The sequence below is a fragment of the Helicoverpa zea genome, chromosome 10 (genome assembly GCF_022581195.2).
Source record: "Helicoverpa zea isolate HzStark_Cry1AcR chromosome 10, ilHelZeax1.1, whole genome shotgun sequence".
NCBI classification, from domain to species: Eukaryota; Metazoa; Arthropoda; class Insecta; order Lepidoptera; family Noctuidae; genus Helicoverpa; species Helicoverpa zea.
Window position 1 is genome coordinate 6,121,387 of NC_061461.1, and position 144,179 is coordinate 6,265,565.

The window sequence follows — 144,179 nt, forward strand, 5'->3', positions numbered from 1 at the left end:
AAACCTTACTACAAATACTAAGAACTCAGTTTTCGACGTGTTAAGAATCTGTTCTCCTCTCCGAGCCGGTCTATGTGAACGGACCCTAATGTGTAGTTTCTTTTTACTCTTTTTCTACATGATGCCTAGATGGTGCTGATCTTGGTGCGTTACTGCAAGGAACAAGCGGCATAGGTATCTTATCAACGTCAAATAATTGTCTGCATCAGGACCGCTGTCACAACTCACCGATCCTCTCGGAATACATATAGAGAATTGCTACCATTAGTTGCTACCAATTGCTACCCTCGTGGTTTTGAAGATATTAAGCATCCAAAGGTGACAGCCATTCTGATATCAGAATGGCTGTCACTTTTCCCAGTAAACGGCGCAAAAGTATTGAGTTTTTTTTTTCACCTAGAGTTGCTACCTAATTGCTACCCTCCAGAATTACATTTCGGACCAAATCGTTTTCGTGAATAAAAATATATATAAAAAAATGAGTTTTGCGCCTTGCAAAAATAAATTGGCAAGTTGACAGTTCCATACAAACAGTACTTTTGAGTTAGGCGCTATCTATAGTCCACCTGTCATATTAACTTATGTATGCCAACTTGCTAATTTATTTTTGCAAAGCGCAAAAACTATTTTTTTTAATATCTTTTTACCCACGGAATCGATGTGGTCTAAAATTTAATTCTGGAGGGCAGCAAAAAGGTAGCAACTCTGGGTGAAAAACAACTCAATACTTTTGCGCCGTTTCTTCACACTGGAAAAAGTGACAGCCATCCTGATATTAGAATGGCTGTCACCTTTGGATGCTGAATATCTTCAAAACCACGAGGGTAGCAATTGGTAGCAACTAATGGTAGCTGGTAGCAATTAAGTAGCAACTCTCGATATGTATTTCGAGAGGATCGGTGAGTTGTGACAGCGGTCCTAACGGAGACAAATAAGTTTTAGGTCGTATAACGAAAAGTAGGTACTTGTCATCAACAATTTAACAAAATAGAAAAAAGAGAATAAAAACTGAATAACAGGAAAAAAGAAGTCAGTCAGATCATTATACGAATATCCCAAAAGATTTCGAAATCCATTTGTCCATGTGTCACATGCGTGAATAAACATGTATTTTCTTTCTTTCTATTTGTCTAGAAATCTGACTCTTGAACCAAGCTACTTTTAAACTTTTAAAGCACTCGGTGCAATATTTTTTTTTTAACCTTACCAAGTCTTACCAACAAAAAAAAATATTTTTATTTGTTACAACACTGCCGGCCCGGCTTTGTCTGTCCATTTCCATCCATCGTTCATTTTCATTCATGATTCATTCATTGTTCATGCCATTGGAACCGTGATTTCTATCGCTTTTTTCCAGATCACGAGGAAATCAAGATAATTTGTTTGAGTTGAAAGTGCTTCAATTTCCAAGAAAAAATGGCTTTACACGTACCGAAAGCGCCGGGTGTACCCCAAATGTTAAAGGAAGGAGCACGGGTAAGTCTCAACACATAACCAAAAATCATAGCGCCCACTCCGGACAACTCATGTTTTAAAATTATCTGATATTTTCTTAAATATAGACTATTAGTTCCCAATTTCATGAAAAACTTAATGCGTATCGTGAAAAATAAGCTTTGATATAATAAAAAATGGAGATTTGTCACATAATTATCTTTATAGCAGTGATCTTAAAAAAAAGGTTTTACTTTTCGAACTTGGATGTTATCTACTAAAGGCAAACCTAGAATTATAAATGTGCTACTAATGAACACCCTAGTCCCAAAGAAAGTATTCACTATTCTCTCCAAAGATTTTTGTACTTATAAGATTACTATTGTTTTGTTCCTAGATGTTCTCTGGTCTAGAGGAAGCAGTTTACCGTAACATTAACGCATGTAAACAATTTGCCCAAAGTGTGCGTTCAGCATATGGACCCAATGGAATGAACAAAATGATTATCAACCACATTGATAAACAGTTTGTTACGAGTGATGCTGGTACCATTATCAGAGAGCTTGATGTTGAACATCCTGCTGCTAAATTGATGGTACTGGCCAGTCAGATGCAAGATTCTGAAGTGGGAGATGGCACCAACTTCGTGATTGTCTTCTCTGGTGCTTTATTGGAAGCAGCTGAGGAATTACTGCGCCTGGGTGTAACACCCACTGAAATTGCCGATGGCTATGAGAAAGCCCTAGAGAAATGTTTAGAAATCCTGCCAGGACTAGTTTGTGAAGAAATTAAAGATTGCAAAAATGTTCAAGCTGTTGTGAAGGGAATAACTCCCTCAATTATGTCTAAGCAGTATGGATATGAAGATTTTATTGCTGAACTGGTGGCCAAGGCTTGTGTTGCTATTCTTCCTGAAAAAACCACATTCAATGTTGATAATGTGAGAATATGCAAGGTATGCCTCAAAACTACAGTATTTATTTTTATATTTAAATTCAAAGAAAGAATGTATTTCAATTTATAATAAAACAATCTTAATTCTCATTTTAGATCCTAGGATCAGGTCTTCTACAGTCTGAAGTTCTCTCTGGAATGGTGTTCAAGCGAGAGGTTGAAGGAGATGTTCCTTCTGCAACAAAAGCTAAAGTTGCTGTGTACTCATGCCCGGTGGATATCACTCAGACTGAAACAAAAGGAACCGTTTTGATCAAATCAGCTGATGAACTTCTTAACTTCAGTAGGGGAGAAGAGTCTCAACTGGAGAAACAAATTAAAGAGATTGCAGATTCTGGAGTCAAAGTAGTAGTTGCTGGTGCTAAGTTTGGTGACATGGCTTTGCATTTCTTGAACAAGTATGGCATAATGGCCGTTCGTCTCAACTCTAAATTCGACATCCGACGCCTTGCCAGGACTGTAAATGCTACTGTAAGTAAATGATCTTTAAAATATATCATGATTCAATGTGGCTTTCAATTAAATACAATAAACTAAAAAAACTATATTTTTAGGTGCTGCCAAGACTTACAACACCGACTGCTGAAGAGCTTGGATACTGTGACTCCGTTGGTGTGGAGGAGCTGGGAGACACACGTGTTGTTTGCTTCCGCATGGACAGCACTGAGTCACGCATCTCCACAGTTGTCATCCGAGGCTCTACAGACAATTACATGGATGACATTGAAAGAGCCATTGATGATGGTGTGAATACCTTCAAGGGAATTGCCAGGGATGGAAAGTAAGTATTAATTACTTAGAAGGAAAGCAAGAAAGCTTTCTAATTAAAGTGTAGGAGGAAAACTTAAATATCAATTGTTTCAGATTTTTGCCTGGTGCTGGTGCAACAGAAATTGAATTGGCTCAGCAACTCCTTCAGTATGCAGACACACTGCCAGGCTTAGAACAATATGCTGTAAGGAAGTTTGCCGTTGCTTTGGAAAGCATCCCACGTGCCTTAGCTGACAATTCTGGTGCCAATGCCACAGAAGTTGTCAACAACATTTACAAAGCTCACAAGGTAAATAAAACCTTTTTTTTAATGATTCGGTTAATATTAAGGCTCCTTAAAATTTTTCAGTTGCCAGTACATATACCCAAAATCATCAGATACCTAATCAACTTTGTCTTTTTCTCAGGAGGGCAACAAAAATGCAGGTTACGACATTGAATCCGAAAACAATGGTGTATGTGACGCTAAAGAGAAAAACATATTGGATTTATATGTCTTAAAGTACTGGGGCCTCAAATACGCCGTTGGCGCAGCTGCAACAATTCTCAAGGTGGACCAAATTATTATGGCAAAGAGAGCAGGCGGGCCCAAACCTAAAGCACCGGCGGGAAGTGATGACGAATCTTAAAATTACATTTACTATTAAAGTCGCAAAGTATTTTAGTTAAGTTTTTAAAATAACATAATGTCACCTTGCATTTAATTTGAAATATAATATAATTTGCTTTGTATAACCTACAAAAAAGGCAACAATTCGGTTCTATTGCATATTTATTTGTTTGTTATCAAGTTTTGTTCGCAAAACTCTGTGTAGTAATTAAATTTTTTAAAAACCACATTGTGTAGTAAAGAAATAAATAAGATTGCCTTTACGACAGTAAAATTGCTACAAAATGTTATCTATCTTTTATCCACTCTAATGTCCGGGCCGCGCGACCGTTTCTCTCTCTAACGTCCAGCCGCGCGCGGCACCCGAACCACGCGCGACTCGCAACTTCGTCGTAACAAAAAACCTATACAGCTACTGAACCGTAATGGCTAAAATAAAGAAAAAAATACGAAAAAAATGGTTAAAGAATACAGATCAAAGGTAATGATATTTTAAAATCGTTAGTTATAATCTTTGATACTAAAATCCGGGTTAAACATGATTTTAAGGAGAAAAAAACACATTTATTTCTACCATTTTAAAATATAAGGGACAACTGTTGCATATTTTATCAATAAAATATTTTCAAAACAAACTAGGCTTATTACCCTTTCTTCTGATGTATATTTGATTATATTCGGTTAACTCTAAGTATTTTAATTAAATCGAAACAAAACACTACTCTTCGTAATTTTACCGCGATGTCTCCCGCGCTCGAGAAGGCTATTACGAAATTTTCAATGAATTTAGTATATTTCTGTTTGAAAAATGTATTATTTTGCTTATTACGATATTAAATATAATATTTTAATGCAAAATTTGTAAAATATGTATAAACAAAACTAAGATTGGCCTATGACCTTGACCGGACTTTTTTCGAAACAACAATCGTTTGAAGTTAAAATTAGACTAGATTTATCAGCTAAAACTGTGATATTTAAACATCATCGTAAAGCCCAAATCTTCTAGTTTATTTTGATGTATAACACTTGTAAAATAAATAAAACAAAACGACATAATAGTTGACACTTATAAAAACACTTAACGAAACGAACGTCAAACGCGTCAACTGAACTTAATTTTTTTTTTTTTGTCAAAAGCTTGTTACACTACCATCTCTTATTTTTTCGTCGAACTATTTTATCAGCTATATAGAAAATCTGTCAAAACTCAACAAATAATACCGTATTTTAAAATAGATGGAGTTAAACACAACTCATCGCTTTGGATACTATAGTATCCATGGGCGTATGACGCTACTTTTTTCTTGGATACTGTACTATCCACGGACGTTAGAGTGGTTATCACAAATAAATAATTACAGAATAAAAAAATTAACACAGTTCGTAGTTTAACTACACTCTTCCACATTCAAGTCTCATTGACCACTGGGTTTGTATTTGTCTCTCTATGGCACAGTTTCTCTGAAACGGATAAACCATTTGAATGAAGTTTTTTTTTTTATAAAACCCACCCAGAAAAGTTTGTTTTTCCTTTTTTTGCTTCCGTTTTCACAGTATGTCTGAAATATACCTACTCTGGCTAGCAGTCTTGCCGGACACGCCAATTTCGCGAGTAGGTTTAAATTAAACCAACAGTTACATTCGCAAATCACTTCTTAATGTTATGAGGTAGATTACAATAAAGGTAAACTGTAACTATATTAAGAGAGTAATTTTTATCAGTTCTGTGGTCCCCAAACTAGGCTGTGCCTGTATCTTGGGGACCTTGGTAGTGTGGAGGCTGTTTTATATTTCGCACTACAACAAGAAGGCAGATTAGAAGCCGAAGGCTGCTACACCGCCCATTGACAGCCTTAGAATAGTAAATTTTACAGAAATGAATAAAAACCATTTGAGAGAAATCGGTGAAAAGCTTGGAGATTATTTTTTAGGTTCTTTATATAAGATTCGTGTTTATTTACATAAGGAAATAAAATCATATTTAAAATTTCGATATCCAAGTACTAAATGCTATCAGAAAATATTTTTTAATTCAATTAATTATTTATTAGTTGTTTTTGCAAAGGAAGGAAGGAGGTCGCACTCCTAAAAACCTTCAACAAAACAAATGTCAAGTAGAAAATTACGGTTGTCAATTGTCATTTCTGACCGACTGAAATGTCAGATCAATTATTATAATATTGTACGGTTCTCTTGATATTGCTTTGCTTTTTTCTGCTCTTAAATATTGACAGGAAAAGTATTATATTAATACTCATCACGTATTAAGTTCATTATAAATAATATTCCAAAATGTCTTCGTACAAGGTAAGTGTTTTAAATTGGCAGGTAATTCGTCAATTTCATCTTCGTAAACAAACCAGTTAAGAATTTGTAACAAACATAATTAAGAATTTGTAATATTTTGTTATTAACCACACAAAATATTACAGTTTCGTCACTGTTAAATGCTTACTTCAATCAATTTTATTTTTACAGCCCATCGATTCCAAAAGAGAAGAATTTAGGCGATATCTTGAGCGTGCTGGTGTCATGGATGCCTTAACGAAGGTTCTTGTTAGCTTATACGAAGAACCTGATAAGCCGGAAGATGCTTTAGAGTATGTTCGAAAACATTTGGGAACTGATGGTGGCGACGATGAACTTGAGGCCGCGAGAGCGCGCATAGCCGAGCTGGAAGCTGAGAATGCTCTGCTCAGGGGAGAGGCGGCCCCAACGGAAGGATAAAATTTTGCTCATAATTATTATTATTATTGATTGATTACCTTCATACATAATGACATGTTCAATTTAAAGATCTCTATGAAAATGATCTCAGATTAAAATATTCTTGTTAATTCTAGAGAAATATAACTTAGTGTTATGATTACTGTGAGAGTATTATTTTTGTTATAAGTATATCTAATTTGGCAGTGCGAGGAGCACTATTAAATTTTGTGTTCTAATTGTAACTGATGTTTTATTTACTCAAAAAGACAACCCAAACAGGCATGATGCCTAACTAGGATATACTGTCTTACTTGAATTGTCCTTACTTTATTCCAGACAGTCTAGGATTGATTTTTTTTTGGTATTACCCTGCTCAGTAGGTAAACAAACACCTATCGATTTAACACCCAAATTATAATGACCGCTCTTATACTTACAGTCATGAATGGTATAGACAAATAATGTGTCCCTCACTAGTCTATATTAATTGGTAACCCATAATGAAACCGCTACTCGTACTTGCTGACATTGAAGATCAAACTAGATCCTAGATAAGTAATAAAAAGTATACTAAGTTGCATTTATACAGGTGCATAATACTTCTTCTAGATGCAAGAGAAATGGCAGAAGAGCTAAATCATTTTTGATAATAGAGTGACCAATATAAACCTTTCATAATATAGGTGCTACAGCTGTAGTTCCCTGAAGAAGAGTGTGACAAGATTGAAATGAAACAAACTAGTCTAATGAGTAACTGATTTAAATATTAATTGCTTTACTAAGATTTACAGTTCAATTGTTATTTCATTATTTAAACAGCAGTGCTGATGATTTCAGTGTATTTCTTCACTTTGCTGGCAACACTCATATCCACATACTTGTCGCCAATGGAAACAACCATACCACCCATTATAGACGGATCAACCTTGGCTGTGAGCTGGAGAGTTTCATTTGCCTTCAGGAATTTCTGAAATATTACAATAAAAATTATTAGAGCTGGTATGTAATAGTAATTTCCTTTCAGTATCAGAATTTTATGACTGTGTATTAACTTTCTAATATGAGTTGTAATACCAATGGGTACACTGTTCAAGTAGGTCCTGACTTTATTTAAATTAAAACTAAAGAAACAAGTTGTAATGGGATAAATAAGAAATGTGAAACTAAAAATGGGATCTTGCAGAGTAGTGTTTATCAATCTACCTGAGGGAAACTTATATGTAAGGAGAAACTGATTAGTGAAAAATTTACTCTTTAGTTTATAAAGAAAAATATGCTTATTTTTTGTGAAATCAACTATTTGTCATTGTTGTATAATACCTTGAGAGCAGCTTCCAAATTCTGTCTCTGGGCCTGGTCCAGGGGCTTGGCAGTAACCACCTCACAAGTCACCTCTCCACGGTGGGCGGCCATCATGATCTTGAAGGCATTGATAACAGACTCCAATTTGTCTAAGCGACCATTCTCAGCCAATAAGCCCAACAAGTTGCTTGTAGTAGGAGACAGTTTAGCCTGAAAATTTTATAAAATTTATTTAATTCAGTGCACATCAGTGGCATCTACACCAGTTACATACTTTATAACTTATCAACTACATCAACTAATAACAATACCTACAGATTAACTATCCCACATAATGTTAGAATACTTTATTCAAAATAATAATAATTACTTTACTAGTATACTAATAATAAATGATTGAGTGTAACATACACATTTTGTTAATATTATTTTACAACCTTCATCGTATAGACCATTCCTCATGTAAACTGACTCTGAATCAAGTGGTCAATTACCATCTGCTGAACAATACAACTGTGTGAAACATGCTTATGTTATTTATTATTTCAAGTAACTATCAAATAGACCTACACAAGTATCAGGAATTCTTCTTCTTTAAAAATGTATAGTCCAGGTCCAGGTTATCCCATCTGGGCCTCTTCTTTCTGGGCCTTTAGCCATTTGCCTCAACTTGCATCATGACAACGCTGCCCCTGAGACGACCCACTGACCCAAAATGCACTCATTTACAAGCTCTACACAGTGCTGCCACTTTTTTTAGGTTGATGTAAGTCATATGTTATGAATGGGTTAGTAGAAAATCAATAGCAATGATTTTGAAAGTATTAATAATTTAGACTTACTTGAGTAGCCACATGCTTTAGAGCTTCGGATTTCAAAGACCTCTTGAGAATAGGATTAACAATGAACTCTTTCAGCTTAGCATCGGTCTTTATGGACTGTTGGAACTGAGTAAGCTCCTTTTCCACTGCATCCAAACTCTTAGCTTTGGTTGCCGCAGAATATAATGCTGACGCATATCTGCCTTCCAAACCAAAAACTTGTACTGGTGGTTTAACAAGCTGGCCGGCTGCTGCCGATGTGCTCAAGGATCGAACCTACAAAATATTACGTAATTAACATCGTCAACATCACGTACCTGAAATAAATATTCTTAAACATAAATAATCACCAGCATGTTTCCTTTAATGACAGACATAGCGACACAAAGATGTGACTATTTTATATAAATTTTCTAGCCGTGAAGGACAGGCACCAGGCAGCAAGTTTCGATGATGGATTCGATCGATTCGATCCCCTCGTCCTTCTGGGTGACTTGACATTGACACATTTGACACTGTATTTTTTTAATTTGTCTATAAGGCAGGCTAAGTTCTTTTGACCATACCGCCTAGTCAGTATTGTATAATCTATTTGCCTAGTCTTTCGTAGCGTTTATTACACACTGGATCAAAATAATTGGTTGATCGATTCCAAAATTAAACCCGCAGCCTTATAAAAGTCAATGTTTTGTTCGTTCCTATTCCTATCTCAAATTATATAATAATATATATATAAATATATATATATATAATATATATATATATATATTGTGGAATCTGAGGGAGTACAACTCTCAGATTCCATAAACCTGAGATCACTCTCCGCAAACGATACATATAAATACTTGGGTATGGCGGAGGGGTTAGGCATCAATGTGGCTGTCATGAAACAGTCATTACGGGAGCGTTTCTTTGGCCGCCTGAATAAGGTCCTAAAAAGTTCCTTATCAGGCGGCAACAAGGTTCGCGCCTATAATGGTTGGGTCATGCCAGTCCTGATGTACTCCTTCGGCATACTCAAATGGACTCAAACTGAATTGGATGCCTTGGATAGGAGAGTCCGCACACTGCTGACCGCAGAACGAATGCATCACCCACGATCGTCGGTGATGAGACTGTACATCCCACGGAAATGTGGAGGCCGAGGCTTTTTAAATGCAAAGACGCTCCACAACCGTGAGGTGTGCAGTCTCAGAGAATATCTTCTCAAAAGCGACGTGGGTATGCATCGTGATATGGTAGCAGTGGACAAAGGACTCACCCCGCTATCGTTGGCAAATGAGAACTGGCGCAGACCTGTGGTACTAACTACCCATGATCGCAAGGAGGTATGGCAGAGCAAACAGCTACACGGACGCTTCTTCGGGGCTCTTCATGGCCCCGATGTAGACTTCAATGCGTCCGTATCTTGGCTACGCTTCGGTGACTTGTTTGGAGAAACCGAAGGGTTTGTATGTGCAATTATGGACGAAGTTATCCTTACGAATAACTACCGGAGATATATCGTGAAAGACGGGACGGTTGACATATGTCGGGCATGTCACCATCCGGGTGAGTCTATCAGACATATTATATCTGGTTGTTCTCGTTTGGCTAATGGTGAATATTTGCACAGACATAACCAAGTGGCCAAGATTATCCACCAGCAGCTTGCTCTGCAATACAACCTTGTAGACCTTGAGGTACCGTACTACAAGTATGCGCCCGACCCAGTTCTCGAAAAGGACCATATCACGTTGTACTGGGATCGATCTATCATCACTGACAGGACTATTGTAGCCAATAAGCCTGATATTGTGGTGATAGATCGATCAGCGCGCCGCGCGATGATAGTCGATGTCGCCGTTCCGCATGACGAGAACCTTGTGAAAGCTGAGAAAGAGAAACAAATAAAGTATCTCGACTTAGCGCACGAGGTTGTCGCCATGTGGAGTGTCGACACGGCTGTTGTTGTGCCGATTGTCGTTACGGCCAATGGTTTAATAGCCAAGAGCCTCGACGAACACCTCAGGAGGCTCTCGTTGGGCGGCTGGATCAAGGGACTGATTCAGAAGGCAGTACTCCTTGATACGGCACGTATTGTGAGGAGGTTTCTGTCTCTGGGACCCTAACCACCGGTACCTTGGACCCTGTGCCCGATATCGGTGGCAACCTATTTTTTATATTTTTAAATGTTTTTTATTTTTATATTTAATATTTAAAAATGTAAATTATATGCTGGAAAATAAATAAATACCAATATAAAATATATATAATATTATAATAATATTATATAATAATATATAATATTATATATAATAATTATATAATATTTATTATAATAATTGAGTTGAATGAGTGAGTGAAAAATGTCAGAATGAATGATGTTATGTTGGCCTTCCCTTCATGTTTGGTTGGTGTGTTTGGTACCTATTCATGCATGTGTGTCATGTCATTCTTGTTTGATATGTGCTAAAAATTCTAAATCAAAGTATTTTTTGAAATAAAAAACAGTAACAGCTAGTCAGTTAAGCATCTAATTATACGAAATCGTCGTATCATTTCAAGCAACCTTGAAGCTCATTCATATAATTTCGAGTTGAGTTTATCAGAAGTAATTAGGTAAATATGTCGCGCCAAGTAGACATTAATATTGATAAATTACTTGATGGTCTTGGTCTGGACGGAGAAGATAACGAAATTTGTGATTTTACTATTGCTGACCAAAATAGTGTCGCCGAATCTCAGGGCATTACACCTACCACTCCATCCGATTTCAAACCGGTACTGGGCAGCAACGTCACTTACGTCGTCGCTTGTGTGATTATAAATGAATCTAATGAAGTTTTAATGATGCAAGAGGCGAAAGAGAGTTGTGCTGGCAAATGGTACTTACCAGCAGGACGCATGGAAAAGGGCGAGAGCATCGTGCAGGCTGCTACCAGAGAGGTTCTCGAGGAGACAGGACTTCTTTGTAATCCCACAACTCTTTTAGTAGTTGAAACTGCTGGCGGAATGTGGTACAGATTTGTTTTAACTGGTGAAGTTATAGGTGGTGAATTAAAAACACCTGCCAGAGCTGACAAAGAATCATTGCAAGCCAAGTGGATCTCCAATGTTCAAGAAATTTCATTGAGATCAAATGATATTTTGCATCTAATTGAAAAAACGCAATCATATAAACACAGGAAACCTGATAGTCCATGGCACAGAGATATTTTACCAGCACCCATACCTCATATCAAGGATTTGTTAAGATTGATTGTAGTTATAAAGAAGAGGAGTACAAACAAATTGCATGTATTATTGAGTGAGAAAACTGCAATTCATTTCCCTACATGCGAGATAAATCCTGGGAAAAGCATTCATTCAACATTGAGAAGGTTTATGGTAGAAATGTTTGGTGCTGATGTAGGCCAACACAGACCTCTGGGTCTTTTGAACATTGAACATGGCCCACCAGCTGATGGCTGCTGTCTGACTTTACTTGTAGCCTTTAGACCACCCCTGGAAGAGGTCCCCCTTATTGGGAAGTGTGTTTGGCAAGAAGTTTCACGTGAAGATGAAAAAAGGTTGCTTACAAACATAACTGCAAAAGATTCTTTGATTGAATTACATGTTGTACGTTAGTCTTTGAACTAGCCTTGTTATGATGCTTGCAGATAGATTACCTTCTTTAGCTTTAACTGCTAATGCATTTCTATAAAAACTGGTAATTTAAAAGTAAAAAAATTACCCTCAAAGTGAAGATTGTTTTAAGCAATAGAAAATTGAATGATTATGAAAATATAAATGAAATTATTACTTTCTATCTGTAAGCTATAGCTAAGAAAATTAATCATGACATCTACTTTAATGTACTATTTGTTGAATACTCATTATTGAACCAGTTGATAGAAGATTATCCGTCCATAGGGCTTAAATACATAATCTACTATATAAAAATAAGTCCGGTTTTCCTCCCTGACGCTATAACTCCAGAACGCACGAACCGATTTCCACGGTTTTGCATTCGTTGGAAAGGTCTCGGGCTCCGTGAGGTTTATAGCAAAGAAAATTCAGGAAAAACAAAAAAAAATATCACCAAACAATATGTTACATAAAACGAAGCCATCTGGTGGCGGAACGGAGTTCGCCGGGTTTGTTATTTGCCATTATTGAACCAGTTGATAGAAGATTATCCGTCCATAGGGCTTAAATACATAATATTACTTATACTTAAGTAAATTGTAGGTTGCTAGATCTGGTATCAGTTAGATTTGTAAGTTCCCCATGAACTTCATATTCGAAGAAAACATTTTAATGTAACTTTTGTTATAGATCTGTTATTGTAATATTTCAAATAGACTAGTATATTATAATTATCTCACTCATGTTTGAAAAGTTTCGAAAGTCCCTTAGGGATTAAAGTAAAAGAATAACTTGAAATCACAAATCAATGAAGTCATGGGAAGTTATGCATAAGTTGTATTATTTTGTAATTGTTGTGTATTGTACTACTCAGTATTTTTCTGTAATTATCTAACAGTGGTGACATTCCATGGTTTAATTAACATAGTATTATTATCACATGTATATGAAAGTTATTAACTTTTTGTAAAGTACCTGCAATTGGGTAAAAGATCTGTTTGGAGAATTCATTGGAAAAACATATAATAAACTTAACTTTGATGGAATGAAAGTCTCAATTTTGTAAAAGAGAATAAACAACCCAAAAGATTATCTATTAGAATTAACAGGCTGAACTAAAAGTATTATTAAAAATGTACAGGAAATAGTTTTAATTTTAATTAGAAACAATTTATAATTATGATCAGATTAAAAATAATGTTCTATTCCATTTTCACAATAGGAATATAGGAATATTAAAAGCATCAACTGAAGTGCTGTATCATACCAAACTGTAAATATTGTAAATTCTGTTTTATAAAAAAATAAAATGAAATCCTTCTGTAACATGTTGACCAAATAGAAGTTGTACCCAACATAATTGTAACAAAGGTGTTAAATAAATATTTAGAGGGCTTTAATTTAACTTATAACTACTTTATGTAGCCATTAATATATTTTTTGTACTCCTTTTTATTACATGTTATTATACTTTGTTATTTTAATAATCTTGCTTCTTTTGTTTATTACTAAAATTATAATAAATTTTTATTACATAAAACTGCTTATTACTTAATATAAAGGTATCAATCAATAAAACATTTAGTGTATTTGATGATTTATTAAAGCGATACAAAAAAAACATTGCATTGACTAGAAAAATCGAATAATGTAACCTAATTATATTTAATAAGTCTAAAATCTGGAAATGCATTAAATAACATAGTAATTAGGTATGCAAATACTAGGTACAGTTTAAATCTGCCAATTTAGCTTGCATGCACCCGCCGTCATAAATAAAACCTAGCACAAATTAACTATACTAATGGCTGGTTTTTGAGTACTTTGTCCACAGTTTATCTATTATTTTAAGGAACAATGAATAAACCACGGATAAAAGTACTAAAAGACGGCCACAGGAGAAGTAAACACTTCTTAGTACAAAATTCATTCTACATATTTATTATATAGCCATCAGCATTTTGTTTGAACAAAGTTCACTAACATTTTGTCTATTTACATATACATATGTGAAAACTACTTAACTGCGCCTCATTTGTTTGATAAGATATATGGTGACAATAACCTGCTTAAAAGTTTTCATTTCAATTGCGATTATAGGTATATGTTATTCTAAAGTAATCCTAATTTCCAGTAATACTTGAGATGTACCAATCAATTGTACGGTTATCGTTTATTTACATGGTGAAAATCCCTCAATGGTAATAGTCCGAACCATTCTATGATCATTGTTTATTCCGAACTTTTAACACCACACTTGGTCTTAGGATTTGCCTCAAAGACGTGCTAAATGTTGATGAACAAAACCAATATTTACCAATAGTCACAGATTACTCAGATATAGGGCTGCCATCCGTCCGGGTTTCCCCGGATTTGTCCTCGTTTTGAGGCCGTCCGGGGACCGTCCGGGCGGGGTTTCAAGAAGTGTCCGGGGAAAACCCGGACACTTGTCATGTAAGGAAGCACCTCATTGAATTTAAGTATATGATAATAGTAAATGGATTACAAATGAAGTATTATTTTGTTAAAAAAAATCGTACTCGTTCGGGGAAAAAATGCGATTTACGCCAAATGTCCGGGTTTTTTAAATGTTTGTCCGGGTTTGGCGAAATTAGAGATGGCAGCCCTACTCAGATAGTATGCACAATTCTAGCCTGATAAAACATTTTCCTTCGTATGTAAGATTAACTCCGTTATCAATTATGCGGGCTACAGCAACACATACAAAGATGAATTAGCAAGTTAACACGATCTATAGGTCCGTGTATTTCTTACAATCCAGCTGGACTAGAATCCTGGTCATTTAAATATACTGACAGGCTTGTATAATTTTATTCACAATACGCACAAAACTAACTTCTAATTGTGCGCTTTTTCTAAGACGCATGGAACAACTAAATGATGGTCTCTAGCATAAAGCTTAAAAAGGACCATGAGTCAAATTGGGGTCATTGTCCAACAGAGTTATAGCATATGCCGTTGTGAAGGTTTTTGTTTGTACTAAAATTGTTACTTTGGGCACTACCTTCAATTCCATGGCAAAAAAAGATATGCACCTAAATTGTTCATTATATTAATAATAATGTCGGGACACCTTTTCACACTTTTAAACGAAATGGGTCGAGATGCCATCGCTCAGTATTACTGCTCGTGTCTAACAGGTAGACGCTCAGTAGGAAGTTGTGCTCATATCATTTCAATAATATGGTGTCTAGGGTTAGGCAGGCACTCACAATTTAATCCACCGGCAGGATATTTAGACGACATTATTATTGACTAGCTTCTGCCCGCGACTTCGTACGCGGATAAAGTCCCTTATGCCAGCGACTACGGGGTGAGCAAAATCAAAGATCTGAACCGTCTGATATTGTATTTTAAGGGCCCGTTGACTTGAAAACAACGGAATACGCATAGCCATTAGAAACGTTCCGTATATTTAATTTTTGTACTTCAACGGCAAAAGCACAGCAGACTAAACAAAACGCTGAGAACTGAACCGCAAAAGACGTGACCATAGGGATAAAAGTAGTGATTCTAATTAGTCCGCATTTAAGTTGTGTGTGGCAAAAATATTACACGTATTAATACGTTAAAAAAAACATTAAATGTTACTGAGATGACAAAGTCGTGATGACTTAGTGGAAGTCGTGGTGGTTTAGTGGGTAGAGAACCAATCTCTCAAGTATGAGCATATGTCTTTGATTCCTGGTCTGGCAAGTACCTGCCAATGCAACTTTTCTAAGTTCGTATGTACTTTCTACGTATATTTTGGATACCAATGATCGTTATTTGGAGGGGATGTTAAACTGTAGGTTCCGGCTGTCATTGAACATTCTTGGCAGTCGTTATGGGTAGTCAGATGCCAGTAAGTCTGACCAGTTTTACCAAGGGGTATTGGGTTGAGCGGGTAACTGGGTTGTGGAGCTCAGATATGCAGTTGATCCTTGTAAAACACTGGTACTCAGTTACATCGTGACTGGAAGTCGACTCTAACATAATTGGGACAAAGGCTCTTGAGATAATAACGACAATAATAATGAGATATAAGCACCGCAGGACATCTGAGGCTGATGACGGGGAGTAGCGACCCCGGTGGGCTATATATACTGAGTTCTCCAGGGTATACTGTCCCCCATCTCCGGCCGGTCGGAGTGAACCATGACGGGGGTAGGTCTCACGCCTCTGGTTTGGCTTGGCCGTCCAGAGTGGAGTCGCTAGAGCAGGGTTAGTAGCCCTGCTCGGAGGATAGGTGCCTCGTGGTAAGTGACCCACAGGGAGCGCGTAATCTGCGTTTAAAATCCGCCGAGGTATCCTCACCATTATTTTAGGATTATGTAAAAGACGGACTAATTACTTTTTTTGATTCAACATACTACCTATTTCATAACATTCATTTCTATACATTTCAAGTGTAGTATTGCTCTTGAAGTTCCACATCAGGTGTTCCAGATCTTCGATGTATATACGTCAATAGAGAGTGCTTATCAGGTTGAACCACTTTTGCTAAAACGTCATATCTTTATATGCTATAGTCTAGCTGGGCTCCTGGCGTTCCGCATCAGGTGTTCTACATCTTCAATTTTTATAAGTCAACAGAGAGTGCTTATCAGATTGAACAACTTTTGCTAAAACGTCACACCTCTATATGCTATAGTCTAGCTGGGCCCCTGGAGTTCCACATCAGGTGTTTTAGATCTTCAATTTGTATAAGTCAATAGAAAGTGCTTATTAAATTGAACAACTTTTGCTAAAACGTCATACCTGTATATGGTACAGAGAAGCTGGGCTCTTGGGATTCCACATCAGGTGTTCCAGATCTTAAAATTTATTATAGCTGAAAATGCTCATCATATGAAACAATTTTTGCCATGGCACCATATTTGTATCTCTTATAGTTTTGTTGGTCTGTTGGTGTTCTGCATCAGGTCTTCAAGTTTCGAAGATAAATTATAGCCTATATGTTGACCAGGCTTAATACTGATACAACAAAGAAAAAATCATTGAAATCCGTCCAGTAGTTCCGAAGATTAGCGTGTACAAACAAACAGACATACAGACATACAGACAAACAGACAGAATTTTTTTTTTGGATTTGTGCTCCATTACTGTTTCTAAACCCCACCCAATTACTATTTTTTTAATATATTCAATGTACAGACACAGTTTTTTTACAGATTTATTATATGTATAGATGTATAGATATTGACTGAAATGTTAACAAAAATAATTTTAACTGTTAGCAGCTGTTTTATTTTTTATGTATACATTAAACCTGGAATTAAAACTAGTTAAAGGTGTTCAATAACAAAACCTACACTGCCATAACAGCACTACTTTTTGCAGAATATTAGTTTATTTATGGTCGGAGAAAAATATTTATAGCAAAATAACCCCATGGATTCTTCGCAAAAATGAGTTTAAATCTTTATATTTAGTGCTTTACAAGTATATTCAAAGTGGTCTCATCTCTGTTGGTGGGTGAGCCCAGGCTTCATACATTTTTGCCCATGGTCCTTTGAGATAGAACTGCCTTTCAGAAAAACTACTTATTTCAAGGCGCAGGTTTAGTTTCTTAATAATGTGTCAGTAATTTGGTTTTGCATTGGTATGTTTCAAATCCAAACTAATTCATATTTAGAACTGGGCTTTAATAAACAAAAATATTGAAAAGAGTTCTAATATTTGAAGGTAAAGTTCATTTAATCCTATTCTTTCGATAACAGCCGAATTATAAAACTTATCGGCTAAAGTCGACAAGAACGACGCGTTAGCCACGAATAACGGCAAGGGACGTCAACAAATTAAACCATTTTTTTACATTATAGGTAGGTACCTACATCAGAAACAGAAATGTAAACTTCTAGGATTAAACAAAATTAATTATGCCATGGATATCGAGATCCTAAAGAAAGTCTAAATTTGTTTTTCTAGGCCTACAATAGGTAGTGGCATTTACGCCTGGCTTCAAAATTTGTTGCCGCGCGGAATACCCGCTTGTTAAAAGCGCTCTTAAACTACTCTACTAGGGTTTATTTGGTATGGTGGTGATATTGTTATCGTCAAACTACGTCTTCGCGTAAAACAAGTTTAACTTAAGGTGGAGCGCGAAGGGCGTGAGCCAAATGCGCGTAGGTACTTGTGCAAGAAAATTAAATAGCGACTCGCAATTTGTGAGCCGCCATTGAGTTTTGTGAGAACTATATTACCTACACTTCCAAATAATATCTTAATCCAAGTTTGCTTTTTCAATTTTCAGTATTACTAATTAGTCAATGAAATTGCCCATAATATTGCAGACATTTTGATTTTTATGCTTGCATTTGGTCAATCACTATACCCCGTAATTTGATGTAGTTAGACTTTTGCTGCTGACAGTACATTGAGCCAAGATTTTGGCGAGTGTAATCATGTAATAATAACACCCTTAACACGGCAATAATATTTACTATTACTGTGCTCTTAAAGTCAGTAAAGTCGTTCAAGAATGACTGTACTGAAAGGTAGCATATAAGGTACAGGTTACATAAATGTATGTCTCAAAAAGAAGGATCTGTGCTGTGAGGTGGCAGAACTCAACTGAATAATATTTTTGGAACTTTATTCTTATCCCATTTGTTGGTATTTATAGTTCTTTTCCAGAGGAGAAGAAAATTATATCAGGCGAGTCTTCTTGATCTTCTTAGCATGATTATTGAATAACAAGAACAGAAACATTAACACAAATTAATTTGATTTAAATGTAATCTCAACCATATCCAGAAGTTATCAGTATGAAAACAAATTAAATTGAGGCAATTTATAGTCATCTTAACAAATTTCGGTAACCATGCTTCACAATAAATATTTATTTCATTAATTGTACACTAATTAATCATTATTCTTAATAATTTATGCGACCATTTGATAAAAAACAAATCGACATAAAAATAAAATCATGACAACATCCTTTTTCTTGTCAACAAAAAAAATATTTATGCATTGGTGTATGAATTACAACACGTAGATTAATCAATCCAACTGTTCAAATTACATAATACACTATTTAATGTTGTGCATTTGTACCTTTAGACCATCTTTCAAATGATTTCCATAATTTATTATGTTGTATGAATTAATGCCCTACTTTGCTTTAAAGACTTCATTAATATTTTATTTCTCTCTGCACCCATTTTATATGTTCCAGAGATATACCCAAGCAAAAGTTTAGAACTATAAAGAGAGCAGACATACAATTTTACTTTGTTACAATAAATTACATAGTTTTAATACATGAAATAAATAATATAAATCCACTAAAATTTTCATGGTGGAAAAATTTCTACCTATATAATAACAGCAAACTATTGCCTAATAACAGCAGTATTAAACAAAATCACAATTCCTACGAGTAAAATGGGCCAAGCCTCTGTCATGTAATTATGTATAATGGATAAATACAATGAGAGTATATTGTACCTAGGCACTGTGCATATGAAGCATGTCTACATACCATTGTATTATTACTAGCCCTCAAGCTGTATTCCTTGTATCCATGAACTCAGGTCAGCTGATCCGGGGCACTCAAGGAAGTTCTCTTCTGGTTCGTCTGGGGCCAGTAACCGCCGCGCCGCCGCTTGGCCGGATAAATACGCACCATGCGCAGTCGAGTAGAAGTTGCTGTGTGTGTGCTCTCCAGCAAAGAGCAGAACAGGCTGAAATTATATTCGAAAACATTTTTAAGCACATCATGTTTGTAACATAGTTGGTATGACACCTATCAAAGATTCAAAGATCAAACAATAGCCGTGGCCCCTGGGATGCGGGTGAAACCTCGTGAAATGGGTAGTGTCACTATATAAATAATGTCTCTCTCATCCTCTAAAATTTTACACACTACTTAAGTGAATTAGCAATTATTTATCATTGCTTATCTAAGTACTAGACAGATTGAACCTACCTAAAAATATTTTTTGCTTATAATGTTATCTGAGATAGGAATGTTACAAATAAGTGATAAAAGATGTAGATAGAATTTTTGGAAAATTATTTCCATTTACTTTTTAGCTAAGTACTTACATACATATAATAATTCATCAGCAATATTTTCCTTTTTAGCTATTCCACAGTTCCATTTATGTTAGAACATGTATTATATTAAATATTATTATTAAATCATTTATTTTATGACAGGAATCCATGAAAAATATCTTGAGTGCTGTAAGAATAACTAAGATTCACCTTTTTATCATGTACATTTCTGAACAGGGGTTGAGCTAAACTTTCAATATCACTCTGACTAGCCCCCACACCTATTGCAGTATATGATCCTCTCGTAAACGGCTGCTTCCTCCAACTTGTGCTGAAATTTAACAATCATTTATCAAATAAACAATAGTAACACAGAAATCAGATTTAATTTAGTAAAACACTAACCAAACACATTTCTGAGGTTCAGGAATAAATGGATCATTTAAGAATTTTCTCAGAATTTTTGTGCAAGTAGTAGAGATTTCCTCATTGGAAAGAGTTTCCATATAGTCAGCTTCCTTCCCTGACAGCCAGCCTAGTAACAGGGTTTCTGATACTTTGCTAAATGAGTATATCTTCTTATACCATGAATCTGATATATCTTCAGGAGTAGTTGTATTCTCCCAAAGTAACATAATCTCCGTGATTTCAGGATTTAGAAATGGTCTATCATATTCTAAGAAAATTTTATCTACAGTACTAAATAATAATCTTTCCAGTGATTCCATCTTATATTGTGGTAAAGAGGGTTCAAACAAATTGGTAGCATTGTCTTTTAGAACACCCAGGGGAATAGTACATATCACATGATTAGCATAGTAAGAATTTCCATTCTCACATATTACTTCAACATAGTTAGGGAACTTTTTCTTTGGTTTTCGTGTGACGTCTGTGAAGGAGGTGCCTTCACCAGGATTCATAGTCTTGTCAGATGATGATTTAGAAATGTCTTCAATGACTGTCTGGTCAGAGTCTTCAGATTCTTCACCTAAGTCCTCAAGAGGTCTCTGTGAGCTATGCTCATTTGAATCCCAAATTATCTTTTTCACAGCATGATCTTTTAGTATTTTGTCAGGAGCAATATTTTTTGTGAGTGGTTCTAATATAGAGCTATAGCCTGATGGTATCATGATATTTCCACCTTGTAGCTCAGTGTAGCTTCCCAACTCCAGGAGATCTATCTCATCCATGCTATTACAACCAGATATACATGTTTCTCTTTTCAGTAGACAATCAAATATTAATCTTCGTAACTTTTTCTCTTCCGACGATGGTAGACGTTCTAGATATATGGTGGCTTCTAAATTGATGTGTTCACCGACACTGTGGATGTCTGGAGGCGGTAAATATTGACAGAGGAAGTACTCCTCGCATCGCCGTAGAAAGCACACATAAGCTTCGTGTATCTCGTGAAGTACTCCAAAAGGTACCTGCTTCCCATCCTCTGTTGCTGCTATAACCTTATGGGGTTTAGGTATGTTTATAATATTTACAAGGTTGTTAGCCATTGCTATTTCAAAAATTGGATTACCTAGTACTCCATGAATCCAATTGGCTCCCAGCTCTACATTCTGATTTTTCATAGGTATGGAAATGATACGACCACCGATACGTTTTCTAGCTTCTAAAATTATAAAGTCTTCCATGCCATTTTTATGAAGATAATTGGCGGCAGACAAGCCAGCCATGCCGGCTCCAATAATAAGGATATTACACTTATTGGTATCACATTTTTTACTAGAATTTAAGTTTTCGTCGCCCATAATATTGAAAATTGAATAATACTTGTATTATTTTGTCAGTATTGTCACTGCACTTTTGACGTTCAGCTGGTTACGACATCTTTCATCTTTGTCCTTCAGACCTTCACAGAAAAAAAATTAAGCTCTGTGGTGCATCATGAAGTTTTTTGCTCATCCAACCATTCAGTCCATTCTTATTCTAGTCCTTAATGACCTACTTGACGAAGTATGTAATTTATCTTTTAACTGCTATAATTTATTTCAATTATTGTTCGCAAATCTTTTCTCTTCTCAAATCTTACCTGATTTTCTAACTTTTAGTCCGTATTTTTATATTTAGTTTCTCTATCAAGAGTCGAGTAGAAGCATATAATACTTCAGTCAAAGAAAACGTTTGGTTAAAACAAAACAAATATTATTGAGTTTTAATTTAATGTTTAAGTCATTACAAGAAAAACAAGACTTTCGACTAAATTGTACACGATAACATTTCATTTAAAAAGCCTTCCAAAAATAGAGTCGAATTATATTACCATAGACAAACAAAATAGTAAGAAAATCGTCCCTAGCTCGCGGATCCTTTCCACTTCCGTCTCGCTAGAATTTGAAAGAAAACCATATATCTCTTTCACACTTCTAAATATCGTATAAGGTTTTCTCGCTTCAATGACCTTTGAATTTGCTGAATAATAATAATAAAATCTTTGTTTACTTCGTATAGCTCAGCAGTGTTTTTGTTATTGTGGCTATTCTATCAATTGAATTTAGTGAAATCATCTTGAATTTCATTACTGATACAGTGTGAAACTCAAATAACAAGTGTTATTGGAACAATTCACGGTGAAGCTTCTTATTTGATCGAGACTATTGTTTGTCTAATTTCGATATCGAAAGTCATTGTGAATATCAAGTGTTGCTTACAAATTTTGTTTAGAGGGTTGTGTTTTGTTACAGTTATGTAACTGAAGGATGAGATATTTAAAAGTATATAAGATTAAAAGATACGATAAGTTAATTACGAATTTCTTATTAGATTTTGTTAGAGAATAGGACTGGGGAAATAATCACAACACGTGGGTTTCGCTGAGAATAAATCGATAGAGACGTAAGACGCGTGCGCCAATCTCTATCAACAAGACTATTATACGTCAAGGTCACTGGTCACAAACACGTGCGATGTCGGATTCTATTTACACACATGATTTTCTTCTCGAGCCAGGTGTAGAGATTAAACAGGAGTCGCCGATAGAGATGGGCACGATGTCAGCTTCTGTGCCCATACCGCAGCGCCGTTTTGATATAGGGGACTTCAACACTGAGCTCGATTTGTGTCTACAAGACAATCTGGTTGGCTCCTACAATATGTCCAATTTATCATACAACAAGCTGGTGTTTGAAACTGACAGCACATCTAAAGTGGATAGTTTTAAAATGGATGATGAGGATATTTTTCAAGTTGATAAAGCTGATCTTATAGGCGGACCTACACTGGCTGAGTTAAATGCAAATCCAGATACATTATTGGAGGATTTGAATTTTGATGATCTTTTACTACCTGAAGAGAGTGGTTATTGCATACAGATTGGTGGAGCAATGAGTGGTTCACGCCGTGGCCCGATCACAATTCAGCCGAATAACATAATGCCTTCAGAGAGCCCTTGCAGTCCTTATAGTCGTGCCCAGCTAGCATTTTCACCTGCAAGTCAACATAGCTCAGCTTCATCAAGTTTTGCTCAGCCTATGAACCAGTTGCCAGAATTGCTGCTGAGGATGGATGGGTACAGCGGTGAGATAGCTCTAGGGCAGTCAGTCCCAGCGTCCACTGTGCTGCCCCCTTACCCAACAAGTGTAAAACCTCAGCAAACTCAACTCTCTTCATCTGCACCTACACACCTCACCATGGAACAGGTTAGTTGATATGCACAGATTATTTTATTTGCAATAATTTGTGATAATATACAACAAAAAAATCTCCTATAAAATTTTAATACAGAATTTAAAACATTGAAGTAATCTTACATAATAAGTTAAAACCCAGTGTATTTGTAAGGTTCAGTAATTGTCTGTTTTCAAGAAATTATCTGAATTGATAGTAAATTAGCAAAACACTCAATGGTGTAATACAGAGTGTGTCATTCACAATTACATTAAATCCTATCGCATATACTTTATGTTATTCTATGGCGAATTGTAAGAAAAATTAACTAATTCATCCAGTGGCTTAGCCAAAATGTCTCCTACATTTTTCGTTTTTATAATTTACAACATCATGTGTAAAGCAGAGATAAAGTTAGGAGTATCGAATGTTTTGATCAGTTGACAGCTGTCAGTTTTCAGGGAGAATTTCAGTTGTTTTTAGTGACTGACGTTTATATGGTGTTCTAATTTTCGCACATTTTTATTCTTTTTATTTTGTTTGAACCATTAATTTTTTTATTTTTACGTATTTTTCTTTTTTGTTTGTGTTAATCGACATATGTTAACTAGTATATTAACGCATATCATTTAATGTGATTGTGAACGACTCACCCGATATAATGTTCAACAGTGGATCAACGTCATGATAACATTAAACGAAGCCAATGGGTATAATATAACTTATAAATATGATCATTTTTAGATCTGGCAGCGTAGAGAGCCCCGTAAACATCTGCTGTCTACAAGCTCATTGGCTGAAGCAGGGTCTGCATCATCCCTTTCTGGAGGGCTTCTCAGTCCTGGCACCGTTGACTTCTCACAAGATGAAGAGGACCGTGACGTTGAGACAGATGAAGATAGTGACAGATATGAAGATTTATCTTCTGATGGTAAGTCATAAGAGTTATTTCACTAATTCATAAACATGCTTATTGAATTATTTGATAGACACGTGTTCTCACCTACATCTAGTTAGACTGGAAGCTGACCCCAACATGGTTGGGAAAAGGCTAGGCAGACAGCCCCGGATCTTCAATTTTTTTTAGGCGGGGCAAAATCTGTAAAATGCCGCCCCGCCTACCTACTTATGTTTATTTTCACCTTTATCATCCATATAATTTTAGCTATCAATATGTAGGCAGGCAGGGGCGTCTCTAGCTCATGTAGCGCCTAGGTGCAATCATCACCCAAGCGCCTGGGTGCAATCGTCACCCAAGCGCCACCTATGTATTGAAGTACTTAGAGTAGTTACAAGGAATATAAATAAGAACGTTCGAATGAAGTGCACTATTTGGTAGGTAAAGGACTTCAAAAAATTTGTCCAATTCATTGTAGGCTCAAACTGTTGGCGGTCTAAGTTATGAAAGTCGAGACAGAACGATGTAATTGTAAAAAGCAGCGCGAGCGAAGCGAGCGCGCAAATTTTTTCATTTGGGACACAAAAAGTTAATTAGTTTAAAAAAGCGCTGTAATAAGCAGCAAGCAAACTTTTTTGTTTTTGAGGACTCCATAAATATATATTTTTTACTACATTTGACCAGTGGCGGCGTAGCATCGGGTGGCACCCGGGGCGGACTACTTATCGAGCATCCCCCACCTCCCCAAAAAAAACGACAGAATATAATCACGTAGTAAAAAAAACCTACAGTGAGCCCCAGAAATGTTCGAGATGTAGGACACAAAAGATCCCAATTTAAAAAAAAAAAACGGTAAATGAATCCGCAAGCATAGCGAGTGCGAAATTTTTGAGCTTGTTAACACAAAAGTACCCAAACAAGTTTGAAAAAAAGCACTGTACAGTGAAGAAGCCGCGAGCGTAGCGAGCGCGAAATTTTTGAGTTTTGGAACACAAAAGTACTCAAACAAGTTTGAAAAAAAAAAACCACCGGAAAGTGAGGCAGCTGCGCAAAATTGTTTGGATGTGGGATACCAAAGTCCTCCACCTCCGCTTACAAATAGCGCCTAAACAACTTAAAAATAACCACTGTAAAGTGAATTTTTTTAATTGTTACTTTTGAGGACTGTAATTTAACTCTGAATTAAGCACAAATAAAAAGAAACCGTGACTGAAGCGAGCGTCAGTTGTTTTTGCTACTTCGGTGCTTTAAATTTTTGTTAGATTGAGTACTCAAAAAGCAAGGGCAGAACAAAATAGAAATTAAGAAAGAACCGCGAGCGAAGCGAGCGGATTTTTTTTTCTAACTTTGAGGAATTAATTTAAGTAATCAGATAAAGCAAACAAATAAGAGAGGGGTGACAGTCGGACTGAGAGGGGTGACCGCCTCGATGTCTCGCGCATGCTCTGTCGTAGTTTTCTTTAAAATTTGAATATAAATAAAATGAAACAGTAAATGGTAGTGAACCTAGGCTTCGCAGATAAGAATGTGACTTGTCCCTTCTGCCCGCGCCATCCTGGTCATGCAGATATGTGTCGACCAAGATGGCACCCCCCGAGATGTGGTACCCGGGGCGGACCGCCCCTTCCGCCCCCCGCTTACGCCGCTACTGCATTTGACTTATAAAAGTTAAGGCAGTGTGGACTTGACTTATGAAGTCATTGAGGCAATGCATGTATAATATTGCGAAATTTTTTGAGCCCGCGACACAAAAGTACCTGATAAAGGACATTGTAAAGCAACAAGTAGCTGCGAGCGTAGCGAGCGCGAATTTTTTTAAATTATTTGTTTGAAGACTCACAAATTAAACTGGGAATTATGTACAAATAAAAAGAAAACGTGATTAGAGACTGAATCAATGACCGACGACCGAGTCAATAAAAATAATAAACAATCAGAAAAACAGCCGCGTTGTCATTTAGCCGCGAGCGTAGCGAGCAACAATTTTTTCACTTAGTTGGAGGATGTTAAAAGTAAAAAATAATCAAAATGATCAATCAAACAAAGCGAATGCGACTTTTTTAGAAACTTTGCTTGTCAGTATCGAAATGTAATTTCATCGAAATTTCCTGGTGGTGGGGCGTCCCGTGGCGCCCATGAGACCGAGCAAGGCGCCCGGGTCATGCGCACACCCTGCATCATCGGTTAAGATGGCGCTGTAGGTACCTAACCATTACAGTAATCTGTGATGTAGGATTTAAAACAAAAATAAATATATGCGATAAGCGTTCCTGGCTCATAGATGATCGCAAATAATTTTTAATCAGTTTTAGTTTGCTAAAACTTCGCCTCGTGAATAATAAATGTTCGTGCAGTGGTGCAGGGTATCGCTCAAGTTGATATGGCCATGAAATTGCTGTACTTGTGCTATTATTTATTCCGTGGTCAAAGTTAAATAAATGATGAGTTATCCATCTATCTACTACTCTGAACCTACAACACGTTATCCATTGGTCTATGAAGTGTGAATTTGGCAGCCGCCTGATTTTGCCGCCCCCTGAATTTGCCGCCCGGGGCACAGGCCCCGGCTTGCCCCCCCCTAGATCCGGGGCTGTAGGCAGATAATAAACATGTCACTTAATTAATTTATGATTATTATTAATTATCCTAATTACAGAGTCAAATGATGAAACAGAAGGCAAACAGTCTCGTCACAGTTCAAAGAAAGAGAGATTTTTCTGGCAATACAATGTTCAAGCTAAAGGTCCGAAGGGTCAGAGACTTATACTGAAGAATAAATCTGAGGACCCACATGTTCTAAATTCAGTAACTGATCCGGTATTCAGCCCCAGTTGCAGTGTTAGGGGTATTAAACATAGGTAACAGATTTTTGGTTATGTCTGTTCAAATTAAGTTTTTTTATTGGTCTTCATAAATTAATATAATTTACAGCGGAAAAGCCAGGAAAGGAGATGGAAATGATCTTACTCCAAATCCAAGAAAATTGTATTTAATTGGTAAAGAACTAGATAACTTGGGCAAAGTAATAAATGACATGATACCTGTCAGTGAGCTGCCATTCAATGTTAGACCAAAAACAAGGAAAGAGAAAAATAAATTGGCATCGCGGGCATGCAGACTGAAGAAAAAGGCACAACATGAGGCAAATAAATTAAAGCTACATGGCTTGGAGCAGGAACACAGTAAGTCATGTTTAATTTTTCAGATACTAAACTAAAGATGTTTTTGTTGTGAACAGTAGTGACTTTTATATAATGGTGCGGTAATTTATTTTCAAGCAAAACATGTACTGTGTTATGTTACCTTCGCTATTAACATTATGGTGTAATCTTTTTGGACTATTATTTCACAATATTGCATATGTGTTTTTTAATTCGAGGTGCAATTTACAAGACATGATGGTAAGTTGCACTATTGAACTATAATGATAACCAAACCGTTATAAGTAGTCAAATCGCCGACTTAGGGCGCTTTCAACTTATGCGTTTCTTGACGGATGCATAAATTGAAAGCGCGCGACAAGTACACTGCTTGTTAGGGTTTGGTTATTGTTATAGCTAAACGGTGGAAACTGGAAATCATCCTTAAAGTATTTAAAACTTATTCCTCCAATGTCGCAAGACCTCATCATTACAAGATTGCTGTGATTATATCCCTATTATTTTCACTTCAGGGCGTCTTATGAATGGCATAGCACAAATGAAACAAGTTGTGAGCAGCCGAGTGACTAACTCTCAGAATAACGTTGACTGGAACTCACATGTAACGAGCATAGTTAATACAGCCACAGGTAAAATTTTAAAATATGCTTAAATTATTGTTGGAATCAAATTATCATCAGATTTGAATTAGTTCTTCTATCATTGTGATAATAATGTATGCACTGGTTTGTTATTGTAGCTTGCTCTTTCGTCAGAATGTAGTTTAATCATGAAAGCTAAACAAATGTACAGACCAAGGCCATTCCTTATCTTGTGGATAACAAAAATCTATTTTTTTACAGAGATAAAAATAGCAGGCAAAACTTCAGAATTCGTCAACAAAGTACTGGATAAAGTCAGAGCAGGACAAAATAATGGTGGATTAAATGACATATAAATACTAAACACAAACAAATTCAGATGTGAGTAAAAAAACGAAAGGCTGTTCAATGTACCTCCAAAGTTATTTAGAGAAGAGAGTTTATGTCTATCATATAAAAGCTTTATTGTCTAAGACAATTTTATTTTTGTATGGTATCGAAGTAGATTTAGTCATTAGAAGCTTTACAAGGCAACTAGGGGGAGTACTAATGTACTCCTCGTCTATATGATTACGCCATGATTTAGGTGTCAGTGTCATTTATATTTTATAAGTTATCGTTAAGGCTAACTTACATCATTATAGTAGTAAACACTGACAGCATCTTAATTGCATTCAGTTAATTTAAACGCTGATAGGGCTTACTTATATGATAAAAAATTACACAAATAAATCACATGTGTACCATTTGTGAAAAATAATACAGTTAAGGATCACACAGTGATGTGCACTTGGGTATATATTTAAAAGTGAATCTAGTCAGGAATTACCGATATGTATGTATATTATGATGAAGATGTGCTTTATAAGTGAGAAAAATCAAATAACTTTTTTACATTCCTTTATTTAATTTTACATGTTTGCAAATACATATGAAAAAAAAAACACTTATACACTGTATTATTTTTCTTAAGCATTTTTGCTGTGTGTCAACTATTTAAATATGTAATTATATTGAATGGGAAAGTAGTGATTTATATGTGTATGACATAAATAATCATTATAGTTTTATACAAGTTTTCTCCATAAAGAAGATGGATCAAAATTGCCCCACGTCCTATAACAATGTGACGTATCTCAAAAAAAAAAAAGATAAAAATGTGTAAAAAATATGGCATACTCTCTAACTTATTTTTTTACACCTTCATACTAAAAAACTGCTTTAAAAATTGTTCAGGCGCTGTTATGAAAACATCGTTAATAAGATTATTTATGGCATATTTTGTTTCATTATTTTTTTGTTTGATAGGGTACACCTCACAGGTGGTTCCATAATCATCAAAAAATGATATTATTAAATGATATTTTTAAAGCAATTTTTTCGTATGAAGGTGTAAAAAAAATAAGTTAGAGAGTATGCCATATTTTTTTAAACATTTTTGTCTTTTTTTTGAGATACGTCCCATTGTTATAGGATGTAGGGCAATTTTGTAAGGATTGTGATCCGTCTTCTTTAGTACCTAGATGTATGAAATATTCTATCATTTAAATACCTAGATGGGTTTACGAAACCGTATTTAAAATCATGTAAATGTTTATTATAATAAATGTGTAATAGTGTAAGTAAATATGACGGCACAATATACATTCTTAAATGTATTTTAAAAATAGAAAGGATGGCTTAGCTATTTTATACTTTTTACTTATTGACATGTTAATGAACTTTTAGTCGTTATTATAACATATCGGAAAATTATATTCGCAATAAGTTATTACTGTCATTTTTAATGCCAAAAATTATTTGGCTGGCAAGGGTTTGTTTGTCTAAGTAAACATTCACAAAATTAACGTAAATAATGAATGAATAAATTTCACAATGATATGTGCCCCATATCACAAGAATACACTAAGTTGGTTAATCCACAGCCATGTCAATAACTCAAGGAAACACCTAAATAAATGTTTCTTGAAAAAGTCTTGAATATAGAAATATCATTACATTTTAGTGCACCAATTAGTGTTAAGCATGTATGCATTGAATTCATTGTATAACTAATTTTCAATATTTTTCTGTAATCGTAAAAAATAACTACATATTTTTAATATTTCTTATTAAAATGGAAAGGGTATATAATACTTTATATTTACGTATAGATACGTGATGTAGTACGATGACTGAATATAACGTTGATTTGCAATCAGCTTGTATCATTTGACTCGATTTTTGCAACAATTCTGTTATAAAAGCCAGTTATTTATTACGAACAAAACGACAATTTTGTTAATTTGTTTAATGTAAGTACAGGATTTTGTCCTAATGTTCGGTCACACAACACGTATTGCAAAATCTATCTTCAGTAATCAAATCTGCCGATAGAAGGCTCGTTGATAATATAGGCGTAAGACAACATTTAATCACTTGCCTCTAATGGAGTTAATCTTCTTATAAACTTTATAACTAATTAGTAGATTGGAATAATATTTTTATGTGACTGCTTTTTTATAAAATATAAGTAAATTAAAACTCCGTTTCCACTACCTACTTCATGAAAACGTAAAATACGTATTAAAAGTCAGTCTTTCAATTGGACGCAATATTTTTGAAGTATTGTTGGTAATAATATTAGATTATTTGAATGAAATTTTATAATTCAGAATAAATAACAAGTAGATTCAAAATTTATGGCGTTTTCAAACTAACGAGATTATTCGCTGTTTTCTGTCGCGCTTAATTCTATTGCTGACACTCAAATACGAGCGCGTAAGTGCGACAGATTTTTGTACCGCGTGAAGGCTAAACTGAGTGTGCATATACTTGCGGCAAAATCCGCTATTGTGAAAACGCTCACAACATATAATTTTGAAACTGATTAATTTACTAGTGGAAACGTGTGGTACGACACGAATGATCTGCAAAATAACTAGATTGTATGTAGAAGATAAAATATTTATAATACTTTGTACCCATTTCAAGGAAGTTTTCACATCAAAACGCACTGAATGTAAGTAGATAAGTTTATCCAGGGACTAAATGTAAAAAAAAATGAGGTGAAAGGAAAACCAGTACCCAGCAAGCGTAAATGGTGTGAATGCTGCCAATATTTTAAAATTATATATTTCATATCAAGCAACATTTTAAAATTCATCCATTTAAGTCAATTTAGATAAATAGATTAGATACTTAAGCATATTATATTCAAGAACCAGATTTTGGTCGCCATGTAACTTAGTTGTGTCTGGTTTTCATAAATACTACTGCCTTATTTTCGATAAATCTGGAATGATTCAAAATTTTAAGGATATTGTTTTTTGTGGAGTATAAGGGCTTGTACACAAAACTGCTTTGCGACTCTTTTTTTTTATTTGATGTGTACGAGCACTCTGAATAATTTCAGAACAGCTGATGAGCGTAAGAAAAGCAGTCTGTTTCGTAAATTCTAATTTAGTTTTTGTTCTTCACATACTTAATATTGATAGGTTACATGGAGAACAAAATGACTAGCGGAGATATCATAACGCAGAATCTCCTCAGAAAGTAGCGCGCCAAGGTGTTCGACGGATGGGGTACGTTAATAGCTTCGCCCTTACACGCCCTCTATGGAACCCACCCATTATTTTCATTATAAAATCACCAATAAGTCAAGACCAATCTTTGACAGATCGGTTTTGATTTTTCCAGGAGCTCGAACATCTAGTAACTGATCACGCCTACCGTACGTTGCTTGACCTACAAGAAGGCGCCTGACCTACTTTCCTTATGGCGTCTCCGCTATCTTTCCTTCTTTCGTGGTAGGTTACGAAACATACGAAAGTTTCATGATATTTTTATAAAATAAATTTTTGGACATAAAAAATGCTATATATTTAGGTAATACAATACATACCATTGTAATAAAAATACCTCAATTTGGACGGCATAAGCTTTTCTTAAATGTCTTAAAGTTAATAATATTAAGAATTCGGGAGCTCCAATCATGTTGCTTGTATAGTGTTGTAGTTTGATAGATTTAACTCTGATTTAAATATTTATGTAATTGTATATTCAAGTTTATATTATCGTTATATCGTTTGCTATTTAAGGCTAATTGTAAATATATTTTTAATTTCTGTTTATTCTTAAAGGTCACTTAACGATCGGAAAAAGTTAATGTTATTCTTTACACAGTCATAAGTCTTTGAGAGCATTCCTATGCTTCCCGTTTCAGGACTACGAATAGTAGAATCGATAAAGAATTGCATTTGCCTGGACATAAAAAGAACATTGCGAGATTTTTTATAGGGAATTCGACATCGAGGTATCTCTGAAAATTCAAAGGAATCAGAAATTTAATCAATGCTATTCGTAGTCGCCGTTAAAGGATTGGCCAAAGTATTCTACAAGTTCACAAGGACCAATAATATCAAAAACAAATTCAAGTAATGAGAGACGTATTTGGTTGTTATTGGTTCCAAGACCAGCTCAGAATAATAATTTTTGCCTATTGTCCTTTTAAATTGTATGTACCCTGTAAGTACATAGTCCACACATAAAATAGTACTTTATTTTCGTTACATAACAAACCAAACTCAAACTGGTCTGCGATCCAATAGGCTGTGGTTATTTGTATATTTTTTATGTAAGTTTTCTTATGTTAATTTTTATTATTTTCTTTATTACATATTTTTAAATGTATGTTAATGTATTAATGTTGAATAAAATTTTACGATAATAAGTATAATTTTAGAAATTAATGTTTTTATTTTTACTGATAAAACTACTATGGTTCTCGCCAAACTTGGTGTCGTTAAGGAAAGCAGCCATTTTTGGTAGTAGCAAGTGGCAGGGAGATATTAGCGACAGAGGCATACCTACATTTTAAGACACTGAGCCGCCATCAAGTTTTGCGAGAAGTCGAGAACTGTACATACTTGACAAAAACCCTTACCTATATGAAAAAATAGGTCTCTGAAAGGATAACTCTGATAAAAGCCTCTTTTGTTTATGCCGTTGCCCCCGACAGGTTGATTCGGGTATTTTTCACCACAAATTCCCAGGCATGGCAGTACTACAAACCATTCCTCGAATTTATTTATTTGGAAATAGTAGGACTGAGCAGTTGTAGGTTACACCACTCATGCTTATAATTACACCAACCAGTCAATAGCAGATGCAAAAGCAGCAGATATAAAAAATAACAAATATATTCAAATACATATGGTATATTTCTTTGCAAAATTATAATACATTGCTGTAATTATTCAATTTTGTAGTTACAAAGATAACATTAAATAATAATTAATTATTCAAATGTATAAGTTTGAGTTGAATATGTTGTCTCTGTGAAATTTTGACATATCTGGGATTATTTTAAATCTTTCTAGTAATTCATAAAGTTCTAGTATCTGCTGCTCTTCTGGATGCTCAATGTAACATATGATAGCTACTGCTGGTTTATCAATGATTTCTCTCCAACAAAGTACTGAAAAAATAAAATAAGATGAATAAGACAACAGTGAATAAAGTTACAATACTGGAAGAAAAATGGTGATTGTATTGCTTATCAATTCAAGTGCTCTTTCTTTCTTTAATTCTTACTGCTAAATAGGTAACTCAAGCTATTTTACATACAAGCAATAATTCCTTAAAGTAAATTACCTCCTGCAGATACACCAGATATTATATTGGGTTGTTCCAAATTTGGGAAATGAACATTCAGTTTTCTTGTCGATGGTTTGCTTGCTGATATACTCCGGATAACATAGTCTTTGGTGACCAACTCAGATACTTGGTATTCCACCATGGGCTTTGTTACTATAGCTATAACATCTGTACTAATTGTAATGTATTTTTTTAACAACTCAACAATTTCACTGCTCAAAACTAAATTGTAATCTCTTATCATACAAACATAATTGTTCTGTTTCTTTGTCTTGAATAAACACAAATTAACTTCTGCATTAGAATTGACGAGTTCCAGGTCATGATGTGCTCTGACGCAGTCGTACAAGTATCTGCCTTCTAATATTATGAAAGTATCAATTTCTTTAGGGACGTCAACTTCCTTATCCAGACGTAAACTGCAAATAGTAAAAGTACAATATCAAAAGAAGCATATAGAAAGAGTTGGGGTATCGTAACATAAAATTACAGTCAGCATCATCTTACTCAACACCAAGTTTCTAACCAACAAAAAATGAAAATCATCAAGTGCTGTGATGAACTTACTTTACAAAATCATCAGTAACAAAAACATCGTCCCAGTCTTCCCATGCTGTTCGACTGGACGGTTCGTTTATTTCACCAAAAGTACTCATATTAACAATTTAAAGTCTAAGAAATATGAATAAAACTGGAACTGTAACTTTTGAAAACTAAAAACAATGAATCGGTGTTTTGTTGAGTTTTGTCAGTGTCATTCCTGTAACTGTCATTCATATGTCAATGCTGTCATTCCGATAGCATAGTGAATAGTGATGGAAAACTATGAGAGACGTCGATAACGGTTAATCATAATTTGTGAGGCCCACCCTAAACCAAAAACTGCTATTCAGACTTGCTCACAAAGTGTTCCATATAATGTATCGAAATTCGAACGGTAATGAATGTGAGTTTTCAACATGGGTGAAAATGCCCATAAACTATTTTTTCAGGCCTGGATCTGCCCCTGCACGAAGCCCTAAAAAGGCCTATATAGGAAAAGCGTATAGCGTATAATTCAAATAAGTTTTTTTTTCGCAGCAAATTTATTTCTATAACCAGCTAAAATATGATGAAAAATATATTTTTTTGCCAACATCGTTTTGTTGGTTTCAGTTTCGTTTGTCTAAAATAGTCGATTATTGCTTGGGTGTATTGGTACGTAGTCGAATAACTTTTGACGGCTTGATATATTTTCACGTATATTGACGTGAAAGCTACTCAATACTATCGTATAATAATTCGCCACCGCCAGATATATTTGATGATGAGAAGTGTACTTGTGTGAATAAAGTATTATTTTAATTTTCAAATCATGTTAAAGGTCTGTTTTGTAAAATTGTCTTACGTGATATATCTTAAAAGTGTTACATCGTGATAAAAGTGTTCATGGCTTTTCTTTTACAGGATAAAGGACAAGTCACTTTTGAGGATAAATGGCCTGCTATGCGGCCAATAGTCTTGAAACTTCTCAAGCAGGAGCCAGTTACGCAAACAGAATGGCAAGATCTCTTTGGTTCTGTTCATTCTGTATGCTTATGGGACGAGAGAGGGCCATATAAGCTAAGGGATGCTTTGCAGCAGGATATAATGATGTATATAAAACAGGCTCAAAACCGCGTACTGGCTCAGCGGGAAGACCAAGCCCTTCTCAAGGCTTACATCGCAGAATGGGGAAAGTTTTTTACTCAGTGCAACTATTTACCAACTCCTTTTCGACAGTTAGAAAACTCTATCAACAATGTAAGCAAGGTTGCTAGTTCTAATGCATCCAGTACTCAAAAAAAGAATAACAACAACAATATTGAGGATAGTTTGGTCAGGAAACTAATGTTAGACTCATGGAATCAAAGCATCTTTGTGGATATTAAACAGAGATTGCAAGATTCTGCAATGAAGCTTGTACAAGCTGAACGTAATGGTGAATCTTTTGACTCACAATTGGTCATTGGTGTAAGGGAATCTTATGGTAAGTCAAATTCACCTACATTTTCACAAGTATTTGCGAGTTTGCACACCCTTTGCTAGTCTGATCTAGTGCATTATCAATAATTAGTTTTTAATTAATTTGTTTACAGTTAATTTGTGCTCTAACTCTGTGGATAAACTTCAAATATACAGAGAAAATTTTGAAGCTGCCTACATGCAAGCAACAGAAGAGTTTTACAAACTAAAAGCTAGTGAACAATTGTTGGCTAATGGAGTCCAATCTTACATGAAGTATGCTGATCAACGTCTGAAGGAAGAAGAAGCTCGAGCCCATAGATACTTGGAGCCAGGAAGTGGCAGTGTGGCAGCACTTACACAGTGTTGTGAGAAGGTTTTAATTGGAGAACACCTTCCCACACTACTTGCAGAGAGTGCACCTTTGATAAAAGCTGGTCAAACAGAAAAATTACAACTTATGTTCCGTTTACTTGACAGAGTCCCAGAAGGAGTTACACCAATTTTAAGAGATCTAGAGGCACACATAGTGTCTGCAGGATTGGCTGATATGGTTGCTTCAGCAGATATTATCACTTCTGATTCAGAAAAATATGTTGAACGCTTATTAGATTTGTTCAAACGGTTTAGCTCCTTAGCTAAAGATGCATTTCTGGATGATCCAAGGTTTTTAACAGCTAGAGACAAGGCTTACAAATGTGTTGTAAATGATACCACAGTTTTTAAGTTGGAGCTACCATCTTCTGCTCTAATAAGGGGCAGCAAAGGCACAGCACCTGAGAGTAAATGCCCAGAGCTCCTAGCAAACTACTGTGACATGTTGCTAAGGAAGACTCCACTAAGTAAACGTTTAACAAGTGAACAGATAGAATCCAGGTTAAGAGATGTACTTTTAGTTCTAAAGTATATAGAAAACAAGGATGTCTTTATGAGATATCACAAAGCACATTTGACTCGAAGGTTAATATTAGATTCTAGTGCAGATTCTGAGAAGGAAGAGGACATGGTGGAGTGGTTGAGAGAGGTGGGTATGCCCGCAGACTATGTAAACAAATTGGCTCGAATGTTTCAAGATATTAAGGTCAGTGAAGATCTTAATACTCAGTTTAGAGCAGACACTACTCGTCATGATGCTATAAATATAAAAATACTCAATGCTGGAGCATGGGCCCGTGGATCTGAAAGAGTTACTGTTAGCCTTCCATTAGAGTTAGAAGACTATATACCTGAAGTTGAAGACTTTTACAAGAAGAAACATTCAGGGCGAAAGTTACAGTGGTATCATCATATGAGCAATGGTACAATCACTTTTGCTAATTCTGTTGGTAGATTCGATTTGGATGTTACTACATTTCAAATGGCAGTCTTGTTTGCATGGAATCAAAGACCGATGGAGAAAATAAGTTACGAAAACTTAAGACTTGCCACTGAGCTCCCTGATCCAGAATTAAGGAGGACTTTATGGTCCCTTGTTGCATTTCCAAAACTGAAAAGGCAGTTACTGTGTTATGAACCAGCAGTTCAGAATCCTAAGGATTTTACAGAGAACACAACATTCTGGGTAAATCAAGAATTTGCCCTAATCAAAAATGGTAAACCTCAACGTAGAGGCAAAATAAACTTGATTGGCAGGTTACAATTGAGTACTGAGAGATCTCAAATAGAAGATAATCATTCCATTGTTCAACTTCGGATATTAAGGACTCAAGAAGCCATCATAAAGATACTGAAAATGAGAAAACGAATTACAAATACTGCTCTCCAGGTAAGGATTATAAAAAAATAAAATAGTAAAACTATACGAAATATTTTAGGATATCAGGAGACAGAGAATAGTAGATAAATTGCCAAACTGAAATACATCAGTTGAGTAACTTGCTATGGGGGTAAAATAATATGCACTAGTTTCCTAAACTTCGATATCGGTATTTGTTTCTTGATTTTGATCATTGTTTTGATTATAGAGCCACAAAACATTTTTCAAAATATCGCGGATTTTGTTTGTGTAGTAGTTTTAGTAGAGGGCCGCTGCAGGTCTGGATTGTGGACGTGTTTTTGAGTCATACTACATATATTTATCTGTCATGTATTGCCAATCTTTCAAACGGTAGTAGAATCCTAAATTTACGGGGGTAACTAGGTTTATTGTGAAAACGTAAGACAAACCTTGCTCAGTTTCACATTAACATTACTTACTAAAAAATATAAACTTTTTTCAGAGTGAATTGGTTGAGATTTTGAAGAACATGTTCTTGCCCTCGAAGAAGATGATCAAGGAACAACTGGAATGGCTCATTGAACACAAATATATGCGACGAGATGACGAGGATATCAACACTTTTATATATATGGCCTAAAATTCATTATTGCAAGCATAAATGATCAAAAATCAAATAAATTGTTTACCCAGAAAATGTTTCTCTCTAAATGAACTCACTTTTCAATTATTTTATAGGTAGTCTAGTTTAATTGAAATTAAATAATAATTTTATTTACATTTATATTTGCTTTTATTAAATACATATATAATAGTTCAATGTATAAAAGTAAAATACATAACATTAATTCTTTGCCGGCTCGATTGTCTCTCCACCTTGAATTTGACCCCAGCCGATCAATCTGAAATAAATAGATATATGTATTATGGCGAATAGTAAAATGTCTTTAAATGCTAGAAAACCGTGTTTTATAAGTATAGCTAGTTTACCCTCAGTAGTACATAGGCATTTCGCCTTCCTAATCTCTGTCACATGCACAAAGTGTGTGCTCAGCAGAAACTATCTAATCTGAATTGACTGAGTTTTTTGGACAAAATTTGATTTTAATCATAAATACTAAACTAAAACAGATCATATAGGTATATGTTGATGTCAAAATGTCCTGACCTCCAATGATTTTCAACTCTCCTGCTGAGGGCTACTTTTTCTCCAATTTCGGTGCACACAGGGTTGGTGAGGGCAATTTTAGCTAAATCGGCCTTGGTAGCGATTACCCTTCCACCTGTGCTCAAAGATCCAATGTTGACCAACAAGACCTGGAAGTAACAAATAAGTATCAAATACCCTTCAATCTTCCTTTATTATTGAAAGTTGGATGTTATGATACATACTTCGTTCTTAGTTAGTTTTTGTACTTTGGCGGCTTTCTTGTCACCTTCTGTACGTACACCAAGTAAACGTTTCAATAAGTAGTATGAAACTTCAAGCTTCACAAAAATTCCCGGTAGAGCACCAACAGCACCAAGGACCTGTGAAAAGTATATTATAAATTAAAATATACATAATTCCCGAAGCCGCGGGTGGAAGTAGTAAAATATAATCCTGGCAATATTTGTAAGTATTATGATATAGTAGACCTACCTGTCCGACAAGTCTGTCAGCACGACAGAGGGTAGGTTCAATTTTGGTTCCTACTCCGATGAGACCTCCAGGCACGGCGTATTGAAGCTCGTTTTGTTCCGCGAATAGTGACACGATGCGGGAGAAGATGGGGCGGCAAGTCAGTTTGCCGTCAGCGTCCTTACTTACAAGACCTGGTCGGACCTGGTGAAATGAAAACAGTTAAAAAAGACGGTAATAAGGTAATTGACTAATTTTTTAAACTAAATTTTTCTATCTAATGCAATGGTATTCCGAATCAGAACTAAAAATAAAGAGGTTTTCACACACATTTAGAAATAAGTAATTGTTATGTATTTTTTTCTTATTTCTTATGTGCAACAAAGACGTGTCTACTACATATTCCCATATGGGGCACACTAATTTTAAGAACATCAGGTATTTTTTCGGTGCCTTGTTTTTAAATATTCTACAAAATCAAACACTGGCTACTACCCTTTTAATTTAAATAATTGTCGTAAGCTCTAGTTACCTCGATTTCCATTCCAACAGTAAGTACACCCTGCAGAATGGAGCCACCAGCGACACCTCCCCTGAGGTCGTCTACTTCGCAACCAGGTTTGTTCACATCGAAAGAACGGATGACAATCATCCGAGGTGGTGACGTGAAGTCTCTCAGAGGCACCGGAATTTTCTTCGTGATATATTCACATAACACCTGGAAGTATTCAACAGTTGTAAATGAGGCTGTATCGAGGGACCTATCATAGCGCATATTTAGCTTGTTTTTGGTGAGTGCTGACCGTACGTCCCGACCGATTCACATACAAAATCACGTGCGTACCGTCAGCGTAGCTGTGTGCGCTTTCATAGACTTGCACAGATATAGCTACACATATTGCGAGCACTGTTTCCAGCCTGAGTGTTTTTCTGTGTCCGTCGGTAAGACCGATGTTGTTACAAAGTTATGGGTATTTGAGCATTCGAACGGTTGTGAACACTACGCGTCTACGCAACTAGACAATGGATTTTCTTTAAGATGATGTGGTTTTACTAACTAATAACTTACCTCGATATTATACTTCAACTGAGCAGATATGGGTATGATAGGTGCTCCTTCAGCGACAGTGCCTTGTACGAATTTGACGATTTGTTCATGTTGCTCTTTAGCTTGGCCCTCCTTTACCAAGTCTATCTTATTTTGCAGTATGAGTATATGTTTCAGTTTCATAATCTCGATGGCTGCCAAGTGTTCACTGGTTTGTGGCTGAGGGCAAGACTCGTTTCCTAAACAAAGCAGAGTTATTATCATAAGCTCAGCGAAATTATTTCTAGCTGGCTAGCCAATAAGGTTATAGGTAGTCAAAGGCCTGGTAGTCTGACCAGTCCCACAAGAGGTATTGTGGTGCCTGGGTAACTAGGTCGAGGAGCTCAGATGAGCCGTCGCTCCGTAGTCCTCCACAGCGGCATCTAGCTAGACTGAAGGCCAACCCCAACGCAGTTACGGAAAGGTTAGCCAGATAAAGATGTTATCTATACTAATATTATAAAGAGGAAAACTTTGTTTGTTTGTTTGGTTGTAATGGATAAACTCAAAAACTACTGGACCGATTTTAAATATTCTTTCACCATTAGAAAGATATATTATCTGCGAGTAACATAGGCTATATTTTATCCCGGTGCGGGCAGTAGCTCCCACGGGACGCGGGTGAAACCGCAGGAAAACGGCTAGTGCCTAGATATAATGTGTGATTTTTGTGTAAAATTTACCTGCGATTAAAAGCAAAGCGGCGTCCATGACCGCGGCACCGTTAAGCATGGTTGCCATAAGGATGTCGTGCCCGGGGCAGTCGACGAAGCTCACGTGACGCACCAACTGGAACCGCCCCGTGCAAGCCGGTCTCAGACAGGGGAAGCTATCGTCCTTTGACGAACCTCCCGATATGAAGCTCGTCGGTCGCGGACATTTTGGATTGTCACATTTGTAGATTTTCGCATTAGCGTAACCTTAAATACAATAAATAATATTTAAGTGTATGTTTGTGATGGCAAAAGAGGACTTTTCATGTTGACACGATTGTGTCCGACATCTACCGTATGCTTAGAACTTGATCGAATACAAAAATCTGTAGTAGCGTGTGCACGGCTGCCCTGAAGCCACGGGAATTCAAAAAATATTGAGTGTTAAAAAAACACATTCATGGGTTCCAATAATTCAGGTCAGGATGTACTTTTCTGTGTAGAAAATATTGGATAGGACATAGTATCTAATACTAAAAAAACATTCACATGCACATAAATAAGAATGATGTTATGGGTATTTAAACTTTATTCAATTAAACTATAACAAAAATGGAAAATCTTTATAAAGAACTAATTACTATGTCATTTTACTTACAATACAGTTCAAATGTTATTCAATTTATAACTAAATGTTGAAGCAAAATAATTCAGTACAATAACATGTTTGTACTTAACAATTTCTTACCTAACCATAAACCTACATAACTATACTGTCAATATGTAACATGGATAAAGAATCCTTACTCCTCTCTCTATAATACTTATACGTACTGTTGTATAAAAATAAGGCATACTATCAGCACCTTCAAATCTTTTAGCAGGCATAATTCATAACCAATTCAAATACATGTTTCAGAAGGCTGGTATAATAACCATCATGATTAGGACACAAGATTTAAGAATTTCAGATGATGTAAACAAATAATTGTGATGCATGTTTATTTTTAAACAGGAATTCTATGATTTTTTCAAAGAGTTTCACAGAATTCTTTGGTACAAGGCTGACATAGAATGATGAGATTCCTTCTAATTTGAAACCTGCCCAAATACTGGAGTTCATATCTAACACAATTTTAAAATCCTAAACTCAAAACAAATATTTGCGACATTTTAAAGCACCACACTTGCATTCAGTAAGATTTCTTAGCATTGCTCTATTTTGCTGTTGGATTTCAAATCTTGACTTTACAGGGGACACTGGGTTGATACCTGTGGTAGCTTCAGAACCACTCGGTATCTCATTATCATAGGAACTATCTTTACTAATAGAAGAACTGTTTGTATCAGCATCATCATTGTCAGAAGCTTTTTGCAAATAATCAAAGCAGAGCTCTTCTCCAGGTTCTATGTCACGGGTGGCAAATAAAGCCAACATAGGCAGATTAGGATCAAGACAATCTGCCCACACGGCCCAAACACCTAAGTTAGGGTCACAGGAATGATTTATGAAATGTGAGACATTTCCCAGATGAGCTGCATCCACTACGTAGGGATTTTCAACAGAGTTAAAATCCAAATCAAACAAATATGTTAGCCCATTAGCATCATATTCTCTTCCTCGTTTCTCAGCTTCCTCAAATGTTATAACCTCTCCCACATACTGACAAAGAAACTGCCCCTGTCTTATTTTTTGTTCTGTTTTAACTCCCCATCCACATCCATTGGAGGTTCGGAAAATACTTAATTTAATATTTCGTCCTCCTTGTACCACGCGATTGCAGCAGTCTGATGAGCATTTACATGCTTTATTACATTCGTAAATGGGAGTACCGGGAGCAACTCGAAGCCTTTTATTGGCTGTATAGGCAAACAAACCAGCTTGCATACCACAACATGTCTTAGAGCGACAGTTACAGGCTGTGCATTCACATCCTATGGGTGGATCATCAGGAATTGTGACACCACTACCAGGTATGCTTTGATTAATGTAGGTAAAATTTTCTGGTGGTCCAGCTAGGTCAAAATTATTCTCTACAAGAAGTTTTTTAGATTTATCTACTTGGTTTATATGTTCTTCCCACTTTCGTAATTTCATCAATTGCTGACATCGTCTTCTGGATACAACATACAGTTGTAAAATATCTCTAGTTTCTTGTACAAGTTCTGTGGCAAAACTTTCATACTGTTCAGATAAAATTATCATTGAAAGTAATTTTAATGTTAAGCTATCTTTTAATTTCACAATATCATTGCTTTCTATTTCATCAAACCTTTTCAAAAGATTTTCTTCACTCAGCAGGTTATCAAATGAAATTTCATTTTTCAATTGATCCATTTTACTACAATGTCTTAATTCTTCATCAGAAAGAAATTGTTTGAGAATACTTGGGCAGTTGTCAAGATGTTCAATAGGCTCCCATGTGTTTTCACTATCTGGCCATCCCTTCCATTTTATGTAAAAATATTCTTTGCCATGTTCAAATTTAAGTTCAAGGATTTTTTCAATAATGAATTCTTCAGAATCCTTTCTGTTTTTCTTTTGTTTTTTAGGGGCTGGTGCATCTTCATCTTCAGAATCAGCACAAAAGTTTCTCTTTTTGGATCTCTTCAACTTTTCAAAGAATAAATTTTCATCCCTCTCATCAGCTCTTTCACGAAACATTTTAACAACCGAGTCGGACAGGCGCTCTGCAACATACCATGTGTTTTTATTAAATTAGATCAACTATATTAATCTTATAAGACCAACAATTAATAACATTTTACTCTCAGGAATATGCCATAGTATATTTCACATGGTATCTTGCTTAGCATCTGAACAATTTATTAATGGTAACTCGCCTTACATAACTACTATTTATGCAAAGAAATATAACAATACAAATTAAAAATATTTGGTTAATTTTTAAAATTACCTTTTGAATAAAAAAATTGATTAATTACCCAGCTATGGTAAGGTGAAAAAAAAAAGGATTACAAAGAACTTCAACAACCAAATTGTAATTAGATAAGTCAAGTTTATTTTTGTTAAGAGTAATAAATACGTAGTAAAGATACATATACATACCAAGCTTGATAGTAATATTCCTTTCTAATTCATTTTTGAATCTGACAGTCTGCACTCCTGAAATTGCCTTGACTACAGTTGACTTGCCATGAGCTACGTGACCAATGGTGCCAATGTTTATTGTCGCCTGCCTCGATATAACTTCAGGAGAAAGAGCTGATAGTTTGGTAACATCCTGAAAATCAAAATAATATTTTTATGGAACTTCAAATGAAGATTTTCCGGGAAAAACTGGGGCCCGTATTTTCGGAAATAAGTACAAGTACATACTTTCTAGGACAGTGCATGTGTTAAATTATGTATAGGTTAAGATAATATAAATGATTTTATTGACAATACTGAATAACGATTCATGGGAGTAAGCAAAATTAAGATAAAGTATGTTGTACTTCATGTTATATTTCAATATTTTAACTCACCAATTTGGTTAGGTCTTGCTGATGCAAGTTTGACTGAGCACTTCGCCCTTCATTCGAAGCCATAATTGTGGTTTTAATTCACTTAAAAGATGCAATAATGTATTTAGAGATACAGATAGTTATATCCGATGAAGATTTAAAACATTGAAATATTAAATTGGTCCTAAAATTAGGAAAATCCGCTAACGTAGGCAACGAATTTTAACCAGTGTTGCCACCTTGGATTTTTATAAAGCGCTAGGTCAAAAGTAAAATGTCGCCAGATTTTACAAACTTGGAAAACGAAAAAAACACCAAATAACGCTATATTATTGCATTGAAATTATCACATTCAAGAAAATTTTTAACGAAGGAGTATGTTGTATGTACGTGCCAAAATTCGACAAAAATATAATATTCTCTACAGCACAAAATTTATTTTAAAAATTATATTTAGTACATAATCTAGAAGCAATGAAATAAAACAACATAACTATGTTGATTTGTTATTAATTTGTAAATAATCAGTACAATATGAATTAAGACTTAAGAGGAACAAATAATACAATTAAAATTAAAATTCAAGGTTATCAAATGTTATATCTTCCATAACATCATCATAATTCACAGAGGCCGAAACTACTGCCGATGACGTCGACGTGGATGCAAATGTTGTTGCTTGTGGTTGATTTTTAAAAGTGTACTTAGTGTTTTTTCCAATAGCTGCAATGACATCGCTTGGTAATTCGTAATTGTAACATTTTGCATCAGTAACTTTTAATCTATTTCTGATAAAAATTATCGCATTTAGAAGAGGACCAGCCATCTTGTTCCGTAGTTTATTTTTTACGATGTTCATGACACTGAAAATTCTTTCGATACCTGCATTAGATTGGGGTAAAGATAACGATGATATGGCAAGATCAACTAGTTCTGCAAAGTCATTTATACCCGCTGCGTTTCGGTAATCATCTGCCTCAACCCAAAATTTTATAACATCGTTTGTATTTTTCCATTGGACAAAACAGATATTGTGCCACTGATTCAATATCTTGTCAATGTCACTAGCAGTATAGCCAAGTTCTTTAGCTAGTTCTGAAATGGAATTATCCTTACCTTGGCGGAGTATTATCTCTGGGTCTAATTTTGACATCGATTCCAGCACATTGTAATTGGTCGGCAGTCTTTGTTGAATTTCCTTGGCTAGCTTTACATTAAACTCAATACAGCGACGTTTTATGACTAATATAGTGTCAGCTGTTAACGATGTTTTTCCTTGCTCCGATTCAAAGAGGTAGCCCATGTATGGGACCGGGTTAAGGTGTCGGTCGATATCAATATTTAAAAAATCCTTATCTGTAATAGCTGCATTCGGTAACAGAATCCTGTTGCAAACTGAACGTAATAGTGTAATCAGCACATTTAATAATTTAAGAGGATTTGCACTTTCGCTTTCAAAGCTTTTCAATGCGATCTGCACATCGTTTAGTACACTTTTCAAAAATAGCAAATATAAATAACTTGATTCATCCTTGTATATAGAATATAATAGATCTGCAGTGTAACATCGATCTCTCATAAGCCCAAAATGTAAAGTCAGTTCTTTCCACTGTGCCAGAATTCTTTGCACCGCTGGTTCAATGGATAACCAGCGTGTGTCACATACCTGCAAAATTTTTAAAGGTGCTTCACCACAATTAATAGTTTCGTAAATTTCATGATATTCATTTTTACGTTTTGTTGAGTGGGCAAACCAATTGTACGTTTCTCTAATCAAGAATTCAATATTTATTGGTAGCGTATGTTCTGAAGCGTGAGATACAGCAAGTTGTAAAGAGTGGCAAGTGCATCTGATAAGAATTAAATTAGGTATATCATTTTTCAGGATTTTATACACTCCATTATTAATTCCAGTCATGACTGACGCATTGTCTGTTCCCAATCCAATCATTTTATTTTTATTTAATCCATATTTTTGTAAGCAAGAAAGAAGGGCTTTAACAATACCAACTGCATCGCTGGTTTCAAGTTGTTCTAGAGCCAGAAACGAAGAAACTACTTTTTTTAGTTTTCTACTGAAATACCTGATTACAATACCAAGTTGCTTGCTCGTGCTGATGTCAGTTGATTCATCAATGATAAGACTATATTTTTGCTGTCCTATATCCTTTATTAGTTCTTCAGTAAAATGTGGTGCCAAGACATTTTTTATAACTTCAGTACACTTAGTACGATGCATTTTTAAGTCGTCCGTTGCTTTTGAGTCAGGGAAAGCCAATTTCACTAAATCTGTTAGATGATCAATACAGGAAACTGAGCTATGTTCAGTAATGTAAAGCGCGAGCATTCCTTCAGCTTTGCGCGATTTTAGGTTGGAAATCTTCTCACTATCGGGCTTGAATTGTAAAATCTGGTTGCCAGATATCACTTGCATTTTTTGTTTGTGCTTCTTTGTTTCAGCATGTCTTCTCAAGTCTACCAATTTTGCTAATAATTCTGCCTTACAATATGTGCAAAAAGCCTTCGTATCATCACCAGGTAAAGGTTTAAGCCAGGATTTGAATTCGTCATGAGATTCCCACTCCTTTCTATATTTTTGTGCATAGTTTTTTTTCTTGGATGGAAATTCCATTATTGGATATTATTGAGCGTCACGACTTCACACACTGTGACCTTTTAAAAACGACTTGATCAAACTTTTCGCGTTTTCGACAGCGCGAACTAAATTCAAGACATAGAATGACAAGATTCACAGAAAACATTAGCAAACGACTGCGCTAAGGGATTCCCCGGTCAAAGAGTAAGCATAGAACAATATGAAATTCTGACTGTGCTTAGGGATTTCCCGGCCATAGAGTAAGTAGAGAATAATGGTGGGTAAAAATGTGTTGCCAGATTTCGTACTGAAAAAACCCCTAAAAACCACTAAAAAGAATAAAAACGCCATGGTTTTTAAAAATACCACTAAAGGCTTTCAAAAACCGCTAGTTCTGGTGGAAAAACCACCAAGGTGGCAACACTGATTTTAACCAGACGAAGATGTCGCGCAGACAGCATAGCGTGCAAAATAGTGAGTTTACCAGAGACTAAAAAAATATTTTAGTCGATTTCATATTATTCATCAATGGGGTTGTTGTCTTAAAATAAATAGGATTTTAAAGTAAAAACAAATTATATGGGTTAGATTGAATAATACTTAGGTTCAGTTTAACTACAATCATATAATAAAAACCAGCCAAGTGCGAGTCGGACTCGCGCACGTAGGGTTCCGTACCATCCAAACTAATATTCTACATATTTATGGATATCGAGCAAAATTGAGCAAAAAATCACGTTTTTTGTATGGGAGCCCCCCGAAATATTTATTTTATTCTAGTTTTCAGTATTTGTTGTTAAAGCGGCAACAGAAATACATCATCTGTGAAAATTTCAACTCTCTAACTATCACGGTTCATGAGATACAGCCTGGTGACAGACGGACGGACGGACAGAGGACCGAAAGCAATAGGGTCCCGTTTTACCCTTTGGGTACGGAACCCTAAAAACATAAAAATTAAGCACGATTTGTTCTTTAGACTGCTGTGAACGCTGAAAGTCAGTCGGAACTGGTTGAAATTATTATGAAAATCATCTTCATCTTGTTCTAATGCCTTGAGGGGCATTTTTTATCTTCAATGTAGTATAAATGGGCTTCTAGTTTAGTTTTATCTATTTCTTAAGTTCACTAAGAAACCTCACTAGCACAGTGTCACTAAATGTCAACGACATCGAAATTCAAGCGGTCAAAGTTATGTCAAATGATCCAATGTTTTGTCATTTCTGTCATCATTATTCATTATTGTCATTTGAATCTGTCAATAAATAAATTTTTGGATCGTTAGTTACCGCATTAGAAGAAAAATTCTATCAAAATCAATACAAATGTGATAGGGATTTGTACTTTGATATACTTGGAATCTGAACATCATGATAGTCAAAAACGAGGATATGCAGGAACACACTAAAAGGTTACGGTTCAAATCTATAACCAATTCACAAAATTCGTCCGGCGATGTGAGTTTTGATAAAGGAGTGAAGGAAACGAAATATAAAGGTAAAATACTAGATTTTGAGACAACTTTGTGGGGTACAATGAGGCGCAATGAATCCGACAAACTTTAAAATTGTTAATTTCAGATGCTGAGAAGGCAGCCTCCTTATTTGCGTTTTTGCACGTAGAACTAACAAGAGGATATTTATTAGAACATGACGAAGAAAGATTTTCAGCCCGACGAGAAAAAGTATATTCCTTTATTAAAATTCCTCAGGAATTGGAAAAGTTCATGGCCTATGGATTCTTTCAGTGTGCAGACTCCTTGCTGTTTGTTTACACATTCCTTCCACTAAGGTTTATCATGGCCATTTGGACTTTTTTTAGCAGACTTTTCAGGAAGTGTTTCGGGTAAGATATATTTATATTAATTAACATGTAACACATGTATCAATTTTTTTTTTTATTGAAAGCAAATTATTTGGAAGTTTTCCTTTTATTTCAGATTTCATTCAAATTCTCGCAAAAGTATACTGAAACCAGCTGAAACATGTGACATGCTTAAGGGTTTCATTTTAGTCATTTGCAGTATTTTAATGTGCTATATAGATACAAATATGATGTATCATTTAGTGAAGAGTCAGAGTGTCATGAAATTGTATATATTTTACAATATGTTGGAGGTTGGTGACCGTCTGTTCTCAGCTTTTGGCCAGGATACTATTGATGCACTGTTCTGGACAGCTACTGAACCCCGGGATAGAAGGAGGGAACATCTGGGAGTTATACCTCATCTTTTGTTTGCTATGATCTATGTGTGTATCCTTTTCAATCTCTGTAGGAGGTTTGTTTTCAAAGAAAAATCCAATGAGAAACTAGACTTGTTAAGTAAATTTTTTAATTCAAATATTAGGCAACTTATAAACTAGTAATTATTTTAATTTGATATTTTAAGTGTTTATTTCCTTAATGGCATAATTCAGTTCTTCACAGTTTACTGGTGCTGTTTCAAGCTACAACACTGAATGTAGCCTTTAACTCTAATAATAAAAGTCTTCTTATCATAATGATGTCGAACAATGTAAGTATCATTTAGGTATTCATGACTGGCTATATAAGCCTTGGAAACAATGGTTCATTTATTTATTTATAATATGGTTCTACATTCTTTTAATAACAAAAATAATAATTTTATTATGAAAAACACAGATCCAGAGTCACTTTGCATTAATGGCATAGCTTAGTATGAAAAATGTGTAATTATTTTTTTTTATGTTTTGAATGAACTACTTGTTCAAATACTCATGTTGAAATGTATATTTTCATTACTTTGAAACACTTGTTGCTAATGTTCAGTCAAATGAGACTGCTAAATAATAAACATATTGCATGTAACATATCTTAAAACGTTTGGCTTTTAGTTTGTAGAATTAAAAGGCAGTGTCTTCAAGAAGTTTGACAAGAACAATCTCTTCCAAGTGTCATGTAGTGATGTGAGAGAACGGCTGCATCTGTCTGTGCTACTATTTATAGTAGTTCTGCAAACTATGAAGGAGTACATGTGGAGGGAAGAACGATTCTGGATACTTGCACCTGATTGTGTTCTGGTGCTCACTTTTGAGGTCATCATTGATTGGGTCAAGCATGCTTTTATTACCAGGTTATTAGAATTAATAAATTATTTGAGGAGTTATTTTAATAGAAAGCTTTTGCTGTTTATGCCTAGCTAACATCGTCTTTTGTTTATTTGCTGCTCACCTACTGTTGGGCTCCACACTTGTATTAAAAAGATTGGCTATGCCGCGTTTTCACACTAGCGGATTATCCGCCGAGTTTGCACAGGCGGAGCCAAAAATTGAAAATAAGCTGCTTAACGTCATAGTTTTTACAACTATAGTTGACGAGTTTATAATCGAGCGTCAGGTTTTTGCCGCTCTGAATGTGTCATGCATATACGCTCACTTTTGTTAGGCGGGACGAAAATCCGCCAGTGTAAAAGCGCTTAAAATCAGGGTTTCTCACTTTAGTCAGTCAGTTAATAAAACTAATTAAGAAACCATTTATGAATTTCTGTTCTACTGAATTTTTTTTTGTCATTGGTATTTAAACTGAACATGCCTCCCTTCTGTTTTGGTCAGGTTCAATGAGATTCCCTATGGAGTATATAGAGAATATACAGTGAGTTTGGCATACGATGTGGCACAAACCAGGCAGAAGTACGCCTTCAGTGACCACTCAGACTTAGTGGCACGTAGAATGGGCTTTATACCTTTGCCTCTAGGAGTTGTTATTACCAGAGTATTGGTACATGCTGTTAAAGTCGACGGGTGAGTACATAGTTCTAGTAATTCCTCACCAAAATTGCAAGTTGGTAAACACTCTTCTTGCAGAGTATTTAAAGCAGTGTCCTTAATTTTCAGATTTGCCGCAATCTTCTTAATATCCATTGCATATTTGTGCCTTATATCAGTAAGAGTTCTCGTATCGATTGTGATACTTGGAAAAGCTTGTGATTTGATTACACAGCATCAGACGGAGAAAAATGAGAGCTACCACGCTACGCCTAAAAAGTAAGTAAGCTTCAATGCTCAGAAATGTTAAAATCTTTAGATGTTTTCATGAAATTGGAAACATCAATAGGCTAATTACCCTAAACAGCCACACGCACAATCCCAGTTACCAGGTATGCCTCGATTGGCTTCTGACTACTCATAACAACTGTCCAAGATGCACAAACACAGCTATTACACAGGTGTTATAATATGGAAGAAATCGATCTATTTAGCGACGAGCTCCTTTCCTTACATTATTCAACTAAGAATGCCACTTTAGAAGCAAGAAATAATATAACAATCATTTTCAGAGAACAAAAGGATATGACCCCAAAAGACATAGCCTATACTCACAAATCACCGGAAGCTGAGATGCCCCCACCTAAGAAGCCAACACAGTTGAAATTTACGGTTCCTGAAAATGTTATTATGGTATATTTATTTCTTTATACATATAATTATGAGGGCTTCACTAAAGCTTATTGAAATTCAAATGAAACAACATATGTTTATTACTGTGTCTTTTATATTGTTGATCAGAGCGAGCCATTGGTAGACGCGTCAGTTGGTGCCGCGGCGATATTCTCGAACAGCGCGATTGATCTAAATGGCGTGTGCTATTTGAATGACAAAATGAACGCGCAAGTCAAACAAGAGGCCGGTGACTTCCTTGATACTGAAATGGTAAGTTAAGTTTTTATTAAGAAAATGTCCTTAAAATTATTTACAAGAATTTTATTCACAAGTTAACGAAATAATAAGGTTGTTAAAAGACACGACATTTGTTCGAAGAATGTAAAAAAGGTTTTTTTTTGGTTTCTGCTCCTGGCTAGTCAATGAGATAATGAGTGTCCTAAAAGATGATAATGAATAGAGGTATATACAATATTTTATAATAACATCAAATCTGTTGCACATACGCAACATAAAAACGCTGACTTTACTATTATCTACGCGTCTTTTAAAAATGGTTTATTTTTAGGTGGATGTAAGCAGGAGTGCACCGGATATAAAGGCGGCCAGTGTAAGCGCCCAGGCTGAAGTGACGGAGCGGCCGCTGTCCCCCGACGCGGAAGGGCTCAAGCGCCGCTCCGAGTCCGAACCCAATCTTGTGAAAGCCGAAGAACACTACGAGGAGGCCACATAGCACACCCCGTGCTCCATGGTAAACATCCAACTGTAACCTTACGCGGTCTAGTCTACGGTTAAAAAACACATTCGTTCTTTTTATGAAAAGAAATAAAAATGATTCACGATATCTCTCTGATTGTTTATAAGAAAATGTCGAGGATTAGAAACTAGCGTGTTTCGTCTAGATTTGGTTTTTCAGATGTGTGTACTGTTTTATACTAGATTTGACTGGGTTTTATATTTAATATTTTTTTAGATTTTAGATATTTCGTGTTGACAATATTTTAAAAAATGATCTATGCTCGGGTCGTCAGATCCTTACGCGTTATCGGTGAAACAGAGTTTAAGTGAACAAAGCAGATATTTAGTTAAAAGTACCTTGCTTTCTATCACTGATGAATGACGTCGAGTTGTACATTGTTAATATATAAAACAATAAAATTAAACATTTTTCGTGTTGAACATGCATGTTTCTTTTATTTCATACATGGTAGAAAGGAAGTTACATTTTTACACATATTTATACACATAACAGGAAATTAATGACTAGATTGGGCCTAGGACCGCTCAGAAATATATCTTATTTAATATAATTTTTGTAATTATATGTCTTAGACGTAGCCTAAATTACCTTAATCGTTAATTCGGATAGGTAAATGGACGTTATAGCTTAAAATCTAAGACTGATCTAAATTAGGTGCTTAATATATTCAGTTTCTTATATAGCAAATGATATTTATTTATTTGTTGTTTTGTAAAAGTTTTATTAATACAACTAGAACGTTTCATAGTTCCAATATTTACTGTTTTATCATTCCAGCGGTACTAAAATAATGATACCTTAGTGCTAACATACCTATCCAATTGAAGTAAAATAAAAATAGAATAATATTTAACAATCGCTACTTTCAATTCGCCTAATAGAACTTAACTTTAACAATAATACAATTTATTCGTCTTATTCGATATACAATGTCAGGTATACGATAATCATAAGTTTAAGATGCCATGTTATTTACGCCTACTGTTAGAAAATTATCTAATGTAAATTTTAATAAAATCAACCGAATAACTCCTTTACTTCCTGGCATAATAAAATTCTATTTATTTTCGAAAACTTGTTAAAATATTAATTAATAACCCTACAACAGCGTGACAATGTGTGTATGGTTTCATATAAATTATCAAGCTATGACTAAAATGGGTTCTATATGGTTTAATATTGTATGTGAACTGGCTGGCCAATTTTAAAATAAACATTTCAAATACATATGCTTAAATAATTTAGAGAATTACTAACATACTTGGAATTTTCTAAAAATTGTATACTATGTTATGGACTATGTACTGTTAAATCTTTTTTAAAATATATGCCACAGAAGCACAGCACAGACTTACTAATAAACTGATAGCACCCTCACTAATGAATGACAGATATATATTGTTTGAGAAAATTTCCAGTAACAAAACCAGATATTTAAATTATAGGTATGTTTTTACATTTGGTTATCTACTATGTTGAAATGTAAGAAATAACTTTGTAGATTTCGATCAGTAAATTGAAAAGTTTTTTATTATTTCGCTAAAGTTTGTTGTTCCCAGGACTGAACCTTGAGGCACTCCAACTTTTTGTTGGATGTTTCAGTTTGAATCGATACTTTTAACGTGATTTTATTTCTGACTTCAAACTAATTCAAAACATGTAATGGTTTACAGTTTGATTACAAACATAACTTTTCGGGTTAACCAACAACACATTATGTTAGACTTTGTCAGAAGCCTATTCAAATACGAAAATATCGAGCGTCTTAGGAATTCGGATGGAATATTAGTTGAAGTTGGGCATTTCATGATGCCGCTTTCCCTTCATTTTCCGTCACTTTCTGTTACTTTCAAATTCCCTATTATGTAATCATTCCTCTTGTTCTTATTAAAATTCTCATTTCTGCTACATGCACTTTTTTCTCGTCCTGCATTTCAATATTTTCAATCCATAATACTCTGATCCGTATAAAACAACAGATCTAATTGATTAGTCCTTTAATCCACGGATTGCAAATTGACGCAACCTGCAACTTGTCGCCATTTCATCCATCCCTATTTGCACTGATGCGAATTGTCGAAATGCTTTTGGTCTGTATGAGCATTAGAAGAGCGTCCTCTCGTGGTGAGTTGTTATACCTCTTCGCTGATCGTTGATCAAGATTGCGTCATAGTACTCGTAGTCAGTAGTGCGCTTTGCGTGGTCGCTGTTTCACTGCAGTCTTATAGATGGCGCTAGTAGGGTCAGTTTCGGTAATTAAATTAACTCAGTATACGTGTCAGGTTTAATAAGACTTCACTTAATTAAGAAATTTTAAATGATGATGTAGGTACTTTTTTCAGTGCTCAGATTTAATTTTTAAGTGTGAATTCGTAGTTCTTCCAGGGAAAACAGAAATCGTCAATATGATTCTTTATTATTTTTGCTTTGGTTCCTTTGTAGTACTTACCGAGGTTTTTCAATAAATGAGGTTCTGAATTTTATACATGGGAGGTAAATTGAAAACATAAACTCCAAATTCAAATTTTCAACAATTTGTATTTCCTCACCTTAGGTGGATTCATTAAATAAAAATTTCATTTCTCTTATATACACATTAAATTCAAATTTAGTCAGAGTGTATTTACAAATATTTTAATTAAATAGAATTTAGTAAAAATTAGTGAGATTTAACAATACCTACTTATGACTAAGTATATTTATAGAACATCAACAACATCTTTCACTCAGGTGAAATACATAAGATAGCTTAAACAATAACCATACACAATTTCATAAAGAATTCGTTCTCATTCACTATCAGGTGAACACCATACAAGTTACTTAGATATCGTATTTATTCAAAAGTACTTTATGAGCTAGGTATTAACGTGAAGTGTTCGTGTGATGCGCGGCATCGAAGCACGGGGTTGTGTGAATGTAGAACATAATGCAACAATGCGAGATCGCTCCACCATCCCAACCCGCGAGACTGGCCCGCGGATGCAAACAATGGGCAAGTCGTAACTCGTAACCTAATACAAACACCGTATATCAATAACGTTAACGCGAACGCGATGCAACATTATGTAAATGTGTAAGAATTTAGTCTTTTCCGTTTCAATTTTCACTCGTTTGTTTAACATGAATACGATTTTTAATACCTATCTACTCTAGCCTTGTCTATCGGAGACTTCGTCTCGTCTATAACAGTAAAAACATTATAAACTCGTACACCACATTGTTATATTGCGCGGGAGCATGGAACGTGCCCCTGGCACTTCGTCTTACATAGCTTCGTAAGCGACGGTATAGCTTGGGAACGGTGCTCTGCAGAGACGTGATGACGTGCCTACTATTGAAGTTAAAAATGTCCACGTTAAATTAAACGATAACCACGGCGGCATAGGTACCGCTCCCATTTGCAGTTAGTGGGTAGCTTGCAAGCGCAAGAGTTAGTAATATTATTGTCAGATTTCTTAAATTCATAATGACCGACGTTACTGAAAGGCCCACCCTGTACTTTATCACTGTTTGTTTGTTGACATTTTAATTCCGGATTGTTACGACTGCACTATTTGTTGAATTACTCCTAATCTAAAGACCTGATGTGTTGGGATTATGTACCTATCCAACAAAAATATTTTTTACTTGGAACTAGTACAAAAGTAGCATAGTTGCGAAGGCTGTCCCGTAAAAAACATTTTTAATTGAAGTATCTAAATGACAAAGTTACGACTATTTTGTGCTTAATTTTGTACTCAGAAATATGAGAAAACGTGGAGAATATAATACTCAGTTTTCGAACTGCATTACTTAAGAACTCAATATGCTTTTAAAGTTATTATAGTAAGGAGTCGTACCATAAATATAGGTGTCTTATTAAATATTACAATAATGGCAAAATGTCACAGAGTTAATAAGCAATGCAGTGGTCATCTACCTACCTAATGGTTGGCATGTGGCCATAATTTTATCATATTATAATAGCTAGTGTAACATCGTCATCACAGTTACAGAAATCCAAAAAATGAATCTTACACATAGTTACATCTATACAGAAACTTATGAGTATTATAAATAAAGGGCCTTCGCTACGATTGAAAATAATTATTAATGATTAAGAGATCATAATTTAAACGCTACATGCTAAACTTTTACTATATTAGTCTATTTAATAATACGTACACTATAAAAATATATGCCACTGGGAAAACGTCATAGTGAAATGATTGAACAACAAGTGCCTGAAGAGAGCAACACATGTGAGCGCAACGAAGAACATTAGTAGAAATATAAAGTAGCCATATCTCAAGGATGAGTCCGTACCAGAAGCAGAATTGAGCAAATTTAGTTAAATTAAACGTTTGAGCAAGAGAAGATCGTGACAGCAGCTGTCGAAACGTAAATACATAATGTTAGTAATGGCAGATATTAATATTATCTAAACAAACATAATAGTCGACATTCTCACGTTTATACTTTATCTTCGACTAGAAATATAGTACAATAACGAAATAATCATAGTTATCACTTATTCAGCAGTCGTGTTATACTTATTTAATTACACAATTATGTAAATAAAAATTGCAGTGGCACGTTGTAAAGTTAAATTAATGGCACAGTTTCACGTTAGTTTGTCAAATATAAGAATATTAAATATACCTACAATACTTAAGTAGGTAGTCCTAGGCAGGTTTACCTCCAGAATTTGTCACATTAGGTATCAATTAGTTCTCGCTGTCGATGTCAAGAAGACGGTTTCAGTCAAAGTTACGAGTACAGTTCATATTCAACTTCATAATAGTCACTTGTTAAATACAGATACAACAACGTATAACTAATCGATAGCTTATCAAGAGAATATCTATGCGAGACACTGTTAAGCCTATCCGTTGGACTGCCATCATCAGACAGAAAGATATGTGTTCACATAACGCCGAGGACGACAGTGACTTAAACATCACACGAGGCTACAAAGTTCTCTTTGCATAGAAACGTAACGACACGCACACTGGACACATTAGGCCACATCGCTTCGTATCTACGTTTGTTCCCAGTCAGTTTTTCAATTAACCTATCTAATAAAATAAATACATCGAGCAAATCGAATCCTACCATAGTAATTACAAATATGTATAAAAAGATATATATAAATTTCAGTGAATTTACAAATGTAGAGTTAATAAAGCTTTGTTAAAGACAATTCATTTACACCTAAGCGATGAAATTATTCGATAATTTCAACGTGAAAGTATAAAAAAGTTCAGTTGTCCGTGGAGGAGTCACCGCCACTTTCGTCGGAGGAGTCGGCCGGCGGCCGCACCGCGGTAGCGGTGGCGGGCGGATGCTAGAGCGACGCGTGCCCATGCTCGTGGTGGTGCGCGCCACCTCCGCCGCGCTCGCGCTTCAGTCGCTGCTTCAGGTGCACTTTAGCATGCCGCTTCTTCTCGTCCGAGCGCGCGAACTTGCGTCCGCACACGTCGCATGCGAACGGCTTCTCGCCCGTGTGGGTGCGCACATGCGTCGTCAGGTGATCTGATCGGCTAAACGACCGCATGCAGATTCGACACTGGAACGGTTTCTGGCCAGTGTGAATGCGGATATGCCGCGTTAGCTCGTCTGACCGCGAGAACCTACGGTCGCAGCCTTCCACTGGGCATGCGTATGGCCGCTCGTGGACGGGGGTTTTGCTCGGCCTGTTAGGATATTTGCGAGGCTTGACCGCGACGAGCCGGAGCGGTTGCGCACTTTGTTGGTACACTTGAGATAGGATTTCATGTCCTTTGCTCGTGGACGGGTTATATTCTGCTAGCTGCACTGGTCTGTCGCTAGGACCGGCCGGACTCGGGTAGGGCTCGCGCTTTGGGAGGCCTGAGGGTCCGGGGGTAGGCTGCGGCGCACTAGCGTACTCCTGCGTCTCCCACGTGTGTTGTTGTTGTGGTTGCGGCGGAGGGCGGTATTCACAGTGTTGCGGTGGCGGGCACGGCTGTGACGGGGCACAGTAAGGCTGGCACTCCGGAGGGAGCAGCTCCACGCGCTCCTCATACTCTTGTTGGAAGTATTTGTCTACGCTGCCGGGGCCGGGGCCGGGCGGCAGCAGCCACTGCAGCGGCGGGGAGGGCGCTCGTTTGCCGCCGCTGCCGGCCGACGGCCCGTACAATGATGCACTAGCGCTTGACGCATTGCTAGCGTCCTCGGCGCGTGCGCCCGGTGACAACGATGCTTCGTGCTTGTGCCGTCGAGGTGAGCATCCTAACGACAGCTCATCGCCTGTCAGTGTACCTACGACAAAAATAAAACTTTATTAATTTACAGTAAATTTATTAGCAGATTTTAGCGAATCACAGCGATACATTTAATTCAATTGGTAGTGTGCAAAATAAGGCAACACTCATAAATTGAAAATTTCCGATAGGTAACAGTACGAACTCGAACAGTAAAGGCTTGTCTCAAAATCGGTAGAGGAGTAGCTAATTCGCGTGCAAATTACAGTCCACGTTTAAATCAAATTATGAATAAGAATGATATTGTTTATGTTTATAATTTGTAATTAGGTAGAATACGGCTTTTATCGGTAGGTAGTATTTTTGCACGCACGGGCGGCAGAGCGGATGGCGCAATGCTACGCCGTCGATAACGTAGGAAGTCGATAAGTGCGTATCTCTAAACTATCCGGACTTGTGCCGTATGATCATTTGACCGTTGACCGTCACCTACTCGACTGCTAAGTGTTTTTCGACAAAATATTGGATGAGTTTTTTTTTTTACTTTAGGAAATATTATTAGGATGACTAAAATCATTAACACTTTAATTGAATAACTAAAATTATTATTTACTTATTTAACATAGATTCTATTTTATGAGAATCAGCTCTAAGCAGTAAGTTATTCTATTTTAAAAAAAAAAAACTAGTTGAGGCAATAGCCCAACAACTATAATTAAACCTAAAAACAATTGTTTTCTGCAAAGGTTTATTAGGTTATTTGACTATTTAATTAACGCATTATGTATATTCATAACTATTCCCCGATCACAACCTCAGTGTTGTAATGCTAGGTTTCTGTTTGTGCCAATTAACTCGATTCTGCATATTTCGAAATCTTCTTTTGCCACAATTAAAAAAATACAATAGCTATTTTATTTCCCAGAAGGCCTTAATTTACAGTCTGCTCACAAATGTAAAGTCGATAAAAAGTGTAAATTAGACCCAAATGTGTTCAATTTAATTAAAACTTGAGGATCTGATATATTTTATTATAATTTAAAATCGGTTCTAACGTTTAAATGCAATGGCACCTTTCTACTATTTATCAAAAAAGATGGTAGAAACCAAGGTATACCAGTATTAGGAAATTAGATAATGTCCTGCTTTTTGATGCTGTTGCAAAAAAAGCACTTCAAAATGATTCCTGGTACTCACTGTATTGCAGACGCATTGAGAATTTAAAAAAGATTCATTAAGACATACCAGATTTGATAGCTCCAAATATTGATAGTAATTAGACACGCACTTAGGGATTAAACATGATAGGATACGAGTTATGAAACGCTAACGTCAGCGCCTTGTAGCGCCGGCGACTAGGTACACACGGGAAACTCCATTCAGCTTCATGTATCGATCCGAACATATGACACGGGCCGCTGAACTTTCCATTTCACTAAACACTGAAACTTGTACCGCGCGCCGGGTAACTCCTATAAGACCTATCATAACGCGATCATTTCAAGTTGTCGTTTTTACGAAAATTACGGAACTGCAAATTATGAAGGGCATTGAAGGACATGCCGATGTCAAAGGAGTCCGGATTGTTTATTTACAACGGTATCGGCCGGCGGCCGGCGGGGGCGAGGCCGCCTACAAGTCCCGGCGAGGCGCATGCTTTCGGTAGTAGCGCTGGACCAGCGGCATGGACTCGCACCTGATATTGACGGCGGCTCTAGCAGCGTCGGGAAGAAAGCGGGCAGGTCCGAAGTGGTGACTGGCGTGTTGAGGTCCGTCGGCGTGCCGGAGGCAGGCGTCGGCGCCGACACCGGCTTCAGCGCGCAGTCGAACCCGAGCGCGCCCACGTCAGCGAGGGAGAGCAGGTGCGGGCCGGTCGGGTGATCAGCATCAGTGCCCATCCCGTCCGGCACCACCTGCTCCTCGGCCCACGGGCCGAGCGGAATTACGAACAACGCCAGCGTGAAGACGGCCTCTCGCGTGGCCTGTGCGAAGGGGACTGGCGCCGCGCGACCCCGCGTCGCAGTTTTATCAATGGAGCCGCGGTCCCATATTCGGTAGCGGCGCGCGCAGCTCCGCCAATCGCGCGGCGCGCTGCCCCCCCGAGGCTGACGTCACCTCCCGACGCCGCCTACCGCCCGCGCCGCCCCCCCGGGCCGCCTGCCGCCCCCCCGGGCCGCCTGCCGCCCGCTTCGACCACGAAGCCTCCGTATTCCTCCTGCCCCCTGTGACTTGGCACGCGAGCCTCCTGAATACTACCTACGTATACTTTGCTTTGAATACTCCTAATGTCATGAAAATTCCTGGAAAATTCACATTATACGCTAACGACTGACTTTTTGTCGAAATAAAAATAAAATCGTACCATGCAATCATGCACTTTATTTTGCATCCTTTGAGGACGAAAAAGAAAAATATATTTTTAGACTTTTCGAAGCACTGCAAGTAATAATAAGATTAAATTTGTTAATGATATTTTACGGTCGATAGGGTAAGAATGGCTAAAGTTTCAGGAATAAATTTTTTGTCCTTTAAGTGTATGAAAAAGAATGCTTATTTTTGTCGCTTTTAAAGTAAATTAGTTTTAAATTAATTCGAATTTAAATGGAATTATAGCAAATAATTTCTAGACTATATTTTAAAGTGTAGTATAATATTTTGTTATTTATACATAGTTTTTTTGGCTATTAACGTACAATATAAGAGGTCAATTTTTCAAATAATTTGCATAAACTTTTTTGTATGATTGACTGGATCTGCTACACTTGCAATTAAACTTTGATTTATTATTTTGTTTGGCAGCAGATTGTTCTACTGAAGAGGCATTATATAAAATATACTTATTTAATGCGTAGCACAGGGAGCTGGGACATTTAAGAAATTCGTTTTTTTTTTTTTAAATAAACTTATTTAAGTATTATAACTAATAAAATAACTTGGACTGTTTTAGCTCATAAAATTTTATATGACCTATGCAAATAGAGTTTTTGCCTCAGGAATTAAATGTAATTTATTACATTGTGGTGTTTAAATTTTGATCTAGTAGATAAGTAGAATTTTATGTCGCCGTGATCTACATTCTACACTCATGACACACGGCTATATTTTTACTGCTCTAAATGATTATTTTAAACACAAATTAGTGATGTATAAATCTCACTAATATTTATGACAACATTTTATCCGTTTCTATTGCTTAACATTTTAATATAGGTTAATATGTTAATATGTAAAGATTCGGAAAATGACGACTATGTCATGAAATGATTATAATTTATTTAATTTTATCTGTGCAAATAGAAGAAATATAAATTATATGGGTATTTATAAAGACCTCATTTTTTTTTTATCTGAGCCAGCACATCAAGTTACTACGCTACTATCTGTCAAATTTCTTAAATAGATTTTCAACTTTAATTCTTAAGTATAAGGTTCAATTTATTTATTTTTTCCACATTGGAGTAGCTTGTTTTACTGGCGCCTGTACTTATCAGTAAAAATAAGCCTGGATTTTTAATGATAACCATGGTCTAACTTAGGGGCGTTTTCTAAGCTTATATGGGTAATTGAAGGACACACATTTTGTGGACATAGTAAACTGATCAGATAATAATTAATAAATTGTTTAAACGTATCGATAACAGTAATTACAAGTCGTTAGGTGTAGGTTTCGCTGGTGGGCGGCTGACCTGGACCATTCAAGATCAAGGAAATAATATATGGCGAGATAATGAATGCAATATTCTTAGCTTCCTAGCCAATATTTACAATAGTTTTTCTTAAGTTATATTTTTTAAATAATACTCAATATTTATTTCTGGGTGTATTTTCATCATCAGTGGAACAAACACCGGTCAAAAATAAAAGAAAAACAAATGTTAGTAAAATCTATTTCTGACGGATACGATGAAACATGAAAATATGTTTACATAAACAACTAATGGTATTTGTATGAGGTAAGGGTAATTTACAGACAGAAACGCGGTCGTCACTCGCCACTTCATTACTTCTGACGTCTGCATATTTTCATGATTATTGAGATTAACTTTTTTAGATCATATCACTTAGTTTTTTTTTTTAAAGTAGGTACCTTCACAGTACTTGTAACGATTTCCATTAGTTATAAAAGTAAGAAAGTAAAGTACAGTAGGTATAGTAGTTTTCATGTAGGGGGTTTCTACATATTCAGGTCTGTAACCCTAATTTTCAGCAAATTATTAAAATATTGATTTGCAAAATTGCAAGGAACATAATAATAACAAGGCAGTTTTCAAAGGCAAAATATGTATGGCAAGTATGCGAGTAAGTGCGGCGTGCTGTGTTGCGGTGGCAGGACAATGGCCGCAGCTGTGTGCGTGGTGCCGGCCTGCCGCCACTGTCCGAGACACGCCGACGCCCGATTGGGCCCACATGCAGTCGTTCACGCTAACCCAATTATCGCGTAACGGAGACGATAAAGAAAAATAACAAACCCACGATTTCACCGACGTCTAATTATAGCGCGCTATTTGTGGGTGCGCGGGCGCAAGCGGCATAGCGTGGCCGCGATGTCAGGGCTATTCCTGGCCGTCAGCTGACGCTCCTGCGCCGTCGTCGCGCCGCGCACGCTCGTAAACACCACGCAACCGATTGACGTAAAATGCGAACAATCGAGTTTTCAGCAGGTGAATCACGGGATGAAAACGTCCCTGCGGGAATCGTTCTATAATTAACTTGACTGCTTTTGGTTTGGACTTCGGAGGCGGGGTTCTATTTCGGACCGTTGCTTCAATACCGATGTCTATTTCCATCTCGCTACTATTTGTTTCTTCTAGATTATTATTCACGCTTTCATGTTTGTGAAAACTGAAGTATGTGTCAGTCATATGACTTGGTGTTCAACGGGGCTTGTTTTGTTCACAGTTTATGGGTTCAACGAAATAGTCAGCATGTTTGTGTTGAATTACGCGCATCAACCAATAATAAAATGAATGGTTGCTATCTGGCATTAAGTATCCGTCAAGATCATCCGTCGATGGTTGAAGTACTTAAATTTTAAGTACCTACTTGCCTGTTTATAGACACTGACAATGAATGACTTCTTGGTCACCTTTCTATCAACATATCAGATATTCTAACATTGAAAGTCATTTGAAGTAGGTATCGTGGATGAAATAGCGACGGACGTAGCAAGTATTCAGTAATATCTGCTGTGCAACATTACAATACTGATTTTTAAACAAATCAAACTCTCATTTTCACACGTATTGACCCTATTAGACTTGAGATTTATGACCGTCAATGATGATAATGATACCGGCGATAGAGATACCTTTTCTATGAGATTTGATAGTAAGGATTATGTTACACCTAAGTACTTAGTTCTAAGCATGTTACTATGTATCTTGAATAGAATCTGGTATTGGGTAGGTATATCTGCATATCTTCCCAGACGAAACCCTATCAAAGGTTTCCCAGGCACGATTCAATACACTCTACAACTTATAAGACGGATAGGTGGCCGCCTACGAAGTTCTAGTAGCAGCAACGCCCCCGTAAACGTATCATTGTCGTCGTGACACCAAGTAAACACTTGTGTTATAAGCCGTAGTAATAGAAAGTGGTTCGACAATGAGTCGACCTACTGCTGCCGTTTGGCGAGCATGTGTGAACTCAGGCTAATAATACCCGCCTGTGTTGCAAATGCAATTCTAGGTGACGATGCCACGCCGCCGGCGACTATTAATATAAACTGTTACATTATCTTTCATTAGTCGTATTGATGAATCATGATCATTTGCTGTTCGCTGCCAAGGTATGTTTGCTTTCTAATTAATATTTTCTGCAGTTCTTATGTAAGTCCCACCTGAGTGCAAAAATCTGCTTGTGTTGGATATGATATGATGTAGTACCTTAACCTAATCAAATGTTGAGATAGGTTTTGTCATTAATAAATATGACAAAATGAACTGAACATCAATTTTCTTATGAACACTAGGTAAATGCATTTTAGAATTACCTATTGCAGGAAATATAAAGACTCATGCTTTGGCAATGTAACTTCAGGGTGCGGGTGTTCCTAAGACTGCCTTTATTTTACGGCATAACTACAAAATAATACTGTTCTTAAAATACCAAGTAGTAAATCCTCAAATAGTAACTAGACTAGAGTTATTAAATATTTGAAGTTCATTCCAATCTCGCTTGAAGCTAGTTGAAAAATAGCACCGATCACAGACACGAGTAGGTGCCGAACAAACAGTATTGAGAGCGTACAACTAAAGCGCAAAGCGCCCACATAGGTTAGCACCTTCTGCCCGTTGACCGATAACGCCGCTGAAATAGCGTGCGGTGACGCGAAAGTAATGTTGGCACTCGTCACGTCAAGATGAGCTGGTTTACCGCGTCACGTCGCACTCATGCTTATAATTACGCTTCCATCGATCAACACTCGATAATTCTAATCTTGTGCAGATTTATCACTGGCTTGCTGACGTACACAGACACCCTAAACAGCTAAATGTTTATCATGATACATTAATAGAACTGTGTAATCGTTGTGTGAACGTAATTCGTACGCATTTACGTAGTCACCACCACGTCTGCAATGTACTTTATTACGAGCTTAATGTAACACGGTGATTAAATGTAAATATTTTTAGTATTGTGGATAACGTTTGCAAAAATATGCTTTAATACCGTAAATGACAATGGAACCAAGTACATGAACATATGCTTAAATCTTTTTCATGCTAGTAGTCAAGTAACAGGTACTATTTTTACGTAAGTTATGCCCACCATTTTTATTAAAGCTCAACTCATTGTCTACCGGTCGTTGGTCTTTCATTGATAAATTAGGATCTGTCCCAGATAAAAAGAATACTTATAGGTACATCTGTAAATTTACTGCCTAAATACATACTGGCTAGTCTAAACAACCCTCCCTTTTCATGTCGTGAATGTAAAGGAAATTCTGAAAATTATGAATAGAGTAGTGAGTAGCGAGAATCGGGGGACTGTGGGGTGGCTTTGACGTCACGACCCCCAAGCCTTCTCGGGTGGCAGGAATTATTCGCGTGACGCACGACACTTAGCTACACTTTTATTTTCCGATAAATAACTCGAGTGTAGATCAGCTATCGCATCGATACCAATATTACGCATGTCATGTTTGATAATTATTTTGTATCATGAACGTCATCGTGGAGTCCTAACTAATAAATGCGAATGTAGTTTTGTCCTGCATTCACTGGAAATATAATTCAGTTGAAGAGTGATGTCCGATAGTGCCACACATACAACCACTGCTGCAAAGAGCCAGTCGATATGATTTCATTTTCTCCACAAATTACCTACTTATATAACTAAGGCTTCTCCAAGAACGCAATCCTGTGAAGTGGGTTCGATATTACCTACTATGTCGCTCTTCTTAAACAGAACTTTATAGCTTATTTTAGGTACTTTGCTGTAAGAATTGTGTTGTTAAAGTTTCTGATTCTAATGAAACAATCAAGATTTTATTTATAATTCAAACGCCCGTAGTACCTGGCAAATTTCAAGATCAACTAGTACTGAATAAATCAAAATGTGCTGAAAGGCAAGAGTTTAACATGCATTTAAGCATGAAAATTCATTAGTGTGCTTCCCGATGCTTTACTATCGATATTGTAAGTGACGAAGGGTGATTTCCCTATACGTATGATGACTTCTAATCCTTGAAGTAGATAGGTCCGCTGAAGTGGAGATAACGCAGGTACTAAAAGTGCAAACTATGTGGTATCAGCATTCTGACGTCATAGCAGAAGTGACAAAAATTTGCGGAAAGGCTGTATTGCCGGCGTGCGTCAGCCGGCCACCTGTTGATCGACCGCCAACACTGCCCTTGTGCGGTAACCTCTGCCGGGGCCGCGCAACGCCGAGCACCCGATCGATATCAATGACGTACGGCCTCATTCATAAATAGGGAGGCACCCCACCCCACTACCCTGTTTGCCCACCTTCCCCACACTACGGATTCGGGGGAAATCGTGGCAACTTCATGAATGGCGCGCACACACATAAATTCCGTAATTTGTGGTCGATGTCATGATGTTTAAAGAGGCAAATGGCGTCAGTATTGTACAAATATGACAATAATAGAGCCTACCTTATAGTTATTACAGCGATAAGGTAAATACTGTGTTCTGTAGATGCAAATTGCGGCATAAACAATGTTTCAGTAGGTTTGATTACTTGAGGAGAAGTTCGATCATAGTATGCGGTTTATGGTGTATGTGGAAATAATGTGTGTGAGATAGTGGGTGATGTCGGGAAGTGCATGCGATGCGTGGGCGCGCGACGATTTGACACGCGCGTACGACACTTGCATTCGCAATCAGTGCAATTGCATACATAATACTATGGAGAAACCAGCTGTTTTGGTTTAGCTCTTTCCAATATTTACGAACAGTTTTTTTCTTGTGTTTTCAAAATTCCTGAAGGTTTAATATACCTAATTTAACCTAGAAAACATTTCTATTAAACGGTATGGGTCATTAATTATGGAAGATCTTCATAGAAATGATCTGAACTAGCGTGCGAACATAATAATATAGTAGCACCGAATGGAGAAAGAAATACGAGAATTCGTATTTCTTGGATCTAATAAAACATCAACTTATGAAGATTGTAAGCTATCACATTATAATTACTTAAGTATAATTTAATTTTTATTGTCACGCGACTCATGTGATCTCGATGTGCGTGTTCGGCTGTAATGTAATCAGTGGTGCGCACGCGTCCCTTATTTACGGCGGATTACGCGCGCAATCAACTCGCGCGCACCGAAAGAATACGGAGTTACCGCACTAACTGACTGGCTCTGTCTCCTGTCATAAACCACAATGTATTGTTTATGCTTTTATTTTGTTTTTGTACAGAATAATGTGCAGAATTGAACGTGGAATGTTGTCAGGTTTTTGTGCCGGACTTCTAACCTTTTTTAGCTTATATTTTTGTGGTTCATATTTTTTTTTTCTATGTTAAAGTTTAATAGACTTGACTTTGTTTTTTGTATTATTCGCAGTATACGATATTCGAAAATTACCTATATTCAAGTTTATTAGATTTTACTGTTTCTCTATGCGGAAATAAAACACGCAACTTTCAATTCTTTATTTATCACTTGATATAGTGCAATAAGTAATATTTACAGAGACACAATTGCAATTTACAGGAAATGTTTTCATCATCATCATCATCATCTCAGCCATAGGACGTCCACTGCTGAACATAGGCTTCCCCTATCAAAGGAAATGTTTTAACAGAAATTATTTAGGTATCATTCGGTAGCCGGTAAATGTTACGATAGTATAAATCCCGTATTGTTTGCACCGGCGAATCGGCCTTCCGTGTGGCCGTGGCAATGGCAGCCACATCGATTTCCTCCTGGTTAAGAGCAGCGTCCGGCCGTGGCTGGGGGCAGAACGGCATTAAGCACGATCGATGCTACGTCCTTGAACCTTGTTGCTTTGTACCGCGCATGCGCCGTTAAATGTCGGACGTCATCCCGTGACCATGGCCACGAAACACGTGCCGGTTCTCCCTAACCCATACCTTCGCCACCCCCTTTGCCATTCATCCCGACTCTTGCGGCGATGCCTCACAGCTGGCGGCTCGCCTTATTCATCCTCAACTCTGCCATTTCTTATCGATTGTGACCTTTTTGAGGCAACCTGTTGAGTTGAGTTTACTGTTTTAGACGATAACGCAGGTGTTCGGCCTACTACAATATTTCAGAAGGCCTTTGGATAAACCTTTGACATTTGTAGTAAATGTGTAGGAGAACGGGGTGTGTGCTGTCTTTCGTGAATGTTCCTTAACCTATAAACTGTTTAAGTTTATATGTATAAGGAAATAATAAATGGTAGCGTAAACGATAAGCATAGGTGTCAGTAGTGCATGGGACAGCGTTGCAAGGCGACATTGAGAACAAGTCCGCGACCACGCAGGGCTACGTATGAATGAAGTAGCCGTGGGCGGCACGCAGTGAGCGTGGCCCATTCATTCATTAGCTCGGAGGCCATTCCTCATGAATAATACCATAACAAAAACTGTCAATAGTGTCAACTTTGTTGTGTGTTGCAACATTGTTTACTCCAACTAATTTGCGTGCGTTCACTTGTACCTAAGTATAGTATAAAGATTGGCGCTTTACAATTTTAAATCTAAACGAATTTGGGATGATTGGTTCCCTCATCATATCATGTACTATATGTCCTGCTGATTAAAAAAAAAAGGAATGACTTTATATTTAGGTAAAAAAAAATGGGCTTTGTTTTACAATGTCTTAGGCACTCATGAACCTAATCACCAAGACACCAATATGTGGAAAGTAGAAATGTTTCGGAAATTGGAAAATTGGTAAGTAAAAGTGACGCTTATAGGTACGTTTCCAGTTTGGGTGGAAGTGTTATCTAGACGACTCATGAACAAGGTTCTGTTCAGTAAAAGGAGTTGTGGCGTAGGAGTCAAGGTAAGGTCTGCAAGTTTGAAACTGGCGCGGATTAGAAGCATTGTTCCCGCCAACACACTAACAGAACCATTGCCGTCGGCGGCTTAGGAACATCTTTGACTCACTCCGAGCCATTCATATTTTTTGTCGACATAGCGGCAATTTGAACAAAATTGACTTGTAAAGATTTGATTTTGGCGATGACGCCTACGTCTTATGTTTTGTTAATTTAGACTTCCTAAGTTAGTGCTTGGAAGCTTCAAGTCTGTAAGATAATACTTGAAAGTTGACACATTATGCTTGTAAGAATATGTTTTTTTGAGCATGACAATAAGTTTATAAATTCTCTAATTATGCTTTAAACTTTTCAATTTTTACACGGGATTTATGTTGCTCAGATCCCATTAGGACACATTAGGAAGGTGACAACGCGGATAAGAAGGACCTACTTACAAGAAGTCTTGAACCCGCGTGTCTTCTACGCTTGTCTTCAGGACTTCTGGACTACAAAGTGGGGACAAGCGAAAGTATCATGGTTTATAGGGAGACATAAAATTAATATACCGAATTACATCTTTGATTTTGTGTTCTTTGTTCACGCTTATTCATTTGCTTGCTTTTAATCGCTTAGTGTTGCTAAAGCTTCTTTCGCTGTATGCATAAGATGTCCTATTTCCTGCTTTTGTTTTTGAATATGAACACCTTTGAATTTGAACATTTTTATTATGTATGATGAATAAGTATACAGGGTTACTGGTAAGTAGACCGCATCCTTTCATGAGGTGATAGTATAGGTCAATACGGACAAATTTGACCATGGGATACACTGGGCAAAAATTAACCCGTTTCAAGATAATCGAATTTCAAGATCTTTTCTTTACACATCGTCTAGGTACACATATAAATTTTTATTATTAGTTAAAAGTCTCGTTTTTGCGGATTTTTGTGTATTTTGTGCCTTTTTGGATATGTTTTTTAAGTATTCTGCACAAAAAAATGAAGAGGAATATTTTTGAGAAAATAGCTACTAAAAAATAATTGCTGTTCGCTATAATTTCCTCTGTGTTTTGTACAGTTTTATGGTTTGTTATTATGAAGTGATTCATCTTCTATCCAAAAACACACAAAAATCCACAAAAACGAGACTTTTGACTAATAATGAAAATGTATACGTGTACCTAGACGACTGATCTTGAAATTCGATTATCTTGAAACGGGTTAACTTTTGCCCAGTGTATCCCATGGTCTAATTTGTCCGTATTGACCTATACTATGACCTCCTGAAAGGATGCGGTCTACTTACCAGTAACCCCGTATAATGTAAATACAACTTATGCTTGTATTCAACCTTTTTCAAATTCTTAAGTTTTTTCCAGCTTTCTGAGAACTTGAACACTACTTAACTAACTTAGTTTGTTCGTAGTATGCAGTTCTGAACAGAGAACTGAGCAGAGTTATGTCAAGATAAACTTGGGGTAATCTTGAATGTAAAAGTGTAAGTAGTTTCCATATTAATTTGTCCTGGCTAATACAACCAGGGTTCCCAAACATTAAAGGTAACTATTTTATTTTAGTGGCTATTTTATATAACTCCATATCAATTACAAATGAGAATAGTAAGCATAAGATTTTTTTTTAATGTGTAGTAAGTTGAAAGACAATTCTGGTAGAAACCTGATGACCATTCAGCGGAACCCCTAAGTTCCGCGGAAAGTAGTTTGGGAAACCTTTGCCATCTACTTTACTGTGTGGTACTTCTACGTTTTCTCGGAATGAGTTGGATTGACAACGATACACGGAACAACTTTAGCAAGTCTTATGCAGTCTTTTCCTGACCTACAGACTCTGTTTCATGTATTACTTTGGAATAAAAACTCCATTGTTATGCATAAGGTAGATAAGTCTAGAATTACCTAAACCGCAGCTCCAACGGTTTTATATTAAATAGTCATTACTTACCCAGAACTGTGACTAAAGTTTGTTTGTCATGATGTAAATTTTATTAATGGGAAGCTATATCGGGCAAAGCAATTAAATCGGAACATAAGTCAGTAATAGTGACCGAGCCTGACCTGAGTCGATGCTCGCTTTTGGAATTGTAATTAAGTACCGAGAACAAACCTTGAATTCCCATCTGCTTTCGATCAAAACTAATGATTTTGTAACCTTCCATTTTTTGGATATTCACGGAACTCATGAAAAAAAATGTAACAAATCTAAATGAAAATATTGCTAAAAAATTTTGACGTGGTTCTCCCAGAATACTACCTATTTTTTATCATCATCATCGGCCTTTTTACAGTCCTATTGATTAGCAATGTTTTCATCATTCAGATATGGTATAATTAATTATACCTTCCTAGATTCTGAAGTTTTTCAGTATCTAATCATATTCGCAATGCGAACAATTATGAATTACTAATAGACCAGAACCAGAACCGAATTAGAAATGACCAATTATATGTAGATACTATGTAAGCGACTGTAAGTGAAATACGCATATTCCAGCTGTCAGTTCAGTGAAACAACACCAAATTCGTTTTGACTTAACGCATTCATAACGTTTTCATAACAAGTTCCTGCTACTATCAGTTATGGCTCATTTAATCATGGCAGTGTTAGTTAATATAAGTGGTGGTTGAGCACGCGCTGGCGCAGGCCGGGCGGTGCGCGGTTGCGAGTTGCGGCCGGGCGACGTGCGCGCAGACTCTCGCACCGGGACGCTAATTAGATAAACGAGCCCTGTGGCGGGGTCCCGACCGCAATTACGAGTTGCGCTGCAACCCGTAAATAATCAACGATATAGGACGCCACTTGTGTCTGACTCACTTATGTCGGTCACCAATTACAATTATCCACTGGACAGCTAGATCTCGGACCACGGCTTTTGCGGTCTCAGAATCATATTTGTGTAAATGTGCAATATGGGTACTCAGGTGTAATATGAGCTCTCACTTAATTATCACTTATTTGTCGAAGAAGATGATAGTTCTTTGGGTGTTCATGGTAGAGTATTTCACATTGAAACATTTTAACTGTAAATGTTCCAAACAAAACAAATAAGTACTTGCTTTCTCCCTAAGCTTTAAGCTTTAGTCGCGTTCTCAGTAAAATACTTCATGAATAAAAACTATCCAATGTTTGTAAGTAGGTATGTACTTATTATAATACCTCTATAAATAAATAGATACAAAATTTGTATCAACTCACAAATGGGTTTGCCAGGTTTGCCAAATTAATGTCGTATGTTTGAAAGAGCTTAGAACCTAACATTAAAAAGAGACCATCTTATTTAATCATGCGCGATACATTATCGTAATAGTGTCATAAATAAATGTAAGATCTTCTGGCAATTTGAATACATTTAAGAAGTCAGACAAACATTAATTGATAACTGATTGCTCTTTCTTGTATCACTCAAGTCCAGTGACATTTTTAACCACTACATCGATAAATTAGGCGTTATCTTTATCACCTTAGCCGCGAAACTAACACCTACTAAGCATTTTAGATAAATGAATATCATCTTTTAAACAGGATTCATCTTTGAAGCTTTAATTTGTGTTATTCATGATAGCTAGCTGTTTTGTAATACACGGAAGTCTGCTAAAGCATTCTATGGCGCTCTTAATGAGTTTCTAAGACTGATGACATGTCATTTCGCGGAAGCAAATAGCACTGCGTTACAATAATTTGCCCGTGACAAGGTCGGACGTTTAGGAGTACTGGCGTTGCAGCATCGTGCCAGTTCATTTGTCCAGTGTACATCAACGGTCAGGGTCTTGCTCTTGTCCATTAATTAGAGTATCCGCATTTTTTTTTTCTGTTAAGCCGTTTATTACATTAGTGTTCCGTTGTTGTAAGGCGATGAGTCAAGTCCGAGGGCACGCGTCTGACATGATGACAGTTAATTTTTTTATGTCTTAAACGAATCACAGGGAGGCCAAGTTTAATTAGTCTTACGTTTGTGTTACAAGTTTTATTTTATTCTGTCTAGTCAAAACCGTGTATGTCACATTAAAGAGGAGTAGTAGAGATAGTATCGAAAGCGTGGTAGGTACCTACTTACTTGGTTATAATTAAGGTATCTACCTACATCGTTAAGACTTCGAACCTTGTCTGATAAGTATAGTAAAATTATAAGTATACTTATCTAAAGTAATGCGAGAGAAACTATCAAAATATTATGAAATCTCCGCACAGTGAGCTTGTAGTGACGGTGCCATGTGTAAATGTTTCAAGCGCTAAATATTATTGAAAACGACTCCGGTGCTCTTCAAGCGTGTCGCGTGCAACTGTTTTAGTTTAGAAAAATAGGGCGATTGCACAAAACTTAAAACTAGACAAACATTGGCTCACATCCAGTTTTACAAAACCGATACTATTAAACTGTCCTCTAGTTTCTTAAAAAATCTGGAGTTGAAGATAAACGCAAGAACAAAATAACTCTATTATTAATAACATTTTGTTACAATGGTTGTGTCTACTCGCAGACTATTTATAAAGCAGTATATCGTATCAATATCACGAATATAAACTAAACACAATGTCCTAATTTCAATACGATTTGAATAAGCTTTTGAATATGCGAGTGGATGGTTATGAGTGCGTGTGCACGTGTTTGATTGATACTTTAACTACTACTTGTAACAGTACAACATCATTACCAGCCTCCACTTCATAAACTTAGTTCAGAAGCGTCTACAATATCGTTACAACGATTACAACGGTTTATTTGAAAATTATTCATTAATCGTAGTTTGATATAACTGGTCATGTTGCTGATACCGTTATATATTTATTGTTAGGCTACATTATCTACAAATGTTGAGCTGTTCCTTCTGTGTTCGTCAAATAATAATCACTGGCTAGTTCAGTTTATTGCGACACGTAACCGGGACGCAATTCTCGCGCTCACAGGAATTTCATACAAGATTATAATCAAGTCGACGCACAGTGGATCCAAATTGAAAATTAGTGGACATAGGCAACAAAGTTCCAATATCGATTCGATATTTTTTTATGTGATTCTACATGATATTCCAGACAACTTTTACTCTTGTGAAATTTCTTCTAAAGTCGATCGTTTGTCTGAAAAAAAATAAATTAGATTTTTTTGTATGGAGCGAATCACGTTTATTTTTTTTTCTTCAATTGTACGAATATGTTAGGTCTGTGGCGTGAGTATATGATACCTAGGGTCATTCTCTATCCAAGAAAAAATATATCAGCGCCGGCCATCTGCAGCCGCGCGAGTAATCATTCGGTAAAAAAATAATATTTTCTATGACATTTTTTGCCTTTTAAGATCAATTCAAAGTATATTTTTTGTCTCACTTGGCTGTTTTCACCTTATTTTTGGTTAAATATATAGTTTTAATGGCACATAGGTACTCACAACTAGTAATTCTAGCAGAGGTTTTGTTATTATTGCATGTTATCGGTGGCACCTGCATTGTGATTGATGACTCATTTGTTTGTGCGCTCGTCTAAGCGCACATCTAATTAGTCATCGAAAAATGCTCGTCTCTGATTGGCTGTAATTTTTTTTACTACCTGCTACCTGTAAAATAAATATTATTTGTCAAATATAGGTGAAATAGTTTGATTTTTTATGGGCAAGACGTTGATAATCATTATCTACACAATCAAGCGTATGTAAAGTATAGTATAAGTTATCGTACGTATGATCGAAAGAACATTGTGAAATTATTAAAGCCCTGAAAGGGGCTGTTTATCATACCAGCCCTGATGGGCTTTTGTGGGAACAGTCCAGAGCCGGATCACTTTATTTCTTATTCCAGAAGTGGGTCCGGCAAATTTTCGGACTCTGCTATGAGGCATTCTTCTTCCTCCATAATCTCGCTATCACAGGGAGGCTCGGTAGTCTGTAACAACTGATTTGCTTCAGGCAACAACTCACCATGAACCTGTTTCGTTATTTTAGGCCTTATGTAGGATATGTGGGGATCAGAGCTTATTAGAAGTCCATGGGAGGATGTCTTCGTTTGTTGCTCTTCTGTCCGTTTTCCGAGTTTGTCTCTCTCTGACGTTTCTGAAGTCTTAAGTACTTCCATCTCGAGAGCGCAAGTGAGGTATAAAGAGCTAAGCACTTATCTTCAGAGACGGTACTTAGGCTCTGCTTTTTGAATAGTCGCTCGTGTACTTGGGATAGCGTTTCCGGATTACTGGAAAGGTATTCGACTACTTTTGCCAGATTCGTTTTGCCGTTGTCTTTCAATTTTGTTAAGTACCAGTCCTACAACTCTTCCTCTGAATTTTCTTCTACTATGGAAGTAGAACGTCTTTTTTTTTGCTTATTACATAAGTCTTCGAACGGTTTTCTGTAGAGTGTAGATGTTACCGCTTCCGTAGTACATACTGCAAGATTAGGAACATGGAATTCACATCCACTGGCTCAGATAAGTCTACGTCCGAAAAGCCCAACTCACTTCTCAGGTCAACACTGTCAAAAACAGGCCAGTTGATATTTTTTTCCAACCAATTGCGATTATTTATACGATTCATAAAAGTTTTTTGACTTCTACTTGACTCTGTCCACTTTTTATTTAGACTTACACAAAAAAGCCGACAGAACTCCTTGATTAGGTTTTTGTCTTCTTCAGAAACTGTGGTATTCAAAACAGAAATTATACTTTCATATAGAAACATATAATTTTTCAGATCACCACCACTTGTTAATTTCACTAAAAGATCTAGGTTGGTACAAAATCCAGCCATAGTTCTAACGTAAATATTAAAACAAAAGTATTTCACCGTGTTCACAAATAAGAGACGAGCATTTTTCGATGACTAATTAGTTGTGCGCTTAGACGAGCGCACAAACAAATGAGTCATCAATCACAATCCAGGTGCCACCGATAACATGCAATAATAACAAAACCTCTGCTAGAATTACTAGTTGTGAGTACCTATGTGCCATTAAAACTATATATTTAACCTTTCTAAGTCTGTATGTACTTTCTAAGTATATCTTAGACACCATTGGCTGTGTTTCGGATGGCACGTTAAACTGTAGGTCCCGGCTGTCATTGAACATCCTTGGCAGTCGTTACGGGTAGTCAGAAGCCAGTAAGTCTGACACCAGTCTAACCAAGGGGTATCGGGTTGCCCGGGTAACTGGGTTGAGGAGGTCAGATAGGCAGTCGCTTCTTGTAAAGCACTGGTACTCAGCCGAATCCGGTTAGACTGGAAGCCGACCCCAACATGATTGGGAAAAAGGCTCGGAGGATGAGGATGAGATTTAACCAAAAATAAGGTGAAAACAGCCAGAGCAAGTGAGACAGAAAATATACTTTGAATTGATCTTAAAAGGCAAAAAATGTCATAGAAAATATTATTTTTTTACCGAATGATTACTCGCGCGGCTGCAGATGGCCGGCGCTGATATATTTTTTCTTGGATAGAGAATGACCCTAGGTATCATATACTCACGCCACAGACCTAACATATTCGTACAATTGAAGAAAAAAAAATAAACGTGATTCGCTCCATACAAAAAAATCTAATTTATTTTTTTTCAGACAAACGATCGACTTTAGAAGAAATTTCACAAGAGTAAAAGTTGTCTGGAATATCCTGTAGAATCACATAAAAAAATATCGAATCGATATTGGAACTTTGTTGCCTATGTCCACTAATTTTCAATTTGGATCCACTGTGCGACGGTGCGTATGTTGTTATTCATCTTGAGACATTCTGCAAACATTGGGAGAATTCGGCATTATCTGCTGTTCTCATGCCAAGCTTCAAGCTATGAGCACATTTTTGTTGCGTTTTGCAACTACTCAGGATTCATATTCTGAAGCTTCGCCAAGTGGTTAGTAAATTCCGGTTCGAAAATAAAATATAGGTAGGTACTAAATAAATTAAAAGTGAACTTTTTTGTTACATTGTAAGTAGGTACTAGAGATACATTTATGTGCGTCTTCTTGTGTAAACTACCAGGATCTTAGGAATTTTAAAGATTAATTTTCAGCTTCATGAAAAAATGCTGTAAAATTTCTAAACAGCTAGTTATTTACCTACTTGTGTTTTTATTAAGAAAGCTTTTTACCTTGTTTAAGCTTACATGCTCACTTTGCTGTAGAATATACCTTGAGCTAGATTTATATGACTGACTTAGAACAGAAATACTGCTATTGTCAACTTCCGGCCCGAGATAAGGCAGATTGCGAACCGACATGTCCCCCCAGTTTACATCGTTTGCGATTTCCAGAAGCTGTTTGGTTATACGTTATGTGACATGAATTTCATTTGGGTAAGTCAAGTGTGTGACTCAGTAGGTACACTACCTGACATTTTTTCAAACCATTAAACCTACTTACTCACGTTTAAAGTACATGTTTGAGATTTAGAGGCAGATTGTCGACAAAGAAGGCAAATATCGTTTTATCGGAACACTAATTACGTGTACTAAAAACAATGTTTTATAGTCGCAGTCAATCGTTCGAATCGAAGTGAACTGAGTCAGCTGTAATCGATACAGTGTAATTGCGGAGCATGTATCGAGTGAGACAATGACGTTGGACGGTCGGACACAGATCGTATCGTATGCAACTACGCAGTTACACGAGTTTAAGTAATTGCGGGAACGGGCATTGTTAACCAGTCGACGCAAATTGGGCATTAGCGATAATTTATTGTCTTTAAAATAAACTTGCATTGTCGTAGCAGCGTTTGAATATGTATCGTGTGGGCTTGGCTCACGGCGATGGGCCCTAATGATAGCATTTGTTCTCCATCATTGAGCACAGGTGCGCGTGCACTTACTCTGGCAGTTCGAGGGAAACTTGCTGGGGCCCGACAGTCGTCACTTACAAATGCAATCGACGGTTTACTTGTAAAATGTTTTACAACGCAGACTGACTGAACTAGATTGTGAAAAGCTTCGTGTCACCTGCCCGCTTTCTATCTATGATTTTAAAGCACGAGTTTTGGCCTCTGGGTAACCTGGACGTGCTTGTTTTAGGATTACCTGAGCTCTATGCTATATATATATAGTCTTGAAATTGTGAGATTAATTATCGCTTATTCGGTTTTTCATGTTTTCATAGCAAATGTGAGTCCAGAAATGTGACTTCACTGTATGATTTTCCTGAATTTGAAGACATCAGTGTGTGAATCCGAATAATTTGTGTCAGATTTTAAGAAATCCTGGTCATCTGATATTGCTATCATTATGGATCAAGATTATCTAGCTTGCCGCTGCTTACACGGTTGTCGGCATTTTGGCGGCGCAAAGCAGATTTAGAGGCGTGGATAGAAGCCGAATTTGTCTAGTAAAGGAAAGATTGTCAATTTGTGTGTGGTGACGTGAGACGGCGCGGGCCGACTCAAAAGCACGTGCGTGCCCCCGTGGCACCGCGGGCCGCTCAAAGCGAGTGCACCGACTATCGCACATCTGGGAACGTCCAGAGAGGTGTAATGCCCTCATGTGGGCACCTCTGACGAGCCGCCGCTTCCGATGTGACGCGCTCGGCGTGGGATGCGCCTTTTTTGACAGTATCAGCACGGATTACAAGGAGCTCTTATGTTGAGTGATAGCATCGTTATTGGCGCCACGTTTGGGTGCGCAACCTTTAATGTAAGAGCACCTACTAAGTTTATGGTGTTGCAACAGAACTTTTACTAACTCAATTTGAAACTTACTTTTTAGGGTTTCGGAACTCTATGGTCGGAAATATTGTAGGTAAGTAAGCGCTACTTATACAATATTATTATATTAAGAAGACTAAGATGACTTAGAAGTTAAATATAAACGAAACATGAGGAAATAAGCTCAAATTAATTAGCAGAATAATTTGAATTGCTGGGTACTTGGATAGTAGAAAACAATATTTGCAAGTGGTAGCATATAATCAATCATGGATCTTAACGTACCTACTAATAATAATAATTAGTAGGTATGACTGATCCAGGTACTTTACATTACCAAAATTCATTCAGCACAATCTATGTCCAATGTTTCTGTGATCACTTATATGTGTGAACGATGTAATAATGTATGTTATAGGGCGCATAAAATGAGATTCACATTGGTATGTTTTTCTAATTTTGTATTCTATGTAGGAAGGTAGGTAAGTATAATCTTCGAGAAAATACCTGAAGTAATTGTGAAATAGGACGTCAGAATGAACAACAAGACCCGTGATCTTTAAGGACTTCCAGCTTTTCTAATTAACTAATGCCTGATTTCAGTAAATAATTGCATATCTTTTACGGTTTCCAATGAAAGAAAATTTTGTTTACATCCCTTCATCTTTTCTATTCATTTGCAATTCCAATATTCGTAGGTATTGCTTTCGTAATCTTTTTAAAAACATTGTTTTGATTTCTGTAGTTAAGAATCTAGTAGAAACAAGTCTTTATTAACAGGTTCCATTAGCCAACTTTTCGCTCTCGTTGCTAATCTCATTAAATCCCTATTAAAAGTGCTGTCTAGGTTTTAGCTACAATTTTAAAGGGCCTTGCGAACCACCAAGAGTGGAGTATAAAAGATAATTATATAAAATTTACTAATTATAAAGAATTGCTGTCAATTGCTGAGTCTTGTATTTTGAGCTATCCAGAGTCTACCTGGACTATTATTTATGTTGATCTTTTACTCACCTTTTTTGAGAAGGTGAACCACTCATTACTGCCCAAAAATATATTCAAAGGATATGAATGAATTATTTGATAAAATTTTGATCTAAATGTAAACCTTGCTTGGTAATCAAACATGTAACATCAAAATGTAATATCAAACACACAGCAGAAGATTAAACTGAAATAAGGTTGAATGTTGTTCTTTTTAATTCTTCAATGATAATATTAGGTACCTAAGACTAACAAAATTATGCTTTGAAAGTATGTAGGTTCTTCTTAGTCTTGTAAAAAAAATATACCAGTTTGCTGGTGAAATAAAAGACGCAATTATTCCTCGAATAAAAAAAATATTCTTCGAATATTTTCCTAGAACTCTTATTTGGGAAGTACTTTTTTGGAATCTTAGCTTAGTTAGTTATTTGGGTAAAGACTAGTTAGAGATGCTCTTCAATTTATATTTCAGGGAATGCTAAAGTTGGCGCCACTTTTTATTTTTACTTTTTTATGTCTGGTTCTCAGCTTATAATAGTTAGGTAGGTACATATCTATTTTTTGACACAGGAGAAAAAATATTGAACGCTATAACGCGTCTCCTCGGGCCAATCACAGACCATGGACTACTGTCGGCAACGCCTCTTTTTAAATGGGGGAAAGTTCTATACGAATAGGGGCGGTACCGTGGGCATTCGTGGGTAGTTTAATATTAGTAGTTGTTGAGAAAAATATTTCATTTCAATAGGCATAAACCTACCTTTTCTAATAGTTAATCCTACACAGTTGCGTTCTCTTCGTTTTCTTAACCACTCCCCATTGTCGATGCCTGAATTAAAGGATTCTACTAATTCATAAAATAGACTATTTAATAGATACTAATAACACTACTAATTCATAATTATGTCTATTACTGTAATGGTCGGAAGCGCAACTAAGCACCTACTGATTTTGATCCTGATTACAATCCCTCCTTATGGCATTTAGATGTTGGGTTTGCCATCGGTTTCAAAAGACCTTAAGTAACAACCAATAACGGCGGAATACTGAAAAGCCTGAATATTGAAAAGAAGTTAATTTTGGAACAGTTTGTTTGACTTTCGTCAGTTGGGATTTAATAATAAATACGTAACAGCTGTCAAAGATTGGGAGAGGTGCTTTCTAACGGGGATAGTGTAGCCAACGGTGAAAGAATTTTCCAAATCAGTTGAGTACTTCCGGAGCCTTTAGAATGTAAGTAGGTGCACCTATTTAATGTTGTAGTGTATGTTATACAGTTTTAAGTCAAGTTATTTCAGATGGATCAGATCAAATATTAATTGATTATTTCGTTTAGTGTAATATCTAATACCTACGTACATCAGTAAATAACCAGTAACCTTACGAAGATCATTTTCCCTTACACATGTGAATACTGCATAATAAGCATAGGTAGCAATAAATAGGACATTTGTAGAATAAAAAAAAACATTCGATAAGGTTAAAACTGAAAAAAAATTATCATACGAATATAATGATGTGTGACTGTAGAATGGTAGAGGAAGCATGATCGGGTGGATGATGCGTGGAGACTGTCTCTTACAGTGTAACTAACAAACTCTGAGAAGATAGAATAGAAAAGAAAAAAAGAAATAGAAAACCAATACAAAAAAGGTTTATAGAGGTATTTCTTACGTATTATGTTGTTAACTGTAATCCTCTGTGGGTACTTAAATCTTATCCGAATCCTGGTTAATATATGTAGTAACAAACAGAATCAAACATTTGTTACAGTTAAAAGATACGAGAAGTTTTATTATGATGTATTTTATACTAAAGTGTACTAAACCGCAGGAAACAGCTAGTAATTAATTTACAAAAACTGAACATTTAATTGAATATTTAATCGACAGCTCTATAAACTGACAAGTTTATATGAATTAATATTTAAGTATTAAGATATTTAAAGCCTGAATTAGGCAATAAAAACAATCAACTTAATATATGTATGGTATTTTATTATTTATTTATGACAAATTTAATTTTATTACTCTTATGACATTCTTAAATGAAGAAGATATTTAACATACTTGTAATGTTACATTTTTACATAGATTATCCTTATTTTGAAGCCTATCACAGTTTAACTCTTAAACCAGTTTATGCCTCCAGCCACACTGCCTCACTGCCTTGAGTAATTTAATTGTGAAAAATCTAATTGTTTTATTTGTTTGTATTTGTGTGTGTTTGTTTTCTGCGTCATTTGTGTGTTAAATAAATGGTTTTTCTTTCTTTCTTTCTGGAGTGATTTTATTTAAGAAATATAAACCGTTACAGCCTTTTTATCGTCCCACTGCTGGGCACTGGCCCCCTCTCACACGGAGAAGGATTGAGCACTAATCACCACCCCCGAGGACACGGTGGACCACACAGTCCAGGTGTACCCCGCATGGGAAGGGCACCGCCGGTTTCTCGTCGAGGCTTTGGGCGGCGGCGACCTCTCGCGTCCGGCCCTGGTTCAGGCCATGGTCCGGGGCGAGAGGGAATGGGATGCCATCGCCTCCTTCTGCGAAGCGGTCATGCTCGAGAAGGAGGAGGCGGAACGCCAGAGAGTTCGCACCTCTCATCCCGGCCGCCGCGCTGGACCAGGTAGACACCATAGGCGCCGGGTGTCGCGTGATGACTCCCGGCCACCGTAGGCGTGGGTCTGTGGGCGGTGAGTTCGGGTGGCTCATCGTCCCTCTGTCTGCTTAGTCGACAGACTCGTGTCGACGGCTCGCGTTGTTCCACGCGCTCCTTAAAGAGATGTCAGCAACCCCAGCGGGGCCCAGCAGGGCCAAGGCCTGCCGGGGCTGCGGGTTGTTCGAAAGAGATACCGCGGCCCTGGCACATAAAAGGCCTATGACGGAACACGACGGTTTTTAGTCAGTAAGAGTCTGACACTCCCTCACCGCTGCTAACCCACAGCGGGAGGGGTCATTTGATGATTTTTGACGTCGTTAAAAAAAAAGCACTAATCACCACGCTTGCTCAATGCGGGTTGGTGATTTCAGACTTTATAGTCCAGGTTTCCTCAAAATGTTTTCCTTCACCTTTTTTATCAGCCATTGGTGTCTAAGATTACTTAGAAATTACATACAAACTTAGAAAAGTTGCATTGGTACTTGCCTGAACTGGAATCGAACCCACACCCACATACTCGAGAGGTTGGTTCTTTACCCACTAGGCCACCACGACTTAAGAAATATAAACATGTTTCAATGTATTCCCAAATAATAAAGGCTAATTAAATAAGCCATAGGCCAGGCGTACCTAAACCTATTAAATGAACCGTACAAAAAATGTTAATCGCATATATGCTTACAAGGAATATCTATAATGCTCAATCAGTACGAATTGTTTGCAAGAATGCCACGTTGAACTATAAAACTGCAAACGTAGATGTCTGCTAGCAAGTGACTGTAAGTGGGCCTACAGTTAAGACTTTGACGATGTCATTCCTTGAGCTCTTAAACTAAAGTTTCTATTATCTACATAGGTATTAATTTAATTTCCAAATAAGATCTTAAAAAAAAAACCTTTTTTTAATTTAGACTTGGAACTATTGGAAATTCTCTCTTTGTAATTATTTAACTAAGACTTAAGTAGGAAGGAATGAATGCTTTTGAAAAAAAAAAAAAAACAAATCAGTTTTTCAGCCAAAGAAGCATTGGCAGGTACAAAATACAATTTTGTGATCCTCTTGTATCATCATAGTTCTTTAATGTCGCATTACTATACAAAGTATTTCCGTAAAAAAAAATTAAATGTAACAGTTGTGTCCGCTCAATCGGAGTGTAGAGATGAAAACTGGTTTGTGGTACGAGATGCAATATCGACCCACGATTTGCATGTTGTTGCGGACTTTAAAACCGTCACATGTTTTGTAAAGCGTTCAAATGACCACACTGTTTAGTCTAAGCTTATATTTGAGATCTAGACATATCACTTGGAAAAATAAAATTGTATCAGACATCGACCATTTAAGAAAAATGCTAAGATTTATCTACATGTTTTAGGGTAATTATGTTATCCCGAAGGTCACAGCACAATACTATGTACGGTCCATATAAACGTATGGCAATGTTTATGTTGGGTGAACATGATAGCGTTGGTTGCGCAGACGCGGCCGATTAGCGCCGTCCGGTCCAGATAACAGAGTGCCGGAACGTTGATCCGAATTATTACGAGCCCATGAAGCTGACGTTTACGAAATAACTCCATACAATGTCCGTGGGCATTCTTAACACTGCAAGATTATAGCACTTATTGAAATTCTTATCTTACTAGCTAAGCTCTATTTACATACATTGAGGCATCATAAAATATATTAGCAGCTAATAGTTTACTGCATACTTCTATAAATTCATAACTTAGTAAGTATAGTTTATTTTTACCAGTTTTGTAACTCAATTCAGAGCAGCAAGTAAGTTAGAGTTTCCTAAGTTAACTTCGATAAAGTAACTTTATATGATAGGTACGCTACATAATAACAAAGTAACTGACATCAGACTATTTAGGACATTTGGGAGGTAACTCACTGAAGTATTTAGACGAACAATACCAGCCATAGGGTCAGCTCGGGGTCAATTGGGAGCTATCAACAGCCAATCTTTGGCGAGCTTACTTTGAATGACTTTACCGTTTGTTTGTGTATAAAATGAGTAAATAATGTGACAGTTTCGTGTGCGTTAAAATCTTTTGCATTGGAATGAAAATATTTGTTAGTTCGTTATGAATAAATGATTACTGACACCTACATAAGTTCGTCATGAGGACGTCATAGGTGCGTGTCTACTCCACGTCATGAGAATGGGTTATCGACGTTCATTCATTATATCCGTGCGTATGAAAATAATTATTGTATCGCCGCTTTGATGCTAAATGCGATGATGACGCGCTAGTGAAATCGGATAGTTGGCACATTGATTCCAATGTTTACTATTACTGTGTAAGTGTATGGAGTTTTTGAGGTTTGGCCTAAAGTAAGGAATCAGCTGATGACAATAACATTTCAACAACAAGGAAATTAGATTGAGCTTTACTTATAGGTAAGTGTAGGCTATAATATGTGATGTGGAGTAGTTCTTCGACGCCTAATTCATCATTTGTGGTGTTATTTTTTCTAATTTAACATTCTAGGCTCTAACCTAATCTTCTAGACATGATTATTAAAATATACAAAATACCTACCACGGAATTACCTAAATGATATCTTAATAAGAAATGGGCCATTAAACAAAGATTTAAAATAATAACTTTTATGCAATAACTTAATTTTAATTAGCCGTGATATTCAAATACGTTACTCTACATAAGTATAACTTGACAACCAGGTTTTCGCTATGTCATAACGATTTATCAAAATTATAAAACAAGTTCAAGAATGAGGACGATTTATGTAAATACGAACTAAACCGGTTCTGCATATCAATTGTGGCTTTCTTATAGCTAGACGGTATTGTACTATGTAGATACTAGTATTAGAAGCAATAGGAGGATGAAAAGCTAGGTGCTCACCATGCGTAGTGGGTGTGAAGTAGAGTGCGAACAGGTCGTCGACGGACGCGGTGGTGGTAGCGGGGTGCGCGGGCGGCTGCGCGTAGGGCTGCGGCTGCGCGTGTGGCGGCGGCGGGCCTCCGTAGTGTAGCCCGCTCGGGCCCGCCTCGACCAGCAGCTGCATCTGCGAGATGTCCACGAACTCGTCGCCGTCGCCGCGGCCTCCCAGCTCCTCGTCCTCCGGCCGACGCATCGCGATCACCGAGAGCATCGCACGAGCGCATTCCCGCACTGCACAATCCACACCACCTCGTGCGCAACACCGCACCTGCACTCACATTCAACTCCCTGTGGACGACACCGCACCGGCGCGTACGCACTACACTCTCCTACTAAAACTAACTTAAGGTCCTATCAAAATTGACGTGATCACAGCACATTACGTTTAGGAAACTACATATACACGGCACGTTAATCACACTGAAAGGTCACGAATATCTACTGATAAATGAACACAGGTTTCGCACGCGGACTGAGTCGTCGCGCGGAGAACGCCACATCCTCGACTGAGGCACAGGCGGAGCGGCGAGGGCGTGCATACGCCGCCCCCGTGAGCGCCGCGGTCGTCGTCCGCCGCGCGCCCTATCAATGGACGCCAGCCACCCGGTCGAGGTCGGCGTTCATTCACGACGGTCGCGTTAATGGCGTTCGAGCCGGGCGTCCTCGCTCGGCCGCCGGCGTCGCCCACGTGCGCGAGAAAATGGCGCGGCGTCGCGACGGCAAAGGGAGGCGCGCGAAAAGCGCGGGGCGCACAAGTGTAGTGATGGCGAAGCGACGGCGGGCGGCGCGAGCGCGGGCGTGCACGTGGGCGCGGAGGCTCGCCGCTGATGCGCGTCACGCCGGCCACCCTGCTGCCGCGGCGCACTCCTGCCACGAGCCACTTTCTCTGCGCGTTGACTCACGATCCACTTTCGGACGCTACGCGCTGCGCTGCCGCCGGGTGACGGATCCCGGAGACCGTTTTGGATATGCTACAATTAGCCGGGTGGCACGCGCTCTCCTGTGACGTCGATGGAGCGGCCCGAATAGTTCCGACGTTACGTAGATCGGATAAATCATTGGCTTCTTCTAAAAATACGTAACTGGTCATAGCCGTAGCTACGTAATGATGCCTAAATCGTAACTCCGTATTCTATTTCAGTTTTTAGCACCTATTTGACGTATCTTTCTACCAACATAGTATAGTACACATAGGTCTCATTTGGAAATAGTCAGGTATGTAGTAGAAAACTATGTAGTTCATAAGATCATACCAAGATCATTCGTTACCCTCTCTGATAAACAACTCTGCATAAGCTAAATGAAAAACAGAATAAAAGCAAGTGGTAAGCACGCCAACACAAAACTTTGGATTACACAGCGTACTTACTGCATAAATACTGAAGGTGATTGAAGTGGAAAAATTACGATTATTATTTTATCAACCTACACTAAATTGTGAAAGGTTACCTGAGTATGGGCAACGTTTGAGCCATACATAATGTTTAGCTACTTTAGGGAAACTCCTTTGATGTAATTTTCTTAGACAAACTTACGAAATTGTTGATTCAATTTATTAATTACGTAGGCATTTATTAGTGTGTGGGTATACTAAAGACTCTCGTAATATAACATAACCCACATACGGCAGGATTGATACGCGAACCCCTAAAATAAGGAAAGGTCATGGAATGTTTGCGGGTCGTCATGGCAACCTCCTGTTGATCCTCCACGCTTCGGGTAAATGGGACATTTCACGTGAAGCGGACAAGGAAAAAAAAGTGAGGTTCTGAAAATCGACCACATTCGGCCCATTTGTACTTCTTATAGTAGGTATGAATGTGTACGCAAAATATTTTTTTTGTATAGTGTATATTTACCAAGTTATAGGTTTCAAAAGAATTGTCGTTGATTGGTACTACAATTTTTCGAAAGTAATTTTTCGAATATAACAAATCTACTAAAAAATATTTTACATAGCGATACATATTAAAAATATACTGTTCTTTTCGACAGTAAAAAAAACTTCAAAAATTAAAAAAAAATTGATGGCCAAAACCGGAAGTAAACTTTTCAAACCAGAATTACAGTCACTTCGACCAATTAAAAAAAAAAAAAAAATTTTTCAAAATATAGCTTAAACGATAATGAAAGTACACTAGAAAATTTAAAATGGGATCTCTATTAGTTTAGGCGGTACGTTGAATAATATACACCCGCGTCGCAAGGGGCGTCATATGTAGCACTTGCAAGGTTGAGCAGTTTGCGAGATATTGCAACTTTATTAATATTCTATATCGTTTTAGCGTATATTTAACCTCATTTAATGATATGAAATAAGTTTTATTAATATAATATAAAAATATAACTACATAAAGGTGGGTGCAGACATATCGTATAACATAACATGTTATACGACATTGCTATATAACATGTTTCGAAGAAACATGAAAGAAACAAGAAAAAACGTTTTTGGAGCAGTAGAAAAGTTTTATTATTTGCGAAACGTGACTAATAGCCCCAGTCACGTTTCGCAAATAATAAAACTTTTCTACTGCTCCAAAAACGTTTTTTCTTGTTAGTATATCATTAATTTGTATTTGTATAAAGGTGAGTACAGACTATGTAATGGTGCTCCCACATTGCCGTTATAAAATGTTTGTAAACATTTTATAACACCAAAACATTTACTAACAAATGTTAACAATTGTTGCACTTTGTTAGAAACTGTTACATGTTATAAGTGCTCCTACATTGATGGAAAATTTTTAAACATTTTATAACATCTAGTATTGGCTCGAAGTTTGGTTTCGCCTTCTGAGGGCCGAGGACGTCTACACGAAAATGGAAGATTTCATCTAACCCTCACCGCACCGCACTGCCTATCCAAAAACGTTTTTTCTTGTTAATATATCATTAATTTGTATTTGACACAAGAAAGAAACAAACAAGAAAAAACGTTTTTGGAGCAGTAGAAAAGTTTTATTATTTGCGAAACGTGACTGGGGCTATTAGTCACGTTTCGCAAATAATAAAACTTTTCTACTGCTCCAAAAACGTTTTTTCTTGTTTCTTTCATGTTTCTTCGAAACATGTTATATAGCAATGTCGTATAACATGTTATGTTACATAGTCTGCACCCACCTTTATGTAGTTATATTTTTATATTATATTAATAAAACTTATTTCATATCATTAAATGAGGTTAAATATACGCTAAAACGATATAGAATATTAATAAAGTTGCAATATCGCGCAAACTGCTCAACCTTGCAAGTGCTACATATGACGCCCCTTGCGACGCGGGTGTATATTATTCAACGTACCGCCTAAACTAATAGAGATCCCATTTTAAATTTTCTAGTGTACTTTCATTATCGTTTAAGCTATATTTTGAAATTTTTTTTTTTTTTTTAATTGGTCGAAGTGACTGTAATTCTGGTTTGAAAAGTTTACTTCCGGTTTTGGCCATCAATTTTTTTTTAATTTTTGAAGTTTTTTTTACTGTCAAAAAGAACAGTATATTTTTAATATGTATCGCTATGTAAAATATTTTTTAGTAGATTTGTTATATTCGAAAAATTACTTTCGAAAAATTGTAGTACCAATCAACGACAATTCTTTTGAAACCTATAACTTGGTAAATATACACTATACAAAAAAAATATTTTGCGTACACATTCATACCTACTAGAAGTACAAATGGGCCGAATGTGGTCGATTTTCAGAACCTCACTTTTTTTTCCTTGTCCGCTTCACGTGAAATGTCCCAAATGTCAGAGTGCACGGAGTGGGAGAGCCGGCGTGGGACGCGCCGCGCCCTCTTACGTTTCCTGCTCCTGACAGCTGCCAGAATTTACCAACGGGCCCTCTCGAGAGTTACAGGCTCGTTGTGATGACATTTATCTAATCGACCGTCATCAAACCTGTAATTTTGTGGAGGTGAACACGCCTACTCGCCGCGTGGGTGGACAAATCGTTATTCGTTAGGGGTTCCTTGTTATGAATTTATAATTTTGCGATATTCTTTCTAACTTGGAGTTTTAGGACTGCCCTTTGAACTTTGTAAGGTTTTAATTTGAAAACTTTGTACATATAACTTAAAAGTGAATAATAATTTCTATGTTCAAAACTTGCTTTGTCCGATCATGATATGAGTTATTTATTTAGGACGGGATTTGGGAAATCTTATCGTTTATGTCAGGATTATGAAACAATAGCTGTTGCCCGAGTCCTTCTATCGAGTCCTATTACATGCATCCGTATAAAAATAATGAAATATAGCATCCCACTCATAATCTTTTTTCATTTTGTTCTAAATTCTAATGTGCTTCAGGATTGGCTAATATTATGGCATGATTAAAGGCGTTGAAATATCAAGCCCTTATGTGTTTATGCTAGGGCGGTTGGAAATGACGAAAACGCTGTGCCGTAGGGCCGTAGCCCAGCCCTCGCACATCCGGCGCCCACGGCTTACGTTACGCAAAGTAACTAGTACTTCATACTCTATGCAACACCTTGAGCAACAATAGCCGTAGGACTGCTTTTATTTTAAACAATAGAAACCATCCATCTGTACTAGGTCAAACTACTTTAGTTTCTTATAAAAATAGACAAGTAGCTCAGTCAGTATAAGTTTTGAACTTTAAAATACAGTTGCGAAAATACATTGTTCTTATCACGTGGCCTGCACGTTTTTTTCTCAAATTCACCTGGTGGCCATATATGTGGATTTTCTGTACTGGAAATAGTATTTTTACCATTGTCGTGTTATCGTGTAGTAGATAGTTTTTATACATACCGCATGTGCGTCTCGTGAGAAATATTCAGCGAACCTGAAAGATTTTCTCAAATTGGACCAGTATTTGATGAGCTTAGCGAGTTCAAGCAAACCAAATCTTCAGCTTTATAACATTACTTATAGTATCCATAGTAAAGACACTGGTTGTAGCACAAAATCGTTAAACCGCACTGTTAAGGTTTCATCTAAGTATGTTGTTAAACTCTAGTCGGTATCAACATATTACCTATTAATGTGTTTGTAACTCAATGAACCGCTGTATCAAGTAACACATCATTCAACATGTCGTAACAATGTTACATGTTAACTTTATGAATGAAGAGAGAGTATATTATGTTTAGAGACAATAAAGCTTATTTAAGTACTGTGTAGGAATTCAGTTGAACACCAAGTTACCGACCTTACACAACAGTACGTTACACGTAACTATAACAATAATAGCCATTGAAATACGCACGCGTACGATTAGCTAAGGATTTGTACGATGTAAATGTATCCTTACATAATAACGTTTGATAAGTGTTCAATGTAGATGTCACAGACATCATTTCGGAGGCGTGATGACGCATTTGTTCTGTGTACTTATACAATTTCCCTTACACGATGACGTCCGTCCGTTTCATAACATCCTATTTAGATAATAAAGCCTGATAAACAAATATCGGGAAACGTTTGACACGATACAAATATAACTGGATGACATTTTCACTGGTCTCGTTAATGTCAATATAAAGTTTTGCATTGATGGTGTTGACGTGCAAAACTCGATTTTCATCCCAAAAATAAAAATAATCCTGTTATTTATTTCCTTCATATTAAAGCGGATGAGACCCTAATCCAGGTGGTTATGAAGTTCTCTCAAACTGGTTGCTTGTTGTTGTATTACATTTATTCTTAGTTACGATCTAAGTTCGTGTTGTTAAAATTTAGCATTGGTATTCCTGACAGCTAAGATTTCTTACAAAATCTAACAACGAACTCAACACATTGCTTCCTCAAACAATAAAGCTCAGTCGGAGGTTCAGTGACAGGCTAAGTCGCGGCGCTTTGTTTCATAGTTTATGCTTTTATCAATTTCCTCTTTTCTCAATACAAACCTACTTTTTACTGGGTACTTAGATCCAAATATTATGATGTCATTTGTTATTGCCACGACTAAGAACAAAAAAGTGTGTGACATAAAGCAACAGTTTATTATAATGACTGTTTCGCTTTCGGTAATGATTTTTTTGTCATTAACATAACGAAAAGGCAATCGTCGGAAAATCGGGCAGCGTCATTTAGTGGTTCCGTCAGTTGCGAGCGCGCGGGGGCGAATAGGAAGATTGACTTATATGGAAGCGGCGCGCGCGCAAGTTAGCGTCACCGCTCGATTAACCGACCATCGCTTGTTGTTTAGGCTTCGGACCGATAGTCTTGTTCGCATGTACTTTTAAGGTCATATTATTGAGTTCTGTGTGCCGCCTACACATCTTCCATGGTTTGCAATTGAAAATAAGATCAAATTAATTACGCGTTATGCTCCCATAAAAACCTTCTATTACATTGTCAACCAGTGATTTATTCATGGAGTATGTTTAAATCACTAAATGAAAACATTTTACAGGATAATGAATAAAACAGTAACAGCATAGCACGAGGGCGGCTAAGACAATAAACTCGAAAAGGTTATCAAAATGTTACATAACTAGATGTTCAATACGCCCACTTGTTGAAACTTTCTTGAAAACCGAATTACATTCAATACTCACAAATGTAGAATTATTTTAACATGCAATGTCGTCTTTATGAGGATCATTAACTACATATAACATAAAAAGCTTGGGTAAGCAGGTAACAAAATAGATTAATAACGTTAATTCCGAGCGGAACATCATCTAAGTCGGTGGGGTTTCCATTATTAGATCGGATTAGTAGGACATTATAACTGAACAGCTTGTACAGACGAAGGCTTCTATTACCTACCCATTGTAATTGCGTGTAAATGGTATAATTTACGATATTATGTAAATTCGTCATACCGTCTATGTCTGACTACGCAACATCAAAATCAACATCAGTTTGCGAAGTAATGGCGTCTCCAACGGGCTAACTCTACAATGTAGCATTGTTGCTTAGAGAATAAATTGAGGTGTTAATTTGCTCTGCTGCAAGATGTAAAAGGCTGACAGTGGCTATATTTGTTACACAAATGTAAAGTTGGAGTCCAAACGATACGGAACAAGACAATATCGTCCTTACTCTAGATAAGGACCTATCCCAAGATAGTTTGTTGTATGGCCACAAGGTTCTGGGCTCACATGCTTGAGATAGCTGGAATAATGCGGTTGCTTAATTACGTGTAGTCGGGCAGGGTAATTAACCACTGCAGCGGTTATGATTATTCACGCGGGTACCCGCAAATCCGACTATCAATTACTGTGACGGCTACATGCGCTCTGCCAACTGGACGCGATGACCGCGTTCTGTGCTCTCTTATGTTGTGGCAACTCCTATAAAGCAGCGCTAAGTGTGATATATGTATAAGGTTTCCTAGCACCGTGTTTAGTTCCGTATTCTAGTTTAAGAATTATAAATTAAAATTACTTATTTTAAATGAGTCGAATAAGTAACTTTTGTCAATTTGGAATATTATGTAATGGAAGCTGTTATGTAAAAAGTCGTGGTGGCCTAGTGGGTAAAGGACCAACCTCTCAAGTAAGAGGGCGCGGGTTCGATCCCAGGTCAGGCAAGTACCAATGCAACTTTTCTAAATTTGTATGTACTTTCTAAGTATATCTTAGACACCACTGACTGTGTTTCCGATGGCACGTTAAACTGTAGGTCCCGGCTGTCATTGAACATCCTTGGCAGTCGTTACGGGTAGTCAGAAGCCAGTAAGTCTGACATCAGTCTAACCAAGGGGTATCGGGTTGCCCGGGTAACTGGGTTGAGGAGGTCAGATAGGCAGTCGCTTCTTGTAAAGCACTGGTACTCAGCTGAATCCGGTTAGATTGGAAGCCGACCCCAACATGATTGGGAAAAGGCTCGGAGGATGATGATGTAATGGAAGCTGCGCAGTCTAATGAAACTTTTTAGCTAGAATCTTAGAATCTGGTTTAGCGAAAAGGTTTCTCTTGGCACATCCTGAAAGGCTACTTGAAGCATCAAATACGATTTCCATTTATTAGCAAATGCTTTCAAACAGATGACTTCTTAATCTTAACAGAGCCACCAGCAGTCGTCAAGTTTGATCTTATTAGAATGGTCTATGTCGCAACAACTAAAAATAGTTTTTCATACTTTATTTATGGAAATCACGAAATTGGACTAGACCGCTCGTCTGTTTCGGTGCAGCCTTGTTTAATGGCTTTCAAGTTTCCAATTTCAGAAAATATTAGTCATTTGTAAATTGAAATATGCAGGAGTCATCTAGTGCTCGCTTTATGCTCGTAGTCATTTAAAGTAGGAAGCTGATTTCAATTATATTATTTAAAATTCTGTCACCATTGTAAAGGGTACTCAAAGTAGATTTCGCTGCTCTGCTTTGTTATTTGTAAAGTGCATTTAAACCAATGGAGGAATGGTGCTCATTCCTTTTCACTCCTATCAAATTCTTATGCCTTATGCCAAAAGCTGCAAAAGTATGCTCTAGTTCTTCATTCGTTTGGTCCAAATGGATCCTTACTTATTTAGGTATGTTCATTTTTGTCAATGAATAAATGATGCGTTTCCTACATAGATGGGTTACGTCTATCACATAATATAATAAAAGAAAGTGAAAAAAGAAATCGTAACAGTGAATTTTGTTGGTATGGACCTAATTGAATATCATGTAGTTTATGTGGTTTCTTATTAGAAGTTAAGTGAAATCTTGCTAGTACCTACAACCCTGTTGGTTCATAGATTCCTATTGGATTTCGCACCTATTATAGAACACACGCGAAGTTCATCCATTCTTAGTACAAACACATGCAGTGCAAATCCTTGAAACAAAACAATAATAGAACAATCTACATTCCCTACCGTTTGTAGAAGCAATTTGGTGTCATGCAAGGCAACAGGAAATACGGTGCGGCAGTTGCAATGCAAGGTTGAGGTTCGAGTCTTGGGCAAGATAAATTGCCTCGCTGTCGATAGATCGCGCACCGTATTAGAGTATTCGTATTGAATACAAATAGCGAGTGGACGCGTGAGGCGCTTTGCGTCGGCTACGCGGCTTGCACTGACCAACTAACACTGCATCGGGCACACCTTCGTTATAATTAAACTATTGCAAGTGGCAGTCTCATCAAATATTTATTCGAACTTTCTAATTCATGAATCGAAAAGATCCATCAACTAGAGCACTTTGTTGGGCAATTCATCGAAATTACTTAGCCACATATCGAAGCCCGCGTTTAGCCGGGTAATCGGCGTGTAATTAAACGCTTCCTCCTACAAAAATTACGTTACGAGTAATAAATAATAAAATAAAACATTCAGAAGAGCGCTACTGAACGCGCGTGAGTTGTTGACATTGATTTATATCCTCAAATTGTGTATTTTTCATCGTCAATGATCTCTCGCCGTTTCGGCGTCGATAAGTGCCGTTTAACACTTGATATAGTGTCGGTAATTTGTGACTGTGGGTTCCGCTTTTCCTTTTTCAATTAGTCCGAAATTGGAGTTTATGATGTATTAACGACGTCTGGTTAACAACCCAAGTAGCATTCGGGGTTCTATATAAGATGTCTAGTCGTTCACATGTACTCTACAAGCTGTGTATGTCAGCTGTACATGAGCTGTATAGCTTGATATAATGCTTTTATTGAACCAGTTTGGGCACAAATTAGACAGCCTTAAGTTCACTATGGCTGTACATTAGAAGTATAATAGCATTATAATAGCAGTTTAAGTAGTAACATCGGACTTAAGGCTGACTTACGGCACTATATGGAACGCAGTGTGAACCATTCAACGTGCATGAGTGTAATAAAGAGTAATAAGTGGCTAAATACACAGCCTTCACAGTTAAAATCGGACAAAAGTACTCCAGTAAGCTACCTTAAATTCACTTGTGTCCTAAATTATTTCCACATTTTCATATATTAGTTTGACAATTGTAAGGAGTGCATGGATTCGGGGCAAACTAACTCCGGCGGATTATTATTATAAAATAACATGCGGTAGTACCTGTTTTATATACTATATCATGTTAATGCCATGGGAATGCAACTTTATCGTGAAATGTATACATATTGACAATTAAAATTTTCACGCGCCTCTGTAAAAACGCTTTATTCATTTTGAAATATTTAAAACTGGCTGAGAGGAAAATTTACATCTTCAGTTTTTGATATTTTATTGGCATTATAATTATACTACGGTAATTAATTTTAACATGAAACCAAAACTCATTCGCTCTATCTGCGTATTTTGTGATAAATCTGCATTAATCTTGTAGATTTATTTGGTAAATATTTTAGGTTACGTAGAACAAAATGGTGGAAATGAAATACGGCTATGTGAACTGTTATATAGCCCTTCTAACAGCCTACAGTCCACATGTGAATGATTTAAACACCTCTGTACAGATAGTAAAAAAAAGGTTATTTTAAGTATCACAAACAAGTCCTAATACAGCTACTGGCTGTATAACAGTCTAAGACAAGTAGACATAACAGCCTTTGGCTTTATAAATGACCAGAAGTGTTCTGTTAAAATGCTAGCTCTATAACATCGAACAAGTAGGCCGTTAAACAGCGGTTGCCGTATCTCTACCCTACTATAATGCTCTTAGTCAGAAAGCTGACTAAAGGATAGTTGTTAGAGTAATATAACACCCATAACCGTATAAAAGTATTACTCTACACTCCTGTAAGTCCCTTAGACAGGCATAGGTGTAATTAATTACAATAATGCAGCTAATACATCACGAGTGAACTGTAGTAATGCTTTAAGTTCACCTGTGAACTAAATGTGTACTCTTAAATGGAACAAAATGCTACTTGGGAACCCATCAACGGAACGCTCCTTTCATTTATCGACAAGATTTAATTTAACTAATACACGTTTAAAATTATTATCAAATAGGAATTTGTAGACATCACTTTGATGGAAATAATTTTACCTTGTGTAATAACTTTTTATAATGGTCACATTGACTTTTATAAACAGAAAGTCTCTCCAACTATAAATTATAATTAAAAGTCGCTTCGTACCATAGATGGCTATAAGCATTAAGGGAGCATTAGTCGACTTACATTTGGTAATATTCATTTACAATACTCGATGGAGGTGTGATTTTATAATGCGGCTAATAGTGTTTTATAGTGATTTGATTAGTTTTTATATAAATTCAATACTATATTTTCTAAATTTATCACTGTTATGAAGATAACGTGCGGCGGGAGACACACTTTCAATATTAATTTCGAATCACAATTCAAAGCATTCCTTTCTTGAGTTGTAATCGAATCATCGTCGTCCACTAGGCGGTGGAACTTACGAATTTATTGTTGCACTAAATAACACGAATAGTTTCTGTTATACAGCAGTTATAATCATAAGGTCCGCACTATATAGGTTCGAGTCATAGGTCGTACCTCGGCGCCAAGATCTCGCGTAACAAACCTCGCCCGCGGGCGCGTTATAATTGCGCCGTAGGAGACGCAATGCCGCTCTCTCGCCATTTCCCATTACTTACAGACTTGCCCATACAACCTGAAAATAATCTGTGTTATTGCTTCAAGCTGTTGTTGTATGAGCATTCAATAATTGGGAGCAATGATATATGAAGCCTAATTTAAAGTTTAATTGAGCGAATTTTGTCTATTTAGGATTAGGAATCTTGCCATTCAATGTCATTTCACTGAAAAACGTGTCGTGAACTAAGAGTAATTTTTCAGTAGGAGACTTAGAAAGTACGTCAGTACAACAGTTTAAGTACTTAGAAAGTACGTCAGTTTAACTGCCTCGTTGGTCTAGTTGTCGCAAGTGTGGCTGCTGAGCACGAGGTCTCGGGTTCGATTCCCGAGTCGGGCCGAAATCGCTTTGTGGGTTTTAGAAGACTTTCACAAAGCAGCCCGAAGCCTGGAAGTTGGTGATTGATTCACCCGTGCATCGGAGAGCACGTCAATGTCGGTCCTGCGCCTGATCTCTTTCCGGTCGTGTCGGATTGCCGTCCCATCGGGCTATGAGAGTGAAGGAATAGTGAGTGCACTTGTGTCTGCGCAAATGCTTGTGCACTATAATATGTCCTGCGCAGTTGGCTAATCTCCTTACATGAGAACAGCCGCCGTAGCCGATAATCGGCTAGGAGGACATCATCATCATCACGTCAGTGATTCTCTGGAAACTTGAAAAATCAATGACCTCATAAGACGTGTTGTGAACTAGAAGCAGTTTATCAGTAGGAGGCTTTGAAAGAACGTCAGCGATTTTCTGGAAACTTAGAAATCGAATCTAGGCGAACGTCCTCTTTCAATAAGACCTATCATATTTCTACGTTCTATAAATTGTTTCATGATATCTCGTCAGTGATTATTATCAGTACCTATTTGAGGTTGGTAATACTACCTATGTGACTCAACACTGTAAACCAAAATGTTAATGTTGTTCCGAGGTGTCAGTGAACGTGTCGCCTCTCTGTAGGTGATAGCCACTTACGAACATTCTATGGTGACGTTAAGGGGCCCATGCATTTTTTCCCTATTACCAATTCAAAACTGATAGTCTTAAAACTAATACAACCACAATTTATTCGGCTTTAATAAAGAGAATTAAATAAAAACTTACATATGTATGTATACCATAACTTATAATTTTATTACAGAAATGAAATAATATATTCTTTCGAGTACATGTCTATAAACATTTTTAAATGCAAACGTTCCCACAGTTTGATTACTTTTCTCAACTAAATATATGTAAAAATGATTACGGGTAACTTATAGCCCCTAGCCGTTTGTCTTGTAATATATTATACTAATATTGTTAATACGTTGTCATTTATCGAATCACAAGTCACAGATATTGGTCTGGGTTTATGCGGTTTTCTACTATTTATTATGTTTAGCTAATCTAAATAACGTTTCACATTTGAGAAAACTAGAGACAATAACAGCAATGGAAAATTTGCGTTTCTAATATTTTTGGATGCAGGTGTATTTCTTAACATTAAAGTGAAATAAATCTACATAGTATTCAAATTATAATCATAAACTCTTATAAAATAATTATAGTAAATGCAGCGTGGAGCTGGCCAAGAATATTCATACGTAATAAATGAATTTGTTTAAGTATGTTGAGGTGCGATGACGCTTGTTCTTTATAGCCTCGGAGGCTGTTCGCGCAGCTTGACTTTGTTTTTACGACACCATAACCGTCCATATTTATGGAGTGTATTTAGCATGGGCCCGCTTCACTATTTCCTTCCGAAGGGCGCAATACTTGTAAATGTTGCTGGGCGCGCTCGCGATCATTGTGTTCGCTGCGGCCGCTGCGCCCGCGCCGCTCCGCGTGGGACGCACCTACTGGTTATCGAACACCGTATCAATAAATTGCACTTGCGTCCGTCGTGTTTTGCAAATAAAAGAACCTGAATACTGCGTGTTATCGACGAAAGGTCTAAATAAATTCGAATATGTACTTATTTGTTGCTTACGTCTGACGATATCATCATCAGCCTTGTTTGATATACTCTATAAAGAATGTTACATTGTTTATTTCGATCCTTTAGGTTTAATACTTTGAGGAAAGAAGCAAAATAAACACCACGTACCTATAAGAATCACTATTCAAGTATCTTTTAAATTTTAATCCATACAGAGCGTTCACGATTACTTTTTATTTTTACAATCAAGAAACAATCGAGAATCGAGTCTTAACGAGCAATTACGTTTTGTCCATCGGTGTAGCTGTGTGCGGTTCAGGCTGGGTATCAATTAAATCACCGGAGGAAACGTTTCTTGTGTTATGAATATTCACATGCGTTGAGTCGAGACGAGGGCCGAGGCCCGCCCTGTGCCGACCGCGAAAAATAAAACATATGCAGGTGGCAGATTCAATAGCCTCCCATTAGAAGCTATTATATGCCAATAAATAATGCAAGGGAGACAGTCGGGCTATTCGTCCGTAGACGGTGCCGTAACTCATAGCGCTATAATGATTCCCATAATAGAAATAACAACAGACAAGGCCCGCATAGATATCTAGTAAGTTATGTGTTACCAATGAAACTAGATCACTTGGACCAAAAAGACTAAGGTAGGGACGTATAAAACGTTCGGTATTTAATATAAGCGTACGTTTTTTTATATAATTAGTTCGTTTCCTGAGCTTCCATCGTCAAATATACAATAAATGCCAATTACCAATATTATCATATTCATTGGCAATCCGTAATACCATTACGTAGTAGTACCATTTCCGGTGGGCTGGTCGTAGCTATCGATCAAATACATTCGATGCTTCGTCATACATTTTGCTTGTCATGAATTATTACATTTCCAGGATAAACTTGTAAAACTTCATTTAGAAGTTTATTTTCAAATCATCACACATTTACTCTCACAGGCTCAAGAGTAAGGGTGGATGAGGGGGAAACTAATATTGTTGTGTCCCAATTATCAATCCCAGCTGTCCGTGATGGACCCTGATGAATGACGGACGAGGTCCTGGCGACTGACTGGTTGTGATAGGTTTAACCACCACACAACTATACACCAAGTGGGATATTAAACGCCTTGCTAAAAAAATAACCCACACTGCGGTCACCAACCACGTATGCCCAGTGCAGAGAGGGCAAATCCTCCCATCCTATGTCCAGCAGTGAGCTTTTTAACGCTGAGAGGAGAAAAGAATTTTGGTACAAGATAATGAAGAATGATAAAGTTTAACAGTTCCATAAAACTGATTGAAAACCAAGAACGCAGTAATAGAATCCTGTTAACCATTAATAAAAGCAGTAACATATTTTGAATTTGTATAAAATGGGTAATCGAAAGCCGATGCCGTCGAATGCCGATGAATTAATTATTGTCACTTAAGGTAGTGATGGCCGCAAAGACAGGTCGTTTCAACGTGTGAGGAGGAGATTATTATATATCATGATTGGTGCGTTAATATTATATTTCCTTAAGCGGCGGTGGTGCGGTCTCCCACGAGCCCACGAGACCGGGCGCGGTGTCAATTTCCATTAATACGGCCATTATCGTGGCTGGTGCATAAATCGCTCGCAGCATCGACCACCGGCTGAATATTCCAACGTCACGTAAAAACACGCGTGCAACATGCAAACTACAGTTACCCCACTATGTTCTTCGAAGGAAATTATTTCAAGACAAGTCTTCAATTTCGAAATAACACACTAAGTAGCTCCAAAAAGTTTTGAAAGGCAATACGGTTTTACGTAACGGATATGTTTTCACTACTGTTAATTTAACAAAGATTTTCACCGAACTGCTTTTCCAATTATTCTTTTCCTGACACTTATTAAATACAACAATTTCTGGAATAGAAACAATCTAGAGTTTCTTGTTTTGCATTTGCTATTTATATTTTTACTCGTCAAGTTACTTCTTAGTTACGCCTCAGTGTATCGTCATCCAATTCCCAAAAAAGAACAACCAAGTCAAACATGGATAATTTTAGAAAGTTTACTAATTAGTATGTGTATTATTAAAACATGACATCAATTGTTACAAGCAGGTCGGAAAATAGAATGGACAAAGATAAACACGCATCACTATTAACCCACGTGAACGGATCAAAGTAAAAGAATAGCAAAGATTTACGTGGTCGTGGCCATGTTATCTTTCAACGCTCACCCACCGTTCCGTCTCGTCATAAACTATCATTAGCAGGACGTTTGTTTTATGCGAATCTATCACGAACAACGGTGGATGACACGTAACGCGGTTTATTTCCAATATATCCATGACCTATATCCTGGCACGTCATCTGATACGTGTGTCGTATTTATCGAATTCAAACATTACCATTCCTCCAGGAACATTCATGACATCTAGAGGATTTCGAAAGTAAATATGATACAAGGTAAATATGATTCTATGATAATGACAAAAGGTTAAAAACGCTAAATCCTATAAAAAGCAAAAAATAACTTTTAACACTACGTAAGTACCAACTAAAGCATGTCAGGGTACGTCCACATCTGGCGAATGCGCCGCGAATGCGCAGCACGCGAGCCGATCGCGAGCTGTCCGCGAACTGCGCGCGTGCATTTTTGTTCGTGCGCCGCTTCTGCGCCGCACGCGCGCAGCTCGCGCGCGACCTAAGCGCCGCACGCGAGCGGCGCGCAGGCGGCGCGCGACGTCTGCCATCTTCGATAGTACTGAGCCAATATACGGAACTGTAAGGGCGAGAACTGATTGCGCGCAGATCGCGCGCCGCTCGCGCGCTCTATACGAGCCTTGCGTGAGTTGCGCTAAAGAGGCGCACCGAACTATTGCAGTGACTGCACGCGCGCAGCTCGCGGACAGCTCGCGATCGGCTCGCGTGCTGCGCATTCGCGGCGCATTCGCCAGATGTGGACGCAACCTCAGACTAAACTAAATTTTGTTGTGTCGGGGGACCGCTCTAATTATCTAATTAAGATTCGTGTTTTTTTATATACGAATGTTGTAATTAGGTAGGTACCTATCATTTGATTTATGTAAGTATTTTTGAAGGTAAAAAGCGGTCCCCCGACACGTCAAAATTTAGTTTAGTCTGACATGCTTTAGTTGGTACTTACGTAGTGTTAAAAGTTATTTTTTGCTTTTTATAGGATTTAGCGTTTTTAACCTTTTGTCATAATAATTGTGTACTTTTTTTGGGTCGGGGTTTTTTTTTAAATTTATAATTTAATTTTATTTCATGCTTTTTGAAGGAGCTACTTAATTTTTCCTTCATTTAATTTATTTTATTTTAAGATGGGGTAGCTATATGCGATCTCGGCCAAAGGAAGCTGTTCAACAATCCTCATGGCAAACTGGCTCTGGGAGAATTGCACAGATTGAGAAACAATAAAGATTAACCTTTGGTGATCCAGGGTTATATACCATTCTGGGGTTTCATCTGCCACATCCCATTTCCAGCATCAGGTTCTCGTCAATTAGAAACATGAAGAGAACTAGTCAAGACAAATTCAATGAGCCCAAACTCGATGGGTTTACTAAAAGGCAGTTCAGGGTTACGTCTCCTATCTTCGTGTCCTAACAGCAGACCAGCTCAGTGGTTCCAGAAGACATTAGTATTTCAAATTTCAGATCCCACATATGCTTGCAAGTAAACTGAGCGTGTAACATTCCTATCACACCTAACAAACGAGCTGATGACCTTGAAGACCTGAACCGATTTCCACCAAACATAGCTAAGAACACTCCCGAATGACATTCCTTTCAAACAAAAAAAACCGCATTACAATCGGATCATCCGTTTGGGAGCTACGATGCCACATACACACACACACACACACACACAGACACGTCAAACTTATAACACCCCATCGTTTTTGCGTCGGGGGTTAAAAAAAGTAGGATGTACAACCCGTGCCGACGGGTTATAAGTTATTGTTACTTTCAGGAGTTTTTTTTTAATAATTGAGTTTTTTAGAATGTATGGTACGGTAGTAGGTACAAAACAAAACATTATTCCTAACAATTTTCTTATTCTTACCCTAGAAATATAGTTTCTCGAATGTTAATGTTTGCCTTTATCAGTAATGTTCGTTGACTTGTTGATTGTGTGGGCGTTGACATTTGATATTTAATTTGGTTATTAAGATGCGCCATCAGTCCGTTTTTGTATGGTGAGAAAAACCTATGTTGTATTATGAAAATGCAACAATAAAAAGTTTAATTACAAGATAATTAGATTAACATTAATAACAGTTGTTAATCTATCTATCAAAAATAAAATACAAAGCTAAAAAATTGCTATGCAATTATGAAATTCTGGCAAGAGAAATGGTCGTTAATCATTACAATTGAAAGGACAATGGGCACAAATATATGGGATCTGGTATACCCCACCAATAGGAATGTCATATATATCATTGGATAGGCCTTTTTATGTAGAACAATATTTACTATGACAGCTTTGCTGAAATGTTTGTCCGTTCTGAGATATAGATCAAAAACTGTGCAAAAGTTAGAACTAAGTAATCTATTGATACCTCAAGTTTTTAAAGGAAAATCTAAGTACTAATAACTTTAAGTCTTGTAAGTACTACTGTGCCCGTTAGGATCCATAATTGTTACTATTATGTAGCATTTCAACCTTTTATTGTACCAACTGGATGTTGGGCGTAGTGAGAAACCGCACCAATAGGAAAGTCATACATATCATTGGATAGGTCTTTTTAACTGGAACAACATTTACTATGACAGCTTTGTTCTATTGTTTGTCCGTTCTGAGATATAGATAACAAACAATCTTAAAAGTGATGCTAATCAATACTGTAATCTGATTTTCTTTCATACAAGACTTACACTTAGTAGTTCTTAGATTTTCCTTTAAAAACTTGAGTTATCAATAGATTACTTAGTTCTAACTTTTGCACAGTTTTTGATCTATATCTCAGAACGGACAAACATTTCAGCAAAGCTGTCATAGTAAATATTGTTCTACATAAAAAGGCCTATCCAATGATATATATGACATTGCTATTGGTGGGGTATACCAATCTGCCCATTGTCCTTTTCAGTACAATATCTTCTACACAAAATCTGTTTACAACATCACATAGGACAAATTATTCGTATCTAATAAACAAGAGGATAAATATCGGACATAAGAGTTGGTAACATTAGTGAAAGCAATCACGTTGTGTGCACAACTACTACTCGAGTTGAACCGGAGCCAAGTATTGTGGCCGTTTGAGTATTTTTAGGTAATAAGCACCTCGTAATTTTAATAGCAACAATGTTTCAGGATTGGATGGGCGGGCAAACTAAATTGTCTTGTCTCCGCTAATTGTATTTAATGTTATTTTGTCTATGCTATATAGGTTATCTTACATTATAGGTGTGTTACGTCAAGAAAAATAAATGAGAGGAGACGAAACACCAGCGATGATGACGATTATGATTTTCATTTTAATTGGTTTTAATGAACATAGTTTTTGCTATATAAATGACCTATATCTATGTTATCACTACTTACTTAGTAAACAATTCCCATACCTACATATCTTGATTCAACATACGATTGAATCTGCTTTTTATTGTAACAGCAAGGTGAATCTCGTAGTGTTTGGGTGCGTGTATATCGCGTGCAGCGGACGTTGCTTGATGGATGGCCGCAGTGCGCAGGAGTGTCGCCCGCCTGTCGCAACACAATGCGACCATGTCCGCTAGATTGATTAGCTCTGTACTCGGCTCGTGGAAACCTGCAGATAAACGGTTGACACGCCGCGTTTTCACGCCGCGTCAAGATGGCTTAATTATTTAGAACAAAAATCGACTTTGATAGTTTATCAATTAGTGCAAGACTAATGTTATTTCTAGGAGGAACAATTTCTTTATTGAAGGAATGTAAGTAAAGAGATGTAACACCATATCGGCCAATACCGATTAAATCCGCTTCTTATATAAACTTGCAGAAATCACCAAGTTTGTATTTACTAAACGCGTTTAGAACGCTAAGTTTATGAGAGTCATGTCAATCGCTGTCGTCCGCTCCAATTAAAACGTAGCACCACATCAAACCAGTTCCAGCTTTCTGGTGCTCCTGATGTACACAGCTCAGATGCGCCGGCGCAGAGAGCGGCACACTAATCGCATGCATTCATTTAAATCTATTTAGGTAAACAGCCGTGACACGACGAGCCTACGGAATGTGCTTTTGGAATAATTACGTTACCAAAATGATACCGCCATTCTAATTTTAATTTAATTTGCGCTACTCTTTTCCAGACATTGCAGTAATTATTGATCCCAGCGCTATGCAAGATATTTTAATATTACACGTACTGTAATAATCTAGAGTGTTGTAGCTGTGTGGTGCATATAAATTATGGAGTTCACTCGGCGATATTGTGTTTCATGTCCGGCGGTTTAGACACGGGCCGAGTATATCTGCGTGAAAAGGGCGAAATATTGCAGAAATTTCAAACGCGACAGGACAGCGTTCGATTCGTCGCGGTGTAGGATTTCATTGCGCTATATCCACCTCGAGCGCTACAACACTCATGTGCTTACGACAAGCTCTTACCACCGCGACGTTTATTGATAGCAATGTTTTTGTGTATATCGTTCTTATTAAAATTAGACCCACTTCACATCGGTTGTTTTATACGAGGGCGTGTTTAATTTACAGCTCTATTATAAGTGCTATCTGGATTATTACTCCATTCGCATCGTTAGAATTTAACTGCCCGCTGTTAAACTAAAGGATTTCCACCATTTTATAATGTGGTATGTAAATGTAAGATACTCCAATCATTGAATTAGGCTTATTCACCAATTATAACTAATTGCAAAAGTGCATAGATGTTTATAGCATCGGGAGCAAAAGGTAGCGTATGTCTTTAGTATCGGTTGGCAAATATCGGATCGGGAGATGGTATCCGTACTATTGTTAATCCGGTAATTTGAATTTATTGCACCATGAATAAATGGTCCAGTGCTTGGAGCGGGGGCTATCGGGCAACACATCGACACAGCAGCCGTGTAGTGAGGCCGACGTCGCCGCGTGGCTGCTACCGTCGCTGCGCCGGCGCGCAGCCGCGACACACACCTGCATACAATCTGACACGCCAATACACCTGAATAACGGATTCTGTAGCTTGTTTACTTCTTGCTCTCCTACTGACTACATGACTCGGACTCGTAGAGAATTCTACTTTTGTGAAATAAGTTTAACAAACAACAATCTCAAAACAAAATGCTTGAGTCTAGAGACTTTTCCAATATATGTAGATACATTCTAAATAAGGGTTGGCGATAATAATAGGTTATGTGAGTCAGTAGTTGTATGTGGAGAACTAATCTTGCTTATTCCTTGTTTGAGATGTGATTGTTTCTCCTTAATGGGCGAGCCGGTCTAATCGGTACATCCTCGATGCCGGCCGTGTCCAGTGCTTGCGTTAATTAGACTCCGATTGCATTCTAGTGAGCCAAACACATGCTAGTTTTAGAGGTCACTTCTTGTTCTGGAGATAATACGGAGATATCACCATATTTCAGCCGTGTAACATTATCGAAATCGCGTAACTACCGATACATACAACGGTATTACGTCGGGACGACCGGCGACCTGCCCGATGAGGTGTGGACCGGCAATCAGGAATCATTATTTACGAACAGCTATTATCACCTCATGGCTTTTCTGGTTTATTATCGGCATTGCTCGTTATGTTGTCCTGCGACGGATAAATTATGCTATTAAGTTAGCAGATTGACAAAGTTATTTATGACATTAAGTGAGAGCGGGCTGAGTGGTGACCGCTAGGGCCGTCGTCAGGAACGTTACCATCGGTTCTCTAGTCACCGAGTTTTCACTTCAATATTTCTTCGAACATGTTTTTAGCTTTCTCGGCGAAATGAGCATTTAGTAGATACTTGTAAGTGAGGCGTGTGCGAGACTGAGCATTCGTAGTATGGCTGTCAGACGGGTTTTGCGTTTGCTCAGATAACTCGCAAGCGTTCTGCTACGATAGTTGTCGCACAATGTACGATTCGCGTCATTGATATAGCATTATACTGAAATTAAAAGTTTAATAGCTGCTTTTTATAAAAACAAAACTTGAAAATTGTATGTCCTATAGTTTTAATTAGGAGCTCTGGAAAATTAAAACACATCCCAATTAGATAATTCCGTTCTGGTGAGGATTGGGAGGTTTTGTCTAAATACATGTACATAAATAAGTGCGAATGTGTAGCAAAAGCTTAAATAATTAATAATTTCTATCTTATCGACATTAGGTTTTTTGCTTTTCATATAAAATGTTGTTATAATAGATATTATCCTGATTCGTTGGGATCATTGACATGCAGTCTATATGGTACTGACCGGAAAATACACCGTAACGTGAGAACTTACGCCTAACAAAAACTACCTTGTAACCATATGAACATTCTATACTTACGACGAGATTAAAGGAAAATATCACTAAAACAACTTTTACTGCTACTTTCATTTGCATAAATGTATTTTGATCGTTATTTTACTGTTTGTACCTATTTCAGTATTTAGCGTTAGCACTTTGCTCATATGCATTAGATTTTACAATGTTATGATCGTTCAGATATAAGTTTTTTGTAAGTAATTTTAATATGTAGTTACTTCTGAACCAATTAAATATGTACGTATTGGGTCAGTATTTTTAGCATAAAACAGGTTTAGCTCCTATTCACATAATATGTATCTATTGGATATTTGGACAATTAAAACATAAAATAAGCAAAAGGAAAAAACAGACGAAGAAAATTCTAGAGCAGATTCTATAATGTCGTAAATCACTTTAACTACTCGTTACAATATTTCACAAAATACTTAATAGTGCAATAAATCATGTACTCTGTCCAAAGATAATAAGTACAAATTACTTGAATGGGCATTGTCTCATTTTATTCAAAAAGCGGCGTCTGCGCATATTGCGCGGCCGTGTGTCACTGGGCATCACACGCGTAATACACATGTCAAGCTATTGATATCGATACGGCAGCCGTCTGATCGCATGCCATGTCTCGATACCGTCACTCTATAAAACATAAATTAATTGGCCAGGCGGAATGTAATTTGTAGTGTCCTCCTTTAACGAGCCCTGATTGAGATGTGAACGCCGATCTTGGACTAATAAGCACTCAATATCTCAGTGACGTTTCCTTTGGAATTATCGCGGCGTTTTTATTTATGTTGCGGTTTTATAGCTAATGAGGTGACGTGATCATACTGTCATATAATTTACTTCTTTAATTAGAACTGCTACTGGAACTTGAATATTGCTAGCAGCTTTTAGAATTATTTTTTTATCTGTCTTTGTGTGTATTCCAGGTTAGTTTTAATCGGTGTTAAATGTGGTAACGCTGGTTTGTTATGAGAGCCTGTCGTAAAACTATGATGTCGGAGGTCTTTGATGTGTCTAGTACTTAGGTACTTACCTATATATGTGTATGTATGTAATCGTGTTATTTTGGTCTGGTACTATAATCCGGTCTAACTACGAGTATACTGATCTAATGACCTGCCGCTCTAAGGTTAACTTGACTTGTAAATCTGATCGCAATACTTAATTTGATGATCGTAGTTGATTCGTAGTCTGTTTGCTAGTCTTCTAGCTAAGTAACTTAGTAAATTGTAGTAATTAGTAGAAACTGGGGGCAGCATATGGTGATTTAAAATAACTAATTTTCTATAAGTTGCGAACATATAATAATTTTGTACTGTATTCAGGTATTTCTTATATTGATACTTTTGTTTATTTTTATACTCTGATTACTTTATTCAAGTAAAATAGCCATTATTCATAATACAGAAAAACCTACTGCGCATAATTATATGATTACTAGACACGGATGAAATTGTGGGAATAACTGACATAAATGTGTTTACTAAGAAAATTGCCGTGATCAATACCTCCAATAATGGAGTGCAGTGGAAAAAATATTCAGATCATGATTAACCTTTGACTCATTATAGGATCATTATTCAAAATAAAAACTTATGCTAAAGGGCCAAGTACCTAATATATTTTAAAAATCTTATATGTTTCGTATATTTGGTATAATATGTTCTGTATTTTTTATTAAGTTATGTAATGTCTACACGACTGGTAGATTATATTCATATCTTTTTATTTCTATCATTATTAGCACGATAATATCTTATTTTATTTGTCTATCAAATGAAACGAACTCGTATCACAATAAACGTTTTATTAGTTATAGCTTTCAACTTCGACCTGCTAATCAGTAAAAGATCGTAACTTATAGGAAATCGTTTAATAGATTAGCGTATAACACCACCGGTGCCATTATAAGTATTGACACCGATAAATATTACGATATACTCTCAAACTTTATGTGGGATCAAAAATGTCGTACTCAATAAATTATAAAATATATTATTACGAATTAGAAAGCATGGCTATTAAGTGGTCTCGATGTAATGAGGTAGGGACGGTCTTGACAAGGTCAATCATAAACGGACTATCGAGATTCATATTGCCTAATTTTTGTGACAACCATTTCATTTTGTTAAGGGATAGCTCTTTTGACTTGAGTTACTTAAAAGTATATATCTATTATATTATTTTTCTGGCTTAAGCTGAGTTACTTATCTTAGGCTATACATTTTGGTTGCACTTGTCAGAACTACCTTTTATTTGGTGTTCATAAATACGAGAAATAATGAGCTATTATCTTCAATACATTCATCGTACAGTGTTAGGAAATATTTAACATGAAATTTTTTTTACACTGAATATTATTTATCAAATAAACATTCATAACCAACGACAAGCAAACACGGTAACCAAAGATTAAATAAAGAAATAGTGGTCTGTTGGTTCATTCATTCTGATAGTATTTTATTAATTGGCTTCAGTTATGAAGTACAATATTATTATGCGCTGAGAAATGACGACGTCGCGACCGAAGCGTGTTCGCGTTAATCATTAATGTTTTGATACTTATTAAGTTAAGTATTTATATGTCACGAATGAAACACGATACCGCCTTGGAGGCAAAGCCGGATGTGTCTCTGTTTTACATACAAAACTATCTTATTATCTAAATTCATGATACTTTAAATATGTCCTCTGTCCAACTCGTTGCATTAGTTGAATGAAAATATTTACAGTTGCCGAGCTCCTTACGAAAGACACATGAACAATATTACCGTGCCACTGAAATGAGGGATAAATATAATCAATTAAATGAGATTATTTTATTGAAATATATATTTGAAATGGTAATAAATAAACGGGTACACAGGAAGTTGCTTTTGCTCATCTGCTCAATAAAAGCCTCATTCAATACAAAAATACGCTCCGAAACCTTGGAGATTGCCTTGCTCTTGAGAATTATAATATAAATAGAAATAAATATTCCTAGGAAAAATCGTTTTGAACTGCATGGAAATAATAAAGATTTCTCACAAATACAAATCATTTTGTATCTCAAACCTTTCATAAAGTTTAATGGATTCGTGGTGGATTGCAAGTTGACTTGATTTAGTAACTTCTGAGATCTGCACTGATTGTTATTTTAGAGACGAAGAGTATCCGTGGACCGGCAGAGATTATTTTGAATGATTGTCATTGGCGTAGCCAGCTTTGGGCTCAGGGTGGGGCAGCAGTCAACCTGTCCCCCGGAGGAGGGCGGGGGCCCTCCGATTTTTTGTATCTTGAGTCGTTAATCTCAAACTTGTTAATCTCTTAATTTGAGAGGTTTATATTTTCAGGTACAGAAAATAAACAATCACACACAGGACAAAAGCCAAAAGTAAGGGCATATAGTTTCTGAATACGCGAGCGAAGCGAGCGCGAAATTTTTATCGGAGTTAAACCAAATATTACGTAAAATTTAGCCCAAACGTACTTAACTTTTTCTTTGTTGACAAATGCAAAAATAAGGGCTAGTTTCTGAATACGCGAGCGAAGCGAGCGTGAAATTTTTATCGGACTTAAACCAAATATTACGTAAAATTTAGCCCAAACGTACTTAACTTTTTGTTTTTTGACAAATACAAAAACAATATAGTTTCTGAATACGCGAGCGAAGCGAGCGCGAAATTTTTATTATTTTTTAAAACTCAAAACCAAAAACTACGTAAAATGTCGCCCAAATATACATTTTCATGAATGGGGGGACTAGGTACGACATACCCGATTTACGTCCATACGAAAACCCCCTCGCTCGCATAGATAAGTCGATAAAAATAAAGCTAGATAACGTATAGCAACGTCGCGCAGCTAAGCTTCGCGGACCACTTGGAATGCCTCCAGGGACCACCAGTGGTCCGCAGACCACCGGTTAAGAACCACTGTGCTAAACGATCGTTCTATTGTACAGGTTGTACATGGCTGGGCAAGCAAAATAGCGAGCGCGGTTTTTACACTAGGATAAAATTGCATTTCCGAAATTTTGATCACATCTACCAGTTCTATCTCCTTCAATGCATTATTTTTTGGATTAGATGGACGGCTCGGCTCGCTACGCCACATAGCACCTATTCTTTTTGGGAATACGGCTCGCTTTCAAATGACGCGCGCACCGCGCACGTTCGTGAACTCGCACGTGCATTTTGTTTTGATCGCGCTCTTTTCAAAGTCGACAATTTTTATAACTAAGGTGATCTTCACACTGCCCCGCATCACGCTGCATCTTGCGTGTCGACGCACCTACGCGCGTTCCTGCGGGAGTGCAGATCTGCATCATCGTGCGGGTTTTTCACGCACTCACGCGCGTAGGTGCGTTTTGTAAATTCACGCACAGCGAGTTCCATTTTCAAATATACACGTCACGCCCATTCAAAATCACGCGCGGCATTGCGGGATTCAGTGTGCCATACCTTGCGTCTCGCCCCGCACCTACGCGCGGGGGTGCGTGTTTCTCCGCATGTATGTGCGTGATCCGCATGAACGCGCGTGGATGCATTTTCAGTGTGTTGGACTATGCGTGTTTTCCATACAAACGGAGATATTTCCATACAACGGAAAAAAACGCATCCACGCACTACGCTGCATCATGCGGGGCAGTGTGATAATCGCCTTACGGATAGTACATATGATTGTTGATGTTGTTAGTTAGAGTTAGTAAAAAAAAACATTCTTTAATCACACACCTTATAGGTCAGAGCCAGGGCCCAGGGTGGGGCAAGTGCCCCAGCTTGCCCCAGTGTGGCTACGCCCATGATGATTGTTTATATGTTCATTAAAGTTCTCTCATAATATAAGAGACAACTATGTTTTTAAAGGTTTTTAATGAAGAATTAATTCTATGACTAGAATTTTAGTTGATATAGGTACTGAACAAGCGGTTAAAAACAAACTATTATCTATGCAAACAAATAAAATTCATTAGGTTTTTGATTGGTTTATAGTTCTTGTATTTCACTACTACGATATGTATTTTATTAGCATATTTCATAATTTCCATATCAATTTTGTAGTTGTCGTAACCGAACGCCAAAATAAATCACTTTGAGAAGTATCGCAGGCCGCGGCGACGAGATGTCGTTGGCCGTCGCACGCGTTCTATCCATCTGATAAATATATGTAAATAATTATTAAATATTATCCAAACGGTAGATAGGGTCGTTTAGGCGCCCGTTACGTTATCTGCGTTATTTGTCGTTAACAGTTTTAACGGACAGCGAGTTATCTTGCTGAGTTATGGCAACCGACGCGCATCCGAGAGATTCCTCATTTCTTCTCTAGTTTCTACAGTGCGTCCGTCAGTCCGTACGAGATAAGTGACACCTGGCCACTGCTGACCATCCGCACTTAATGCTGCGATATCATCTGTGTGACGGCATAACTAATGTCCACAAGTTTCAACAAATGTTTATACTTTTTCATCGCGGCCTTCACGGTTTCGTCCTAGCGTGTGCGGGGTGCCAACTGGTTCATAAATAAGCATTCAGAATGTCGAGTCTGTGAAGTATCGATCAACTTGGCTTCTTGATTTGAGTAATGTGATTTTGATTTAAGCCATTTATAGTTTCTGTTCTCAAATTCCAGGTCATTGATAATTCGAGTAAAACAACGCAATCGAATAATATTACAAATCTTAACTGTCAATAAATTCGATTCAATTTGATTTTAATTCTCCTGAATGACGGAATAATTAAGTCACCTACTTTAGCCGGTTCCATGTTTTGTTTATTGCCGGCTTAAAATATTATCTTGATGTTAATCAATAAATCATAGCTCAGATAGAGTTTCCAGCGTTGTTGTTGTTACACGCATCAAATATTAATATTTGTACCTTTCAATGTAATAATAACAATCTTTTTATTTACTGCCAATGAAATACATAATCTTCTTTTTTTGATGTATGGATTTTATAAATGTAAAGTTATCTATGATGCGACATTAGTTAACCTGCTTGTAAAGCGGCAGTTATCGAGCGCCCGGCTCAGACGGATATTTTCTTTTTAGCAGACTGGTTTACCGGCTGAATATGATTTACGTGAATTATGATGGCAGACATAACGGTCAGCATGTCTGTCTTCCAGCAAAATAAAACACTAGGTCCTTTGTAAATTACGTATATTTTTACGACGCTTTACATCACCGCATTGAAAGCCTTACATTAGCTGTACGTATCTATCGGACAACGATAAATAATATGAAATAAATAGCGATTTAAACAGAGCACGATACTAGTTTAGTTCAATTTGCAACAGCAGTCAATATTCTTAGTGGGGTGTTATTAACCACTTGCTGGTACAGCCCGCGGCTGCGCCTGATCTGATTCCAATTCTTTTATGAATAGAAACAGTAATTGCATCAGCCGGGTACCGCGGAGCCGCCACTGTGCACCAGCTCTTACAAAATAACTGATTTAAACATAGATGACTATCTGCGCTAAGTGTAAAGACCGCATTTTACGCCAGCTCCGAAGCTATCAGTCATCTACACGAATAACTCGATAGGTTATAAATTACTTGTCAAACCGCGACGTCGCGCCCCGCGCTCGCTGGCCGTTCTACAAAGTTATCACTCGTATAACGTCTCCGATATGGCACTCTTAGTGCAACAAATGAAGCAGTTGCATTAAAACTTGTCCGGTGAATATCTGAGCGTAATTAATAGTGAGAGATAAGTCGCGGAGAGCGTCTGCGATACCTCCGCACGGTTGCTCGTAATCGAGGTTGTCGGGAGCGCCGCCACCGGCGACCGGCTCTGGCCTTATATTAATAACAGTCAGTCGATATCAGAGGTGGCCGAACCAAATGGGAAATTAAAAGGCTTTCATGGGATGCACTCATTAGACTGATTTGTATTGGGGAAGTTAGCGGCGCCGCACAAGAAGTTATTAATGAGCATTGTAATCGCTTGTCCCCGACATGAGAATCGTTTGTGTGCTCATATATCGAGTTGCCTTCCCATTCAGTTTGACAACTTGTGGTTATATTAAATTAGTACGGCTTTAGCGGTGATTGAGCGTAGGCAGGCACAATTTGTTGTTCGTAGGTAACGAGTAGCACGGCTGTCTGTGATTGTATCGTCGATTGTGCATGCAAGCGTATCAGTGCAGGCTAATTTGTCAATTAGAGAGTCAGAAGTCGCGCAGGGTCGCGGGGCAGTGCTAAAGCGCGTAATAGCGCAATTTATGCCATCATTGTTCTAAAGTAGCGTCGGCCGTATATCAGTGAGGCAGACGGGAGCAATTGATACAAACGAGCGCGTGTCACGTCTAAATATAATATTAGGAATCACGGCGCGAGCCAGGATATATTAATTTGGAGTGGTTGCTGCATGACGAGCACCACTAAGCCACGCGATTGTCACAAAGCGTCACACACCACTTTTATTGTCCACTTAGATTTCCTCATTCTGTAACCACATTCCTTCTTACAATTGTCTACTTCTGTTAATGCGCTTCATGGTACTTATCATATCATAGATGAATTGAGTTTCCAGATTCCAAGCGGCGATCCCTAGCAGGCGAATAAAGCTAGGTGTGTTAAATGGGTACCTACACGTCTCTATTCACTGCCTCGGGCAAAAAAGTACAAAATAAACACTGTACAGTATTTCAGCACGTGTTGTGATTGTGAATTGTGAATTGTATCGAAAACAATTAAATAATATGAAGGCAGTTAAGCATAGAATTATTCATTAAATGGCACGTTCCCATAAATCAGCCCAATTGGTATGAAACGGTACAAATCATAAGAAGACGTCATAATTCACAAGACATGGCAGAATCTATAGTGGCCGGGGGACCCTTGCTCTTTGAATATAAGTTTAAATGACGATTTATGAATGAGGTCAGTGCGGTGGTCGGTGAGTGAGGTCGGCTAACTCGGTGTATCAATCGGCGTCGCCGGGGCGAGCGCGGGCTCGGCGCGAGCGCACCACGCGCCCGGCACACGACACGTCTTCTAATACCACTTGAACAAGCCGAGTTAAACCCTCACACTTCCTCATTCATGCGACCTAACACTGAATCAACGTGGACCTATTCACACTTTGAACACAAAAAGAATTACTTTGTTGCTATTAAATCGTTCGTTCTGGTTTGATGGTACCAGTGTGTACAAACAAGAAGTTAATAATGCTAAAATATACACATTACACCATTCTACTCACTCATGTCACTATTGCATTATTATCGTCGTAAGGGGTCAAAACCACATCAACTCATTTGAGATATGAGCTGCGTCAATTTACAGGCATTAATTTTATGAGCAAACGACAGTATAAATGGATTCCATGTCACGTTTAGTTCCTGACTGAATGAGATTTATCTAAGAAGGTTTCGTAATTAACGTAGATAAAACGCTTGCAGCAAAGAGACACCTCAAAACAACATTGATCATTGCTAATACCATTCAACAATAAATCAGAAAACCAGGTTCAACACCTTGTAATAACAACTTGTTCCCAGTTCACGCTTTTGTGCACTCCGCCTGGTTATATATTATGCGTTATTTACTATTCTAGCTATATTTCACACTGGCCAGTTCGTTCTGGAATCCGTATTGAGGTCATATTATCTTATTACCCGACAATAAGTCTTGGGACAGCAGCACTACTTTTGCATATCTTTTAATCTTTAAGGTTATAGTTAAATTGACAATTGACTCCATAAATGTAAGTTTTGTTATCGATACCAGCGTTTCTCAGTCGTTTACCATTTTCGTATAAATAGCATCTGTTATTGGATTTACAGAGATTCTGTTTGGGTTTATTTGTGGGTTCTTATTTTAACTACACGTCTTTCAAAATCTATTTATCTGTTTTCGAATCATCAGGCAAGAATTCGTCCATTGTAAACGCGGAGCACTTATTTCATACTGTTCATAGCTCACATAACTTCATTACGAGCTCAATTGAATAAACTGTGATAGGAACGCCGCGCCGAGGCGCTCTGCAAGTTGATTGCTCAAATTTCCTCTTCAACTATCACAAAGATATGGTGAATTTCTAATTGGATAAACGTGTCGTTTCCTATTTAAAGGCGACGGCTGGCTTGGCGTTACCACTTAAGAGTGACCTGCGGAGTTTGGGTAGGGAGCCGTGGGGGTCAGGCGCGCTCGCGTGGCGCGGAGAGCAGCTCTTGCTGGCGGGCGCACGGCGGCACGCGCGCCGTCATCCCGTATAATGGCTGCCGCTCCGTCTCCTCCACCGCTCGTACGTACGCTCAATGACCGACTAATGAATTATGATTTTACTTTAAAACGCTTCCTGGGTGATTTTCGAGTTTAACCAGAGTTAATCTTATTGTGATTTATAACAGCGAAATCAGAGCGGATATCATTATCTCGCTGGATAATGATAAACAATGACAAATTGATTTTCTACCATTAACTCAGATAGCAAAGTCTAGTTTATTGTGCTCGTATTTATCATTATTTGATGGCAGGACGTAAGTACTAGCTCTCTACATAAACTAGGTACCTCTCTCTAGCATTTTTGAGAAGGGCATAATAGGTACTGCAGAGGTTCCTACGATAATTTCCAGTTGTTTGCGATGTATGGTCGCATTAGAACGGGTTTGACGTCAATAATACTGTGTACTTACTACGCAAAAATAGATAACAGGAAAACGCACAATATTTATTTATCTTCGTTTTTCGTACAGTTAAAATAGAAATCGCACTTTGTGACGAAACGTTGGTTAAAAATAGAATGTGACAAAGAAAATTACTGGGTAAATGTAGCAAAAACAAATAAATAGAACACTTCTCTCATAATAATTACGTAGTCATACCACTTAAACGAATCAAAAATATGTGATTTTCCTTTTTACAAAAAAGGAATAAATATTAGATTTACCTGCATGGTTTATTAACTTGTTCATAAATACGTAAGTCAAATAAGCAACCTCATCTTCGTATATGATGAAGGGGCACTGTAAAACAAATTGCAGATTTTTCAAATGGAGTAAGTAGACTGAGATCACTTTAGTGGTTACTGACTACCGAATTTCCATCAATTTGGAGTCCTGGCAGTTATTTTTAACTTGTTCTATTTTTTTTAACGTAAGTATACATATGAAAAAGGCCCGAAGGAGTATGGGCGGTGTGAAGCTACTTTAAGTATTACCAAGTCGGCGAAACCCTCTCAAAACTCAGTAGGCAATATTCGAATTTCTTTTCTTTCTTATTTTATGGTAACGTAAAAGTGTGTAGTGAGATGGCGTGTCGTAAATCACGCGTCGATGGACGACCGATAGCGCTTCCGTGCGGTGCGCGCGTGCGCTCCTCTGCCTACCCACACACTCACACAAACATTCACACACATATGTCACAATTTTTCCTACAACTTTTACGCACACACGCGCATATGAAATGTGTATTGTATTCATGAATCATTTTCCTTAAAATGAAGGTCCTATACTATTAATCAAAGAGCTTAACGCGCACAACACTATTATTAGAGCTAAATTGACTAAATCTGACGTTTGATTAAGAGAATGATACGGCCTCTTTGATAAGACTTCTTAATCATATGTTTTTGAGGTTTTCTTTTAATTTCTTTTGTTATTTCTGTGTAATTTTTAGAAAGGTAACTTTTTACAAAAACTTTAATTTTGGACCTGATTGAGTGGCTACGTCCATTCAATCTTCCATTGAAAAATAATTGTTTTTTTTTGTTTTGTAAATTATAACTAACCGAAATTAATACATTGAGATGCATGCGTTGAGATGTATGCTAAACCTGCTTTTAAAAATGAGATTTATTGAGTATTGTGAACTGAACTGAAGTTTCATAATAGATGTAAAATGTAAACCTAGCTATTGCACACTAGTGAGATACCGTTATTTCATCTAATACAACCTAGACATAAAGTCATACCAAACGATGGACTTGGCTAATGACAAAGTCAACTTGGTAAATTGAAAATTTATTACACTACATTATACGATTCTAGGCAACAGTAATCATATTCAACTATATAAACAGTAATTTATTAATGTACCCTAACGTGGAGGCGTGAGAAGAAAGGTTTGTAATAAGCCAATTTAAATGAATTTAGATATAAATACAAAACTAAATATACGGTACATGTCGGTCCCATGTCGTGAGCTATTAACTAACGCGATTCAATTCCCCCCGCAGTTAATATGCGCATAACTAAATAGTTAGTATTAAACCAATTTGTTTACAGCGATAAACCCACTGTTTATATTTTCTAGCCTCCTTGAAATCCTTTGAACAGCTTGGCACGGCATTAATCAGTATTTTATCGTACATGTTTATTGTTTATGCGTAGTAAATTCAATTAAGAAAAACAGATTTATTAGCGGCCGATACCGGACAATACTGTGCTTGCAATCAGTGCTTTATCTCTTGAATTTGTTGAGAAAATTATAATTTTGGTTTCAGACTTAAATATTTTACTTTTAATTTGAGTGTTTGTAAAAAACTGGTCTTTAATTTAGAGAAAATTATTAGTCTTTTCAAAAAAATGTAAACAGAGAGCTAAGGTCAGATGCATAAAGCAAGCGATATAAATATTCATTGGTATTATTTTAACACTTTAGCTTTAATATGTAAATGTGAAGTTAATCACGGTATTTAAAATTCAGTAGATATACAGTAGGTACCGGTGGAGATCGTTATTGATTCCCCATAGCGGTTATCTTCACTATCTCCGGTAAAGTACGATATCAGTGGCGCGCTACTAATTAAAAGGCAAATTGAAGCGCCGCGTGTCAAGGACTATTAATTTTTACGATCGCTATCACAGCTTCGGCCAATGCAGTGGCCAGTATCAAAACGTGTCTCATACTATTTATCTTTATGTATGCAACTATAGATTGTATCTGGTTGTTCGTTAACTAATAAATTAACGATCGGAAAGTCATTGCCTTTTTATCTGTTATCTGTTAATGATGGGGTTTGTAAAAAACGTAGCCTCAGATACAAAAAAATGGTTGAACTCATAGATGTTCGCAACGAGATTAATGGTTGATTTCGAGTTGTTAAATGTGTAGAGTAGTCTTAAGTCAGAGTTGCGGGGCATGATGAGCGAGCGTGCGGCGACAAGGGGCAGGCCGGAGACCACCGGGGCAGAGCGGTGCTTTACTTACAACGATTTATTGTTATAAAAATAATGTATCATCGGCCGCCGCCACTGCGCCGTACAATGCTCGTAACAAGCTCGGCTCGTGTGCTGCATTAACGGGACGAGCGCGGACTTACTTGCGCTTTAGTGCTGCCATTCCATTGAAAGCTATGCTTTATTCAGCAGCTTTGAATTTTGTTTTAAATGTTCAGTGACGTGGAATAAAACGTCGTATGGAATAGTTTCTAAAAAAGTAAAAGTAATATCTTTAATCCTGTAATCTCTTTTTGTCATTTTTCGTGGATTACCTTGAGAGAAAGTTTTTCACGAACATGTAAAGCTTTCGTTCATTGGTTTGTAACTGGATTTATAAATAAATAAAACTTGGCACTTACATAAAGTTGTTGGCACTTGGCACTTGCGTAAATATAACATCATATCCGAAGTTAAACTTGACAAAAATCTGACTAAAGAAAGTGTCCAACAATGACAAGATGTATTTTGCTATTTAGCTTTTGGTACGGCTAGAGCTTTAAATATACCTTTTATTATTTCCACTTATTCACATTGATGGATGTTCTAACTCAGCAGTTTTTGATCTGTAGGTAAGTGCAGTAGCTTTTGATACACGCGATAACGATATTTAATCAGACTGGAGCAATTGCCTACATCTTTTTAATGGCAGTACACTCGCATCGCGCGGTTGGTCTGAGCTATCATGCGCCTGATCGAGTGTCAGCCAGGTAATTGTAGTGACTGATTTTTAATGCACTATAATATTTGTATGTCAGTACCTACTTACAGATTTGTTGTGGTATCACGTTTGCATCAACTCTTTGAGATTATAGAAGCTTGATAGCTTGAAGGTTCTATTCGTCGTTTTTCAAAGAGTTAAATGAAAAAAGATTCCATTTCATAAAATGAGAGCCTTTCACGAATTTCCACAAACCGCCTGCGTCTGCCTACATACAAAGTCCAGCTTAAAAGGTCAATTGTGACAAGTGACCAGTTTGTCCGACAGTATTGTTCAACTCTGCCTTTAATTACGCAATAGACAGAAACATTACACCTGATACAGTCAGGCAATTTGTATCGTTCTTCCCAGAGCGTTGATAACAGTTAAATTTAACATGAAACAAGTTCCGAGAGCTAAGACTTAGAGCCGGGGACTACAATTAAATTCTATTAAAGCGACAACAGCACCGTGTAATTAAGCGACAGCATACAAACGCCTGAAATATCTCTCATTCTTATTTGACGGGGCCGGGCTGGGAGTTATGAAAGTTTTGTACTATATAGTAATTATACGGTGCTCGGGTCTGGGAGAAGTGGCCGAGACTGGAGTCTGTCGCAAGTCTTAGATAGCGTCCTGCGACACTATTAATACAGCCGCGACAAGCGTTTGATTGCATGTGCCCGCTGTGCGACGTTGTTATTACATGTTTTGCGTTTTATTTAAACATTTTGTACAGTCGCCTGCAACTGTATATATCCACTAAACCCGTGAGATGCTATTTACCAAATGTTGTTAGATATATATCACTACTAATTTACACTAAATTACTAATCGAAACTCTTGGAATACATCCACGCTTGTCGATTTGCATGTTGAATACATTTTCTTTAAATAAGGTATAATAAATATTTGTCACTAGACCAAGTAACTGAATAGGACCTGAAACGTGGGAAGACCCTCTTCTATCAAATGTGTAATCAAGAACACATGTTTGTTTAGGTAAGTTTATATAATAAAGCAAGTCTTCAAAAACACAAAAATATCTGAACCAGAAAGTTTCGTTGACTGTACTACCACTACTTGTCCTCCGTTTATGAAGAAACTGAGAGACGATAATTATACGACACGTCAAACGCTGATTGATCAGTGATACTACATTACTCGCCGCGAACCGGTCACTGATATGTAAATTAAATTCTAATAAACTTAAAAAAGGATGAACCGATTGCGAAGTGACTCCGGTTGCAGTTAGTGACAAATGGAGTGGCGTGGTGGGTATACGGTAGGTATATGTTAATGATGTCAGCGACTACTGTCTGAGAGAGCATACACGAGTTAATCAGAGCTTCTGCCATATATTCGAATCAGGAATCAAGTTTGGTATACTTTATTGAATTGAATTCTGCTCTAATGTTGACGTGTGTCGACTGAGTGATTCGTCAGTGCTTCACATGGTATAGTCTTTGGCTGTTGGATTTTTACATGTGTGGTACAAAAAAAAAAACAAGCCCAGACAGAAAAATTATAAATATATCATCTAAAGCTTTATGTAAGGTTGGTTTGCTTCCGACCATAAGACAAATGAGTCAATAATTACTTATCTATTTACAAACAGCGTAATCAGGTTTCGATATCCAACATGAGACATCCGTTTCATGTATCTATACATACTTATACTATGTATTTATTTCCAATTAGCAGTATATTATCTAGCTAATTACTTTGGGAATGTGGATAATGGAACTCCTGCATTTCGATTTCATTTACGAACCTGCAAATTATTGTAGCCAAGCTTGGTTTAGCAGATATAACGTTGCACCAAATTGCTTTAAAGATCTTCTGGTTCGATTAAACAATTTACTGTTTTAACACCATAGCAGATAAAAGGTGTAATTTTAAGTTAAAGCTAATAGTTGCTTTAGACGTACTTAGCTGTTAAAATTATTAAGGTTTCTATTATTTAAATGCGAGCGCGGCGGTCACCACCGGCGCCGGACGTGTGCGAGAGCAGGCTCTCCACAGTACCTGGCGTGTCCGCTGGAGGGCGCCACAGTGTCGTGCACAGTGTCGAGCACGGCGGCGAGCGCCGTCAGTAGCGCGGCGGTCACCGCCGGCAGTTTCTGACTGTTGGCTGTCCGCTGGCAGTTTCTGAATCGCTACTGGTACGCGACCCCAGACTACTCGAGCTTCTGTTGTCACACTCCTCTCCGTTCCGTGGCAGCAGTATCCTACCCTCCTCTCCCTCAATCTCAAATCCCAAGCAGATGCCTCCTGCTAAGATCCACTGGCGATCCCGGCCAGGCACAGCCCTTCTCATGGCTCATGGTTCGCGTTAGAGGCCATGCTAACGCCTAGGGACGTCTCTACCTTTCTCCAATTGTAGCGGTTTACCGTTCCATTGGATACAGGGAGGTAGAGATAAGAGTGCACCTGTGTATGCGCACACACTGTCGTTGCTACGTTTCGTGCACTTTAATATCTCCTGCGCAATTGACTTGGTATGCCAAATGGACTCCGATTTAGCCCTGCGGCGAAGGGCAGAGGTAGAGAGGTCCGGTTGTGATGCCAACTTGGCTTTGTCTGACGTCTACACGCAGGCGACCTAGGGTAGATGGTCGCTTTGCACTGCATTGGGTTAACAGTGCAATTCGGCAGAGAGGCCCTGCTTCCCCCAATCCGGGGAGGGGACTAGAAAAGGTGTCCCAAAAAAGGCTTAACCCTGTATAAAGAGAGAGAGTAACCACGGCTGTCTCTGCATCAATAACTCGTGGTCGAAAGATACATAATAATCTCAGACGAAAACCTGTTAAAATTAATAACATGACCTTTGCAGCGTGGAATGTGCGAACCCTCCTTGATCGCGAAAGTAGCCTGTGTCCTCCTCGTAAAACCGCTCTCGTATCGAGAGAACTCCGACGTTACGGTGTGCACATCGCTGCTCTTAGTGAGACTCACTTGGCAGACGAGGGGGAGAGATTGGAGCGCTTGGGCGGATATACTTTCTTTTGGAAAGGTACTCCGTCTTCAGAGCCTAGAAGATCCGGGGTTGAATTCGCGATCAGCAACCATATAGCAGCTAAATTAGAGGAGTATCCTATCCACATCTCGGACCGCGTCACCACGTTGCGCCTACACCTCGATAATGGCAATCATCTTAATATCATCAGTGTTTATGCACCAACGCTCGACAAGGATGATGAAACCAAGGCCAAGTTTTACGAAGAAGTTACGCAAACCCTATCAAAAATTTCCCAAAGGGAACAGATACTTCTGATGGGCGACTTTAATTCGCGAGTCGGACGTGACTTTGAAGCTTGGCCAAAGGTCTTGGGAAGACATGGTGTCGGTAACATAAATAGTAATGGACAACTCCTGCTATCTCTCTGTGCTGAATTCGAACTGGCCATCACCAACACCATGTTCAGACTCCCGGCTAAATATAAAACTACCTGGATGCATCCGAGATCGAAGCATTGGCACCTGATTGATTTCATAATCGTTCGGCAAAGAGACATTTCCCAAGTACAGATCACACGTGTTATGCGTGATGCTAATGCAATGTGCTCCACGGACCACCGTCTTGTCGTCACCAAGATGAAGCTTCGTTTATATCCTCCTCGCAGATCTCATGGAGTGAAGCCTAAGTGCCTAGATTTGGAAAAATTTCAAAGTTTGGAGGTACGCGACAACTATATACAGGCAATAAGTGATGCGATCCAGCTAATAGACGTTGAGCATGGTGATTCTGTAGCTAACTGGCATACCCTCTCGACCGGATTAATCGCTAGTGCTTCGCAGACACTGGGTGTCAAACCTGGTAGACACGAAGACTGGTTTGATGAAAATGATAAAATACTAACAAAAGCTATCCAGAATCACCGCTCCATACTACGTCAATTTAGGGATGATCAACAAGCGGAGCGTGTTAAGCAAAGTGGAGCCGAGTTGCGGAGATATGTACGGGAAATAAAAGACAAGTGGTGGCGTCAAAAGGCCGAAAGTATGCAGTGGCTCTCTGACACGAAACAGCTAGGTGCGTTTTATGATGAGGTTCGCAAACTGGTCGGTAAAACCAGTCGTACAAGAGTGCCCTTGAGATCTCATGACGGCACACAGCTACTGACCAACAAGCAGGACGTACTGAAGGGATGGGCAGAGCATTTCAACGACTTGCTCAATGTCGGTAGAGCTGTGGACATGTCGTTCATCTGCTCGATGGCATCACTGCCCACTGTCAAGCAGCTAGACGATCCACTGATCCTGCGTGAGGTCATCGTCGCCGTTCAACAACAACAGAACAAAAAAGCGGTCGGCATTGAAAATGTTCCTGGAGAGTTGCTGAAATATGGGGGTGCGGAGTTGCACGAGACCATTTGGAAACTCTTTGCAAAGATGTGGAACGAGGAGCGAGTACCTGATGAGTTTCGAGTCTCTCGGGTGTGCTCCTTGTACAAGAACAAAGGCGACAAATCTGACTGCAACTCCTATAGAGGTATCTCTCTCCTTACCTCTCCAGGCAAAACCTTTGCACGAATTTTACTGAACCGCTTGATGCCCTTGTCTGAAGACATACTGCCTGAAACCCAATTTGGCTTCCGGCCGAATCGAGGTACGTGTGAAGCCATCTTCTCTATCCGTCAACTTCTAGAGAAGAGTCGTGAGCAGAGTCAACCATTGTTTCTTTGCTTTGTTGACATGGAGAAAGCTTTCGACTCGGTGCCGCGCAAAGCCTTATGGGTGGTACTAGCGAAACTTGGATGCACGGACAAGTTTATAAGAATGATACGACTTCTGCATGATGACATGCGCTGTTGTGTCAGTGTGCAGGGCGAAGACTCGGAGTTCTTTAAAGTGAGCTGCGGTGTGAAACAGGGCTGCGTGGTCGCTCCAACTCTCTTTGCCCTGTACTTTGCAGTTGTCGTTCGGGAAGCCTTGCAGACTCTGTCCGAAGGTATCCGTATTTGTTTTCGTACCGATGGCGGTGGTGTCTTCAACCTAAATAGACTCAAGGCTCGCACAAGAGTGTCTCACGCGACTATCACTGAGATGATGTATGCAGATGACTTATGTTTTGTGGCGGATTCCCCAGATGGGCTGCAGAGGCTTATGTCGACACTACTGCAGGCATGCAGCAGATTTGGCCTGAAGATAAATGTCAAGAAAACCGAAGTCATGGCACTTGATACTGTGAACAGTGCCCCAGTTGACATTAGACTCGGAGATGTCTCGCTTAAGCAAGTAAACCAATTCAAATATCTTGGCAGCACCATAACATCCAGGTGTCTCCTTGATAACGAAGTCAACAGCCGAATAGGAGCAGCTGCTGCAGCTTTTGGTAGACTTCGTGCCAAGGTGTTCCGCTCACATGACATAAAGCTCTCTACAAAAGTAGCTGTGTACATGGCAATAGTTCTGCCAAATCTCCTATATGCCTCTGAGACTTGGTGTCTATACCGCGAGCATATTCGGACATTAGATAGATTCCATCTAAAATGCCTACGTGACATTATGTGCATCCAGTGGTCGGACCATGTTCGTAACACGGAAGTACTTAGACGCGCTAATGTCAGCAGTATTGAGGCCTATCTAATGCGTCGACAGCTGCGCTGGGCTGGTCATGTCTCCCGGATGTCAGATGCCAGAGTAGCAAAGCGCGTCTTCTACTCAGAACTGGAGACTGGCAAGCGTAAGCAGGGTGGTCAACGTCTGCGGTACAAAGATGTGCTGAAACGCCACATGAAGAGATGTGACTTAGATCCGTCACACTGGGAGGCTATGGCGGCAGATAGGACCAAATGGAGGCGGACTATTAAGGACAAGGTGTGCGAGTTTGAGAGCCGGCGGAGAGAACAGCTCGACGCTAAGCGAGATGAGCTGAAGGCCCGACCACCCGCGGCCATCCAATACACCTATATCGGAGGAGTGCTGACTTGCAGTGAATGTGGACGAACATTCACTGCAAAAATTGGCTTTGTCAGTCACTGGAGAGCACACCAGCGAAGCTCTCAAAATTAAGCGCAGATCCAAGTCGCTGTGGCCGAAATCGGCCAGGATCAATATATATATTTAAATGCGATTCATTAACTGCATGTGCGCACGTTACGGTTGTAGTATAATCTATATAAATAGTATTCTATTTATAGTAGTTTATAGTTGAATGATTTTCAGTAAGTTCTTGAATATTTTAATGTAAGTATTGTAAGTAAGCTGAACTTAAGCTGAATTATTTATTAAATTCCCAAATATATCCTCATTAAGTTTAAGCTTAGCAATGTTCAGTGTGGGAACGCGATAAGATCTGTGAGGAAATATGTTAATTGAAATACGATACTGTGCTAATTCGGGTAAATATTATGATTGCGAATTTGTCTCAGCCTTCAAATTCTGAAATAGGTTCATATCGTGAGAATATTAGCTCCATAATAGCTAAATTGTTAGCTGTCTAATGTACCAAATGCAGGCCCAGGTGGCAGGTATCCGATGTCAGATGTCTTGCTCGCCATAAACAATTATATATTACATTGAGACAATTCAGCATTGCAAGGCAATCACACCGACATCAACTAAATATGTACTACGATTCGAGCGGCAACATGGCGCCTTACATTAACACTCAAGTTTTTTTCTAGCAGGTACGACTATGATTCACAAACTAGTCTGGTCAAAATAAATAACAAAACATCAATCCTATTTCGTTCCGTACTCTAAAATCTTATACTTAATTAATTAAATTTCAATATGGCATTGAATTAATACTCCTTGTCGACTCATTTTCTCTCTGACTCATTATGGCGTCCACCTACATGATATTTTTTCAGAGGTCTACCTACTGCTTTAGGCCGATGTAGGTATTTTTCTGTTTTCGAAAAGGTTAACGGTTATTGGTATTGCTATTTAAAAAAAGTTTAAATCGGATTTAATTATTTCTGGGTACTATTAAAAATAAAATAAAAACTGCGATGAAGTGGGAGAATCTGAAATTGTAAAAATATTGTGTCGTCTATATTTAAATGTCTGGCTACATCTTACACCCAATACAGTACAAAGGGTTTTAGAGGTGCCTTTGATAGGAGAAATATTGTAAAAATAAAAATCTTTTCGACCTTTGTGTTTTTTTACCTACAATGTTTATTGTGTTGAAGTAGGTCGATCTCAGGACTCATGTTACTCTAGTTACTATTTGGAGACTATCAAAAATATTCCAGTGGGCTAGAGGAAAAAAACATGATCTTGAATTTTTTCTGTCACCTTGCTTTAAAATCTATCTTGTTTTACAATAAATTGTGCCTTGATATTAATGCAGAAAGAAACAAGATATGATACGAATGTATAACGTGATAATTTCAGGTAAATGTTGATACAATATTTGTTCGTGATCGGGCCGGTCCATTGATGTCGCTAATTAATTGAGTACACCACCGAGTGTGGCGGTACATCGCTCTGATTTATATCCCCACAAACTGTACCGGAGCTGCACTTGGCGAACATCATTCATTACTTTTAATTATTGTTTGTTGATACTCTATCCCGTCCCGAGGTTCATTTTTTAATGGCTTTAAGATCATTCGATAATCGGAAGTTTAGGCGAAAGTCTCACGACAAACAAATAAATTAGCTCCACCGTAATCATAGACTATATTAAATAGGTGCAATAGACAATAAAAATCATTAAAGCTATTTAATCTTGTGAACATAAGTTACACCTAGAAAGGTGTTCCTACTATTATTCTTAATAGTTTATGGTAACAATCAGTCGCTTGACATATTTATTATTCGCGAACTGGTTTTGCTCATATTGATCCGTACAGGAACACGACAAGAGCTTTTAACTGACGGCACAGGAAGTTAATATTCATTAAACATCCCAATGTTAAACCTCCAAGCGTACATTGTTGATGAACTTTCATTTTATTCAATTCGTAAAAGGCGCAAGTGTTATAAATAACAATAACTGTAGATAAAAGTTATATGTCGCCTTTTGTAACGTGGCCTACATAAGAATATGGTGGTACATAACGACAGCTGGGTTTTATGGAATTTAAATAAATAATATTTTCTTTATATCAGCGTGTATTGTTGTGAGACAGTAACGGTGGCCACACGCGAGGCACTCGTCCGGCGCGCGTCATCGGGACCTCTTTACACTGCACGACTTTGGAACACATTCACAATGAGATTTGCCTTATACGGTCCTTATGATGGCCGCAATTTGATTTCAGTTAAGGCTGTCTTGAGTTAGTTAAGGAAGTTATAAACTCAATCAGGGTATTTGATTAAGTTTTCCAACAATAAATTACAGAAGTAAGTAATATCTTGTTTTAGTATTAAATTCTAGTGTCTGTTTTGCCCGAGAAGGATCATGAAATCAATATTTAACTCTTAGCATCTTGGAACCAATATTTATACCTGATTGCAAAGGCATCGTCCGTTGTAAAGAGGCTTCGACACTGATCAGCTGAACACAACGACCTACAGCGTTTCATTGTTCTCTATGTTATTTGTTCTGTGATAAGAGCTACCTACTTCAGTTCCAAATGTATGAACCGGAACACATCATTTATAACGCACTCGGCGAACACCTCCACTTTGTTAAAAGATTCGATTGTTTTCTGTGCACACAAGTCTATTATTATTCGAAGATCGTTCTTGCTCTTCAAGTGATGAAAAAAATCAACCACATGAGTATTTTTTCGTACTTTAACCGTAACTACATAATTGGAGATCTAAAACAGCACAGCTATAGGCAAGTTAGACAAGCACTATGATTACAAACAAAGCCATATAATTGGTTCAGTGGTTCTCGAGTTAAAACGTGTTAACCTACAGACAGAATTGCGTTTCGTTTAATAATATGTAAAGATTAACGATTGGGTTGTATGGTCAAAAATTGTTTCGTGTCCGCCTAGCCCATGGTAACTGGGGCAACTGCGGACTAATATGGAAACACCATTATCGTTGTAATAGGCTCTGTTGTAGAATGGTGTTAGTTCCTAGAATCAATTGCGTCTGCCACTGCCTTTATTGAACATTGGGAATATACTGTATACTGCTATTCACATTATGAATTATATTTATCGAATGATTTCTCAAGGGATATTATATTACAAGCTGTTCCCAGTGGTTTATCAGACTCATGAAGGAAGAAGTCGCCTGGGTTCTGATGTATAAGCTACGAGTGCGTACTTATGTGGCCTCTAATGCCCTCCAATAAAAAGATCTCTTATCTCTATCAACACATCCTTCCAAATTTCTAGGTTTGTAATTGGTAGTATAAGTAGGTAACAGTGGAAATAATAGCCAAACAAATATTCCAAAATCAAAATGAAATGTAAATGAATCAGAATTTTTGTAGGTTTCAGGCATCTCAAAAGAGCTTACATAGAGATGCAGGCTGATACACAGCACATATCGGCATATTACATTCATAATTTAATGAACAATAATCGCCTTATTATTGGTGGCTTATTGCTTGGCAGCAATGTGCGGCGGTCACGACACCAGCGGCCCGGCTGCGCGGGCGCAGCGTGCTCGCTACTAATACGGCTCGTTTGCGCGCGCGCCGGCACGACCAGCGCCATTACCCAATAAAATTAATTTCACTTAATGCTCATCGATTATTGAATATAATAATCGTATAGTTCGGTGTTTCGGCGGTTCGTGATGGATCGCCGGCGGAGACCCCCCGCGCTCGCGCACACGATCTACTGACGAGCGCCGTGCGGCCCGGCTTGCCGATACACACTGTCTCTCACAGCAGCCTTTGTTACTTGACGACATTTGCCAACGATAACAATACTTACCAGGCAAATATTCGGTTAGCTCCTAAATCTGAAAATATGAAGTTAATGAGTGAATTATAGACGAGTCGCTGTACTGATTTATAACTCTAGAATTAACGGTAAAGTAATCCGTAGCAAGAAATGTTACCCAATAGATGCAGAGGCTCAAAATAATAATTTTACAAATGTCCTTATTATAACGTAATTTATGAATCATGCCCAAGTCCTACTCATAATATACAGCGCTGAGAAAACCTTTCCCCAATGTAACTTACATGAAGGATGTTAAACACACAAGCTAACATCGGCGTTGATAGGGAAGGCAATACATTATAGTTATTAAACATTTTCTTAAGGTAAGTCGTGAATATCAAACACACCAGGAATATACGTATTCAAAATATGTATTTCAATAAATCAGCAGTCAGAGCAGCGTGCGTAGCACATTCACTACGAGCACCCGATGAAACGAAATGAATAATTACTGTACAAGGCACAACATAAATAGAGGTAGATAAAAACGGGTAACGACAGGATAGAATGGTAGCCATCCAACACCGCGCAGGCAGCGGCAGATCGGCGCAGTAATGGCCAGCCTTGTAGCCCATCCATAACGAATTTCTTATTCATCGATATTAATACGGGTACATGACAACCGTCCGCCGCTGTACAAATGAGCGAAGCCGCTCACGGCGGATTATATTTATGTGAACACACTCTGATCCGCAATTAGTACCGCCAGCAACAAAACTAGTCGTCTTGTAGTTTACAAACAATGCACGTGTCCGCTGATAGACGACTCGACAACTTGATATATGATGCTATCGACTACCGACCAGTGTTTTAAAAACCGGAGGTTCGTTTGTAAGTAAATATACATGAGTACCAGTTGAGTTTCTTTTATGGCATAAAAACTTGATCTATACACCAATTCCTTTAACAAGTTCAGCTTACACGAAGTATTTTCTCTTGATGTTCCTATTTTCATTAGAATTAGGGCTTCCTTGCCTGTAACTTTTATTTACATTTTGCAATCGCTATTAATTAATTACATATTACTAAGTTGTGAACTTTAGAAACCTAAAATCATGATACTTGTTAGCGTCCAGTGTAGAGGCATCTCGTAATCCAACAGGAGCCAAAGGTCCTAATTGTGTTTAATTGAGTATACTTGTAAATTAATAATTCAGCGGTTGCGTCTGACCCTGCGTTTGATCTCATAATGTACTTACTCGGGAAGACGTATCGACCTCATTAAGAGCCAACACACGGTTTCTTAATAGATATTCGACAGTTTATACTTTTTATTTCACTTCACGATGCTCATGTTTTGAAAACGGTCGGCTTGGGTTACCGTTGAATTTTAAATAATTAGATGTTTGCGCAATCCGCATCTAATTAATTTTATCTGTCTGATATAATATATTTGTTATACGCACGACCGTGTATCTGATTTCATGTGATTTTGATAATGGTATTTCTATAAGTTACTTAGTGACCTAAAAATAGTAGCAAAAAATTGGATCTACAATGGAATATTTTAAGCAAAGTCAGAATATTCGAGTTCATTTTTATTGGATCGTTGTTGTAGGCAGGAATTTTCTGTAAATATCAAGGCCAATAATTCTTTTCATAGAATTCTAAAGAGACTTTTCCCAATCAGTGTAATGACTTCAGGCCCATCCTTGAAGGTTTGCATAATCTCTGCAAAGGTTGAATGCTACGCGTGCCTGGCCCACCTAGCGATTGCAAATTGGTAAAGCCATACAAAATAATCAGATTGCCAATTGTAAAGAAATCTATTTCAAGATTAATTTAAAATGCTTGCTACTACTTAACAATATAATAGCGTAGGAAGAAAAGCGTTCAGTATCTTTTAGCAAATAGATGTTAGGTCTGGTGTATTCAAATCAAGAGAGTTTTAATAGGTTATAGACAACTGATTCATTAGAAGACAGTTAATGTGCTGGCGTCCCTTATCAGTAACGTTAGAGTTATATGTACCACCTTGTCTGCGACAGTATTTAGTTTCACGACTTACGTCTACGTAGTAATGAACTTTCACCAGATGAATATCTAAATATTTAAAACGCGATAAAATATACTTTTAATGACTACCCTGAATGTATTTTATTAACCACGGGAAGCCGGAGAGCGAGTTCGCTCCAACCTGATACAGATTAGAAAAATTACACATACATACGTTTTCTTTTATTGCCCTGAGCATTTTTATTTTAGATTTAAATTAATTGAAGGCAAACAAGACGCAGTTTACGAGTCAGGAATATTATAATGTGTCTTGTAACATCTTAAATTAAAGCGGCTAATGGAGATTAGTTTAGGGAGTTTTAGCATAATTTAGAGTACGTTAACATTTTGATGTTATTTTTCATAAATTTTATAGCCGTAGTCGCTCGTAATATTATCTTTCTAATAACTTATCTATTGTATCACCATCTGAGCTGATCTTGAAGTTTTTGTTTTGTTTTGCAGTACCTACCTGCGTGGTGATGAGTCTTCATGTGGACATTTTTCGATATGAAATGGTGCCAAATAATGTGACGCCGTTCATGATTTATGAATATTACAAGACCATCCAGGCCATTTTTGATTCGTCGTGGTCATAAATAATTACTCGTGTAAAGATAATATTTTCAGAATTTGACGTTAAACACGTTTGTAATCTGTGTCGCGATGACATTATAAATTGTAATCTATATATTTTTTCAATAAATATTCATGAGTGATAGAGGCATTGCGATACATTACAAGAACCATAAGTCAACGAAACGCCGCGCGAGCGTAGGTCTGGCGCCGGGCGCGATGCGCGCGCGCCTCGAGCTCGTCTTCGGTATATCATCCACGGAAATGTTCCGACCGGCATCTAGCGACATGTCCACACAGTCAGGCTTCGGGTTTTTATGGCGCTTTCTTACAGTATTATATTCTGTCTACACATAATTTAACTGTCATAACTATGAAAATATTGTTATAACGGATCATTATTTTTCATAATGTGGTTAAGTGGCGTGTCGTCATTATCGCACGATTTTTATTTGAGCGTTAAATGTGAGAGGCGTTTAATGAATGTTGTCCTTTGAGATGTTTTGTAATGATATGTTTATTCAGGTTGTTAATTTGTGGTGTAAATGGCGGCGCTACCGTCGGCGCGGCTACCGGCGCGCCCTCTCGTCCGCCTCCGGTCGGCACGCGCCGCCGCCCACGCCTCTGTGAAACAACCTTACAACACATATTGACACTGCAAATGAAAATCCATTATGTGCTCGCATAATATCCTGTCAAGTTATTTTGCATAATTATGTGTGTTAAACGCAGATTACGGCGGTTTGTTGATAATTAAATGCTGTGGTATGGAAAATAAAATTGCTTATTAATTTCATATTTTGTGAGATATTAATAAACATAAAATCAAATATGATAATCAAGAATTCTTTTTGCTAAAATATTACTATGTACCTTGTAGATAATATGAGGTTTATGGAAACAGTTTTAACAATAAAAAAATATGGATTGGGACTTAGACTATTTACTTAGATTACTATGGTGGTACCTGTAAGTACCTATGTGATAAGCAGCATACAATATTTAATTTGTACTTTAAATATTTCCTTATTTTAAAAAGTTTTACATTCAGAATCGTTTTAATTACCAACTTATTTATCTCAACATCTTATCTTAGTCTATAAACAGGTTGTGCTAGACATCAAAATTACCTACTGATATTCTGTGATAAGACAGATATTTTGGCTCTAAATAACAGGGTTTTCCTTTTTTTAATAACTTAGCTTTTATATTAAGTACAGATATCGAATTTTACTGCGTTTTAATGATCGCAATAATGAGTTTAAAGTATTCGAGAGGCACGTGAAACATGTAATTTAATATTTTATTACGTGATGAAAAACAACTAATTTATTATTAACAGGTACCTTGTTAATGACGTTAGTAAAATTCTCTGAAATATCACCCTGTATGCAATTTAGTTGATTAAAAAGTTTTCATCTTGTTTTATTCGAAGTTGGTGGACGTTTAATTTGCGATTATAATTGCATTTATTTAAATGATTACGATATGACAATCGCTATCATGTTGTGTTCGTGAAACAGTGGAGTTGCGTTGTGACTATTTATTTTGAAAATATATATATACTTCCTATTTGCTTTTTAAAATTATTGTTATTATAAAACATGAACGTATGTCCAAGTTTAGTCATCAGTCCAAAATAAAATTACTTTAATTAATAACATTTCATTTAAACAGATAAAAGGATTAGTAAGTTCAATTTGACTAAACTCTGCATTTCAATTCACTCGAATTGCATTCTTAATTTTGTGATCATTCCAAATAAAACAGTTCAATAATAATAAATTAAATTAATAGATCATAGCGATCAGCTTACCGTGATTGTTAAAATGTGTAAATATGATCCAAATGCTTTTGAAATTTTCACTAATAATATCTAATAAATAACTCCACTACGTTCCTGTGCTGCGTCCATTAGGCCGAAAGTTGTTCCGTTAAGTCAGTTATGATAATGACTTGCGTCTCCTTAATAAATATGATTGCGGGTACAGTTCTCGAGCTCTTATAAAAATGAATGTTTGACCCGTGCTCGGGCTCATGAATATTTAATATTTACAAATTATTAATCCAACACTTATCCCTCATGGTTGTATCGCATTCTTGGCCGATAGTCTGAAGCCGACATTGGGCTTGCGTTATACTGATATCAATGCCGTCACTCTGAAGGCTTTATGAAGATTAGAAAATAGAGTGCCTTCGACACTCCATTTGTGGCAACACTCACTTTTCTACCTTCACTGCTTTATTACCTTGAATGATTTAACATAGATGGGTGTTTATATTGCTTGTACTCCTATTTCCCGAATGGCATTATCTTGTAAGAAAATTGATTCTCCGTCATTTAAGTACATATTTTAAGCATTTTTTAAGTTGATAATGTTCAATACTGCACTCAATTAAAGGAGTTTTTAATAAAACTATTAATAATTATAACACTACATAGCTATTATATAACAAGAATTATAAGACATAATACAAACATGTGGCAGAAGACACTGTAGAACCACTGCAGCCACAATATAGTCTACAAAATATGTCGTAAGTTCGAACTTGATGGACTCTCTACCGGGCGATCGAACTTAAATTTCTTCATTATCTCTAAGAGAATATTTCTATAATGAACTCAGTCACGCGTACATAAAATTTAAATGTATAAGTAGTTACCTGCTACCGTATTAAAAATATTGATGAAACATATTTTGAGAAGTCTTTAATTGCTACTAATAATTCAATCCTATGCATTTCAGATAAGCAAAGTCGGTCGGCTTTGGTATTTTAAAAAGGGACGACTTAATTGCCGCTTCTTATGGAGACGAATAAATCTGTTGTGGCATGTTCGGTGCGCGGCGTCAGCGCGTGCGCATGTTATTAGTTGCGCTCAATTGTACCATTTGTATTACCTCCACAGTTTTATTTGCCAAGCACAATTTTTAATGCACAGACTCCAAATCGGTTGAACAATACCCATGAGACTTGTTTTTACTGAATAACACAATGAACATGATTTATTCCATTTACACACGACTAACGCCGTAGACTCTCGTTATCAATGGGCTTACAAGACAATAATTTAGTTTATGCCATAATAGATGGGAAAAGAATAGGCTCTGTCGTATTATGGTAAAATGGTTCTTTGTGTCGGGCGCGGCGCGGGCGCAAGGTAGTTCGACTGTCAGACTGACAGCGGTCGAGGCTTTGTTTGTGGGGAGATCGAAGCGTCCGCGTCGCATCGTCTCGTCTCTCGTCAACCTGTAGTCATCCCTATCGACTGAGCGACCGACCGACGGCCCGATTGTTCCATCGACTTAACATATCAATTATGTAGAACACAAAGCTAGATAAGCGCCTGAGCGACGTGAATAAAATAATTAACTGATTGGTGTTTGTATAATTCATCAAGTGGACGTGCGTCGTGATCGTTGGGCCACTTAGTGGCGAGTTATCAGATACCCCTGGTCACTATCTTAGCCGTGGTTCACAATGGAGCTGTAAATGCACTCCGCCATTGTATGAGCCTTTTGAGAACGTTTATCTGGTCATGTCGATATAGAGAGTATTATGACGGCCGCCTCAGTAGAGATGCTGTCGCTAACTGGACACACGATATTATTTGTGTGTCTTTATTTCATAGATCTGAGGTACATTGAGCTCGCTTTGAAGAAACATAAAAAAGAAAAACCGTAAAACTCATCTAATCTAAATTGTGAAATCTATCAGTATTGCTCCATAAGCTCCATGAAAGTAGTAAAACAAGGCCTTCAATTATTTTGAACGGTCTTAAAGCGGGTACTCTTAGGTATGTACTGACGAATTTCATTTAGATGCCGGCTGTTCGGTGCAGCATTTGTTTAATGTTATTGTACGGGCGATGTGTCCCTGCGGCGCTGCAGCAGTACTAGCGCCATCATTTATGTCGACTGACGGAAATTAAAGAGAAAGGAATAAAAATGTCCCGGCTAATGACGGCCGCGGACCTCTTGCGGCGTATGTGTAATAATTCGCCTCGGGGACGCGCCGCGCCCGGCCTCGACTAAATAATTTTAATTACATGTTATTGATAAATATTCTCTCCCGAAGCGCTCGGATCTGTCGATAACGCCGTACAATTAGGCGGTGAACTTTGACTCTACGATTTGTTGTGGGAACGGCGAAATTGGATCCCCGAGGCGTGGAAACGCAGCCGCGCCGAACGCGCTCCACTTTGTCAAGACGTTTGCTTAACTTGTATTGTATATCCATGAATATTTCCCATAAAAATTGGACAAAAGACGTATTGTGTTACAAAATATAATAAAAAAACAGGCTCTTTTATAGATATCAATGAAAATAATAATAAACATGTCTACTAAAGTATCAAATAATTTATATGATACAAAACAGTTTAAATCTTTACGATGTTGGGTGATGAATTTAAAGGTAAAACAATAACACAACACAAGCATATACGCTATAAGCAACTTTATAAGTGGCTATAAAATTGGTACCAGTCTACGACTTAACTAAACACATGAATATTGTTCGAGGGGACACCGGCCACTCGCATAATAATCATGATTCGCCCAGCACGACTCTTTAAGTTATTACGCGAAAGATTGAACTGAAATTAGCTGTCCCGGAATAAAGCCGTAAAAATTGGCTGTATAATGGTTTGTTGTGCAATGAGTGCGATTAAAAGGTTAGTGCTCCGAGTCAGCGGGACATAGGCATCGGCCATGATTGGGAAAAAACAGTAGAGAATATGGTTATATAGTCTTTGGAAGACGCGCAATGTATGAGGGCGCGTCGTGTTGGTGAGAGAATGTCATAACTCGCGCGTCGGGTGGCCAGTAACCACGATGAAAAGCATTTTGTCGCTATGAATATTTTACTGTTCCAGCCTAGGTAACATCTCCCTATGTTGGGGCACCCCGTCCTGAATTCATGGTAGTACAGGATCGCTGAGATGTCCTGATATTTATGACTATGAGTAGGACGAGTGAATCTTCAAACTTGTTCAAAAGAATGTGCACCTACACATAGATATTTCTAGATATTAGGAATTGATCGTATTTTGCTTATTCTAGGCGTTCTACATTTAACCGTTCACTATTTTAATCTCCTGCTAAAGGTCGCCCTTTTCGTTTCTACGCGTATCGAATTCTTTGGTGACCCATCCATCCAACAAATCCTTTGAAAAGGTGAAAGTATGTCGATCTTTTGTAATAAGCACCAAGTAACATTTTTCTAAATTCTACATTTATAATTTTCAACTTTTTTAAGCTGTTGGATAATCTTCACCCTTAACAAAAATAAATAGGTAATTCAAAATACCTACTTACATGTTATTGTTATAGTAGGCCAGACTTCTAACGATGTAGATGAGAAATACAATGAAAAATGGGGATTGACAAATACGATTTGTATTTACTTCATTATGTGTGAAAAGTTTTGATATCTCGATAACTGTCCATGCTAACCCTCCGCGAGGAGAACAACCATTTCGTACTTGCGTAGATCCTAAATTTAAATTTGAAATTAGATCTTGATTTAATATTCATAAAGAGTAGCATTTACATCATCCACTGCAAGACAGTACATCAAAACTATTTTTTCAACCGAATCATACCATTAATGTCGTTTTAATCGATGGATAACCTTAAGCGATACAAAATGTCAGGGCTCAGTGATCCGATATGAAAGTTTATAACACCGTGTTCATTATGGTACGTAATAACGACGCAGATGACTATATCAATCTCTTAAACGGTTCTCCATTATCATACGAGATTACCTTCTAAGGATCGTTGGAACTGGAATGAAATTATTCATAGAAATATTAAGACTAAGCGTGGGAAAGTGATTTACGGAATACGAGGAACGTGACAAATATGTTTTGTAATTAGTTCAAAGTTTATTAGTTTAGTTTAGAAATCATCTGTTTGTATGGAACTTGCCTTTGATTCTGTTTACGTTCACGCAATAATTGGAAGATGAAAAATTAACATTTAGTAAGAGTTTTCTTCTGTATGTCAATTGTCTGAAATGTGATATGTTCTGTGAATTACATTGATATCCAAAGTAAAGTCTGCCTTTCCCCAACTCCTTATTGTTTTTTATTGCAAAGACAAGCATTATTGTTTTTGCTATCTACATATCTGAATGTTTCAGAACTTGTGTTGTTCCTACTGTTCAGATAACTATCATCTTTTGTTCAGTTTGAACTGCATTATAATTTCAAAGCGATATCTAACCCGTACAATGGAGATGCACAATCTCGACATTTGGTAGGTGAGTGTCCAATCAAAACGTTATTTGTCATGCATCCGAGTCATTGTGGAGTGTTTGTCGGTGGCATGCACAGAATTAAAGGCGATGTGCTTCTGAATGTCGATTTAATTGCCAGATAAGTCCTCCACTCGCGCAACACTATTGAAAGATAATGGCTTAAGATGTTATGTAGCTTATTCGAGATGCAAGATTGCGCGCCGCCATTTGTTGCGTTAATATTGTTTATATGATATTTTAATGGTTCATTTTATTTATTAATACTGCCAGGATACTTGTATTTAATTTATTACACTTCACACAGGAATTCGTGAATGAGTTGAGCTGTTTATACTTAGTTACCTGGTGTGAAGACTACCAGGTTGTAATGTAATGTGTAATGTTCAAGTTTTAATAGAAAATAAAGTACCTACCTAGAGTTGCACACTACGACCCGAATTGGACTTGACTTGACTTGCAGAAATTAATACAATATACCCAAGGAACACGACATATCCAGTTATCTGCGGGTATAAAATAATCCAACCTACCAGTGCCATTGTTCTAAACAAGTCTATTGATATTTCAATTTAAAGTCAATAAGTTCGCTTGTCATTCCACAAGCCAGCCCAGTTGAAAACAAAGCCGATATGCCATAATTCAAGTCACGTCTATTGTTTTTTACCTTTCTCGGGCAAGCTAACACAATTCCATCTAGTGTTATCTTTGCATATCTGAGACAGTTGTTGTTCCAATAAGCAATAATCCACGCGAATGATAAATTCAAATGGTTAGCTACTCGAGTGGGCGCCTAAACACTACAAGGGCTCATAAACCGACGGGTATGGTAATATACAGGCACTGAATCCACTCACTACGTTATATCCCCCGACTTGCACTGACAGTCGCTACGACCTGGCTGAAACTGGTGCACTGAATACACGACCTGCACGAAAATCTATGTTTATGGCTAATGTTGCTGTATTCTATTCTGACACTGTTTAGATCAGTTTTATTTACTAAAACTTGTCTTGAAATAGAATTTTTCATCATAATTGCACGTGGGTTACGTATGACGTAGGCATATAGATCATGACGTTTCATTACAATTATTTTTATTTTCCACAGGCGGTTCTAATGTGCTTTAATTCCATGATTATTTGGTAACTCGGCAACTCAACCCTCGCTTTCTTTACGAAGCATGAAATTCAAACACTCGTTGCACAGACTATTCAAATTCCATCAACCAGTGACGTTTACGTTAGAGCCAGCGTTGTCGTCTGACAAGCCGGCCCTCGGCGTCGTATATAGCAGATTACGAGACAGAATCGAGGCACATTTCGTCACGGATCTGCTGATATTTCAACAGGACAGTAAATCCGCACGAGGCAACGACAGATAAATACAACACGGCGGATAAATCACGCGAGTGGGCGGTTGCGCGCGCGCCGACTACCGCCACTGTTCCCGCTAAATAACTGCTACCGTTTACCTGCCTCTGATCATCTGATATTTGATTTAATGTTGCTTCCAGCACTACACAGCGTGAACTTAAGTAGATATCATAAATGTTCCCGCAGACATTGCCTTGTCTATAGCGTTCCCTTTACGATATTGGAAGGTATTCTATTTAGAGCATTCTTGGATTAAACCTTTTTCATCTTATTGCTGAGCGCTTTACTGGAATAATCCTTTTGATTTTACTGTGTACAGGTAGGCGAGAAATCCAAAAATAAAATAAAAGCAATAGTGCTTTCAAGATTAGTAGGATTTTTGCAAAGTTGCCTATTTTTTAAATGACCCACTCAATACCCTTACATAAGGCGTAAAAAGACAAGAATTACCTGACTATCAAAGCTGAAAAATACGCGGTGTAGAGAGAACAATTTTGTAATTACGATTGAAATAGCTTGGTACGCGTTTTAGTACGAATTAGCTTGAACAGGAGCTTTGCTCAATTAGTTGAACCATAAAACATTTTACAGCTACTGTTAGATTCGAGTTTAATGCCAATATGGTGATTGGACTCGTTATGCATATTCCTGTCATGCCACTAAAATTGATGTACTGCCACTAAATGTAACACCACGCTGTATCAAAGCTCTAGTCATTTTTATGATACGCTTAGTTCGTGTAGTATACGTGTCTTGATATTTACGACTTGTATTAAGTATCTATTTGAATGAAACATTTTCTTGATGTTTGAAGATCACACCAAAAGTTTCTTGATTATAGTGATTTTAGAAAGTAAAGTACCTTCTTAGCTGTCAACTGTGTTAGGAAATTTTTAATTAGGTATGTGACTCAAGAAACACTCAAATGGAAAGGAATTTTCTTATTGTTAAACATTTCGAGAAAATTCTAATAAAAACTTCCTTATATAAAACATGATTGGAATATTTTTGTTAATGTTATCGCCTTTTGTGTAAAAATCACCACAATTTAATGATATCTTAACCTAAGAATGCTTTTCTCGGTTCATGCGGAGGCCTCGGTTGTACTTATTCCAATATTTGTTTGGAATGAGAAAAGAAGAAATACTTTGTCAACGATATGTATGTTTTCACATAAACTGGTTTTAAAGCTTTCTATAACTGGTAGTTAATTATAATATAATGATGGGTTTGAATAGTTTTTTCCGAAATATATTTCTTATTGCAATGCTTTTATCTACGCAAATATAAAGTATAGATTAAATATATTATACAGGCGAGTCTGCAAGCAGAGCCTTGTGAACAGCGATGTCCATACAATGATCAATTTAGTCTAATCGCTGTCATTACACGAGAGGCGTGCATCCCGCGCTAAAATCGCATTTTCTTAATAAAAACTAAAATTACATGTCGTGGCTCACAAATTGGTCGTTTCTGTGTAGAAAATTAGCGGTAAGTGAACAACTCAATCTACGTACAGATTATTAGGGATATTTACTTACAGATAACTTAATAAGCAAAATTTTGCACTTTGCCTGGATGTGGCTTTGTGTTTTACTGCCCATAACAGCTTTCAATGATTACTGGATTTTAAATACCGTTTTTACACCATTTACTTTAATAAGTTAAAATGGTTCTATTATTAAGTTTGCAAAGGCTCATCTATTTAAATACTCAGAAGATAATATTTATTTTTTTATTTAACATATTCTTTCATCATCATTTACCTCTCCCTGTATTGATTTAGAATATGTCAAGTATGGAATATCAAAGTTTAATTTTGTGAACCCAGTATAGTGTCGTAATATCTTCATATTGCAATGCGAATGAGAATCACAAGTTATTTACGAAATCTGGTGTTCGGCACTGAGTTGCGTGAATTTGTTCTTGTCTGTGAAAATGTATCGATACGATCGGTTTACAACACTATGGTTTTACAACAGTATGGTGCGTAACATTATATTGGCTGGTGTATCGACATGGTGCTGTAGTGTGTATGTGTTGATTATGGTAGGAGAGCGAGTGCGTGGCGTGCGCACGGCCGCAGCGCGTTCTATAAATCAGCGGCGCCGGCGCACGCTGCTCGCCGATTAATCGCAGCCCAGCTCTACACAAATCAAAATGTAAATGGATATAGTATGTTAAGTGCGCCGTGCCTAGTAATAATGATGTTAGCATTAGGCATATTAATTGGCTGGATAGGCGCTATCTCTCTGCTACGGGCAACCGCGCACGCCATTCGCGCTCTTTAAAGCTATTTCAAAATACAACCGCGCGCCATTGAAATTCTTGTTGCATATGTTAGCATTTCTTTTACCTTTAAATGAATACGATATTCCATATAAAAAGACAGTTACGCAGTCGTAAATACAGTCGCTTTATAAACAGCGTATAAAATTTAATTATGCATTATTAATGACACCACAAAATGAAACAAAATAAAACTCGTACAACCTAAACGACTAACATCGAGGCGAGTTCAAAAGGGCCGCTTCCTAAATACGGCATTATGTTGTATTAAGAACGTTGTTACCGCGGAATCATTAAGGCTGCAGAGCTTATTGAAATGAAGAACCGGATCCCTAATGAAGGCCGCAAAATCAAATCGGCATCGATTTTCAGTCGATACAATGTTTATATGCATTTAGTGTCGCATCGAGACAGGCGCGCGACCGCCGCGGTCAGCGCGCGCGAGCCCGCGTGCACTCCGCGCCCGCCACTAACGAACCTGATACAATTTAATTGAATTACTTTTGATCCTTCGCAACAATGAACTTGACATCCAAAGGGTTGTTAACTCACTAAATGATTTAGTATTGCAACACCTTTTATGGATATTTCATTTGGTTCAGCTTTTAAACTCAGTGAATGTAGAGATAGCAATACTATTAAAAAGAAAATTGATACATGTTTTTCCGGTTACCAAATTAAAGTATCCAATCAAATACTGCTCATATTATGCTAACGTGCAGCAATAAAGCTGGAAAGTAATTTTAAATCAACAACGAATAAGTATAGTTTAACATAAACATTAAGTTTTAACATTTAGGAGGCTGCATGAGAAAATATTTCAAAGCAATTATGCGTGATGTAGGCAATCGGGCGGAACGATAAACAACTCTATTATTGACATAATTAGTTCGCAAACGGACGAGTATTCTTCAAGTCATTAAATGTTAAGAGTAAACATTAATGTCTGTTATAATTTTATAATGTTTGTTAGCAAGATGTTATTTTGTTGGTACAGCGAGCTGGGTACAATTTATTAATAAGTAGCCTGATCAAACAGCCGGCGTTACTGCGCCTGTGATTATGATTATTTGTTAAATAAATGCAATAGCTTTGATAGGTGTATTTTATGACGTGATGCGTGGGAATAAAACGAATCAGTGTACTATGTAATTTGTTGACCGATATTTACTATATAATTTCTGATATGCAATTTCACCTTATGTCTAAGCAAAAAAGTGTGAACAAAATGATAAATAAAAACAAATGAAGGCTATCCGTATGACCAAATAAGAACAAGAATTGTTTTGAAGACTTACCGCAGCTGCCATTGCCACCAACTGGCTCCAGTCCGCAGCTATTAAACTAATAGTAGTGATAACTCAACTCGTGTGTCCCTTACCTTATAATTTCAGCGATTTTTAATAATATGTTGAGACTTCCCATTGACTTTTTATAGACTGCCTATTAAATACTGTCAGAGATTTTATTTGGTATCACTTATCACTGCGGATAAGTGTCTTGATTGAGCGTATATCTAATCATAGCCATAAAATGAACGTTTCTTAATTAATAGGGCTTTAACAAATATTTCTTTAAGTGTTAATTGAAGGGATAGGTTATGAGAAAATTAGTGGGCAACCGTAAGGTGGAATGAGTCGTCAATCATTGTGAGTTTACATTCATTGAACACGCAACCACTACTCTTGACGGGGACTCTGGTGAGCACTCTGGTGAGATATGAACTTAAAGCGCATCTGTTTTATGCCTAAGAGAGGATATGTACTGAGTTTTAAAGAATTTGCGAATGCTGAGTGTATTTAAATATTAAGTTTACTGTTACATTTATTTGTACCTCTTGTTAATTTTTTTCATGATTCTTTAGAAAAAATCCTGCCTTTCTCAAAATGCCAAATGTCAGTAGAACCATACCAAATCAAACCTTAACTAAATATTTTTTTTG

At 37.3% G+C, this 144,179-nt stretch overlaps 11 protein-coding genes across 14 annotated transcripts; 6 read left to right on the forward strand and 5 right to left on the reverse strand.

Annotated features, from left to right (window-relative positions):
* The first annotated feature begins 1,286 nt into the window (after positions 1-1,286).
* On the forward strand, positions 1,287-5,151 carry LOC124633745 (T-complex protein 1 subunit theta). 2 transcript variants are annotated; one of them, XR_006984779.1, is made up of 7 exons: positions 1,287-1,476; positions 1,832-2,389; positions 2,485-2,859; positions 2,943-3,169; positions 3,253-3,448; positions 3,567-4,067; positions 5,111-5,151. XR_006984779.1 is itself a non-coding variant. In XM_047169066.1 (6 exons), the coding sequence occupies exons 1-6, from the start codon at positions 1,417-1,419 to the stop codon at positions 3,786-3,788; spliced, it is 1,638 nt and encodes a 545-aa protein (XP_047025022.1). In that variant the 5' UTR covers positions 1,287-1,416; the 3' UTR covers positions 3,789-5,151. The 2 variants fall into 2 exon arrangements, 1 of the variants encoding a protein (XP_047025022.1); XM_047169066.1 differs by having other exon boundaries at positions 3,567-5,151.
* Positions 5,152-5,897: 746 nt separating this feature from the next.
* Positions 5,898-6,723, forward strand: LOC124633746 (c-Myc-binding protein). The gene is made up of 2 exons (XM_047169067.1): positions 5,898-6,079; positions 6,251-6,723. Exons 1-2 carry the CDS (start codon positions 6,065-6,067, stop codon positions 6,497-6,499), a joined length of 264 nt encoding a protein of 87 aa, XP_047025023.1. The 5' UTR covers positions 5,898-6,064; the 3' UTR covers positions 6,500-6,723.
* Positions 6,724-7,223: 500 nt separating this feature from the next.
* LOC124634026 (ATP synthase subunit O, mitochondrial) lies at positions 7,224-9,115 on the reverse strand. Its single transcript, XM_047169426.1, has 4 exons — positions 8,955-9,115; positions 8,626-8,880; positions 7,802-7,993; positions 7,224-7,448 (listed from the first exon to the last, which is right to left on the reverse strand). The coding sequence occupies exons 1-4, from the start codon at positions 8,979-8,981 to the stop codon at positions 7,293-7,295; spliced, it is 630 nt and encodes a 209-aa protein (XP_047025382.1). The 5' UTR covers positions 8,982-9,115; the 3' UTR covers positions 7,224-7,292.
* Positions 9,116-11,004: 1,889 nt separating this feature from the next.
* LOC124633882 (8-oxo-dGDP phosphatase NUDT18) lies at positions 11,005-12,509 on the forward strand. The gene has a single exon (XM_047169253.1). It carries the CDS (start codon positions 11,212-11,214, stop codon positions 12,211-12,213), a length of 1,002 nt encoding a protein of 333 aa, XP_047025209.1. The 5' UTR covers positions 11,005-11,211; the 3' UTR covers positions 12,214-12,509.
* Positions 12,510-17,844: 5,335 nt separating this feature from the next.
* Positions 17,845-22,132, reverse strand: LOC124634001 (peroxisomal N(1)-acetyl-spermine/spermidine oxidase). Its single transcript, XM_047169395.1, has 3 exons — positions 20,626-22,132; positions 20,431-20,551; positions 17,845-19,904 (listed from the first exon to the last, which is right to left on the reverse strand). Exons 1-3 carry the CDS (start codon positions 21,981-21,983, stop codon positions 19,716-19,718), a joined length of 1,668 nt encoding a protein of 555 aa, XP_047025351.1. The 5' UTR covers positions 21,984-22,132; the 3' UTR covers positions 17,845-19,715.
* A 531-nt stretch (positions 22,133-22,663) lies between these two features.
* Positions 22,664-33,189, forward strand: LOC124633856. The gene is made up of 6 exons (XM_047169221.1): positions 22,664-23,870; positions 24,583-24,769; positions 27,393-27,594; positions 27,668-27,918; positions 28,410-28,526; positions 28,740-33,189. The coding sequence occupies exons 1-6, from the start codon at positions 23,139-23,141 to the stop codon at positions 28,832-28,834; spliced, it is 1,584 nt and encodes a 527-aa protein (XP_047025177.1). The 5' UTR covers positions 22,664-23,138; the 3' UTR covers positions 28,835-33,189.
* Positions 33,190-33,660: 471 nt separating this feature from the next.
* LOC124633857 lies at positions 33,661-34,879 on the reverse strand. The gene is made up of 3 exons (XM_047169223.1): positions 34,683-34,879; positions 34,113-34,534; positions 33,661-33,936 (listed from the first exon to the last, which is right to left on the reverse strand). The coding sequence occupies exons 1-3, from the start codon at positions 34,769-34,771 to the stop codon at positions 33,761-33,763; spliced, it is 687 nt and encodes a 228-aa protein (XP_047025179.1). The 5' UTR covers positions 34,772-34,879; the 3' UTR covers positions 33,661-33,760.
* A 455-nt stretch (positions 34,880-35,334) lies between these two features.
* Positions 35,335-38,512, forward strand: LOC124633858 (cullin-5). Its single transcript, XM_047169224.1, has 4 exons — positions 35,335-35,478; positions 35,562-36,123; positions 36,233-37,863; positions 38,318-38,512. Exons 1-4 carry the CDS (start codon positions 35,470-35,472, stop codon positions 38,453-38,455), a joined length of 2,340 nt encoding a protein of 779 aa, XP_047025180.1. The 5' UTR covers positions 35,335-35,469; the 3' UTR covers positions 38,456-38,512.
* Positions 38,513-38,584: 72 nt separating this feature from the next.
* Positions 38,585-44,871, reverse strand: LOC124633859 (eukaryotic translation initiation factor 2 subunit 3-like). 2 transcript variants are annotated; one of them, XM_047169226.1, is made up of 9 exons: positions 44,666-44,871; positions 44,247-44,421; positions 41,207-41,443; positions 40,506-40,723; positions 39,969-40,154; positions 39,458-39,640; positions 39,208-39,345; positions 38,984-39,132; positions 38,585-38,717 (listed from the first exon to the last, which is right to left on the reverse strand). In XM_047169226.1, the coding sequence occupies exons 1-9, from the start codon at positions 44,726-44,728 to the stop codon at positions 38,660-38,662; spliced, it is 1,407 nt and encodes a 468-aa protein (XP_047025182.1). In that variant the 5' UTR covers positions 44,729-44,871; the 3' UTR covers positions 38,585-38,659. The 2 variants fall into 2 exon arrangements, with proteins under 2 accessions (XP_047025182.1, XP_047025181.1); XM_047169225.1 differs by lacking the exons at positions 38,585-38,717; positions 38,984-39,132; positions 39,208-39,345; ... (2 more) ...; positions 40,506-40,723; positions 41,207-41,443 and adding an exon at positions 41,748-43,867.
* Positions 44,872-48,466: 3,595 nt separating this feature from the next.
* On the forward strand, positions 48,467-52,823 carry LOC124633690 (protein TAPT1 homolog). The gene is made up of 10 exons (XM_047168993.1): positions 48,467-48,737; positions 48,821-49,085; positions 49,180-49,493; positions 49,658-49,755; positions 50,096-50,334; positions 50,813-51,001; positions 51,095-51,244; positions 51,538-51,658; positions 51,767-51,910; positions 52,209-52,823. The coding sequence occupies exons 1-10, from the start codon at positions 48,611-48,613 to the stop codon at positions 52,371-52,373; spliced, it is 1,812 nt and encodes a 603-aa protein (XP_047024949.1). The 5' UTR covers positions 48,467-48,610; the 3' UTR covers positions 52,374-52,823.
* Positions 52,824-54,918: 2,095 nt separating this feature from the next.
* Positions 54,919-85,870, reverse strand: LOC124633691 (E3 SUMO-protein ligase EGR2-like). Of its 2 annotated transcripts, none has more exons than XM_047168994.1 (2): positions 85,215-85,870; positions 54,919-58,664 (listed from the first exon to the last, which is right to left on the reverse strand). In XM_047168994.1, the coding sequence occupies exons 1-2, from the start codon at positions 85,462-85,464 to the stop codon at positions 57,730-57,732; spliced, it is 1,185 nt and encodes a 394-aa protein (XP_047024950.1). In that variant the 5' UTR covers positions 85,465-85,870; the 3' UTR covers positions 54,919-57,729. The 2 variants fall into 2 exon arrangements, with proteins under 2 accessions (XP_047024950.1, XP_047024951.1); XM_047168995.1 differs by lacking the exon at positions 85,215-85,870 and adding an exon at positions 60,303-60,588.
* Positions 85,871-144,179: the final 58,309 nt, after the last annotated feature.

Coding starts and splice junctions, on each gene's coding strand:
- LOC124633745 (XM_047169066.1), top strand. CDS start 1,417: ATGGCTTTACACGTACCGAAAGCGCCGGGTGTACCCCAAATGTTAAAG. Junction 2,390..2,484: donor ATAATGTGAGAATATGCAAG/GTATGCCTCAAA, acceptor TTCTCATTTTAG/ATCCTAGGATCAGGTCTTCT. Junction 2,860..2,942: donor CCAGGACTGTAAATGCTACT/GTAAGTAAATGA, acceptor CTATATTTTTAG/GTGCTGCCAAGACTTACAAC.
- LOC124633857 (XM_047169223.1), bottom strand. CDS start 34,771: ATGAGTACTTTTGGTGAAATAAACGAACCGTCCAGTCGAACAGCATGG. Junction 34,535..34,682: donor GTTACTGATGATTTTGTAAA/GTAAGTTCATCA, acceptor TACTATTTGCAG/TTTACGTCTGGATAAGGAAG. Junction 33,937..34,112: donor ATCTGGTGTATCTGCAGGAG/GTAATTTACTTT, acceptor TTATTTTTTCAG/TACTTTGTTGGAGAGAAATC.
- LOC124633856 (XM_047169221.1), top strand. CDS start 23,139: ATGTCGGATTCTATTTACACACATGATTTTCTTCTCGAGCCAGGTGTA. Junction 24,770..27,392: donor TGAAGATTTATCTTCTGATG/GTAAGTCATAAG, acceptor TCCTAATTACAG/AGTCAAATGATGAAACAGAA. Junction 28,527..28,739: donor CATAGTTAATACAGCCACAG/GTAAAATTTTAA, acceptor ATTTTTTTACAG/AGATAAAAATAGCAGGCAAA.
- LOC124633691 (XM_047168994.1), bottom strand. CDS start 85,464: ATGCTCTCGGTGATCGCGATGCGTCGGCCGGAGGACGAGGAGCTGGGA. Junction 58,665..85,214: donor CTTCACACCCACTACGCATG/GTGAGCACCTAG, acceptor TTTTTGTCGTAG/GTACACTGACAGGCGATGAG.
- LOC124634026 (XM_047169426.1), bottom strand. CDS start 8,981: ATGTCTGTCATTAAAGGAAACATGCTG. Junction 8,881..8,954: donor TCATTAAAGGAAACATGCTG/GTGATTATTTAT, acceptor AATATTTTGTAG/GTTCGATCCTTGAGCACATC. Junction 7,994..8,625: donor TAAAGCATGTGGCTACTCAA/GTAAGTCTAAAT, acceptor TAAAATTTTCAG/GCTAAACTGTCTCCTACTAC.
- LOC124634001 (XM_047169395.1), bottom strand. CDS start 21,983: ATGGGCGACGAAAACTTAAATTCTAGTAAAAAATGTGATACCAATAAG. Junction 20,552..20,625: donor GAACCTCAGAAATGTGTTTG/GTTAGTGTTTTA, acceptor GTTAAATTTCAG/CACAAGTTGGAGGAAGCAGC. Junction 19,905..20,430: donor GAAATGTACATGATAAAAAG/GTGAATCTTAGT, acceptor ATATAATTTCAG/CCTGTTCTGCTCTTTGCTGG.
- LOC124633690 (XM_047168993.1), top strand. CDS start 48,611: ATGATAGTCAAAAACGAGGATATGCAGGAACACACTAAAAGGTTACGG. Junction 50,335..50,812: donor AAGCATGCTTTTATTACCAG/GTTATTAGAATT, acceptor TGTTTTGGTCAG/GTTCAATGAGATTCCCTATG. Junction 51,245..51,537: donor TACCACGCTACGCCTAAAAA/GTAAGTAAGCTT, acceptor AATCATTTTCAG/AGAACAAAAGGATATGACCC.
- LOC124633859 (XM_047169225.1), bottom strand. CDS start 44,728: ATGGCTTCGAATGAAGGGCGAAGTGCTCAGTCAAACTTGCATCAGCAA. Junction 44,422..44,665: donor AGCAAGACCTAACCAAATTG/GTGAGTTAAAAT, acceptor TTTGATTTTCAG/GATGTTACCAAACTATCAGC. Junction 43,868..44,246: donor GAATATTACTATCAAGCTTG/GTATGTATATGT, acceptor GGTATGTTGCAG/AGCGCCTGTCCGACTCGGTT.
- LOC124633882 (XM_047169253.1), top strand. CDS start 11,212: ATGTCGCGCCAAGTAGACATTAATATTGATAAATTACTTGATGGTCTT.
- LOC124633858 (XM_047169224.1), top strand. Junction 36,124..36,232: donor TGGTGTAAGGGAATCTTATG/GTAAGTCAAATT, acceptor ATTTGTTTACAG/TTAATTTGTGCTCTAACTCT. Junction 37,864..38,317: donor TTACAAATACTGCTCTCCAG/GTAAGGATTATA, acceptor AACTTTTTTCAG/AGTGAATTGGTTGAGATTTT.